This window comes from Salvelinus alpinus, chromosome 2 (assembly GCF_045679555.1).
Source record: "Salvelinus alpinus chromosome 2, SLU_Salpinus.1, whole genome shotgun sequence".
NCBI lineage: Eukaryota > Metazoa > Chordata > Actinopteri > Salmoniformes > Salmonidae > Salvelinus > Salvelinus alpinus.
The window spans coordinates 5,102,294-5,246,472 of NC_092087.1; positions in this window are offsets into that span (position 1 = coordinate 5,102,294).

A 144,179-nucleotide genomic window follows, 5' to 3' on the forward strand; every position below is an offset into this window, starting at 1 on the left:
ATGATTTATTTCAGTTTTTAGAGGGAAAGAAACTAAAAGCCGTCGCCTCATGTGTCTCCCGGTTGCAGGTATTGAATCTGTATTGAATCTGTATTGAATCTGTATTGAATCTGTATTGAATCTGTATTGAATCTGTATTGAATCTGTATTGAATCTGTATTGAACCAGCATTGAATCTGCATTGAATCTGCATTGAATCTGTATTGAACCAGCATTGAATCTGTATTGAATCTGTATTGAATCTGTATTGAATCTGTATTGAACCAGCATTGAATCTGTATTGAATCTGCATTGAATCTGCATTGAATCTGTATTGAACCAGCATTGAATCTGTATTGAACCAGCATTGAATCTGTATTGAATCTGTATTGAATCTGCATTGAATCTGCATTGAATCTGTATTGAATCTGTATTGAATCTGTATTGAATCTGTATTGAATCAATGCAGTGTCTTAGAACACTGCACCACTCAGGTGTGATATAACACTTGCTCAGTTGTGCACCGGGGCCTCCCACTCCTCTTTCTATTCTGGTTAGAGACAGTTTGGGCTTTATGGGAGACTGGCCAGACTGAAGCTACTCCTGAGAGAAAGGCACATGAAATCACGCATACGAGTTCTGTTATATTCACAGACATCATTCAAACAGTTTTAGAAACTTCAGAGTGGGAGTAGGCTGCAGTACTACAGTAAGAGCAAAATAATCCTAACATTTCCACACCCTAATTGTAGTCGAAATTTCTCTTAGAATAAAAACGTAAGTGTAACAACAGTTTTTTTAGTAAGTAATAATGACGAGTAGTAAACAAAAAAATATGTGTATTTTCCCAGGGTGATGTGAGTGCAGACAAGAGCAATAGCAATTCTTACACTTATTGTTCTAAATTCAATCACCTTCTTCATCCTCATCGTTCAGTTCATTGAAATTCAATTTTGAAGTCGTTCACAATTATCAGTTTCTGTTTGGTTTACGTCACCCATTCATTGTCAGTTAGAGACACAGTAGCGTCTTGGGACTCAAAAGCATAATCAGTGCTCTAACTCCCCCTTGTGGTGGTCTGGAGCAATGAAGTAGTGATGCAGGGTACCATACTATGGCACAAATGACCTCTAAATCCCACAGCATAATCGCAAAACTTTTAGATGAGCAACCACTGTAGGTAAACAATGAACTATAATCCTAATTTATGATAAACCGAACAGGTTCAACGTTAGCTAGCTAACATTAGGCTATACCTAGCAAAGCAAATGGCTCCGAGATACGAATAACATTACTACAGAAATCATACACGTAACGTCAGCAAGCGAGCCAGCCAGCTAACTTTACCAAGCTAGCTAACACTTTAATTTGAAATGAAAACTACTTTCTGTCAAAATTAGAAACGTGTGATTTCTGAAAATGTAGCTAGCTAGATTATTTTACCATGGTTCCCTTTAGTTTGAAGATGTAATCCGGAGACAGGTGTTTTCTCCATTTCCTTAGTTATCGTACTCTAATTCCACTGATTTCAAAACACTTATACCGTTCTACAACGTGATATATTTTTTAATAGCCGCATTAGAAAGGATTACCTAAACATACTGACCAGCTCAAATAGACGGAAGCGTTCTATTTGTCAGACTAATCCGAACTCTTCTCTCGGCATGTCCAGACCACTCATTATATCAGCCAATCATGGCTAGCGGGAAGATTGCTGACTTTTTCTGTGGCTAAATCAATTAGGCTCGTAATTTAACAATTTTATTCGTATTTACAGATTTTATCTAAGTTTGTTATTGCGGCACATGAAAGTTCACATGTTCCAGAAGGCATTTCTGACAAAAGAACACATTTTGATAAAAAAAAAAGTTTACGTTCAAATGGCTCTCCTGTAAAGTAGTGACCCGCGACATACGCCTAGTTTCCTGAAACAAGAGAGAGACAGAAAGTGGCAGAGGGAGAGGGAGGCAGAGACAGAAATAGTAAGAGGGAGGCAGAGAGAGAGAGACAGAAAGCAGCAGAGGGAGAGGGAGGCAGAGAGAAAGACAGAAAGAGACAGAAGGGGGAAGAGAGAGAGAGAGACAGGTAGAGGGAAAGGGGAAAGGGGGATACATACAGTGGTTCCTCCTTTAAAAGTTGTGAGCTTGCACCGCGGGACTTAGAGGTACCCAGCGTCACGGCTTCATTGCTCCAGACCACCACCAGGGGGAGTTAGAGGTACCCAGCGTCACGGCTTCATTGCTCCAGACCACCACAAGGGGGAGTTAGAGGTACCCAGCGTCACGGCTTCATTGCTCCAGACCACCACAAGGGGGAGTTAGAGGTACCCAGTGTCACGGCTTCATTGCTCCAGACCACCACCAGGGGGAGTTAGAGGTACCCAGTGTCACGGCTTCATTGCTCCAGACCACCACAAGGGGGAGTTAGAGGTACCCAGCGTCACGGCTTCATTGCTCCAGACCACCACCAGGGGGAGTTAGAGGTACCCAGCGTCACGGCTTCATTGCTCCAGACCACCACAAGGGGGAGTTAGAGCACTCATTATGCATTTGGGTCCCAAGGTTTTTATATGACCAATTATATCGAGTGGTTCCAACAAAGAATTCTGACGCGAGTCACCCGTCACTGGTGGTGTTCTTCAACAAATATGGCTGACAAAACATTACTGTTGAACTGTAAGTAATTATAACATCATATCGAGTCAAGCAAAAAACGTACAATAGAGACGAATATGTTAGTTAATGTAGAGACAAACATTTGTGCATATTTTTTTTGTCAAAAAGTTAATTCACGAAAATTGCAATTTTAGCAAGTTATCTGACTAGCTAACATTAGCCAGCTAGCTAGTGTTATGACAGGATAATTCACAAGGCTGTCGTCTTGGGAAACAGTGGATGTAAAGAATCTAGAAGGCTAAAGCATTTACTGCAAATTGAATATACAATTGCGTAAGCTTGCCTTGCAATGCAGCTGAAGTAACATAGCTAGCTAACTATTTACTTACTTATTGTGTAGTGGAGGATAAAAAATAACTGTATGCCTGTGGATGTGTAGCGAGCTACAGTATGTAGCCGATCTGTGTATGGGCCCTAAAACGTTCTGAACTAATATTCATACCAATCTATGAACATCAGCTATCATAGTTGTGGTATCAACTTCAAGTCTGAATGGCATCAAAGAAGCCTATGGATAGAGTAGAATATAATAACTTTATTGTTTCAAGGATGCAAGTCATGTATACACATGTACTGTAGTTATTACCACGCATGAGATTCCCACATTGTAGCCTGTACATTGAATATATTCAATGATCATGTACTCTTCCTTGGCAAATAAAGGTGCGGTTCAGTTATGAATCTCTGTGAGACATTCTTTTTCAGTCATATCCAATACCAGGTGTATCAAACTCCATTCTTTGAATGATGCTGTGTCTGCATGTATATATTACAATTATACACTTCAACAGTGTTTACCACTCCTGCTCCTGGGACATCAACGATTACACATTGTAAGTATGCAATAGACTAGAAACATAATTGATTTGTAATTCATATACAGAAAAAAACCTATGCATATCTAACTCCCTTCATCTGCATTAATCTGAGGACACAGGATAGTATTTCAATGAGATAATTAATTTCAACCAGTGGAGAATGTGAAACGCTATATTGAAAAAAGTACATTATCCAGGTGTTAGAAATACATAATACATGCATTATAATTATGATAATTGTAATATTATAATATAAATACAAGTTCAATCTGTACTTCAATGCACATATGGTGTGCATTATAAAACGAGGAAGAAAGACGAGGTGGGGAGAGAAGTGTAGAAGACAGAAAGGGAAAGAGGTAAGAACAGAGGCAGACAACATATGATTAATGAATTACAGTGCTATCCTAATATTATCTCAGGTCATCACAATTGCGGTGTCTCCTAACCAGCCTTGGGCCCCCAGTTGGCCCGTAGGTTATCTTAAGAGCGGGTGAGGTGGCGATGACAGGACTGGCTTCCTCTCTCACATCAACACATACCTGCAGACAAGAGACATATGGATAGAGAGAGAGCATGGAAGATGGAAAGGAACGAGATGGGAACAACAACAATTTGTTGAAAGTTGGCGAGGGGGGCTAAAAGCTGAAAAAATAGACTATTCAACCTTTACTAAAGAATAGTCTAATAGCTGAGCTAGGTGTGAAAATCCCCCTCCTATCACAGACCAGATTTGCCATCACGACCAAGGGGTCGCTTGCTACTCAATGTAATAAAGTAATGACTCTTCAAATAAGTTACCTTACACGTTATGTTGGCTGACAATTTGTTAGCTACGCTGTCCTTACGAACCACATAGCATATCATTACAGCAGTATATACCGGTATGTTAGCTAGCTACCTAACGTTAGTAATTATATATCAAACTTGCCAGTATATTAACTATAGGCTATCTAACTACCCAACGTTTATTGACTTGATTATCCCCGTCATTCTTAGCTTAGCTAAATGGTATAGACATTGTACGTTCTCAATAGACATTCGGGTGCTTTTGTAAAGCTGGACAACGAGTCAAAATTCACCCAAGGCTGAAAAACGGCTGAAGAGCGTTGGCTAAGCTGGAACTCGTAGCAAATGAATGGAATCAAATGAAGCAAATGAAAGGAATCGAACTTTCGCAGAGCCTGTTTTGACTGGAGTGATGCTTAGAATTCCCATTTTGCCTAAATGGCACAACAAATGTTTATTTTACCACTACAATCTGTACGTCGGACGAAACTGGAAAAAAACTACTTGTGTAGAAAGTTAATAACATCCTCACCTCGATGGTGTCAACGGTGCTTATGTCTGCATAATGAGAAAGTAGGGAATAAATAAAAACGGATATTTCTGGTCCAGCGATCGATGACAAACGAGCTCGCTGCCCAGGCTTACATAATTACAAAGAGGAGATTCTCCTGATTAAAATGGTGCCTGACTTGAAAAAAAATCTAAATATACACATTGCGAGATATTTGGCGAAATAGACAGACATGCCTCTATTTCCCCCATAGCAAACAATGGGAAGACCGCAGAGTTCCAATATCATTTTTTTGTTGTTTACATTTTAACTCTAAAACAACGTGAGCAGATCTCATTAGCAACAAGAGTGAATCAGGCATTGTGACGTTAAACAATAAGCTGGGAATAGAATGTTCGGGAAGGCGAGTTGGTGCCACGGTGATCAATAGAACTAATAGGAGCTGGCAGGGTGAAATATGCACTAAAATAAGGGCTGTTTTTTCGTGATTTCGAAGACAGCTTGGAAATATATTATGTCATATTATGAAACTGGGCTCCACGGTGGATACAACAAACTAGTTTTTATCAGAAAAGAACATTGTTAAAAAAATGTATGTGTCCAGCCTACTATCTACACGGATTTCAGAGCACTCTCGTCTGAGTGTACCAAAGCGCAGAATATTTAATTTACGAGCGCTCAACACCCGTTGAATATGATCGGTGTCAATATACGTCAGAAAAAAAGTGTAATTAAATTGTTTCCAGCAGCACATTTTCAGTCACCAACGCTCTGGTTAACACGGAAACTGCCTTACCAGCACAGCTAGGGTGAGTAAAATGGTCAGAGTGGTCTCATTTGTGTCTGGAAGTAGCTAGCAAGGTAGCCAACGCTAGCTTGGGTGCTTGACTGCCGTTGTAAGGCAAGAATGCTCAAATCACGTCCAGTGTGGGCTCCGAGAGCAAAATGGTATGAATTTACAAACTGGAAGTCTCTTGGGGAATGTCTCTATAAGCTTAGCATATCTAGCCACTGGGATTTTTGCCCATTCTTCAAGGCAAAACTGCTCCAGCATCTGACAATACTCTGAATTTATGAGCGTCACGTTGTACAGCGCCATATTTTCTGCTCCATTCTAATATCCCAGAGGGATTTTCATTTTTCATGGAATAGAAACACAATATTATTAATCAAATTAATTTAGCAAGTTGGACACACCTACTCATTCCAGGATTTTTCTGTATTTTACTATTTTCTACATTGTAGAATAATAGTGAAGACATCACAACTATGAAATAACACCAGTCTCCAGGGTTCCCTGCATTATGTAGTACAGACATGGCCTGCTCTCCCTTATGTAAGGTATTAGGCACTTTCCCATGTTTACTAAAGTATGTATTGTAGACTGCATAGTAGCCTAATAAACAAATTAACACATTTTGTTTAAAAAATTATGTAAAACACTCTTTCAAAATTCAGATGTTGATTTAGGTATGGATCCACAACGAATTACTATGGGAATAAATATCAGATATTTTTTATTTGCAGAAATATTGGAACACAGTTGTCTAATGAAAGCAAACCATGTAGAATCCTCAAATCCTGTAGCTCCCCAACAATCACGTTGTACAGCGCATCATTTTCCATTCCATCCTATCGGAACCCTGAGGGTTTCGTGTTTCATTTTTCTCCCACATAGAAACACCATTATATTAATTAAATTAATTAAGCCAAATTTCTTAAACTCAATCCCTAATACTATGTTATTACAAAAAAGGTTTTAAAATCTCTGGTAATGTCAATACGGAATACTATCAAATGCTTCTCAAAGATGCCCTCTGATGGTCAAACTAGTAATAACTTGCAGTAACAGAAAAAATGGCTGACAATTAGATTATTACACCTGCAAGGTGTGCCGCAGGATGACGCAACTTTTAAAGTGGGAACCACTGTAGTCAGTTGTACCACTAAATGCATTCAAATGAAATGTGTCTTCCTCATTTAACACAACCCCTCTGATTCAGAGGTGCGGTGGGTTGCCGTAGGAGATACGGGTGTTAGTGAAGTTGTGGCAGGCGACCACATCATGTCAAAAGTTACTTCTGTTTAACACAGCTTTCCTTCAGTAACTAATTGTATCAAACATTGTTTTTGTCATTACATAGGTATTACATTGCCTAAAGGATTTGCTTTGCTGCACATTTTGCATTCCAAATGCTTGTTTGTGGGATTTTTAAACATTGTGCAGTCTAGAACATGATGAAGCTCCATAAATTATTCCAGGGACCTTGTTAGTTGACATTTTCAATGACTAAAAGCCAATCTGAATTTTTTTATCTTATCAAACTTATCAAACTTATCAAACTTATATCACTGAATGTTGATCTGAATACGTTCAACTGTTATTTTTGTGCATATTTTAAAGATATTTGAAGGATAGTGCAAGACTATGGCAGATTAAAAAAAAAATCTTACCCAAAGTCAGATGTTCTCGAGGATACATATATATATTTTTTTCTTTGTGTAGTTTGAAGGATGTTGGAATTAGTTTTGCAAGCCAATGCTAACTAGTGTTAGCGCAATGACTGAAAGTCTACAGGTATGCTAACATGATGCTTAATTAACAGAATTTTGCAATCTCTCTATAATTGTTTGTAACTTTTATTTCTTACTTTTTTTTTAGGTATTTTTCTTAAAACTGCATTATTGGTTAATTGCTTGTAAGTAAGCATTTCACTGTAAGGTCTACACCTGTTTTATTTCGGCGCATGTGACAAATAAAACTTTTTTATTTGATTTAATAGGGTTTGTACAAGCATAATCAGAAACATAACTTAGTGCTCGATTCAATAGCTGACATTTTGATGGTGTCGAAGGTGGAACCGTGTTGTAGCTGTCAAATCCACAAGGGCCCCCGGCATAATACCTGAAGTGGACATTGCCATTGGCTGCACGGAGTCGCATTGAGAGAAATCCCATGCAGCCTTGTTTACAAGTTTGAACACTGGAATGTGAGATGTGAGATGTAATCTACACCTCAATTATTTTATTTTCTGCCAATTTCAGATATGTCTACGTCCTGGGAAATGTTCTTGCTACTTACAACCTCATGCTAATCGCATTAGCCTACGTTAGCTCAACCGTCCCGTGGAAGGGACACCGATCCCAAATAAGTTTTTAATGATTTTTAATTTGAGCTTCATTATTTCTTTATATAGCCTACGTGTCCTTGTTCTGAACTTCTAACACCCTTTTTGAAGGGAAAAAAAAATGGGAAAATGGCTTCAACAAATAAATAAATAAATAATAAGTGAATAAGTTAATCAGACTTGTTATGACTGCTTAAAACTTTAGATGTTAATCTGAGCTCTGATGTCTTCGTTGGTTGGCTGCTTCACTCTGCGACTCCTCTTGTTATCTTCCCTCTGTTGGACTGGTGAGAAGGGACAAGGGGAATCCATGCATGGAGAGTTGACAGGGTATATGTCATTGTCAGGCGTGTGTGTGTGTATGTTAGGCTAGCGAGGCTGACTGAAAATATTATTATGTTGATTAGAATATCTCTGGGCTTTTTCACTGTTCGTCCAAAAACTTCCATCTTCCCCTTCCCGTCCATACATGAATGAAAACCTATTACAATGTCGTGATCTCCCTCTAGAAATCAGCACAGCAAGATGTCAAGATCCCCGAGGTGTCAAACTCTACATTTTAATATTGGGGTTTTATGGTTTCCTGCCCTGAAATCCATCCCAGCTCATCTCTCAACACAAGGATTGCAGCTAGTATCTATCTCGACCCCCAGGAAAGCAGTTTCCTATCAATGTTTGATCATGTAGACGGTTGCAAGGAAAATATGCTCTGCTATGAGTGATAATGATTATAGACAGAGGAGAGGTTCGACACGATGATGAGAATCTGTGATGTATTCAAATCAAACGTGTTTAGACTCAATGTGTATGGAGAAGCATAGAAATCTCCTTTTTTATATTAGAAATCTTTAAAATAGGTCTATTTTGACTGTTTTTGAACATGTATGAATGTTATGAATATGAATAGTAGCCTACCTACATAGTTGTCACCGGTCAGGGTTTCTTCCTGGAGTTCACTTCCTGTGGTTGCCACTGGATAGAACCTTTGGGTTTCCTCTAGGATCCAGGTGACCCTGACTGGGTTCATTGGGATCACCTGCTGGATGACGATTTAGGTTCCTCTGCTCAGGTCTCATGTTTTGTTGTGTACTTGTTTTGTTGTTTTGCAATGAAGACCTTAAGTAAATATTCTGCATTCACCTCTGCCTGCTGTGTTTCTCTGCGCCTCGGTCCACGTTTGTACTGTTGTCACAATAGTGTTATAGCATTTTAGTAGTGTTATAGCATTTTAGTAGCGTTATAGCATTTTAGTAGCGTTATAGCATTTTAGTAGCGTTATAGCATTTTAGTAGCGTTATAGCATTTTAGTAGCGTTATAGCATTTTAGTAGCGTTATAGCATTTTAGTAGCGTTATAGCATTTTAGTAGTGTTATAGCATTTTAGTAGCGTTATAGCATTTTAGTAGCGTTATAGCACTTTAGTAGTGTTATAGCATTTTAGTAGCGTTATAGCATTTTAGTAGCGTTATAGCATTTTAGTAGCGTTATAGCATTTTAGTAGTGTTATAGCATTTTAGTAGCGTTGCATTCGACTGTCTGTTATGTGAAACCTTTTGTTGACAGTGTGACTATACTAAATACATTTAACTAAATGAGTAATGTGTCCAATCACCGGAGTGGATGCAAACGTGCTTTGGTGATGACATTTCACCTAATCATTCAGTGGGGTCTTTCTCTAGCATATCATTAGCATTATAACCCAGAAAGTCCGGTTTTTGTAAAGGATTATCTACACAATTAACATATACGTTTAACCGTAACGTAATACGCCGTGAGTCAGAAAAGCACGTGCCGAAGATGAGTTTAATAAGGCGGCAGGGTAGCCTAGTGGTTTAGAGCGTTGGGCCAGTAACTGAAAGGTTGCTAGATCAAATTCCCGAGCTGACAAGGTAAAAATCTGTCGTTATGCCCCTGAACAAGGCCGTTATCCCACTGTTCCTAGGTTGTCATTCTAAATAAGAATGTGTTCTTAACTGACTTGCCTAGGTTAAATAAAAAATTATACAGAACAGATACAAAAGAACAAACATAGGAAGCATACTGAACGAGAGAGACAACCAATAACATCTAAGGACTGATGACAGCAGAGGGCTTAAAAAAGGGGTAGTAATGAGGGATGAAGCCCAGGTGTATCAAATAATGGGGCACAGGTGCGTCGAAGACCGCCATGAACCTCTCATAGGAACCCAGCTCCTCCTCTCACCCAGATGGCCGTAGCCCACTCCAACGCCCGTTCAGTCCAACAGGGAAATGACCTTGGACATCTCGGTGGTGGGGTCTCTCTGTCTGATAGGCGAAATAAAGGGAGCACTGGAGAAGGAAGCTCAGTTAGTTTGATATTTTTCAGGAAGGGACAGTTGGGCATCGCTGACCTGGGTGGACAGCTGGGAGGCTGGGAGGCTGGGAGGCTGGGAGGCTGGGAGGCTGGGAGGCTGGGTAGGCTGGGAGGCTGGGTAGGCTGGGAGGCTGGGAGGCTGGGAGGCTGGGTAGGCTGGGAGGCTGGGTAGGCTGGGAGGCTGGGAGGCTGGCAGACTGTGAAGACCTGTGGTAGGAGGCCCTCTGATAGATGTATGGAGAACCTCGCTGGTCGATGTGGATTTAAAAATAAACATAAGTATTCAGACCTTTTACTCAGTACTTTGTCGAAGCACCTTTGGCAGCAAGTACAGCCTCATTTATTATTGGGTATGACGTTACAAGCTTGACACACATGTATTTGGGGAGTTTCTCCCAATCTTCTCTGCCGATCCTCTCAAACTCTGTCAGGTTGGATGGGGAGCGTTGCAGCACAGCTATTTTCAGGTTTCTCCAGAGATGTTCGATTAGGTTTAAGTCCGGGTTCAGGGGGGGCCACTCAAGGACTTTCAGAGACTTGTCCCGAAGCCACTCCTACGTTGTTTTGCCTGTTTGCTGTTGGAAGGTGAACCTTTGCCCCAGTCTGATGTCCTGAGTGCTGTGGAGCAGGTTTTCATCAAGGATCTCCCTTGTACTTTGCTCCATTCATTTTTCCCTCGACCCTGATGTTCGATCGGGTTCAAGTCTGGCCTCTGGCTGGCCGTTCAAGGACATTCAGAGACTTGTCCTGATGCCACTACTGCTATGTTGTCTTGGCTGTTTGCTTAGGGTTGTTATTCTGTTGGAAGGTGAACCTTTGCCCCAGTCTGAGGTCCTGAGCGCTCAGGAGAAGGTTATAATCAATGATCTCACTGTACTTTGCTCCATTCATCTTTCCCTCGACCATGACTAGTCTCCCAAGGCCTAACACTGAAAAACATCCCCACAGCATGACGCTGCCACCAGCATGCTTCACTGTAGTGATGATGCCAGGTTTCAACCAGACATGATACTTGGCATTCAGGCCAAAGAGTTCAAATCTAGGTTTCATCAGACCAGAGAATCTTGTTTCTCAGGGTCTGCAGGTATTTAGGTGCCTTTTGGCAAACTTCAAGTGGGCTGTCATGTACCTTTTACTGAGAAGTGGTTTCCGTCTGTCCACTCTACCATAAAGGCCTGATTGGTGGAGTGCTTCGGAGATGGTTGTCCTTCTGGAAGGTTATCCCATCTCCACAGAGGAACTCTAGAGCTCTGTCAGAGTGACCATCAGGTTCTTGGTCTTATCCCTGACCAAGGCCTTTCTGCCCCAATTGCTCAGTTTGGCCGGGCAGCCAGCTCTATACAGAGTCTTGGTGGTTACAAACGTTTTCCTTTTAATAATAATAGAGGCTATTTTTGGGGACCTTCAATGCTGCAGAAATGTTTTGGTGCCCGGAGCTCTACAGACAATTCCTTCAAACTCATGGCTTGGTTTTTCCTCTGATATGCACTTTCAACTCTGAGACTCTGAGACTAGACTAGACTCCTTGGTCATGGGGGGGGTAGACTAGACTCCTTGGTCATGGGGGGGTAGACTAGACTAGACTCCTTGGTCATGGGGGGTAGACTAGACTAGACTCCTTGGTGATGGGGGGGTAGACTAGACTCCTTGGTCATGGGGGGTAGACTAGACTAGACTCCTTGGTCATGGGGGGGGGGGGGTAGACTAGACTCCTTGGTGATGGGGGGGTAGACTAGACTAGACTCCTTGGTGATGGGGGGGTAGACTAGACTAGACTCCTTGGTGATGGGGGGTAGACTAGACTCCTTGGTCATGGGGGGTAGACTAGACCTTGGTCCTTGGTAATGGGGAGCAGACCAAACTCCTTGCTCACGACTGCTGCTCTGGACCCTTCCACAGCCCTGCCTCCAACCCTGGTCTGTACAGCCTCTCAACAACTGCTGTCTGTATCACATGGAAGGAGGGCTTGGGTGTGAGATATTCTCAATGTTCTTGTATTATAGTCCAACATGGATTGCTGTGATATTATGTAATGTTTTTTAAACTACAGTATTACACCTGTGGTCATCTTGGTAGCTAGGGGGCTGAGATCTATCAACTACAGTATTACACCTGTGGTCATCTTGGTAGCTATGGGGCTGAGATCTATAAACTACAGTATTAATCCTGTGGTCATCTTGGTAGCTAGTGGGCTGAGATCTATCAACTACAGTATACAACCTGTGGTCATCTTGGTAGCTAGGTGGCTGAGATCTATAAACTACAGTATTACACCTGTGGTCATCTTGGTAGCTAGGGGGCTGAGATCTATCAACTACAGTATTACACCTGTGGTCATCTTGGTAGCTAGGGGGCTGAGATCTATAAACTACAGTATACAACCTGTGGTCATCTTGGTAGCTATGGGGCTGAGATCTATCAACTACAGTATACAACCTGTGGTCATCTTGGTAGCTAGGGGGCTGAGATCTATAAACTACAGTCTAAAACCTGTGGTCATCTTGGTAGCTAGGGGGCTGAGATCTATAAACTACAGTATAAAACCTGTGGTCATCCTGGTAGCTATGGAGCTGAGATCTATCAACTACAGTATAAAACCTGTGGTCATTTTGGTAGCTAGGGGGCTGAGATCTATAAACTACAGTATTAAACCTGTGGTCATCTTGGTAGCTAGGGAGCTGAGATCTTTCAACTACAGTATACAACCTGTGGTCATCTTGGTAGCTATGGGGCTGAGATCTATAAACTACAGTATACAACCTTTGGTCATCTTGGTAGCTATGGGGCTGAGATCTATCAACTACAGTATACAACCTGTGGTCATCTTGGTAGCTATGGGGCTGAGATCTATCAACTACAGTATACAACCTGTGGTCATCTTGGTAGCTATGGGGCTGAGATCTTTCAACTACAGTCTAAAACCTGTGGTCATCTTGGTAGCTATGGGGCTGAGATCTATCAACTACAGTATACAACCTGTGGTCATCTTGGTAGCTATGGGGCTGAGATCTATCAACTACAGTATACAACCTGTGGTCATCTTGGTAGCTATGGGGCTGAGATCTTTCAACTACAGTCTAAAACCTGTGGTCATCTTGGTAGCTGGGGAGCTGAGATCTATCAACTACAGTATTAAACCTGTGGTCATCTTGGTAGCTAGGGAGCTGAGATCTATCAACTACAGTATAAAACCTGTGGTCATCTTGGTAGCTATGGGGCTGAGATCTATCAACTACAGTATACAACCTGTGGTCATCTTGGTAGCTATGGGGCTGAGATCTTTCAACTACAGTCTAAAACCTGTGGTCATCCTGGTAGCTATGGGGCTGAGATCTATCAACTACAGTATTAAACCTGTGGTCATCTTGGTAGTTAGGGGGCTGAGATCTATCAACTACAGTATACAACCTGTGGTCATCCTGGTAGTTAGGGAGCTGAGATCTATAAACTACAGTATACAACCTGTGGTCATCTTGGTAGCTAGTGGGCTGAGATCTATCAACTACAGTATAAAACCTGTGGTCATCCTGGTAGCTAGGGGGCTGAGATCTATCAACTACAGTATAAAACCTGTGGTCATCCTGGTAGCTAGGGGGCTGAGATCTATCAACTACAGTATACAACCTGTGGTCATCCTGGTAGCTATGGGGCTGAGATCTATCAACTACAGTATAAGCACGTTTTCTAGCTTTGAGTGATTTGGTATCACCCTTTGGTAAGCTCATAGTTAGCAGTGACAGATGTTTGTCAAAGTATGAACTGCAGTAAGTTGTTAAACGGGGTTAGCAAAAACATCACTTTATTGTTTTTAATGTTGTGTTTTATACTGTCTCAGTATTTTTAATGTAACAATGTTTTGCCACAGATTGTACATCTCTGAGAGGGCATTCCAAGAGGTTTTCAGAGAGAGAGCACTGCCAATAAAACCTGTTATTATTTCTGAACTAACGTCAGCGTCTCTCGACTTCAAGCACCTTTTTGATTTGGTGAAAATAAACATCAAAGAAAAATAATGAAATACAATCTGCTGACTTCTAAACCCCTCAAAAATAAACATATGTCCCTTTATTGGAATACCTTCAGCCAACTGTAGACAAAAGGACACATCCCAAATGGTCCAAATGAAGTGCACTACATCAGAAAAATATTCCTCTCAGAAGTTTAGACAGGAGAAATGTCTAAAAGCATCAAAAGTAGTAGCATAGGTGCATAAGTGTTATTTCTCCAGTGATTTTACTCTTCATCAATATAAACAGTTGGGGCAGTTTACAGCCATTTCAGTTAGGATGTTTGTAATAAATAGTGTAATACACCCCCCCCCCCCTGTCATTTTTAAGGTATTGAAAAAGGCTAGGTAGGATAGGTAGACTAGATAGGCTAAGCAGGCTAGGTAGGCTAGGTAGGATAGGTAGACTAGATAGGCTATGTAGGCTAGGTAGGCTAGGTAGGATAGGTAGGCTAAGCAGACAAAGTAGGCTAGGCAGGCTAGGTAGGTTAGATGGGTCAAGCAGGCTAGGTAGATTAGGCAGGGTAGGTAGGCTAGGTCGGCAAGGCAGGCTAGGTACGCTAGGCAGTCTAGGAAGGCTAGGTAGGCTAGATAGGCTAGATGGGCTAAGCAGGCTAGGTAGGATAGACAGGCATGCACCCCTTTATTATTCCGGTGTGTCTGTCTGTCTGTCTTGGTGGGGGTGTTGTGTGAGAGTGCTGTGTGGTGGGTGCGTGTGCGTGTGTGTGCGTGTGAGTGTGCGTCTGTGTGTGCATGCAGGTTTTACAGGCACAGGGTTGGGTGTATTATTAGACAATCTAGACCTAATCAGTTGGGTGTATTATTAGACACTCTAGTTCTAATCAGTTGGGTGTATTATTAGACACTCTAGACCTAATCAGTTGGGTGTATTATTAGACACTCTAGTTCTAATCAGTTGGGTGTATTATTAGACACTCTAGACCTAATCAGTTGGGTGCATTATTAGACACTAGTTATAATCAGTTGGGTGTATTATTAGACACTCTAGTTCTAATCAGTTGGGTGCATTATTAGACACTCTAGACCTAATCAGTTGGGTGCATTATTAGACACTAGTTCTAATCAGTTGGGTGTATTATTAGACACTAGTTCTAATCAGTTGGGTGTATTATTAGACACTAGTCCTAATCAGTTGGGTGTATTATTAGACATTAGTTCTAATCAGTTGGGTGTATTATTAGACACTCTAGACCTAATCAGTTGGGTGTATTATTAGACACTCTAGACCTAATCAGTTGGGTGTATCATTAGACACTAGTCCTAATCAGTTGGGTGTATTATTAGACACTAGTTCTAATCAGTTGGGTGTATTATTAGACACTAGTTCTAATCAGTTGGGTGTATTATTAGACAATAGTTATAATCAGTTGGGTGTATTATTAGACACTCTAGACCTAATCACTTGGGTGTATTATTAGACACTCTAGACCTAATCAGTTGGGTGTATTATTAGACACTCTAGACCTAATCAGATGGGTGTATCATTAGACACTAGTCCTAATCAGTTGGGTGTATTATTAGACACTAGTTCTAATCAGTTGGGTGTATTATTAGACACTAGTTCTAATCAGTTGGGTGTATTATTAGACAATAGTTATAATCAGTTGGGTGTAATATTAGACACTCTAGACCTAATCAGTTGGGTGTATTATTAGACACTCTAGACCTAATCAGTTGGGTGTATTATTAGACACTCTAGACCTAATCAGTTGGGTGTATTATTAGACACTCTAGACCTAATCAGTTGGGTGTATTATTAGACACTCTAGTTCTAATCAGTTGGGTGTATTATTAGACACTCTAGACCTAATCAGTTGGGTGTATTATTAGACACTCTAGACCTAATCAGTTGGGTTTATTATTAGACACTCTAGACCTAATCAGTTGGGTTTATTATTAGACACTCTAGACCTAATCAGTTGGGTGTATTATTAGACACTCTAGACCTAATCAGTTGGGTTTATTATTAGACACTCTAGACCTAATCAGTTGGGTGTATTATTAGACACTCTAGACCTACTCAGTTGGGTGTATTATTAGACACTCTAGACCTAATCAGTTGGGTGTATTATTAGACACTAGTTCTAATCAGTTGGGTTTATTATTAGACACTCTAGACCTAATCAGTTGGGTGTATTATTAGACACTAGTTCTAATCAGTTGGGTGTATTATTAGACACTAGTTCTAATCAGTTGGGTGTATTATTAGACACTATTTCTAATCAGTTGGGTGTATTATTAGACACTAGTTCTAATCAGTTGGGTGTATTATTAGACACTAGTCCTAATCAGTTGGGTGTATTATTAGACACTAGTCCTAATCAGTTGGGTGTATTATTAGACACTAGTTCTAATCAGTTGGGTGTATTATTAGACACTAGTTCTAATCAGTTGGGTGTATTATTAGACACTAGTCCTAATCAGTTGGGTGTATTATTAGACACTATTTCTAATCAGTTGGGTGTATTATTAGACACTAGTTCTAATCAGTTGGGTGTATTATTAGACACTATTTCTAATCAGTTGGGTGTATTATTAGACACTAGTTCTAATCAGTTGGGTGTATTATTAGACACTAGTTCTAATCAGTTGGGTGTATTATTAGACACTAGTCCTAATCAGTTGGGTGTATTATTAGACACTCTAGACCTAATAAGTTGGGTGTATTATTAGACACTCTAGACCTAATCAGTTGGGTGTATTATTAGACACTCTAGACCTAATCAGTTGGGTGTATTATTAGACACTAGTTCTAATCAGTTGGGTTTATTATTAGACACTCTAGACCTAATCAGTTGGGTGTATTATTAGACACTCTAGACCTAATCAGTTGGGTGTATTATTAGACACTAGTTCTAATCAGTTGGGTGTATTATTAGACACTAGTTCTAATCAGTTGGGTGTATTATTAGACACTCTAGACCTAATTAGTTGGGTGTATTATTAGACACTCTAGTCCTAATCAGTTGGGTGAATTATTAGACACTCTAGACCTAATCAGTTGGGTGTATTATTAGACACTAGTTCTAATCAGTTGGGTGTATTATTAGACACTCTAGTCCTAATCAGTTGGGTGAATTATTAGACACTCTAGACCTAATCAGTTGGGTGTATTATTAGACACTCTAGACCCAATCAGTTGGGTGTATTATTAGACACTCTAAACCTAATCAGTTGGGTGTATTATTAGACACTCTAGTCCAAATTAGTTGGGTGTATTATTAGACACTCTAGTCCTAATTAGTTGGGTGTATTATTAGACACTCTAGACCTAATCAGTTGGGTTTATTATTAGACACTAGTTCTAATCAGTTGGGTGTATTATTAGACACTAGTTCTAATCAGTTGGGTGTATCATTAGACACTAGTTCTAATCAGTTAGGTGTATCATTAGACACTAGTTCTAATCAGTTGGGTGTATCATTAGACACTAGTTCTAATCAGTTGGGTGTATTATTAGACACTCTAGACCCAATCAGTTGGGTGTATTATTAGACACTCTAGACCTAATCAGTTGGGTGTATTATTAGTGACTCTAGACCTAATCAGTTGGGTGTATTATTAGATACTAGTTCCAATCAGTTGGGTGTATTATTAGACACTCTATACCTAATCAGTTGGGTGTATTATTAGACACTCTAGTTCTAATCAGTTGGGTGTATTATTAGACACTAGTTCTAATCAGTTGGGTGTATTATTAGACACTCTAGTCCTAATCAGTTGGGTGTATCATTAGACACTCTAGACCTAATCAGTTGGGTGTATTATTAGACACTAGTCCTAATCAGTTGGGTGTATTATTAGACACTAGTCCTAATCAGTTAGGTGTATTATGAGACACTCTAGACCTAATCAGTTGGGTGTATTATTAGACACTAGACCTAATCAGTTGGGTGTATTATTAGACACTCTAGTTCTAATCAGTTGGGTGTATTATTAGACACTAGTCCTAATCAGTTGGGTGTATTATTAGACACTCTAGACCTAATCAGTTGGGTGTATTATTAGACACTCTAGTTCTAATCAGTTGGGTGTATTATTAGACACTCTAGTCCTAATCAGTTGTGTGTATTATTAGACACTCTAGTTCTAATCAGTTGGGTGTATTATTAGACACTCTAGTTCTAATCAGTTGGGTGTATTATTAGACACTAGTTCCAATCAGTTGGGTGTATTATTAGACACTCTAGTTCTAATCAGTTGTGTGTATTATTAGACACTAGTCCTAATTAGTTGGGTGTATTATTAGACACTCTAGTCCTAATCAGTTGGGTGTATTATTAGACACTCTAGTCCTAATCAGTTGGGTGTATTATTAGACACTCTAGTCCTACTCAGTTGGATGTATTATTAGACACTCTAGTTCTAATCAGTTGGGTGTATTATTAGACACTCTAGTTCTAATCAGTTGGGTGTATTATTAGACACTCTAGTTCTAATCAGTTGGGTGTATTATTAGACACTCTAGTCCTAATCAGTTGGGTGCATTATTAGACACTCTAGACCTAATCAGTTGGGTGTATTATTAGACACTCTAGTCCTACTCAGTTGGGTGTATTATTAGACACTCTAGACCTAATCAGTTGGGTGTATTATTAGACACTCTAGTCCTAATCAGTTGGGTGTATTATTAGACACTCTAGTTCTAATCAGTTGGGTGTATTATTAGACACTCTAGTCCTAATCAGTTGGGTGTATTATTAGACACTCTAGACCTAATCAGTTGGGTGTATTATTAGACACTAGTCCTAATCAGTTGGGTATATTATTAGACACTCTAGTCCTAATCAGTTGGGTGTATTATTAGACACTCTATACCTAATCAGTTGGGTGTATTATTAGACACTCTAGTTCTAATCAGTTGGGTGTATTATTAGACACTCTATACCTAATCAGTTGGGTGTATTATTAGACACTCTAGTCCTAATCAGTTGGGTGTATTATTAGACACTCTAGTTCTAATCAGTTGGGTGTATTATTAGACACTCTAGTTCTAACCAGTTGGGTGTATTATTAGACACTCTATACCTAATCAGTTGGGTGTATTATTAGACACTCTAGTTCTAATCAGTTGGGTGTTTTATTAGACACTCTAGTCCTAATCAGTTGGATGTATTATTAGACACTAGTCCTAATCAGTTGGGTGTATTATTAGACACTCTAGTCCTAATCAGCTGGGTGTATTATTAGACAATCTAGACCTAATCAGTTGGGTGTATTATTAGACACTCTAGTTCTAATCAGTTGGGTGTATTATTAGACACTAGTTCTAATCAGTTGGGTGTATTATTAGACACTCTAGTCCTAATCAGTTGGGTGTATTATTAGACACTCTAGTTCTAATCAGTTGGGTGTATTATTAGACACTCTAGTCCTAATCAGTTGGGTGTATTATTAGACACTCTAGTTCTAATCAGTTGGGTGTATTATTAGACACTCTAGTCCTAATCAGTTGGGTGTATTATTAGACACTCTAGTCCTAATCAGTTGGGTTTATTATTAGACACTCTAGTTCTAATCAGTTGGGTGTATTATTAGACACTCTAGACCTAATCAGTTGGGTGTATTATTAGACACTCTAGACCTACTCAGTTTGGTGTATTATTAGACACTAGTCCTATTCAGTTGGGTGTATTACTAGACACTCTAGACCTAATCAGTTGGGTGTATTACTAGACACTCTAGACCTAATCAGTTGGGTGTATTATTAGACACACTAGTCCTAATCAGTTTGGTGTATTATTAGACACTCTAGACCTAATCAGTTGGGTGTATTATTAGACACTCTAGACCTAATCAGTTGGGTGTATTATTAGACACTCTAGACCTACTCAGTTTGGTGTATTATTAGACACTAGTCCTATTCAGTTGGGTGTATTACTAGACACTCTAGACCTAATCAGTTGGGTGTATTACTAGACACTCTAGACCTAATCAGTTGGGTGTATTATTAGACACACTAGTCCTAATCAGTTTGGTGTATTATTAGACACTAGTCCTAATCAGTTGGGTGTATTATTGGTCACTCTAGTCCTAATCAGCTGGGTGTATTATTAGACAATCTAGACCTAATCAGTTGGGTGTATTATTAGACACTCTAGTTCTAATCAGTTGGGTGTATTATTAGACACTAGTCCTAATCAGTTGGGTGTATTATTAAACACTCTAGTCCTAATCAGTTGGGTGTATTACTAGACACTCTAGTTCTAATCAGTTGGGTGTATTATTAGACACTCTAGACCTAATCAGTTGGGTGTATTATTAGACACTAGTCCTAATCAGTTGGGTGTATTACTAGACACTCTAGACCTAATCAGTTGGGTGTATTATTAGACACTCTAGACCTAATCAGTTGGGTGTAATATTGGTGGCAATAAATGTATAAAACCAAAAACTTACCTTGACTTGGAAGAGTTCCAGTGTTGTGTTGGATAGTCATAGCCAGCTAGCATACATAGCGTCTCTCTGTTTGAGTAACTAAACTAGCCAGCTGCATTTGCTAGCTAAGTGAAACTGAAAAAAATGACACTCTCTCGCTTCTCCTTCATTTTTTAAGAAATTAATTTGTTGAAAACTGTTCAACTACTGTCTTTCTCTCTCTTTGAGTCAACTACTCACCACATTTTATGCACTTCCCCAAACTGTTGCCACAAAGTTGGAAGCACAGAATCGAATTGAATTTCATTGTATGCTGCAGCTTTAAGATTTTCCTTCACTGGAATGAAGGAGGCCTAGCCCAAACCTTAAACAACAGCCCCAGACCAGTATTCTTCCTCCACCAAACTTTACAGTTGGCACTATGCATTGGGGTGGGTAGTGTTCTACAGTCAAAAGTTTGGACGCACCTACTCATTCCAGGGTTATTCTTAATTTTTTGTATTTTCTACATTGTAGAATAATAGTGAAGACATCAACACTATGAAATAACACATATGGAATCATGTAGTAACCAAAAAAGTGTTAAACAAATAAAAATGTATATTATAGATTTTAGATTCTTCAAAGTAGCCACCCTTTGCCTTGATGACAGCTTTGCACACTCTTGACATTCTCCCAAGAAGCTAACATAATTGCAAAAGGGTTTTCTAATGATACACCCATGTGGGCATAGATTACTTCGGCCCCATAGAGGTGAAGCGAGGCCGCGTTCATGTGAAGCGGTATGGTGTGATCTTTACTTGCCTTGTGAGTCGAGCTGTCCATCTAAAAGTTGCTGGTTATCTGGATACTGATTCCTGCATCAATGCCCTACGCAAGTTCATCTGTCGAAGGGGCCCAGTAACAAGTATCAGAACAGACAATGGCACCAACTTTGTTGGAATACACAGAGAGCTAGGAGAAGCTCTGAAAGAGCTGGATCACAACAAGATTCAAAACAAATTACTGAAGGAAGGAGTGACATTGTCATTCAACCCTCCCCCTGGAGCCCCCATGGGGGGGGGTGTGGGAGAGGTTGACCCGACTGGTGTAAAATATCCTCTATTCAGTCCTTAAAGAGCAAGTACTGGATGATGAGGCTTTGCAGACAGCCTTGTGTGAATTTGAGGCAATTATGAACGACAGACCAATCACAACTGTAACAAATGACCCTAATGATCTAGAACCCCTGACTCCGAACCATCTGCTTCATCTGAAAGCGAAGCCAGTCCACCAGGACTATTCCAGAGAAGTGACCTATACTCACGAAGGAGATGGAAGCAAGTACAATATATCACTGACCTCTTGGATCAGGGAGTATCTTCCACTTATGCAGGAGCGGAATAAGTGGAACAAAACGAAGAAAAACTTCAGTCCTGGTGACCTTGTTGTCATCGTCAATGACACCGCCTCAAGGAACTCTTGGCTAATGGGGCGTGTGGTGGAGGCTTTGCCAGCGGCCAAAGGTCTTGTCCGGAGCGTCATGGTTAAGACCAATATCTTACAGAGACCTATCAATAAACTCTGTCTGCTCCTTGAGGCGACGGAGTAAGACACACACACACACATGCTCCATCTTTGAATCACGTGCACCTCTGATTCGTTGATGTTGTACTCTTACATTCCTTGATGTCGTAGCCATACATTTTTGGACGTCAAACTCTTGACCTTTTTGGAAGCTGAACACTTCAACTCAGACTGAGATCTATGGACTCTTTTTCCTATATGGGACCTTGTATATTTGTATATAGCTATAAACTGTAATAGTGCTCTGGTATAGAATGTTTTTTGTATTGGCTCTACGTTTGAATATTAAGTAATTGTGCAGTAAACAATTAGGGGCCGGTATGTTAGAGCCCATTTGGACATATTTGTATAAAAGACAGAACATACAGAGCTCCGTGTACGTTTGTGTAAATATATTAAATATTAATGTTTATGATGAAAGATTAGGTACGTACCTTTATGATTTATATTTACCTGATTAAGATATATTCATTTGTTGTTAGTGTAACTTAGTTTTTGGCCCCCCCTCTTGCTCATTCATTGTACTGTGGTCAGTGTGTTAGTGATAAAGGCAGGAAGTAGGGCCTTCGGGGGGAGGAGTCCTAGCTAGACGCGGGAGTGGTATCGTCTTTTGACCATACAGACAAACAAACAGGTCATATTATGTATTTTCCATGTCAAGTAATCTCTGCTTTAAGTTGACTGGATAATCATTTTTTGTTAGATATAAGTAGAATAAACCTTTTTAATCGCACCATATCCCTGGATTTCATTTCATGTTTTGGCCGTTTGGAAACCTTGAGTGTGGACTGTATGCGTAAGAAACAACCCTGCTTTCAGGCTAGGGCAGTGGCTATGGTAAAGAGAAAAGGAAGCCACTACAGACGAAATACACCTTTCAGGAAACGAACAACCAGTGGCTGGGCCCCTGGTGAGGGTCCGTCAATTTCTACATGACACGCACAAGATAGCGGCCATGTACCTTTTTAACGTGGAGAATGACAGTCCCTGCTCTAAAAGCCCCCGTAGGAACATAATCCCTCACAAAGCACTGAAAATGTATTTTTCTTGGCACCAGAACTCAAATGCTTGACATTTACACGCATATCTGCATTGTTCGTTGCCATGGCGCCCTGGGGGCAGCCTAGCTGGGCTCTCAGCTCCTGCTAATTTCTTGTTAATCACAATTGACTCCCAGTCATGAGCCACCTATGGGGAGGTGTACCCCCTTGTGGACAGAGAACGAATCGCCCAACTTATTAGTCGCACCCTGGAGAGATCGATATACCCCTTTAACCCTGTGAACACCTTGGTATGCTGGGTACCAAAGGGGCCTTCTTCGGGATTGGTGTCCCTTCCATGGGATGGTTGAGCTAACATATGCTAATCGCATTAGCATGAGGTTGTAAGTAGCAAGAAAGTTTCCCAGGACATAGACATATCTGATATTGGCAGAAATCTTAAATTCTTTGTAATCTAACTGCACTGTCCAATTTACAGTAGCTATTACAGTGAAATAATAACATGCTATTGTTTGAGGAGAGTGCACTATTCTCGAACATGAAAAGTAATTAATAAACAAATTAGGCACATTTGGGCAGTCTTGATACAACATTTTGAACATAAATTCAATTGTTCATTGGATCAGTCTAAAACTTTCCACATACACTTCTGCCATCTAGTGGCCAAAATCTACATTGTACCTGGGCTGGAATAATACATTATGGCCTTATCTTACATTTCAAAGATGATGGTACAACAAATACAAAATAACTGTTGGTTTTTTCTTTGTATTATCTTTTACTAGATCTATTGTGTTATATTCTCCTCTTATTATTTTGCCCATCTTAATCTTTTCTTTTTATTGGCAAGTCTGAGATATGGCTTTTCTTTGCAACTCTGCCTAGAAGGCCAGCATCCCGGAGTCGCCACTTCACTGTTGACAATGAGACTGGTGTTTTGCGGGTACTATTTAATGAAGCTGCCACTTGAGGACTTGTGAAGAGTCTGTTTCTCAAACTAGACACTCTAATGTACTTGTCCTCTTGCTCAGTTGTGCACCGGGGCCTCCCACTCCTCTTTCTTTTCTGGTTAGAGCCAGTTTGTGCTGTTCTATGAAGGGAGAAGTACACAGCGTTGCACCAGATCTTCAGTTTCTTGGCAATTTCTCACATGGAATAGCCTTCATTTTTCAGAACAATAATAGACTGACGAGTTTCAGAAGAAAGTGCTTTGTTTCTGGCCATTTTGAGCCTGTAATCAAACCCACAAATGCTGATGCTCCAGATACTCAACTAGTCTAAAGGACAGTTTTATTGCTTCTTTAACCAGAACATCAGTTTTCAGCTGTGCTAACATAATTGCAAAATGGTTTTCTAATGATCAATTAGCCTTTTACAATGATAAAGTTGGATTAGCTAACACAACGTGCCATTGGAACACAGGACTGATGGTTGCTGATAAGGGGCCTATGTACGCCTATGTAGATATTCCATTTAAAATCAGCCGTTTTCAGCTATAATAGTAATTTACAACATTAACAATGTCTAGACTGTATTTCTGATCAATCTGATGTTATTTTAACGGACAGCAAATGTGTTTTCTTTCAATAACACAGACATTTCTAAGTGACATCAAACTTTTGAACGGTAGTGAGTATATATCTATCTATTTATTTGTATATATTTCTTTATTTTCCAGACTCCGACATTGCTCGTTCAGATATTTTCATAATTTATTTCTTTTCACTTTTTGAATTATGTGTACTGTGTTGAAGTACTGCTAGCTATTACTGTTAGAGCTAGAAACACAATCATTTCACTGCACCTGTGATAACATCTGCACATTTGTGTACGCGACCAATCAACTTTGATTTGATGTAATTATTGTAACTTAATATTCATATACATGTTTCTTACCGTGTTTTACCTTTACAGTTTGACCTGTAACTGAGCAATAAGGTAGAAAGGACGTGTGTGATAACTCCAGGGAGAGCTAGCAGAAAAGCTAGCAGAGGTTCAATAATGGTGAGAGACAATAATTTCAATAAAGAATTATTCAATAAAGAATTTAGAATTTGGAAACAAGAACTTCAGCAAATAAGGATTTGATAAATAATGTATAGAGAGGTAAAAAAAAACAGCTGATTGTCAATAATATAGTTATGGAGGATAACCACCGTTACTTCTCCTTTACTAGCTAGTCAACTAATGGCTAACACACCATCACATTAAGTAGCTGAAATGACAGCAAACTATGTGCATTTTCATTTGTTTTACCTTAGATTATATATTGCCATTCATTTGGATATATCCATTATAATGACCCTGATAAATTAATTCACCTGGCATAGAGAAGCTGTCATGGCACGGTGGAGATTCCGCAAGGTCGGAAAAAGTAACACAGCGAGGCTTATATTAACCCCCGCTGTACCAAACTAAATGCCAGGCAGGTAGCATGGGGAAATATGTAATTTCCCCCCCCCCAGGGGAGATTATAAATTGACTGGTTGGGCTGGTGGGACAGTGGATGCGCTTTTAAAAAATAGAATGGATTAACAGGCGTTACGGCGGTGGTGGTGCTATCACTCCTTGCTATCAACCAATCAGCGTCCGGAATCCGAACAACCTGTTCTATAAACTGCATTGCCTGCTTGTGATTCTGCCCAGTGAACAAATATTGTATTTTAGCTTCTGTTCTGTTTGTTTACTGGGGCTGCCCAAACTCCACTCCACAGCTTGACAGGGAACTTTGGGGGGAAAAGCAAATTAATCAACATGAAAATAATGCCAATAAAATGTTTGCTCATTAATTTCAGCCTTCTCCCCCTAGAGACGGGCTCCATTGTTTGTTTGTTTTACCCACAGTGTGTGTGTGTGTGTGTGTGCGTGTTTTGTTTTTCCTGCAGCCAATGATCAATCAGGTCTCTGCTGCTGAGGATGCTCACAGAAACAAAGGGAGAGAGAGCACAGAAACACACACACACACACAGGCGCACGCTCACCCACACAAACACACACACAGACACGCGCACACACAGACACACAGGCGCACACACAGACACACAGGCGCACACACACAGGCGCACACACACACACACACACACACACACACACACACACACACACACACACACACACACACACACACACACACACACACACACACACACACACACACACACACACACACACACACACACACACACACACACACACACACAGCAAGCCCAGTCCAGGCCAGCTGACAAAACTACCAGCCAAACAGTTCCCAGCCAACACCAAGGCCAGTCATAAACAAAACTGTCATCATCATTTTACAACCGTTTCTCCCATTGTTGTTGTACCTGCAGAACGAAACGCCAAGAAGGAACCATCTTGGGGCCAGAAATTCCCAGTGATTCAGCAACGACTGTGTGAACATAACACTCAGTCGAAATAGTAACTGAATAATAACCATATAATAACTGAATAATAACCAAATATTAACCAAATAGTAACCAAATAATAACCATATAATAACTGAATAATAACCAAATATTAACCAAATAGTAACCAAATAATAACCAACTAGTAACCAAATAATAACCAAATAATAACCAAATAGTAACCAAATAATAACCGAATAGTAACCAAATAATAACCAAATAATAACCAAATATGAACTAAATAATAACCAAATAGTAACATAATATTAACCAAATAGTAACCAAATAGTAACCAAATAGTAACCAAATAATAACCAGATATTAACCAAATAATAACCAAATAGTAACAAAATAATAACTGAATAATAACTGAATAATAACCAAATATTAACCAATTATTAACCAAATAATAACCAAATAAAAACCAAATATTAAACAAATTATAACCAAATATTAAACAAATTATAACCAAATATTAAACAAATAATAACCAAATAGTAACCAAATAGTAACCAAATAATAACCAAATAGTAACCAAATAGTAACCAAATAATAACCAACTAGTAACCAAATAATAACCAAATAATAACCAAATAATAACCAAATAGTAACCGAATAATAACTGAATAGTAACCAAATAATAACCAAATAATAACCAAATATGAACTAAATAATAACCAAATAGTAACCAAATATTAACCAAATAGTAACAAATAGTAACCAAATAGTAACCAAATAATAACCAGATATTAACCAAATAATAACCAAATAGTAACAAAATAATAACTGAATAATAACTGAATAATAACCAAATATTAACCAATTATTAACCAAATAATAACCAAATATTAACCAAATAAAAACCAAATATTAAACAAATTATATAACCAAATATTAAACAAATTATAACCAAATATTAAACAAATAATAACCAAATAATAACCAAATATTAACCAAACAGTGCCAGTGCCACATGAACTGTCTATGAATGAGCGGAGTGCGTCACACTCCGCTCATTCATAGACAGTTCATGTGGCACTGGCACTGTTTGGTTAATATTTGGTTATTATTGTTTTAACATTATTGTTTTAACATTATTCCTGAGAATGACATTTAATTCAATTGACTTCTTATCTCACAACACAAATTATACACCTAGAAGGAAGGATATTCAATCTTATGACTAGCCATTCATCTTGCCATGCACTGTTACCAAATATAACCTACCTACTACATTATCTCTCTCCCTCCTCCTCGGGTACTCTCCTCTCTCTTCTCTGTCTCCTCAGGTCCCTACTCTCCTCTCTGACTCCTCTGGTCTATACTCTCTTCGCTGTCTGCTCAGGTCTCTCCTCTCCTCTCTGTCTCCTCACATTTCTACTCTCCTCTCTGTCTCCACAGGTCTCTCCTCTCCTCTCTGTCTCCTCAGGTCTATACTCTCCTCTCTGTCTCCTCAGGTCTCTCTTCTCTGTCTCCTCAGGTCTCTCCTCTCCGACTCCTCAGGCCTCTCCTCTCTGTCTCCTCAGGTCTCTACTCACCTCTCTGTCTCAGCTCTCTTCTCTCCTCTGTCTCTTCAGGTTTCTCCTCTCCTCTCTGTCTCCTCAGGTCTCTCCTCTATTTTATCCTCTCTGTCTCCTCAGGTCTCTATTCTCTCCTCTCTGTGCCCCAAGGTCTCTCCTCTCTGTCTCCTCAGGTCTGTTCTCTCTTCTCTCTCTCCTCAGGTCTCTCCTCTCTGTGTCCTCCAGTCTCTCCTCTCTGGCTCCTCAGGTCTCTACTCTCCTTTCTCTTCTCTCTCTCCTCAGGTCTCCACTCTCCTTTCTCTTCTCTATCTCCTCAGGTCTCTCCTCTCCTACTCCTCAGGTCTCTACTCTCCTTTATCTACCCTGTCTTCTCAGGTCTCCACTCTCCTTTCTCTTCTCTGTCTCCTCAGGTCTCTACTCTCCTTTCTCTTCTCTCTCTCCTCAGGTCTCCACTCTCCTTTCTCTTCTCTATCTCCTCAGGTCTCTCCTCTCCTACTCCTCAGGTCTCTACTCTCCGTTCTCTTCTCTGTCTCCTCAGGTCACTGCTCTCCTCTCTTTCTCCTTAAGTAACTCCTCTCCTCTCCTCTCCTCTCCTCTCCTCTCCTCTCCTCTCCTCTCCTCTCCTCTCCTCTCCTCTCCTCTCCTCAGGTCTATCCTCTCTTCTCTGTCTCCTCAGGTCTCCACCCTCCTTTCTCCTCTATGTGTACTCATGTCTCTCCTCTCTTCTCTGTCTCCTCAGGTCTCTCTTCTCTTCTCTGTCTCCTCAGGTCTCTTTTCTCTTCTCTGTCTCCTCGGGTCTCTACTCTCTGTGTGCTCAGGTCTCTCCTCTCGGTCTCCTCAGGTCTCTCCTCTCTGTCTCCTCAGGTCTCTACTCTCCTATCTTCTCTTTTTCACCTATTTTTTCCCTCCAGAAGTGTAAGACTCCTCCTGCCAGAAGCTAAGCTACTCACTAGCTGATTTTTTTGAAATTTTTACTTTCTTGATGTATACATTTTATGAATTTCAATTTACAGCTTACATAACGAGAATGTTAGGTGTGATATTTCATTAATTTTACAAAGAGATATGGGTATGTACTCTTTGATGCTGTGGGAATCGATGTTCTAGAGGATGATGTCGTCTGCTCTGCCACGTAACCTAGCAACATTGAAACAGCTTCCTTCAGACTCTTTCTAGTAAGTCCGGGGGAATCATTAATGAGTCCAAAATTGCACCATATTCCCTATATAGTGCACTACTGTTGACTACGACCAATAGGGCTCTGGTCAACTGTAGTGCACTGCTTAAAGGGAATATGGTGCCATTTTGGAACACATGGAATGTATACGTCCACCAGTGATGGGTCTTGCCTGGGCTAGAATCCAAATGGCAACCCATTCCCTGTTTATACAACGGGTGGGTCTAATCGTGGATGCTGATTGGTTAAAACTTCATTCCAGCTAGAATGTATTCCACAAGTCACCACCGGCTAAATCAATGACGTTAAAATGCCTATTTATTATTTTCCATCTGACTGCGCAATCCACTGTCTTATCAGCCCAGCCAGGCAATTTATATATGAGATCTCCACTATAAAAAGCATGTAGACATTATCTCACATTTCTCTTAGACTAACACTGTGTTTTCAACAGCAGAGATTGGTAATAACCGACATTTGCAACATCAATATCGACATTTAATCACCAGCTGTATGGTAATGAACACGTTGGAGAGTCGGGACGAGACAGACTTGCAGATTTTCTCAGCCAGTCGAAATCATCAATCACTATATTGTTTATTGATATATACAAATAAATGTCAGTAGAAAAACACAAAATGCAGCTAGTCGTCATTCCAGCTTTAGTTTGAAGTGTTAGCTGTGTAGTTGGCTATCTCTTCTGAACAGTGGCCTGGCGAGAAAGAAAAAGTTACCAGGCGAAATTACACATCATTAGCTCATTGTTCTTGATGTAACGAAAAATATCTATAGAAGACAGCTTAAACAAACTGAAATGCAGCTACTTTGCTGTTGTTCTGACTGCACTGTTTGAGGTGACTGTAAATTATCCGTAGTTGGCTAGCTAGCAAGCAAGGGATAAAGAACGTTTTCAGCCATCATGCCATCGGAACATTTAGAATGAACGTGTCACGACTTCCGCCGAAGTCGGTCCCTGTCCTTGTTCGGGCGGCGTTCGGCGGTTGACGTCAGCGGCCTTCTAGCCATCGCCGATCCACTTTTAATTTTCCATTTGTTTTGTCTTTGTCTTACACACCTGGTTTAAATCCCCCAATTACCTGTTCATTATTTAACCCTCTGTTCCCCCATGTTTGTTTGTGAGTGATTGTTTCTATGTAGGAAGGTCCGTTATTGTGGGCTCTGTTTTTTTTGTATTGCATTTATTTATATATTGAGTAAAATATGTTTATTTACTCATATCTGCTGTCCTGCGCCTGACTCCTATTCACCAGCTACACACAGACTTCCTTACAGAATGACTGAGTCGCGTCCATATGTATAGAACAAAAAAATACTGAACGACTGGGTTGCGTGTCTAGCAACCAAACAGATAGAACGATTGACCAGCCGGCTTGGGTAGCAACCACACATTTTTCAGGACTATATTTAGTGGAAGGATGAAATAGTATGAATAAATTCATTAAAATGTTTTTTTTTTTATAAAAATACGTCAATCATTATTTTAATATTTTTGTTAATAGGGCTGCAAGCCCGAGGTCGGTACACCTATGACAACATCCAGCTCAAGTGCAGGGCGCGAAATTCAAAATATATATTTTTTAAATATTTAACTTTCACACATTAACAAGTCCAATACAGCATTTGAAAGATAAACATCTTGTGAATCCAGCCAACATGTCCGATTTTTAAAATGTTTTACAGCGAAAACACCACGTATATTTATTTTAGCTCACCACCAAATAAAAAAGAGGACAGACATTTTTCATAGCACAGGTAGCATGCAGGTAGCATGCACAAAGCCAACCTAACTAACCTAGAACCAACCAAACTAACCTAGAAACAACTTCCTCAGATGACAGTCCTATAACATGTTACACAATAAATCTATGTTTTGTTCGCATATTTGAGCTATAAATCAAATTTACATTACTGCTACCATCATAGCTACAGTCAGAAATAGCACGGGAGTAGCCAGAGTAAATACAGACACCAACGTCAACTACCTAATTACTCATCATAAAATATTTCAGAAAAATATATGGTGTATAGCAAATGAAAGACAAAGATCTTGTGAATACAGCCAATATTTCCGATTTTTTAAGTGTTTTAAAGCGAAAACACAATATAGCGTTATATTAGCTTACTGCAATAGCTAACACACAACAGCATTGATTCCAAGTAATCGGTAGCGATAGCACAGTTCGACAGATATATGAAATAGCATCCCAAATTGGGTCCTACCTTTGTTGATCTTCCATCAGAATGTTGTACATGGGGTCCTTTGTCCAGAACCGTCTTTATTTGGATCCAGAACGAACTCTTTCCCTCTTGAATTAGCAAGCACACTGGCCATGCGGCGCTAACCTCTCCTTCTTGAACAAATTCATACAACGCATCACGCCTAAAGTCCCGAATAAATTTCAATAATATAATAAAACTATATTGAAAAAACATACTTTAGGATGATATTGTGACATGTATCAAATAAAATCTAAGCCGGAGATCATATTCACCCATAACGACGGCTTTCCAGAAGGCGATTCCAGGTCCAACTTAGCGCCTTCGAAAAAAAAATGAATGGCGGACCTCTCATTCCAAGAGGATGTATTCAATCTCAGAACAAGATAATCAACTCATTTCTGCTCTCACTTCCGCTTGACACCCAGGGGAAGGTGTATGACGTGTTTCTATAGTCCCAAGTGACATGCCCTTTTATAGACAAGCTCTTGAACAAAGACCTCGCTTTTGGAAATCTCACTTCCGGATGGGAAATGGGCTGCAGAAAGAGTTCTGTTTCACTTAGAGAAATAATTCAAACGGTTTTAGAAACTAGAGAGTGTTTTCTATCCAATAGTAATAATAATATGCATATTGTACGAGCAAGAATTGAGTACGAGGCCGTTTGAAATGGGCACCTCTTTCCAGGTTACTCAATACTGCCCCTTCAGCCATAACAGGTTAACCCGTTGTATAAAAGTGATAATGCCCTCGAAGGATGTATTTGCACGGTTTGCCGGCCCTCCACGTAGTCTCAGGACTAACATCACCCGTGCCAATACTATATCCTCCGTATTGGAGGATATAGTATTGGCACGGGTGATGTTAGTCCTGAGACTAACATCTGACTGTTTGCCCGGCTTCTCGGGCAAACATCACCTAATACTACTTTTTACCATTTGATTTCTTGACCGCTGGTCACGTTCCTGTAGAATTAACAACAGCACTGGTCCAATGTATGTTTTTTTTTCCCGAATTTCCATATGGAATTATTACATTGTCTTAATATTTTTTTTTTTTTTGACATAGGTACAGTGTTGAATATACATACAGACAGACATACATATACACAGACATACAGACAGCTCTAGTCATTCCCTGGTCGTGATGTTGTACAGAAAGACACCTTCATCAGACGGTCACTCATGATCGGTCACTCATCTTCCTCTTCTCAGAACCTCCTCTTCCTCATGGGAACAGACCAGTCAAACTTCAATACCAAATCAAATAGCTAATTTATCCATGGTATTTCCATCTTAAAGCAATTCCATAGTTTACCTCATTAGAAACCCAGGCCCGGGCCCTTGGACCTTAGAGGGTTTTAATGATGTCATAACAGTACATGAGTCATAACGTCATTTGATGTTAGTTCAAGTAAAGCGTTATGATATTTTTTAGGTCAAGATATTGGTGAGATCCGTTCAAGCCAAACGATATGTAGATCTGGACGCCTACGCCAACAACCTTGCCCGAGGGGAGAGAAATCTGAGAGTTGGTCAACAGGCATTTAAATCACTGTAGATGTTCGAACAGCGATCATCTCTTGCTCTCTCTTGTAAGTTTACAATTACTTTTTATTTTGCGCTCTGTCATAGCCAAATTCCAGGGTACAGTCAGTTTTGCTCAGCCTATATTCTCAACAGTCAGTTTTGCTCAGCCTATATTATGGTCATTTCATATCTGATAGTGTAATTGGGAGGGATGGACACAGGGAAGAACACAGAGGGATGGTAGACAGAGGGATGGTAGAGGGATGTTAGAGGGATGTTAGACAGAGGGATGTTAGATAGAGGGATGTTAGATAGAGGGATGTTAGAGGGATGTTAGACAGAGGGATGTTAGACAGAGGGATGTTAGACAGAGGGATGTTAGACAGAGGGATGGTAGACAGAGGGATGTTAGAGGGATGTTAGAGGGATGTTAGACAGAGGGATGCTAGAGGGATGTTAGAGGGATGTTAGACAGAGGGATGTTAGACAGAGGGATGTTAGACCTAGGGATGTTACTGCCACTGTCACTGGCACTGTTACTGTCACTGTTACTGTCAATGTAAATGTTACTGGCATTGCCTAACTATTAGATTCCATAGCTAGACACAGAGTCACTTCTCAGTCTGCAAGACTAGAGAGATCTGCAGTAGTGTATTTTGGATGGAAGGACACAGAGGGATGCTAGAAAGTATTTTCGACCACTGTCGAGCCCAACCTATCAGATCACATGAAGCCACACGCTCAGGGCTAAAGAGAGAGAGAGAGAGAGAGAGAGAGAGAGAGAGAGAGAGAGAGAGAGAGAGAGAGAAAACTCACAGAGAATAATCTTCCAGCTCCCTGACAGAAAAAAGGCAATTTGGAGGTCAGGCCAGTTTAAAGTGTTAATTAGGGCAATATTTCAAGTCCCTGTGTTTCTCTGCCAGCAGATAAATCAATGGGTTCTAGAGGACTAGAAAACAAAACAAATAAAACCAGAGGGGGGCCAGAGGCTGATCAATCCCTTAATTATTATCTCTGTCTTTTGTTTTGAGAAAGAGAGAGCGAGACAGAGAGAGAGAGAGAGAGAGAGAGAGAGAGAGAGAGAGAGAGAGAGAGAGAGAGAGAGAGAGAGAGAGAGAGAGAGAGAGAGAGAGAGAGAGAGAGAGAGAGAGAGAGAGAGAGAGAGAGAGAGAGAGAGAGAGAGAGAAAGAGAGAAAGAGAGAAAGAGAGATAGAGACTGTACTTTTTCAATGGTAGGTTACGGGGGGACTCTTTGAGGAGATTCACCTATGGCTCACCTCTTGGCCACAGCACAGTAGACTATATGATTACAGACATTGACCCTTTCTCTCTCTGCTCATTCACCGTCAAGCCACTAACACCTCTGTCTGATCACAGCCAAATTACCTTGTTCCTCAAAAGAACAGACATTGGAAACAACCAGACATTCACAGCCCAGTAAGCTGCACAACATCAGACATTCATACAGATGGGCCCAAAACAGCACAGAAGAATACCAGAAATCAACCTGGAACCAAAATATTCAAACACTCTTAGATAACTTTCTGAATATCACATTCACTCACAGTAAAGAAGGCATCAATCTAGCAGTAAAAAAACATCAACTATATATTCAGGCAAACGACAAAAGAAGCCCAACTGAAATTGATAAAAACAAAACAAAAAAGACCACAGATGACAATAAGTTTTATGCAGATTGTAAAATTATAAGGAAAAAACGTACAACACTATCCAAGCAAGCGCAGAGACCCAAAATAATGGTGAATTACGCCTTGATTACTGTTAGAATTTACAACTCTGTAAATGTACACCGTGAACCAAAAAAAAACACAGTACAACATCAAGCAGCTGACACGAATTGAAGAGTCCATAAACACAAACAACTTCTGGCAAAAAAATGCAAACTAAACAAATTCTAAACAATAGGAATTTGCGAAACAAAATGGTGACCCATTTTAAAACACCCTACAACAATGTTCAAATTAACACAAACGCAGAACAATGCAAAATTCATGAGAAGTTGAATGGATTAGAAAAATCTATAAAGGACAATCAAAATCCAATCGACTCCCTAATTACTGACCAGGAGCTCTATAAGAAACTTCAGGCTCTCAAATTTAAAAAAGCATGCGGACCTGATGGCATCTTAAACTAGAGCAACATTTAAATTGGCTATATAAACTGTTTAGTTTCATCAAGGATTCATAACCCTAATCTTTAAGAACGGAGTCAAATTTGACCGTAACAATTACAGAGGCATTTGTGTGAACAGTAACCTAGAGAAGGTTTTCTGTAGTATTATACATTTAAGAGTTAGACTTTCTTAATAAGCACAACGTCTTGAGTCAAAGACAAATTGGATTCATACCAAAACATTGCACGACTGATCATATTTCCACCCTACACACCCTGATAGATAAACATGTCTCCCACCATAAGACCCAAAATGTACGCTGGCTTTAAAACATTTGATTATATTTGGAATACAGGACTGTTCTACAAAGATATTGAAAGTGGTGTAGGGGTTAAACATATGACTCATATGACATATGATAAATATTAACCAGGGGCGGGGCCTTCGCCAGGGTTGCAGTCAGAGCCCTGCACTATTCAATATTTACATCAATGAATTTAACATTATTCTAGAAAATTCCTAAGGCCCCGGTTGTAGTCTCCACAATCCAGATCTTAAATACTCTTCACAGAATACCTATGTCTGCTGTCACCCACAGCACATGGCCTACAGCAGGGCCTGGACCTGCTTTAGCAGTACTGCCAGACCTGGGCCCTGGTAGTAAACCCCCAAAATTAAAAAAATTATGATTTTTCTGAAAAGATCCAGATCTCAGGGAATTAGACCAAAGTTCTTAATTGGTACAAAATATATAGAGTACTGTACACACTACAATTACTACTTAGGTTTAAAAATAAGCTTAACTGGACAACTTAATGATGCAGTGAATGAACGGACTAGCGCTAGCGGGACAACTTCCGGTGAAACTGGAGGGCCAGCAATTCAAATAAACAATCATAAAAATTATGGAAATAGATTTGAGTAACCCACTCGTTCAACATGCAGAGAATGGAATCCGAAAATCTACCCCTAAACTTTGTTTCAACAAGTCAAAATAGGTTTCTATTTAATCCTCAGAAACCCTAAAATATAATCAAACTATAATATTTCTTACGGAAAGAAGTATATTCAATAGGAAACCGATTTTAGCAGGTGTGTCTTGTCTTTATAGCGGGCGCAAACACGAATTTCCAAGACTGTGTCCCTGTACTAAAACTGATATGTCTTAATCGTTTTGGAAGTTACAAGCCTGAAACCTTGAACATATACTGCTGACACCCTGTGGAAGCCATAGGAATTGCATTCTAGGAGCTAATGTAGGCCCTTATACTTATACCAGTATGCCCTTATACTTGCCTTTGTAAGAGCATGGTGTCTCAAAAAAATACATTTCCGGCTGGTTTTTCTTTGGATTTTGTCCTACCATATCAATTGTGTTATATTCTCCAACATTATTTTAACATTTCTACAAACTTCAAAGTGTTTTCTATCCAATGGTACTGTTACGTTCCCCAGTTTCTGTGTTGTGGGTTTGTGTATATGTATGTGTGTATTTCAGGAAATGGCTTCCTGGATTCCCCCAAGCAGCTGATTGGTCGGCCCCATTACAGATTGTAGCTCCCGCCCTCACGTCAGGAGATACAGCTGTCTGCAATTACATGACTCCTTCTGCAGCTTGAAAAGCCAGTGTTTCTTTGTCAGGAAGAGAGAGCTTCTTGGATGTCCTGTGTTGGTTGTTACTCAAAGACAGTTTTGTTGTAAAGTATTTTCTAGCCAGTCCTGCTGAGGTATGTGTGTGCCAATAGGACTCAGTGTTTTTGATTATTGAATTTGTTAACTTTAAGTTTTTATTCTTCTTTTTCATTTGTTCCGAGGGGGGCAGGCACTTTGGGAGTGCTTGGGCAAAGGGCCTGCGGGCATACATATACCCGTAGTATGTACTCTGTCTATGCACACTAGGTAAGACCTGGGCGGACCACACCCTGTATTTTGGTTAGCGTGCCAGGTGGCGTTAAGGTAGGTAAGTAGTGGGTAGGCAGGTAAGGTAGAGGAGGGGACTCTAACTTTTACTTTCTTTGCTTTGGTTCCGTCCAGCCCCTTATCCCCACATTAACGTGTTAAGGAAATAAATTCAAAGTAAACTGTAATATTCTCTGCCTCTGTCATCCTTACCCGCACCTACAGTCCCATACCTCTTTCACTCCACCTGCAGTCACATACCTCTTTCACTCCACCTACAGTCACATACCTCTTTACCTCCACCTACAGTCCCATACCTCTTTACCTCCACCTACAGTCCCATACCTCTTTACCTCCACCTACAGTCACATACCTCTTTACCTCCACCTACAGTCCCATACCTCTTTACCTCCACCTACAGTCCATACCTCTTTACCTCCACCTACTGTCACATTTCTCTTTACCTCCACCTACAGTCCCATACCTCTTTACCTCCACCTACAGTCCATACCTCTTTACCTCCACCTACTGTCACATATCTCTTTACCTCCACCAACAGTCACATACCTCTATACCTCCACCTACAGTCACATACCTCTTTCACTCCTCCTACAGTCCCATACCTCTTTACCTCCACCTACAATCACATACCTCTATACCTCCACCTACAGTCCCATACCTCTTTACCTCCACCTACAGTCACATATCTCTTTACCTCCACCTACAATCACATACCTCTTTACCTCCACCTACAGTCCATACCTCTTTACCTCCACCTACTGTCACATATCTCTTTACCTCCACCTACAGCCCATACCTCTTTACCTCCACCTACAGTCCATACCTCTTTACCTCCACCTACTGTCACATATCTCTTTACCTCCACCTACAGTCCATACCTCTTTACCTCCACCTACAGTCCATACCTCTTTACCTCCACCTACTGTCACATATCTCTTTACCTCCACCTACTGTCACATACCTCTATACCTCCACCTACAGTCACATACCTCTTTCACTCCTCCTACAGTCCCATACCTCTTTACCTCCACCTACAGTCCCATACCTCTTTACCTCCACCTACAGTCCCATACCTCTTTACCTCCACCTACAGTCCCATACCTCTTTACCTCCACCTACTGTCACATATCTCTTTCACTCCACCTACAGTCACATACCTCTATACCTCCACCTACAGTCACATACCTCTTTCACTCCTCCTACAGTCCCATACCTCTTTACCTCCACCTACAGTCCCATACCTCTTTACCTCCACCTACAGTCCCATAACTCTTTACCTCCACCTACAGTCACATACCTCTTTACCTCCACCTACAGTCCCATACCTCTTTACCTCCACCTACAGTCCATACCTCTTTACCTCCACCTACTGTCACATTTCTCTTTACCTCCACCTACAGTCCCATACCTCTTTACCTCCACCTACAGTCCATACCTCTTTACCTCCACCTACTGTCACATATCTCTTTACCTCCACCAACAGTCACATACCTCTATACCTCCACCTACAGTCACATACCTCTTTCACTCCTCCTACAGTCCCATACCTCTTTACCTCCACCTACAGTCACATACCTCTTTACCTCCACCAACAGTCACATACCTCTATACCTCCACCTACAGTCACATACCTCTTTCACTCCTCCTACAGTCCCATACCTCTTTACCTCCACCTACAGTCACATACCTCTTTACCTCCACCTACAGTCCCATACCTCTTTACCTCCACCTACAATCACATACCTCTATACCTCCACCTACAGTCCCATACCTCTTTACCTCCACCTACAGTCACATATCTCTTTACCTCCACCTACAATCACATACCTCTTTACCTCCACCTACAGTCCATACCTCTTTACCTCCACCTACTGTCACATATCTCTTTACCTCCACCTACAGCCCATACCTCTTTACCTCCACCTACAGTCCATACCTCTTTACCTCCACCTACTGTCACATATCTCTTTACCTCCACCTACAGTCCATACCTCTTTACCTCCACCTACTGTCACATACCTCTTTACCTCCACCTACTGTCACATATCTCTTTACCTCCACCTACAGTCACATACCTCTATACCTCCACCTACAGTCACATACCTCTTTCACTCCACCTACAGTCCCATACCTCTTTACCTCCACCTACAATCACATACCTCTATACCTCCACCTACAGTCCCATACCTCTTTACCTCCACCTACAGTCACATACCTTTTTACCTCCACCTACAGTCACATACCTCTTTACCTCCACCTACAGTCCCATACCTCTTTACCTCCACCTACAATCACATACCTCTATACCTCCACCTACAGTCCATACCTCTTTACCGCCACCTACAGTCACATACCTCTTTACCTCCACCTACAGTCACATACCTCTTTACCTCCACCTACAGTCCCATACCTCTATACCTCCACCTACAGTCACATACCTCTTTACCTCCACCTACAGTCACATACCTCTTTACCTCCACCTACAGTCCCATACCTCTATACCTCCACCTACAGTCACATACCTCTTTACTTCCACCTACAGTCACATACCTCTTTCACTCCACCTACAGTCACATACCTCTTTACCTCCACCTACAGTCACATACCTCTTTCAATCCACCTACAGTCACATACCTCTTTACCTCCACCTACAGTCACATACCTCTTTACCTCCACCTACAGGCACATACCTCTTTACCTCCACCTACAGTCCCATACCTCTTTACCTCCACCTACAGTCCATACCTCTTTACCTTCACCTACTGTCACATATCTCTTTACCTCCACCTACAGTCCATACCTCTTTACCTCCACCTACTGTCACATATCTCTTTACCTCCACCTACAGTCACATACCTCTTTACCTCCACCTACAGTCACATACCTCTTTTCCTCCACCTACAGTCACCTACCTCTTTACCTCCACCTACAGTCCCGTACCTTTTTACCTCCACCTACAGTCATTTACCTCTTTACCTCCACCTACAGGCACATACCTCTTTACCTCCACCTACAGTCACATACCTCTTTACCTCCACCTACAGTCCCATACCTCTTTAACTCCACCTACAGTCACATACCTCTTTACCTCCACCTACAGTCCCATACCTCTTTACCTCCACCTACAGTCCCTTACCTATTTACCTCCACCTACAGTCCCATACCTCTTTACCTCCACCTACAGTCACATACCTCTTTACCTCCACCTACAGTCACATACCTCTTTACCTCCACCTACAGTCACATACCTCTATACCTCCACTTACAGTCCCATTCCTCTTTACCTCCACCTACAGTCCCATACCTCTTTACTTCCACCTACAGTCCCATACCTCTTCACCTCCACCTACAGTCACATACCTCTTTACCTCCACCTACAGTCCCATATCTCTTTACCTCCACCTACAGTCCCTTACCTCTTTCACTCCTCCTACATTCACAAACCTCTTTACCTCCAACTACAGTCCCATACCTCTTTACCTCCACCTACAGTCCCTTACCTCCACCTACAGTCCCATACCTCTTTATCTCCACCTACAGTCCCATACCTCTTTACCTCCACCTACAGTCACATACCTCTTTACCTCCACTTACAGTCACATACCTCTTTCACTCCACCTACAGTCCCATACCTCTTTACCTCCACCTACAGTCCCATACCTCTTTACCTCCACCTACAGTCCCATACCTCTTTACCTCCACCTACAGTCCCAAACCTATTTTCCTCCAACTACAGTCACATACCTCTTTACCTCCACCTACAGTCCCATACCTCTTTACCTCCACCTACAGTCACATATCTCTTTACCTCCACCTACAATCACATACCTCTTTACCTCCACCTACAGTCCATACCTCTTTACCTCCACCTACTGTCACATATCTCTTTACCTCCACCTACAGCCCATACCTCTTTACCTCCACCTACAGTCCATACCTCTTTACCTCCACCTACTGTCACATATCTCTTTACCTCCACCTACAGTCCATACCTCTTTACCTCCACCTACTGTCACATACCTCTTTACCTCCACCTACTGTCACATATCTCTTTACCTCCACCTACAGTCACATACCTCTATACCTCCACCTACAGTCACATACCTCTTTCACTCCACCTACAGTCCCATACCTCTTTACCTCCACCTACAATCACATACCTCTATACCTCCACCTACAGTCACATACCTCTTTACCTCCACCTACAGTCACATACCTTTTTACCTCCACCTACAGTCACATACCTCTTTACCTCCACCTACAGTCCCATACCTCTTTACCTCCACCTACAGTCCCATACCTCTTTACCTCCACCTACAGTCCATACCTCTTTACCTTCACCTACTGTCACATATCTCTTTACCTCCACCTACAGTCCATACCTCTTTACCTCCACCTACTGTCACATATCTCTTTACCTCCACCTACAGTCACATACCTCTTTACCTCCACCTACAGTCACATACCTCTTTTCCTCCACCTACAGTCACCTACCTCTTTACCTCCACCTACAGTCCCGTACCTTTTTACCTCCACCTACAGTCATTTACCTCTTTCACTCCTCCTACATTCACAAACCTCTTTACCTCCAACTACAGTCCCATACCTCTTTACCTCCACCTACAGTCCCTTACCTCCACCTACAGTCCCATACCTCTTTATCTCCACCTACAGTCCCATACCTCTTTACCTCCACCTACAGTCACATACCTCTTTACCTCCACCTACAGTCACATACCTCTTTCACTCCACCTACAGTCCCATACCTCTTTACCTCCACCTACAGTCCCATACCTCTTTACCTCCACCTACAGTCCCATACCTCTTTACCTCCACCTACAGTCCCAAACCTCTTTTCCTCCAACTACAGTCACATACCTCTTTACCTCCACCTACAGTCCCATACCTCTTTACCTCCACCTACAGTCACATACCTATTGCACTCCACCTACAGTCACGTACCTCTTTCACTCCACCTACAGTCACATACCTCTTTCACTCCACCTACAGTCCCATACCTCTTTACCTCCACCTACAGTCCCATACCTCTTTCACTCCACCTACAGTCCCATACCTCTTTTCCTCAAACTACAGTCCCATACCTCTTTCACTCCACCTACAGTCACATACCTCTATACCTCCACCTACAGTCACATACCTCTATACCTCCACCTACAGTCACATACCTCTTTACCTCCACCTACAGTCACATACCTCTTTCACTCCACCTACAGGCACATACCTCTTTACCTCCACCTACAGTCACATACCTCTTTCACTCCACCTACAGTCACATACCTCTTTACCTCCACCTACAGTCACATACCTCTTTACCTCCACCTACAGTCCCATACCTCTTTACCTCCACCTACAGTCACATACCTTTTTACCTCCACCTACAGTCACATACCTCTTTACCTCCACCTACAGTCCCATACCTCTTTACCTCCACCTACAATCACATACCTCTATACCTCCACCTACAGTCCATACCTCTTTACCGCCACCTACAGTCACATACCTCTTTACCTCCACCTACAGTCACATACCTCTTTACCTCCACCTACAGTCCCATACCTCTATACCTCCACCTACAGTCACATACCTCTTTACCTCCACCTACAGTCACATACCTCTTTACCTCCACCTACAGTCCCATACCTCTATACCTCCACCTACAGTCACATACCTCTTTACTTCCACCTACAGTCACATACCTCTTTCACTCCACCTACAGTCACATACCTCTTTACCTCCACCTAAAGTCACATACCTCTTTCACTCCACCTACAGTCACAAACCTCTTTACCTCCACCTACAGTCACATACCTCTTTACCTCCACCTACAGGCACATACCTCTTTACCTCCACCTACAGTCCCATACCTCTTTACCTCCACCTACAGTCCATACCTCTTTACCTCCACCTACTGTCACATATCTCTTTACCTCCACCTACAGTCCATACCTCTTTACCTCCACCTACTGTCACTTATCTCTTTACCTCCACCTACAGTCACATACCTCTTTACCTCCACCTACAGTCACATACCTCTTTTCCTCCACCTACAGTCACCTACCTCTTTACCTCCACCTACAGTCCCGTACCTTTTTACCTCCACCTACAGTCATTTACCTCTTTACCTCCACCTACAGTCACATACCTCTTTACCTCCACCTACAGTCACATACCTCTTTAACTCCACCTACAGTCACATACCTCTTTACCTCCACCTACAGTCCCATACCTCTTTACCTCCACCTACAGTCCCTTACCTATTTACCTCCACCTACAGTCCCATACCTCTTTACCTCCACCTACAGTCACATACCTCTTTACCTCCACCTACAGTCACATACCTCTTTACCTCCACCTACAGTCACATACCTCTATACCTCCACTTACAGTCCCATTCCTCTTTACCTCCACCTACAGTCCCATACCTCTTTACCTCCACCTACAGTCCCATACCTCTTTACCTGCACCTACAGTCCCATACCTCTTTACCTCCACCTACAGTCACATACCTCTTTACATCCACCTACAGTCCCATACCTCTTTACCTCCACCTACAGTCCATACCTCTTTACCTCCACCTACTGTCACATATCTCTTTTCCTCCACCTACAGTCACATACCTCTTTACCTCCACCTACAGTCACATACCTCTTTTCCTCCACCTACAGTCACTTACCTCTTTACCTCCACCTAGTGTCACATATCTCTTTTCCTCCACCTACAGTCACATACCTCTTTACCTCCACCTACAGTCACATACCTCTTTTCCTCCACCTACAGTCCCATACCTCTTTACCTCCACCTACAGTCCCATACCTCTTTCACTCCACCTACAGTCCCATACCTCTTTCACTCCACCTACAGTCCCATACCTCTTTACCTCCACCTACAGTCCCATACCTCTTTACCTCCACCTACAGTCACATACCTCTTTACCTCCACCTACAGTCCCATACCTCTTTACCTCCACCTACAGTCACATACCTCTTTACCTCCACCTACAGTCCCATACCTCTTTACCTCCACCTACAGTCCATACCTCTTTACCTCCACCTACTGTCACATACCTCTTTACCTCCACCTACAGTCACATACCTCTTTTCCTCCACCTACAGTCATTTACCTCTTTACCTCCAACTACAGTCACATACCTCTTTACCTCCACCTACAGTCACATACCTCTTTACCTCCACCTACAGTCCCTTACCTATTTACCTCCACCTACAGTCCCATACCTCTTTACCTCCACCTACAGTCACATACCTCTTTACCTCCACCTACAGTCACATACCTCTTTACCTCCACCTACAGTCACATACCTCTATACCTCCACTTACAGTCCCATACCTCTTTACCTCCACCTACATTCCCATACATCTTTACCTCCACCTACAGTCCCATACCTCTTTACCTCCACCTACAGTCACATACCTCTTTACCTCCACCTACAGTCCCATATCTTTTTACCTCCACCTACAGTCCCTTACCTCTTTCACTCCTCCTACAGTCACAAACCTCTTTACCTCCAACTACAGTCCCATCCCTCTTTACCTCCACCTACAGTCCCTTACCTCCACCTACAGTCCCATACCTCTTTATCTCCACCTACAGTCCCATACCTCTTTACCTCCACCTACAGTCACATACCTCTTTACCTCCACCTACAGTCACATACCTATTTCACTCCACCTACAGTCCCATACCTCTTTACCTCCACCTACAGTCCCATACCTCTTTACCTCCACCTACAGTCCCATACCTCTTTACCTCCACCTACAGTCCCATACCTCTTTTCCTCCAACTACAGTCCCATACCTCTTTACCTCCACCTACAGTCCCATACCTCTTTACCTCCACCTACAGTCACATACCTATTTCACTCCACCTACAGTCACGTACCTCTTTCACTCCACCTACAGTCACATACCTCTTTCACTCCACCTACAGTCCCATACCTCTTTACCTCCACCTACAGTCCCATACCTCTTTCACTCCACCTACAGTCCCATACCTCTTTCACTCCACCTACAGTCCCGTACCTCTTTCACTCCACCTACAGTCCCATACCTCTTTTCCTCCACCTACAGTCACATACCTCTTTACCTCCACCTACAGTCCCATACCTCTTTACCTCCACCTACTGTCCCATACCTCTTTCACTCCACCTACAGTCCCATACCTCTTTCACTCCACCTACAGTCCCATACCTCTTTCACTCCACCTACAGTCCCATACCTCTTTCACTCCACCTACAGTCCCATACCTCTTTTCCTCCAACTACAGTCACATACCTCTTTACCTCCACCTACAGTCCCATACCTCTTTACCTCCACCTACAGTCACATACCTATTTCACTCCACCTACAGTCACGTACCTCTTTCACTCCACCTACAGTCACATACCTCTTTCACTCCACCTACAGTCCCATACCTCTTTACCTCCACCTACAGTCCCATACCTCTTTCACTCCACCTACAGTCCCATACCTCTTTTCCTCCAACTACATTACCATACCTCTTTACCTCCACCTACAGTCCCATACCTCTTTACCTCCACCTACAGTCACATACCTCTTTACCTCCACCTACAGTCCCATATCTTTTTACCTCCACCTACAGTCCCTTACCTCTTTCACTCCTCCTACAGTCACAAACCTCTTTACCTCCAACTACAGTCCCATCCCTCTTTACCTCCACCTACAGTCCCTTACCTCCACCTACAGTCCCATACCTCTTTATCTCCACCTACAGTCCCATACCTCTTTACCTCCACCTACAGTCACATACCTCTTTACCTCCACCTACAGTCACATACCTATTTCACTCCACCTACAGTCCCATACCTCTTTACCTCCACCTACAGTCCCATACCTCTTTACCTCCACCTACAGTCCCATACCTCTTTACCTCCACCTACAGTCCCATACCTCTTTTCCTCCAACTACAGTCCCATACCTCTTTACCTCCACCTACAGTCCCATACCTCTTTACCTCCACCTACAGTCACATACCTATTTCACTCCACCTACAGTCACGTACCTCTTTCACTCCACCTACAGTCACATACCTCTTTCACTCCACCTACAGTCCCATACCTCTTTACCTCCACCTACAGTCCCATACCTCTTTCACTCCACCTACAGTCCCATACCTCTTTCACTCCACCTACAGTCCCGTACCTCTTTCACTCCACCTACAGTCCCATACCTCTTTTCCTCCACCTACAGTCACATACCTCTTTACCTCCACCTACAGTCCCATACCTCTTTACCTCCACCTACAGTCCCATACCTCTTTCACTCCACCTACAGTCCCATACCTCTTTCACTCCACCTACAGTCCCATACCTCTTTCACTCCACCTACAGTCCCATACCTCTTTCACTCCACCTACAGTCCCATACCTCTTTTCCTCCAACTACAGTCACATACCTCTTTACCTCCACCTACAGTCCCATACCTCTTTACCTCCACCTACAGTCACATACCTATTTCACTCCACCTACAGTCACGTACCTCTTTCACTCCACCTACAGTCACATACCTCTTTCACTCCACCTACAGTCCCATACCTCTTTACCTCCACCTGCAGTCCCATACCTCTTTCACTCCACCTACAGTCCCATACCTCTTTTCCTCCAACTACAGTCCCATACCTCTTTCACTCCACCTACAGTCCCATACCTCTTTACCTCCACCTACAGTCCCATACCTCTTTCACTCCACCTACAGTCCCATACCTCTTTCACTCCACCTACAGTCCCGTACCTCTTTCACTCCACCTACAGTCCCATACCTCTTTTCCTCCACCTACAGTCACATACCTCTTTACCTCCACCTACAGTCCCATACCTCTTTACCTCCACCTACTGTCCCATACCTCTTTCACGCCACCTACAGTCCCATACCTCTTTCACTCCACCTACAGTCCCATACCTCTTTCACTCCACCTACAGTCCCATACCTCTTTCACTCCACCTAGAGTCCCATACCTCTTTTCCTCCAACTACAGTCACATACCTCTTTACCTCCACCTACAGTCCCATACCTCTTTACCTCCACCTACAGTCACATACCTATTTCACTCCACCTACAGTCACGTACCTCTTTCACTCCACCTACAGTCACATACCTCTTTCACTCCACCTACAGTCCCATACCTCTTTACCTCCACCTACAGTCCCATACCTCTTTCACTCCACCTACAGTCCCATACCTCTTTTCCTCCAACTACAGTCCCATACCTCTTTCACTCCACCTACAGTCCCATACCTCTTTACCTCCACCTACAGTCCCATACCTCTTTCACTCCATCTACAGTCACATACCTCTTTCACTCCACCTACAGTCCCATACCTCTTTACCTCCACCTACAGTCACATACCTCTTTACCTCCACCTACAGTCCCATACCTATTTATCTCCACCTACAGTCCCATACCTCTTTACCTCCACCTACAATCACATACCTCTTTATCTCCACCTACAGTCCCATACCTCTTTACCTCCACCTACAGTCCCATACCTCTTTACCTCCACCTACAGTCCCATACCTCTTTACCTCCACCTACAGTCCCATACCTCTTTACCTCCACCTACAGTCCCATACCTCTTTACCTCCACCTACAGTCCCATACCTATTTCACTCCACCTACAGTCCCATACCTCTTTCACTCCACCTACAGTCCCATACCTCTTTCACTCCATGGGGAGTTGAGTGTAGCAGGGTGTTGCGTTTCCTCCACCAAGAGCCATGCGTAACAGGTACCAATTATATGCATATCCTGGCTTTCGGGCCTGAGCAACAGGCAGTTTACTTTGGGCACGTCATTGAGGCGGAAATTGAGAATAAAGGGGTCTAGCCCTAATAAAACAAATTCAAATTGATATTCCTATTCAAATTTGGCAAAAACTAATTGAATGTGTCATTGAACCAATTGCACTTCATGGCAGCGAGGTATGGGGTCCACTTGCAAAACAAGATTTCACCAAACGGGACAAACAGCCAATTTAAACCCTGCAGAGTTCTGTTAGATTCTCCTACATGTCCAGAAGAAAACTACAAACAACGCATGCTGGGCAGAATTAGGCCAATATCCACTAATAATAATTTCAAAATAGCAATTAAGTGCTAGAAACATCTTAAATACACTGCCCCGTCTCCTATCATTACCTAGCCCTGCGAAGCCAAGAGCTGAGCAAAGAAAATAGTCCCCTCATCCAGCTGGTCTTGTGGCTGAGTTCACAAACCTGTTCCACTAACACACTGAAGCCTCAGGACCAGAACATCCAATCAATCAGGATAAACCAAATTACAACACAGTCAAAACAAAACTATATTGCTTATTGTGAAACACAAGCACAAAGCAAAATGCGGTGCTAGCTACTAGACCGTGGTTACTGATCAAAACCTTAGAAAAACCCTGACAAAGTACAGGCTCAGTGAGCACAGCCTTGCCATTCAGAAGGATAGACACAGAAAACCTGGCTCCCTGTAGAGGAAAGGCTGTGCAACCACTGCACAACAGCAGAACCTGAAACAGAGCTACATCCTGACAAAATTTCTGAAATATAAAACAATTAGACTGTCATTTCCCAAAGACCTCTCTGATGAGAATAGGCTGCCTGTCCTGTAGGGGGAGGATGCAGAGAGCTGTTGGTTGGCAGCGCACTACATTGCTGCCTGCCATAATATGAGGGACAATGTCTGACAGACCAACCAACCTGCACATATCCTCTATGCTTATTATTATTGTTCAATATATGGTTATTTTGACCCTTGGTTATTGTTGTTACTGTTGTCCCGTTGACAATTTTGATTCTTATAATTTTAATAATGTAAATATCCAAAGTAAGCTTTGGCAAAATGTACATTGTTACATCATGCCAATAAAGCAAATTGAATTGAATTGAGAGAAAGAAAGAGAGAAAGAGATGCTGCCCTGGAAATAAAGTCTGATTCTTTAGACAAAAGCTCCATCAAATCATCTTGTCTCCCCTGGTGCATTGTGGGTCATTATTACAACCACTCATGATGAATGAGTGACTCGTAAATGGAAGACACAAATATAGACACTAGTATCTATAATATAATAATTATGATCATCTGAGATAAATATTTCCTGTCAAGTCTAGTTCATTATAGTCATTTGTGTAGAAAACACTTTTGGTATTTTTCACTGTGACAAGAGCGCAAAATAAAAAAGCTTTAAGAGTTAAAAGAGTACTGCTAGTCAAATCAACGTTTATTTATGATTTTATTTATTTATTTATTATTTATGATCTTGTAAGCTACACAATAAAATGAAATGCCTACTCGCAATAAAGATCTCCTCGCAAACAGTGCAATGATTTTAAGTTAGTGTCATGCCCTGATCTGTTTCACGTGTCTTGGTGATTGTCTCCACCCACTTCCAGGTGTTTCCTGTTTTCCCCAATAGTCTCCAGTGTATTTATCCATGTGTTTCCTGTCTCTCTGTGCCAGTTCCTCTTGTTTTCCCCATTAGTCTCCAGTGTATTTATCCATGTGATTCCTGTCTCTCTGTGCCAGTTCCTCTTGTTTTCACCATTAGTCCCCAGTGTATTTATCCATGTGTTTCCTGTCTCTCTGTGCCAGTTCCTCTTGTTTTCCCCATTAGTCTCCAGTGTATTTATCCATGTGTTTCCTGTCTCTCTGTGCCAGGTCCTCTTGTTTTCACCATTAGTCCCCAGTGTATTTATCCATGTGTTTCCTGTCTCTCTGTGCCAGTTCCTCTTGTTTTCACCATTAGTCCCCAGTGTATTTATCCATGTGTTTCCTGTCTCTCTGTGCCAGTTCCTCTTGTTTTCACCATTAGTCCCCAGTGTATTTATCCATGTGTTTCCTGTCTCTCTGTGCCAGTTCCTCTTGTTTTCCCCATTAGTCCCCAGTGTATTTATCCATGTGTTTCCTGTCTCTCTGTGCCAGTTCCTCTTGTTTTCACCATTAGTCCCCAGTGTATTTATCCATGTGTTTCCTGTCTCTCTGTGCCAGTTCCTCTTGTTTTCACCATTAGTCCCCAGTGTATTTATCCATGTGTTTCCTGTCTCTCTGTTCCAGTTCCTCTTGTTTTCACCATTAGTCCCCAGTGTATTTACCTTGTGTTTCCTGTCTCTCTGTGCCAGTTCCTCTTGTTTTCCCCATTAGTCCCCAGTGTATTTATCCATGTGTTTCCTGTCTCTCTGTGCCAGTGCCTCTTGTTTTCCCCATTAGTCCCCAGTGTATTTATCCATGTGTTTCCTGTCTCTCTGTGCCAGTTCCTCTTGTTTTCCCCATTAGTCCCCAATGTATTTACCTTGTGTTTCCTGTCTCTCTGTGCCAGTTCCTCTTGTTTTCACCATTAGTCCCCAGTGTATTTATCCATGTGTTTCCTGTCTCTCTGTGCCAGTTCCTCTTGTTTTCCCCATTAGTCCCCAGTGTATTTATCCATGTGTTTCCTGTCTCTCTGTGCCAGTTCCTCTTGTTTTCCCCATTAGTCCCCATTGTATTTATCCATGTGTTTCCTGTCTCTCTGTGCCAGTTCCTCTTGTTTTCACCATTAGTCCCCAGTGTATTTATCCATGTGTTTCCTGTCTCTCTGTGCCAGTTCCTCTTGTTTTCACCATTAGTCCCCAGTGTATTTATCCTTGTGTTTCCTGTCTCTCTGTGCCAGTTCCTCTTGTTTTCACCATTAGTCCCCAGTGTATTTATCCATGTGTTTCCTGTCTCTCTGTGCCAGTTCCTCTTGTTTTCACCATTAGTCCCCAGTGTATTTACCTTGTGTTTCCTGTCTCTCTGTGCCAGTTCCTCTTGTTTTCCCCATTAGTCCCCAGTGTATTTATCCATGTGTTTCCTGTCTCTCTGTGCCAGTGCCTCTTGTTTTCCCTATTAGTCCCCAGTGTATTTATCCATGTGTTTCCTGTCTCTCTGTGCCAGTGCCTCTTGTTTTCCCCATTAGTCCCCAATGTATTTACCTTGTGTTTCCTGTCTCTCTGTGCCAGTTCCTCTTGTTTTCACCATTAGTCCCCAGTGTATTTATCCATGTGTTTCCTGTCTCTCTGTGCCAGTTCCTCTTGTTTTCACCATTAGTCCCCAGTGTATTTACCTTGTGTTTCCTGTCTCTCTGTGCCAGTTCCTCTTGTTTTCACCATTAGTCCCCAGTGTATTTATCCATGTGTTTCCTGTCTCTCTGTGCCAGTTCCTCTTGTTTTCACCATTAGTCCCCAGTGTATTTATCCCTATGTTTCCTGTCTCTCTGTGCCAGTTCCTCTTGTTTTCCCCATTAGTCCCCAGTGTATTTATCCATGTGTTTCCTGTCTCTCTGTGCCAGTTCCTCTTGTTTTCCCCATTAGTCTCCAGTGTATTTATCCATGTGTTTCCTGTCTCTCTGTGCCAGTTCCTCTTGTTTTCACCATTAGTCCCCAGTGTATTTATCCATGTGTTTCCTGTCTCTCTGTGCCAGTTCCTCTTGTTTTCACCATTAGTCCCCAGTGTATTTACCTTGTGTTTCCTGTCTCTCTGTGCCAGTTCCTCTTGTTTTCCCCATTAGTCCCCAGTGTATTTATCCATGTGTTTCCTGTCTCTCTGTGCCAGTTCCTCTTGTTTTCACCATTAGTCCCCAGTGTATTTATCCTTGTGTTTCCTGTCTCTCTGTGCCAGTTCCTCTTGTTTTCACCATTAGTCCCCAGTGTATTTATCCATGTGTTTCCTGTCTCTCTGTGCCAGTTCCTCTTGTTTTCACCATTAGTCCCCAGTGTATTTATCCATGTGTTTCCTGTCTCTCTGTGCCAGTTCCTCTTGTTTTCACCATTAGTCCCCAGTGTATTTATCCCTATGTTTCCTGTCTCTCTGTGCCAGTTCCTCTTGTTTTCCCCATTAGTCCCCAGTGTATTTATCCATGTGTTTCCTGTCTCTCTGTGCCAGTTCCTCTTGTTTTCCCCATTAGTCTCCAGTGTATTTATCCATGTGTTTCCTGTCTCTCTGTGCCAGTTCCTCTTGTTTTCACCATTAGTCCCCAGTGTATTTATCCATGTGTTTCCTGTCTCTCTGTGCCAGTTCCTCTTGTTTTCACCATTAGTCCCCAGTGTATTTACCTTGTGTTTCCTGTCTCTCTGTGCCAGTTCCTCTTGTTTTCCCCATTAGTCCCCAGTGTATTTATCCATGTGTTTCCTGTCTCTCTGTGCCAGTGCCTCTTGTTTTCCCCATTAGTCCCCAGTGTATTTATCCATGTGTTTCCTGTCTCTCTGTGCCAGTTCCTCTTGTTTTCCCCATTAGTCCCCAATGTATTTACCTTGTGTTTCTTGTCTCTCTGTGCCAGTTCCTCTTGTTTTCCCCATTAGTCCCCAGTGTATTTATCCATGTGTTTCCTGTCTCTCTGTGCCAGTTCCTCTTGTTTTCCCCATTAGTCCCTAGTGTATTTACCTTGTGTTTCTTGTCTCTCTGTGCCAGTTTGTCTTGTTTTGCCAAGTGAACCAGAGTTTCTCCTAGCTCCTATTTTTCCCAGTCTCTGTTTTTTCCCTGCCCTCCTGGTTTTGACCCTTGCCTGTCCAGATGCCGAATCCGCCTGCCTGACCACTCTGCCTGTCCTGACCTCGAGCCTGCCTATCCCCTTGTACTGTTTAGACTCGGACCTGATCACTGAACCCCTGCCTGTCCTGACCTCAAGCCTGCCTATCCACCGGTACTGTTTGGACTCTGACCTGTTCACTGAACCCCTGCCTGTTCTGACCTCGAGCCTGCCTATCGCCTGGTACTGTTTGGACTCGGACCTGTTCACTGAACCCCTGCCTGTCCTGACCTCAAGCCTGCCTATCCCCCGGTACTGTTTGGACTCTGACCTGTTCACTGAACCCCTGCCTGTCCTGACCTCAAGCTTGCCTATCCCCCGGTACTGTTTGGACTCTGACCTGTTCACTGAACCCCTGCCTGTCCTGACCTCAAGCCTGCCTATCCCCTTGTACTGTTTGGACTCTGACCTGGTTTATGAACTCTTGCTTGTCCCCGACCTGCCTTTTGCCTACCCATTTTGGTGTAATAAATATCGGAGCTCAACCATCTGCCTCCTGTGTCTGCATTTGGGTCTCACCTTGTGCCCTCATAGCTATATGTATTTGTATTTACGTTAGGCTATAGCCTACAAATAGTTATATCACATAGTCATAGGTCTACTATACTATAACCTACTGATAATTATACCATGTAGTCATAAGTATATTAGACTATAACCTACTAATAATTATACCACGTAGTCATAGGTCTATAAAAAAAATTAAAAAAATAGCCTACCTATTTAACCAGGTAGGCTAGTTGAGAACAAGTTCTCATTTACAACTGTGACCTGGCCAAGATAAAGCAAAGCAGTGTGACACAAACAAAAACACAGAGGTACACATGGAATAAACAAGCATACAGTCTATAACACAATAGAAAAAATAAAGTCTGCATACAGTGTGTGCAAATAGCGTGAGGAGGTAAGGCAATAAATAGGCCATTGTAGCGAAGTAATTACAATTTAGCAAATTAACACTGGAGTGATAGATGTGCAGATAATGATGTGCAAGTAGAAATACTGGTGTGCAAAAGAGCAGAAAAGTAAATAAAAACAATATTGGGATGAGGTAGGTAGATTGGATTGGCTATTTACAGATGGGCTATGTACAGCTGCAGCAATCGGTTAGCTGCTCAGATACAGTGAGGGAAAAAAGTATTTGATCCCCTGCTGATTTTGTACGTTTGCCCACTGACAAAGATATTATCAGTCTATAATTTTAATGGTAGGTTTATTTGAACAGTGAGAGACAGAATAACAACAAAAATATCCAGAAAAATGCATGTCAAAAATGTTATAAATTGATTTGCATTTTAATGAGGGAAATAAGTATTTGACCCCTTCTCAATCAAAAAGATTTCTGGCTCCCAGGTGTCTTTCATACAGGTAACGAACGGAGATTAGGAGCACACTCTTAAAGGGAGTGCTCCTAATTTCAGTTTCTTACCTGTATAAAAGATACCTGTCCACAGAAGCAATCAATCAATCAGATTCCAAACTCTCCACCATGGCCAAGACCAAAGAGCTCTCCAAGGATGTCAGGGACAAGATTGTAGACCTACACAAGGCTGGAATGGGCTACAAGACCATCGCCAAGCAGCTTGGTGAGAAGGTGACAACAGTTTCTGTGATTATTCGCAAATGGAAGAAACACAAAAGACCTGTCAATCTCCCTCAGCCTGGGGCTCCATGCAAGATCTCACCTCGTGAAGTTGCAATGATCATGAGAACGGTGAGGAATCAGCCCAGAACTACACAGGAGGATCTTGTCAATGATCTCAAGGCAGCTGGGACCATAGTCATCAAGAAAACAATTGGTAACACACTATGCCGTGAAGGACTGAAATCCTGCAGCGCCCGCAAGGTCCCCCTGCTCAAGAAAGCACATATACATGCCCGTCTGAAGTTTGCCAATGAACATCTGAATGATTCAGAGGACAACTGGGTGAACGTGTTGTGGTCAGATGAGACCAAAATGGAGTTCTTTGGCATCAACCCAACTTGCCGTGTTTGGAGGAGGAGGAATGCTGCCTATGACCCCAAGAAACCATCCCCACCGTCAAACATGGAGGTGGAAACATTATGCTTTGGGGGTGTTTTTCTGCTAAAGGGACAGGACAACTTCACCGCATCAAAGGGACGATGGACGGGGCCATGTACCGTCAAATCTTGGGTGAAAACCTCCTTCCCTCAGCCAGGGTATTGAAAATGGGTCGTGGATGGGTATTCCAGCATGACAATGACCCAAAACACACGGCCAAGGCAACAAAGGAGTGGCTCAAGAAGAAGCACATTAAGGTCCTGGAGTGGCCTAGCCAGTATCCAGACCTTAATCCCATAGAAAATCTGTGGAGGGAGCTGAAGGTTCGAGTTGCCAAACGTCAGCCTCAAAACCTTAATGACTTGAAGAAGATCTGCAAAGAGGAGTGGGACAAAATCCCTCCTGAGATGTGTGCAAACCTGGTGGCCAACTACAAGAAACGTCTGACCTCTGTGATTGCCAACAAGGGTTTTGCCACCAAGTACTAAGTCATGTTTTGCAGAGGGGTCAAATACTTATTTCCCTCATTAAAATGCAAATCAATTCATAACATTTTTGACATGCGTTTTTCTGGATTTTTTTGTTGATATTCTGTCTTTCACTGTTCAAATAAACCTACCATTAAAATTATAGACTGATCATTTCTTTGTCAGTGGGCAAACGTACAAAATCAGCAGGGGATCAAATACTTTTTTCCCTCACTGTAGCTGATGTTTAAAGTTAGTGAGGGAAATCTAAGTCTACAGCTTCAGCGATTCTTGCAATTTGTTCCAGTCATTAGTGATGCTGGTCGGGCGGCCGGGTGCGGGCAGCGAACGGTTGAAAAGCATGCATTTAGTTTTACTAGCGTTTAAGAGCAGTTGGAGGCCACGGAAGGAGTGTTGTATGGCACTGAAGCTCGTTTGGAGGTTTGTTAACACAGTGTCCAAAGAAGGGCCAGATGTACACAGAATGGTGTCGTCTGCGTAGAGGTGGATCAGGGAATCACCCGCAGCAAGAGCGATAACGTTGATATATACAGAGAAAACAGTCAGCCCGAGAATTGAACCCTGTGGTACCCCCATAGACACTGCCAGAGGTCCGGACAACAGGCCCTCCGATTTGACACACTGAACTCTGTCTGAGAAGTAGTTGGTGAACCAAGTGAGGCAGTCATTTGAGAAACCAAGGCTGTTGAGTCTGCCGATAAGAATACAGTGATTGACAAAGTCGAAAGCCTTGGCCAGGTCGATGAAGATGGCTGCACAGTACTGTCTTTTATCGATTGCGGTTATGATATCTATTATGATTACAACCTACTAATAATTATACCACGTAATCATCGGTCTATATGACTATAACCTACTAATAGCTATACCACCTAGTCGTAGGCCTATTAGACTACAACCTACTGATAAATGTACCACGTAGTCATAGGTCTATTAGACTATAACCTACTGATAATTATACCACATGGTTACAGGACTACTATACTATAACCTACTAATAGCTATACCACGTAGTCATAGGACTATTAGACTATAACCTACTGACAATTATACCACGTAGTCATAGGACTATTAGACTATAACCTACTGCACAATGTTATTTGTTCCTGAACTGGCCGAATGGCAGATCTATCCTTCAGCCACCCTTCAGCCATGCTTAAGCTATCCATCAGCCATCCTTCAGCCACCATTCAGCTATTATTCAGCCATCTTTCAACTATCTTTCAACCATCATTCAGCAGTCCTTCAGCTATCATTCGGCCATCATTCAGCTTAATTTCAGCTACCATTCAGCCATCCTTCAGCTATCATTCAGCCATCATTCAGCCATCATTCACCCATCCTTAAGCTATCATTCAGCCATCCTTCAGCTATCCTTCTGCCATCCTTCAGCTATTTTTCTGCCATCCTACAGCCACCCTTCATCTATCCTTCAGCCATCCTACAGCTATCTTCAGCCGTCCTTCAGCTATCCTTCAGCTATTATTCAGCCTTCTTTCAGTTATCCTTCAGCCATCCTTTAGCCATCATTAAGCAATTCTTCAGCCATCCTTCAGCTATCTGTCAGCACCACAAGTTGGTTCAATTTCTTTAACATAATTGCATGATCCCGGTGCTGTCCTTTCAGCACCATGAAGGGCGTCTCATCAAGATCTGTTTCCTATGCCTAATTGTCCTACTCAGCACCTATTATTATGATTCCAAATAGAAGAATATCACTTCTCACAATGGTGCTCATTTAGTAAAGTTAGATCAAAGCTGAGTCCATGCTATTACAGATCACAAGATCACATAATGAAAAGTTATCATTTTACATAAGAGAACTGACTGTAATAGCATAGTAGACCTATATGTTACACCAACAACACCTCTTCATTTCTAATGACATTTTAGGATGGATAGATGCACCTGAATAATCCACCTAAATATAGATCACGTGCCAGAACTCAACCGAGCCACTAGGCAGGGTATAAATGTTACGCTTTGATTAAGACAAAGTACAAGAAAGACTAATAGTGAACACCATCTGCTCTGATTCACTCACCAAACAGGAATCCAAGAAGACCTAAATGCATATTCCCATGAAACTGATGGAGATCAATCAAATGATTGGCACGGCGATGCAGTTTGGACGTTTCACCGGTAAAACGTGAAGAAACATATTTCACGATTGACAGTGACGATGGCCTATTTTGGAAATTAGATAGCCTATACAGTTAGGGGTGGCAGGTAGCCTATTGGTTAGAGCATTGGGCCAGTAACCAAAAGGTTGCTGGATCAAAATCCCAGAGCTGACAAGGTTAAAAACACATTGTGCTTTCCCTGTACAAGGCAGATAAATCCACTGTTCCCCGGTAGGCTGTCATTGTAAATAAGAATTTGTTCTTAACTGAGTTGCCTAGTTAAAATAAAAAAATGCCTAACTTGGTGTTTGAGGGTATTAAAACTAGAACATTTTATTTTGACAATATGTACGGGCATAGGCAGACGTTCCAGTTGGAGAATGCATTTTATGCATATTCTATAATGACAAGCTATTCAATTGGCTACAAACTTTGATTGAGGAAATTATGACGTAATTTAATTTATTTATTGTGCGCTCCAACACTTAAAAAGAGAACACTACAGCAGTGACAATAAGTCCACCCTGGTAGAGTAGAATTGTAGGGTAATAAATCCACCCTGGTACAGTAGAATTGTAGGGTAATAAGTCCACCCTGGTAGAGTTGTAGGGTAATAAGTCCACCCTGGTATAGTAGAATTGTAGGGTAATAAGTCCACCCTGGTACAGTAGAATTGTAGGGTAATAAATCCCCCCTGGTAGAGTTGTAGGGTAATAAGTCCACCCTGGTAGAGTTGTAGGGTAATAAGTCCACCCTGGTAGAGTAGTATTGCAGGGTAATAAGTCCACCTGGTAGAATTGTAGGGTAATAAGTTCACAATGGTAGAGTACAGATGTAGGGTAATAAGTCCACCCTGGTAGAATTGTAGGGTAACATGTCTACCCTGGTAGAGTAGAATTCTAGGGTAATAAGTCCACCCTGGTACAGTAGAATTGTAGGGTAATAAGTCCCCCCTGGTAGAGTTGTAGGGTAATAAGTCCACCCTGGTAGAGTTGTAGGGTAATACGTCCACCCTGGTAGAGTAGTATTTTAGGGTAATAAGTCCACCTGGTAGAGTTGTAGGGTAATACGTCCACCCTGGTAGAGTTGTAGGGTAATACGTCCACCCTGGTAGAGTAGTATTTTAGGGTAATAAGTCCACCTGGTAGAATTGTAGGGTAATAAGTTCACAATGGTAGAGTACAGATGTAGGGTAATAAGTCCACCCTGGTAGAATTGTAGGGTAATAAGTCCACCCTGGTAGAATTGTAAGGTAATAAGTCCACCCTGGTAGAGTAGAGTTATAGGGTAATAAGTCCAACCTGGTAGAGTTGTAGGGTAATAAGTCTACACTGGTAGATTAGAGCTGTAGGGTAAGGGAACAGGACAATAAGCCTGTATATTGATTACAGGACCACCTGAGATGTGCCATGTTCCAACCATAAAACTTTGCGAAGCTCAGTTACCACAAGAAAGCCCTGCTGAAGCTCAATTCCCACCAGAAAGCCCTGCTTAAAATTTTTCATCACACCATCTTTCATATGGTTAAAATGATTTATCACACCATCTTTCACTTGGTTAAACATTTACTCACACCATCTTAGGTTTTATCACATCATCTTTGATATGGTTAAAAGGTTTCATCACACATGTTGTTAAAGGTTTCATCACACCATCTTAGGTTTTATCACACCATCTTTCACATGGTTAAAGGTTCCATCACACCATCTTTCATATGTTAACCTGTCTGACTCTGTCCGCTAGCGGAACTCCTCCCACATTCCACTGAAAAGCCAGAGCGCGAAATTCAAAAAATATTTTGTTGAAATATTTAACTTTCACACATTAACAAGTCCAATACAGCAAATGAAAGATACACATCTTGTGAATCCAGCCAACATGTCCAATTTCTTAAATGTTTTACAGCGAAAACACCACGTATATTTATGTTAGCTCACCACCAAATACAAAAACAGACAGACATTTTTCACAGCACAGGTAGCATGCACAAAACCAACATAACTAACCAAGATCCAACCAAACTAACCTAGAAACAACTTCATCAGATGGCAGTCCTATAACATGTTACACAATAAATCGATGTTTTGTTTAAAAAAAATTGCATATTTGAGGTATAAATCAGTTTTACATTGCAGCTACCATCACAGCTACCGTCAGAAATAGCACCGAAGCAGCCAGAGTAATTATAGAGACCAACGTGAATTACCTAAATACTCATCATAAAACATTTCTGAAAAATTGATGGTGTACAGCAAATTAAAGACAAACATCTTGTGAATCCAGACAATATTTCCGATTTTTTAAGTGTTTTACAGCGAAAACACAATATAGCATTATATTAGCTTACTACAATAGCCTACCACACTACCGCATTCATTCATCAAGGCACGTTAGCGATAGCAATAGGCACGTTAGCGTTAGCGAATAAACCAGCAAAATATATTAAATTTCACTAACCTTCATAAACCTTCCTCAGATGACAGTCCTATAACATCAGGTTATACATACACTTATGTTTTGTTCAAAAATGTGCATATTTAGAGCTGAAATCAGTGGTTATACAATGTGCTAACGTAGCATCTTTTTCCCAGAATGTGCGGATATTTCTATTAGACTCTCACCTATTCTGACCAAATAGCTATTCATAAACATTACAAAAAAATACATGTTGTATAGGAAACGATAGATCCATTAGTTCTTAATGCAATCGCAGTGTTAGAATTCTAAAAATATCTTCATTACGACATAAGACTTAGTTATGGTAAGGGAATGCCCAAAACCTGAGCGCAAAGCTACTAGTACACAGTTCGACAGATATATGTAATAGCATCACAAAATGGTTCCTACTTTTGGTGATCTTCCATCAGAATGTTGTACAAGGGGTCCTTTGTCCAGAACCGTCTTTGTTTGGTATTAGAATGTTCTTTTTCCCTCTTGAATTAGCAAGCACACTGGCCAAGTGGCGCGAAGCTATCCTTCCTGAACATATGCAGACAAAGCAACACGCCTAACGTCCCGAAAAAATTTCAATAATCTAATAAAACGATATTGAAAAAACATACTTTACGATGATATTGTGACATGTATCAAATAAAATCAAAGCCGGAGATAGTATTCGCCTATAACGACAGTTTTTCAGAAGGCAATAACAGGTCCCTCCATGCGCCTTGCAGAAAACAGAAAATGGAGGACAAGTCGTTCCAAGAGGTTTTTTTCCATCTCAGACCGAGATAATCAACTCATTTCTTATCTCACTTCCTCTTGACATCTAGGGGAAGGTGTATGACGTGCACGTATAGTCATACGTATCATGCCCATTTATAGGCAGGTCCTTGAACAGAACATCGATTTCAGACTTTCCACTTCCTGGTCAAAAAGTGTGCTGCCAAATGAGTTCTGTTTTACCCACAGACAAAATTCAAACGGTTTTAGAAACTAGAGAGTGTTTTCTATCCAATAGTAATAATAATATGCATATTGTACGAGCAAGAATTGAGTACGAGGTCGTTTAAATTGGGCACGAGTTTCCCCCAAAGTGAAAACAGCGCCCTCTGTCCTCATCAGGTTAAAAAGGTTTATCACACATGTGGTTAAAATGTTTTATCAAGTCTGCCCAAATGTGCCTAACATGTTTATTAATAACTATTCTTTCAAATTGTTAAAGGTTTTATCAAACCATCTTTCATATGGTTAAAAGGTTTTATCACACCATCTTAGTTTTTATCACACAATATTTCATATGGTTAAAATGTTATCACACCATCTTACGTTTCATCAACCCATCTTTGATATGGTTAGAATGATTTATCACACTATCTTTCATATGGTTAAAGGTTTTATAACACCATCTTTTATATGTTTAACAGGTTTTATCACACCATCTTAGTTTTTATCACACCATATTTCATGTGGTAAAATGTTTATCACACCATTTTTCAAATGGTTAAAGGTTTCATCACACCATCTTCCATATGTTTATATAAGGTTTTATCACACCATCTTTCACATGGTTAAAGGTTTTATCACACCATCTTTCACATGGTTAAAGGTTTTATCACACCATCTTTCATATGTTAAAAAGATTGTATCACACCATCTTTCATATGTTTAAAAGGTTTTATCACACCATCTTCCATATGTTTATATAAGGTTTTATCACACCATCTTTCATATGTTAAAAAGATTGTATCACACCATCTTTCATATGTTTAAAAGGTTTTATCACACCATCTTTCATATGTTAAAAAGATTGTATCACACCATCTTCCATATGTTTATATAAGGTTTTATCACACCATCTTTCATATGTTTATATAAGGTTTTATCACACCATCTTTCATATGGTTAAAGGTTTTATAACACCATCTTTCATATGTTTAAAAGGCTTCATCACACCAACTTTCATATGTTTAAAAGGTTTTATAACACCATCATCATATGATTATAAGGTTTTATAACACCATCATCATATGATTATAAGGTTTTATCATGCCATCTTTCATATGTTTAAAATATTTTAATCCCTTTTTTTCTTCCTACATTTCCTCCAAAGGCTTTTTCCTTGTCCAATATTCAACATTTACAGGACACCGCTTCGATCACTCTGACCTTTTGACCCATTTTTCCTGGATTACCGCAAGGCCGTTATAGCCCATGTTACCCCTAATGACACCCTATTCCCTATATAGTGCACTTACTTGGTCAAAAGTTGTGCACTATAGTTGATACCCAGCTCACATCACTTTGTTCCAACTGTATCTCTAGTTATGTCTAGCACCTCCACCTTCCCCCTCTCGCTCTCTCTCTCTCTCTCTCTCTCTCTCTATCTCTCTTTCTCTCTCTCTCTGCCCTCCCTCTGTTCAGAGTTCAGGTGGGACTCAGTGAGTACAGTAAAAGGGATTTGTTAATCCTTTAAAAGCTTTAAAAGGTTTTTGAATGGGATTTCAGACCATTATTTCAGAACATTGGCAGTCACTTCTCAACATCCATAATCATCTGTCATGTAATTGTGTGATTCAAACAGTTTGTGGATTTGAGAGAGAGGATAGAAAGAGCGAAAGAAAGAAGGAGAGAGAGAGAGAGAGAGAGAGAGAGAGAGAGAGAGAGAGAGAGAGAGAGAGAGAGAGAGAGAGGATAGAGAGAGCGAAAGAAAGAAGGAGAGAGAGAGAGAGAGAGAGAGAGAGAGAGAGAGAGAGATAGAGAGAGTGTTGGAAGATAAAAGGGAATGGTACATCATCCAACAAGGAAGTCTGTCTGATAAACAGTAGTAAAAGAAAACAAGAATATGAACACAGATGCCCGGTCCTCCCACCCCGCACTGATGCACACACACACACACACACAATCCTCCGCCCCCACTCTCCTTGTGCTGTGTTGTGAACAATCATCAACAAGGAATCCAGCATTTAGTACCAGTCAGGGGTTTATTTTCTGACAGGGAAACAGTATGGGTAGAAATGCACCCTCCACGGATCATTCCACTCACGCAGGTTTGGCGCTTGTTGACTAGGGTTACCATAGTTACCAAAAATAGTACAAGTTTCAAATCGAATCAAAGTTTATTTGTCACTTGCGCCAAATACAACAGTTGTAGACAATACAGCGGAATGCTTACTTACAATCCCTTAATCCCACCACTGTGTCCGATTTCAAAAAGGTTTTACGACTAAAGCACACCAAACGATTATGTTAGGTCAGAGCCAAGTCACAGAAAAAGACAGCCATTTTTCCAGCCAAAGAGAGGAGTAACAAAAAGCAGAAATAGAGATAAAATTTATCACTAACCTTTGATGATCTTCATCAGATGACACTCATAGGACTTCATGTTACACAATACATGTATGTTTTGTTCGGTAAAGTTCATATTTATATCCAAAAATCTGAGTTTATCATACTGTCTCAATTGGCAAAAAGCCAGAGAAAATGCAGAGCACCAAATTCAAATTAATTACTATAAAAATTAAACTTTCATTTGAGCTCTGTGAGTGTGTTTGTGTGTGTTTATAGATCTGTGTGTGTGTGTGTGTGTGTGTGTGTGTGTGTGTGAGCTACTTGAGATGATAGTTAGCAGCATGCCAGAGCGGTTCACTTTAAATTAAAACAAGGTAATGATGACACTAAATCAGAGCCTTTACTAGAGTCATTACAATATCATCAGAGACTGTACTAGTCATTACATTATCACCAGAACATTTGCTAGTCATTACATTATCATAACGTTTTTTTTTTATATATATACTAGTTATTACATTATCATCAGAGCATTTGTTAGTTATTTGATTATCATCAGAACATTTACGAGTTATTACATTATCATTATATACTTTATTCGTATTTATATTGTTATCAAATACTTTCCTAGTCATTATATTATCATTTACATTTAAGTCATTTAGCTGACGCTCTTATCCAGAGCGACTTACAAATTGGAAAGTTCATACATATTCATCCTGGTCCCCCCGTGGGGAATGAACCCACAACCCTGGCGTTGCAAGCGCCATGCTCTACCAACTGAGCCACACGGGACCACAGTCATCTTCAGAGCATTCGCTAGTTATTACATTATCATCAACGTTTTTTTATACAAGTTATGACATTCTCATCAGAGACTTTGCTAGTTATTGCATGATCATCAACATTTTTTAATACTAATTATTACATTATCATCAGAACATTTGCTAGTCATTACATTATCATCAGAGCCTTTGCAGGTTTTTAAATTATAATCAGAGCTTTGACTAGTTATTACATTGTCATCATAGACTTTACACTTATTACATTATTATCAGAACATTAACTAGATTCAATATATGTTAATCAGATCATTTACTAGTTATTACATTATCATCAGAGCCTTTACTAGATTCATTGCATTATCATTGGTATTTACAAGTCATTACATTATCATCAGTCTTTACTAGTCATTTCATTATCATCAGAACATTTCCTAGAGACATAACAATATCATCATAGCCTTTACTAGTTATTGCATTATCATCAGATAATTTATCATCAGATAATTTACTATAGTCATTGCATTATCATCAGAACATTTAATAGTCTTTACATTATCAACAGATCCTTTACTAGAGACATTACATTATGATCAGATCCTTTACTAGTCATTACATTATCAGCAGAGACTTTAATAGTCATTACATTACACTCAGAGCATTTGCTAGTTATTACATTATCATCATCACTTTTACAGGTGATTACATTATCAGAGCCTTCACTAGAGGCGATACATTGACGTCATATTCTTTACTAGCCATTACATTATCATCAGAACATTTACTAATAATTACATTATCATAAATTATTTTTTATTAAGTATTACATTATCATCAGGGCCTGTGTTAGTTATTAGATTATCATCAGATAATTTACGAGTTATTACATGATCATAAGAGCATTTACTAGTTATTGCATTATTATCAGAGCCTTTACTAGTCATTACAATATCGTCAGAGCCTTTAGTCAATACATTATCCCGTGTGGCTCAGTTGGTAGAGCATGGCGCTTGCAACGCCAGGGTTGTGGGTTCATTCCCCACGGGGGGACCAGGATGAATATGTATGAACTTTCCAATTTGTAAGTCGCTCTGGATAAGAGCGTCTGCTAAATGACTTAAATGTTAAAATGTTAATTATCATCAGAGCATTTACCAGTCATTACATTATCATCAGACCCTTTACTAGTCATTACATTATCGTCAGAGCCTTTACTAGTCATTGCATTATTGTCAGAGCCTTTACCAGTCATTACATTACCATCAGAGCCTTTACCAGTCATTACATTATCATCAGAGCCTTTACTAGTCATTACATTATCATCAGAGCCTTTACTAGTCATTACATTATCGTCAGAGCCGTTCTTAGTCATTACATTATCATCAGAGCCTTTACCAGACATTACAATATCTTCAGAGCCTTTACCAGTCATTACATTATCATCAGAGCCTTTACCAGTCATTACATTATCATCAGAGCCTTTACTAGTCATTACATTATCATCAGAGCCTTTTACTAGTCATTGCATTATCGTCAGAGCCTTTACTAGTCATTACATTATCGTCAGAGCCTTTACTAGTCATTACATTATCATCAGAGCATTTAGTAGTCATTACATTTTCACCAGAGCCTTTACTAGAGTCATTACCTTATCATCAGGGCCTTTAAAAGAGTCATTACATTATCATCAGAGCCTTTACTAGTCATTACATTATCGTCAGAGCCTTTACTAGTCATTACATTATCATCAGAGCCTTTACTAGTCATTACATTGTCATCAGAGCCTTTACTAGTCATTACATTATCATCAGAGCCTTTACTAGTCATTATATTATCGTCAGAACCTTTACTAGTCATTACATTATCGTCAGAGCCTTTACTAGAGTCATTACATTATCGTCAGAGCCTTTACTAGTCATTACATTATCATCATAGAGTTTACTAGAGTCATTACATTATCATCAGATCCTTTACTAGTCATTACATTATCGTCAGAGCCTTTACTAGAGTCATTACATTATCGTCAGAGCCTTTACTAGTCATTACATTATCATCATAGAGTTTACTAGAGTCATTACATTATCATCAGATCCTTTACTAGTCATTACATTATCATCAGAGCCTTTACTAGTCATTACATTATCATCAGAGCCTTTACTAGAGTCATTACATTATCATCAGAGCCTTTACTAGAGTCATTACATTATCATCAGAGCTTGTATTATAGTATTTTTCAAAGATATTATCATCGAGACTGACTTGAAATCCTTTGAGAAAAATGAAAAGCTACCATGATATGATGTTGTCTAGTAATACAAAATTATCAGATGGCAGCTTCAACTTCAGAAATGTGTCTGGGGCTCAGCCTCAGAGATGTGTCTGGGGCTCAACCTCAGAGATGTGTCTGGGGCTCAGCCTCAGAGATGTGTCTGGGGCTCAACCTCAGAGACGTGTCTGGGGCTCAGCCTCAGAAAGGTGTCTGGGCTCAGCTTCAGAGATGTGTCTGGGGCTCAACCTCAGAGATGTGTCTGGGGCTCAGCCTCAGAGAGGTGTCTGGGGCTCAACCTCAGAGATGCGTCTGGGGCTCAGCCTCAGAGAGGTGTCTGGGGCTCAACCTCAGAGATGTGTCTGGGGCTCAACCTCAGAGATGTGTCTGGGGCTCAGCTTCAGAGATGTGTCTGGGGCTCAACCTCAGAGATGTGTCTGGGGCTCAGCCTCAGAGATGTTTCTGGGGCTCAGCTTCAGAGATGTATCTGGGGCTCAGCTTCAGAGATTTGTATGGGGCTCAACCTCAGAGACGTGTCTGGGGCTCAACCTCAGAGATGTGTCTGGGGCTCAGCTTCAGAGATTTGTATGGGGCTCAACCTCAGAGATGTGTCTGGGGCTCAACCTCAGAGACGTGTCTGGGGCTCAACCTCAGAGACGTGTCTGGGGCTCAACCTCAGAGACGTGTCTGGGGCTCAACCTCAGAGACGTGTCTGGGGCTCAACCTCAGAGACGTGTCTGGGGCTCAGCCTCAGAGACGTGTCTGGGGCTCAGCCTCAGAGACGTGTCTGGGGCTCAGCCTCAGAGACGTGTCTGGGGCTCAGCCTCAGAGACGTGTCTGGGGCTCAGCCTCAGAGACGTGTCTGGGGCTCAGCCTCAGAGAGGTGTCTGAGGCTCAACCTCAGAGAGGTGTCTGGGGCTCAACCTCAGAGAGGTGTCTGGGGCTCAACCTCAGAGAGGTGTCTGGGGCTCAGCCTCAGAGAGGTGTCTGGGGCTCAGCCTCAGAGATGTGTCTGGGGCTCAGCTTCAGAGATGTGTCTGGGGCTCAGCTTCAGAGATGTGTCTGGGGCTCAACCTCAGAGATGTGTCTGGGGCTCAGCCTCAGAGATGTGTCTGGGGCTCAGCTTCAGAGATGTGTGTGGGGCTCAGCTTCAGAGATTTGTATGGGGCTCAACCTCAGAGATTTGTATGGGGCTCAGCTTCAGAGATGTGTATGGGGCTCAACCTCAGAGATGCGTCTGGGGCTCAGCCTCAGAGAGGTGTCTGAGGCTCAACCTCAGAGAGGTGTCTGGGGCTCAACCTCAGAGAGGTGTCTGGGGCTCAGCCTCAGAGATGTGTCTGGGGCTCAGCCTCAGAGAGGTGTCTGAGGCTCAACCTCAGAGAGGTGTCTGGGGCTCAACCTCAGAGAGGTGTCTGGGGCTCAACCTCAGAGAGGTGTCTGGGGCTCAGCCTCAGAGAGGTGTCTGAGGCTCAACCTCAGAGAGGTGTCTGGGGCTCAACCTCAGAGATGTGTCTGGGGCTCAGCCTCAGAGATGTGTCTGGGGCTCAACCTCAGAGAGGTGTCTGGGGTTCAACCTCAGAGATGTGTCTGGGGCTCAACCTCAGAGATGCGTCTGGGGCTCAACCTCAGAGATGCGTCTGGGGCTCAACCTCAGAGATGCGTCTGGGGCTCAACCTCAGAGATGTGTCTGGGGCTCAACCTCAGAGATGTGTCTGGGGCTCAGCCTCAGAGAGGTGTCTGGGGCTCAACCTCAGAGATGCGTCTGGGGCTCAGCCTCAGAGAGGTGTCTGGGGCTCAACCTCAGAGATGTGTCTGGGGCTCAACCTCAGAGATGTGTCTGGGGCTCAGCCTCAGAGATGTGTCTGGGGCTCAACCTCAGAGAGGTGTCTGGGGTTCAACCTCAGAGATGTGTCTGGGGCTCAACCTCAGAGATGCGTCTGGGGCTCAACCTCAGAGATGCGTCTGGGGCTCAACCTCAGAGATGTGTCTGGGGCTCAACCTCAGAGATGTGTCTGGGGCTCAGCCTCAGAGAGGTGTCTGGGGCTCAACCTCAGAGATGTGTCTGGGGTTCAACCTCAGAGATGTGTCTGGGGCTCAACCTCAAAGATGCGTCTGGGGCTCAACCTCAGAGATGCGTCTTGGGCTCAACCTCAGAGATGCGTCTGGGGATCAACCTCAGAGATTTGTATGGGGCTCAGCTTCAGAGATGTGTCTGGGGCTCAACCTCAGAGATGTGTCTGGGGCTCAACCTCAGAGATGTGTCTGGGGCTCAACCTCAAAGATGTGTCTGGGGCTCAACCTCAGAGATGTGTCTGGGGCTCAACCTCAGAGATGTGTCTGGGGCTCAACCTCAGAGATGTGTCTGGGGCTCAACCTCAGAGATGTGTCTGGGGCTCAACCTCAGAGATTTGTATGGGGCTCAACCTCAGAGATTTGTATGGGGCTCAGCTTCAGAGATGTGTCTGGGGCTCAACCTCAGAGATGTGTCTGGGGCTCAACCTCAGAGATGTGTCTGGGGCTCAACCTCAGAGATGTGTCTGGGGCTCAACCTCAGAGACGTGTCTGGGGCTCAGCTTCAGAGATGTGTCTGGGGCTCAACCTCAGAGATGTGTCTGGGGCTCAACCTCAGAGATGTGTCTGGGGCTCAACCTCAGAGATGTGTCTGGGGCTCAACCTCAGAGATGTGTCTGGGGCTCAACCTCAGAGATGTGTCTGGGGCTCAACCTCAGAGATTTGTATGGGGCTCAGCTTCAGAGATGTGTCTGGGGCTCAACCTCAGAGATGTGTCTGGGGCTCAACCTCAGAGATGTGTCTGGGGCTCAACCTCAGAGATGTGTCTGGGGCTCAACCTCAGAGATGTGTCTGGGGCTCAGCCTCAGAGAGGTGTCTGGGCTCAACCTCAGAGATGTGTCTGGGGCTCAGCTTCAGAGATTTTTATGGGGCTCAGCTTCAGAGATGTGTATGGGGCTCAACCTGGGGCTCAGCTTCAGAGATGTGTCTAGGGCTCAACCTCAGAGATGTGTCTGGGGCTCAGCTTCAGAGATTTTTATGGGGCTCAGCTTCAGAGATTTGTATGGGGCTCAACCTGGGGCTCAGCTTCAGAGATGTGTCTGGGGCTCAAACTCAGAGGATGAAAGCATTACAGTAGAGCATGTTTCTGTCTGAACCCCGAACAGGAAGCATTTCATCTATAGTTGACAGAATGGATCGACAAATCTTGTCTCTATACATCCTCACCACCACCCCCACCCCCAGCCCTAGTCTTCCTCCATCACCACCCCCAGCCCTAGTCTTCCTCCATCACCACCCCCAGCCCTAGTCTTCCTCCACCACCACCACCAGCCCTAGTCTTCTTCCACCCCCACTCCCAGCCCTAGTCTTCCTCCACCCCCACCCCTTAGTCTTCCTCCACTACCACCCCCAGCCCTAGTCTTCCTCCACCACCACCCCCAGCCCTAGTCTTCCTCCACCACCACCCCCAGCCCTAGTCTTCCTCCACCACCACCCCCACCCCTTAGTCTTCCTCCACTACCACCCCCAGCCCTAGTCTTCTTCCACCCCCACCCCCACCCCTAGTCTTCCTCCACTACCACCCCCAGCCCTAGTCTTCCTCCACCTCCACCCCCAGCCCTAGTCTTCCTCCACTACCACCCCCACCCCTTAGTCTTCCTCCACCCTCACCCCCAGCCCTAGTCTTCTTCCACCCCCACCCCCAGCCCTAGTCTTCCTCCACCTCCACCCCTAGTCTTCCTCCACCACCACCCCTTAGTCTTCCTCCACTACCACCCCCAGCCCTAGTCTTCCTCCACCCACCACCCCTTAGTCTTCCTCCACCCCCACCCCCAGCCTTAGTCTTCCTCCACCACCACCCCCAGCCCTAGTCTTCCTCCACCACCACCCCCAGCATTAGTCTTCCTCCACCCCCACCCCCAGCCCTAGTCTTCCTCCACCACCACCCCCAGCCTTAGTCTTCCTCCACCCCCACCCCTTAGTCTTCCTCCACTACCACCCCCAGCCCTAGTCTTCCTCCACCCCCACCCCCAACCCTAGTCTTCCTCCACCCCCACCCCCAGCCCTATTTGTCCTCCACCTTCACCCCCAGCCCTAGTCTTCCTCCACCCCCACCCCCAGCCCTAGTCTTCCTCCACTTCCACCCCCAGCCCTAGTCTTCCTCCACCCCCACCCCCCGCGTGTGTGTCTGTCCACAGCGGGTTTCTATGGATAAATATAAGATGAGGAGAAGCATGTGACCTCTCTATCAGGAAACAGATATAGCTCTGCTGTCAAACACCAATATATAATACCACTTGTCCTGCAAAGGGTTAAACAATAGTATTTTTTATTTAACCTTTATTTAACTAGGCATGTCAGTTAAGAACACATTGTTATTTACAATGACGGCCTACCCCAGCCAAACCCTAACCCGGACGACGCTGGGCCAATTGTGCGCCGCCCTATGGGACTCCCAATCACGGCTTGTTGTGATAACGCCTGATTTTGAAACAGGGTCTGCAGTCATGCCTCTAGCAATGAGATGCACTTCCTTAGACCGCTGTGCCACTCGGGAGCACGCAATAGTAATATTATACTATTATATACAACAGTACTGCGAGACTAATACAGCTATTCTCCATGTCCAGCAAAGTGTAATTCAATAGTACAATTATGGTATAATAGTAATACAGTAATACATCTATACTCCATTTCCTGTAAAGGGTAATACAATAGTAATATTATAGTATAATAGTAATATATTAATACAGTAATACATCTATACTCCATGTTCTGTAAAGGGTAATACTAATATAATATTATGGTATAATAGTAATATAGTAATACATCTATACTCCATGTTCTGTAAAGGGTAATACAATGGTAATATTATAGTATAATAGTAATATATTAATACAGTAATACATCTATACCCCATTTCCTGTAAAGGGTAATACAATAGTAATATTATAGTATAATAGTAATATAGTAATACAGTAATACAGCTATACTCCATGTTCTGTAGCCTGCTAAGAGTTAACAGCACTTATGCTTGGCACTTAACTGTGAAAGCAATAGAAGATGACCCTCGGCAGAAAATGGCATTCACGAATACAGTCAGTGCCATGTTTGGATTTGAAATAGATGGTAAGGGACCAATTCCTAGCGTTATCTAGTGTGCCGTTGTTTGTACGGCTGGCTGCCACTATTGTATTGCATTGTATTGTATTCCCCCAAAGGGCCAACTTATCCTGTGAAAATCCTGCAGCCGTTGCAGCTTTGCACATCATCCTTAATAAAAATAAAATCTAATATTGATGGCTAAATATTTCGGCTGAGGCTATGCGGTTGGATTTCCATCACTAAACAGTGAGTGCCAGACATGACCTGCGAAGCAATCGGAAATGATTATCACATTATCCAATGAGATTCAAACGTTATTCCATCCCCGTCCACCGCTACCACCTAGGCCTCAACGCCCCCGCCTTGTGTTGCTATGGCAACGGCATCTCCTTTTTTAGAGTCAAGCCCTCTGCAGTCCACGCAGTGGATTTCACACGTGTGAAGACACACGCGAACACACACAAAGTGTAGACAAAAAGGCCTACGCACCTTAATTAATATCAACAAGTTTGAAACCATCTGGGAGATACTTCGTGACACGGTCCCGGGTCAACAGTAGTGCACGACATAGGGCATAGGGTGTAAATTGGGAGACATCAGTAATTAGAAGGAACGCATTTTGTTCAGTCAGAAATGTGAGTTTTGATTTACGACCTTAATGTCGAAGGTCAGGTCGTAGGTCACGTACATGTATGCGCATAAAGCAAGTCGGGTGGTTTAGGAGAATGTGAGTGTTGATTTAATGATGTATAGTCATATTCCAAACCTTTGTATGTGAGTGAAAGTGTATTTTTTTTCCTGAGTGATCCAAATCCGTTCCTAATAAACTAGTGTTGTTTCCCCAAATGGCACCCTATTCCCTATGTAGTGCACTACTCTTATAGGAGTAAATATAGGGAATAGGGTGACATTTTTGATGCAATCTATGAATCATCGTACAATGTGAGTTCAACATTTCAGATCGAATATAAATATCGCCATTGGTATGCGAACAGCTATTCAAGTCAGATTCTATCTGCTTTGCATTTATGCTTAACAAAGCACAAAGACCAACAATTGGTTAGTGTTGAGTGATTAGTGCTTCGTGAGGTCGAATAGGTTTGGTTTAGTAAAAAAAAAAAAAAATCATTAAATTCATTGTGGAAATATTATCTTGAAATCTGAACTTGAAAATAGTTGCGATTTTTAATTGAAAATGTAAAACATTTCATTGTCCCTAACAACACAGAATTTTTTTAAAGCACAGAGTTTCTTGGTACGTCTTAAACAAATATACTTTAACACAAAAGTATATAACTCACGTACATGGTTATGTCCTTATAGAAAGAAGACACCTGTACTATGTCAGATATATAGTTGAAACGTATTACATTTTGAGTTCTACCCAATATTACAAGTTACATGTATTTACAGTACATTACAGAAACGGAAATTTAACAAAACAGTTTGACATAGAAATACCCGATTCTCAGGAGTTTAAAAAAAATAATGTTTATTAATTATGACAAAAATGAATAAACATTCCACCCATGACATCACTAGGTCATTTGACTGCAGTAAAAGGGCTACTAAGAGCCAAATGATGGTCGTGACTATCCATTGCTGCTTATCATTTTTAACCATTTTTTCAATTCACTTCACATCAGTAATTTTCAGTTGTGAAAATTACTTTATTTTTTTTAATTTGAAGATTACATCTCACTGCTGTTCAGGCAGCCAGACAGAAAGACAACCATCTAATGTTATCTCTGTGCTCCCCAACTGTCACGACTTGTTCGGGCGTCGATCGGCGGTCGACGTCACCGGCCTTCTAGCCATCGCCAATCCACATTTCATTTTCCATTTGTTTTGTCTTTGTTTTACACACCTGGTTTCAATTCCCCAATTACTTGTTCATTATTTAACCCTCTGTTCCCCCATGGTTTTTGTGAGTGATTGTTTGTATGTATACTGTCTGTTATTGTGGGCTATTTTATTGTGTTGTATTTATTGATTCCTTGAGATAATTATTTTCCTTTCTCATATCTGCTGTCCTGTGCCTGACTCCTCCACACCAGCTACACACAGGCCGATTACACCAACGAGCCATCGTCCCTTTGGCTAGCGAAAGGGTAGCCCATGATCATTGGGTTGCCACAGCTGTCCATGCTGCAGAGTTGTCTGACTATATCACTATTTTAGTCGTTCCAAAAATAGTGCAAATGGCATACTTTCAAGACTGCTACAACAATCAATCGGTTAGTATAGCTATACCTCCCGAACTGTTTCTATCCCTTTTGTCATTGTGTTGTGTACATTCCTCTCTCATGAGGTCTGTGTGCGTATGCTGGGAAGAATAGAAGCAATGGATTCTGGTCATTGTAGTTAATTACCAAATTATCTGTGCTGAACTAGGTTGAATACTTGCCTATTGAAAACTACAACTCCCTGCAATTCGTTCTTGATTTGACTTATTTTCTTTACTTTTTGATTCTCTGCTTGATAGGATTTCTCTCTAGGATTTCTCTCACATTGAGCTCACAAACACAATTGGAATTCAAGTAATTTAGCCTACGTGGGTCAATTATTTGTTTAATAATCACAAGAAGAAAATAAATATATGTTAATCGCTCCGGACTACAGTGGGTAGATCAAATGTTTAGTTCCACCACAGAAACATCGTAGTGTGCGTAGCTACGCAATGTCCAAAATGCCACCCTATGCCCTATATAGTGCCCTACACAGTGGCCTACATTTGACCAGGGCCCATAGGGAATAATGTAGGGACTAGGGTGTCATTTGGGACTCAAGCTGTGTGTTTTCTGTGTTCAAGATTATTGCCTTTTCCTTTCAATTGAAGCAAGAAGCTATAAACATTATATTCCATGTATCGACTAACACAGTTCCTACATCAAGGGAAGCCAAACGAGAGAAAAAGGGAACTGAGTTTTTACTGAGTGGGTATTACTACAAGCTCTACTCCAGACACAATATTCAGGGCTGTAGCAGTGTTGTTCCTTGTAATACATAGACATTGCCTTCAATGTACTTTTTTTACCAGAAAATTGAGACACACCATATCATTGATGCTTGGTTCCTTGATCTGAAGTATAGACTATATCTTTACATATATCTATATCTATTGGCTATATCTATATATGTTATATCTATATCTATAGGCTATATATATAAGCAATATCTATAGGATATATCAATGAGATATATCTACAGGCCAAATCTATATCTATATCAATAGGTGATATCTATATATATAGGCTATATCTATATCTATAGGTTATATCTATAGGTTATATCTATATATATAGGCTATATCTATATATATAGGCTATATCTATATCTATATAAATAGGCTATATCTATATCTATAGGCTTTATCTATACAAATAGGTTATATATATATATCTATAGGTTATATATAGGCTATATATATATCTATAGGTTAAATTTAGGCTATATCTATAGGTTATATCTATATCTATAGGCTATATCTGTAGGCTACAGTTGAAGTTTACATAAACTTAGGTTAGAGTCATTAAAACTCGTTTTTCAACCCCTCCACAAATTTCTTGTTAACAAACTATAGTTTTGGCAAGTCGGTTAGGACATCTGCTTCGTGCATTACACAAGTAATTTTTTCAACAATTGTTGACAATTTGATTATTTATTGTATATCTCACTGTATAACAATTCCAATGGGTCAGAAGGTTGCGTACACTAAGTTGACTGGACCTTTTAACAGCTTGGAAAATTCCAGAAAATTATGTCATGGCTTTAGAAGCTTCTGACAGGCTAATTGACATAATTTGAGTCAAATGGAGGTGTTCCTGTGGATGTATTTCAAGGCCTACCTTGAAACTCAGTGCCTCTTTGCTTGACATTATAGGAAAATCAAAAGAAATCAGCCAAGACCTCAGAAAAAAATTGTCGGCCTCCACAAGTCTGGTTCATCCTTGGGAGCAATTTCCAAATGCCTGAATGTACCATGTTAAGCTGTACAAAAAATAGTACGCACTTATAAACACCATGGGACCACACAGCCGTCATACCGCTCAGGAAGGAGACGCATTCTGTCTCCTAGAGATGAATGTACTTTGGTGGGAAAAGTGCAAATCAATCCCAGAACAACAGCAAAGGACAATGTGAAGGTGCTGAAGGAAACAGGTACAAAAGTATCTATATCCACAGTAAAACTAGTCCTACATTGACATAACCTGAAAGGCCGTACAGCAAGGAAGAAGCCACTGCTCCAAAACCGCCATAAAAAAGCCAGACTAAGGTTTGCAACTGCACATGGGGACAAAGATCATACTTTTTAGAGAAATGTCCTCTGGTCTGATGAAACAAAAATAGAACTGTTTGGCCATAACGACCATCATTATGTTTGGAGGAAAAAGGAGGAGGCTTGCAAGCCGAAGACACCATCCCAACCATGAAGCACGGGGGTGGCAGCATCATGTTGTGGGGTGCTTTGCTGCAGCTGACCTTAGTGCTCTTCACAAAATAGATGGCATCATGAGGGTGGGAAATTATGTGGATATATTGAAGCAACATTTCAAGACATCAGTCAGGAAGTTAAAGCTTGGTCACAAATGGGTCTTCCAAATGGACAATGACCCCGAGCATACTTCCAAAGTTGTAGCAAAATGGCTTAAGAACAACAAAGTCGAGGTATTGGAGTGGCAATCACAAAACCCTGACCTCAATCCTGTAGAGCATTTGTGGGCAGAACTGAAAAAGAGTGTGCGAGCATGGAGGTCTACAACCTGATTCAGTTACACCAGCTCTGTCAGGAGGAATGGGCCAAAATTCACCCAACTTATTGTGGGAAGCTTGTGGAAGGTTACCCAAAACGTTAGACACAATTTAAAGGTAATTCTCCCGAATACTAATTGAGTGTTTGTAAACTTCTGATCCACTAGGAATGTGTTGAAAGAAATAAAAGCTGAAAAAAGTAATTGTCTCTACTATTATTCTGACATTTCACATTCTTAAAATAAAGTGGTGACCTAACTGACCTAAGACAGGACATTTTACTAGAATTAAATGTCAGGAATTGTGATAAACTGAGTTTAAATGTATTTGGCTAAAGTGAATGTAAACTTTATCTACAGGTTATATCTATATATTTATAGGTTATATCTATGTATATAGGCTATATCTATATTTATATATATATGTATATATACAGTATATATCTATAGGTTATATCAAATATACAGTGGGGAGAACAAGTATTAGATACACTGCCGATTTTGCAGGTTTTCCTACTTACAAAGCATGTAGAGGTCTGTAATTTTTTATCAAAGGTACACTTCAACTGTGAGAGACGGAATCTAAAACAAAAATCCAGAAAATCACATTGTATGATTTTTAAGTAATTCATTTGCATTTTATTGCATGACATAAGTATTTGATCACAGTTGAAGTGTACCTATGATAAAAATTACAGACCTCTACATGCTTTGTAAGTAGGAAAACCTGCAAAATCGGCAGTGTATCAAATACTTGTTCTCCCCACTGTATATAGGTCACATCTATATCTATAGGTTAAAGCTATATCTATAGGTTATATCTATATCTATAGGTTATATATAGGCTATAGGTGATATGCACATCTATAGGTTACTGTCACGTTCTGACCTTAGTTTCTTTTTATGTCTTTGTGTTAGGTTGGTCAGGGCGTGAGTTCGGGTGGGTAGTCTATGTTCTGTTTTCTATGTTGTTGTATTTCTATGTCTGGCCTGATATGGTTCTCAATCAGAGGCAGCTGTCGATCGTTGTCTCTGATTGAGAATCATATTTAGGTAGCCTGTTTTCCCCATTTTGGTTGTGGGTGGTTGTTTCCTGTGTCAGTGTTTGCACCATACGGGACTGTTTCGGTTGTTTGTTCGTGTTTTGTTATTTTTGTTCTGTGTTCATTTTGATTAATTAAAAATCTAATATGGACACTTACCACGCTGCGTTTTGGTCCTCCTCTCTTTCCACCAACGAAAGCCGTTACAGAACCACCCACCAGAAAAGGACCAAGCAGCGTGGTAACCAGGAGCAGAGGGTTCTGGACTCCTGGACATGGGAGGAAATTCTGGACGGCAAAGGACCCTGGGCACAGCCGGGGGAGTATCACCGTCCGAAAGAGGAGCTGGAGGCAGCTAGAGCGGAGCAGTGACGCTATGAGGAATTGGCGCGAGGTAGTGGGCACGAGAGGCAGCCCCAGATTACTTTGGGGGGGGGGGGGGGTGGCACACGGGTAGATTGGCGGACTCAGGTAGGAGACCTGAGCCAACTCCCCATGCTTACCGTGGCGAGAGAGTGACTGGGCAGGCACCGTGTTATGCGGGGGAGCGCACGATGCCCCTAGTGCGCATGCATAGACCGGTGCGTTACATCGCCAGGAGGGAGGATGCCGGCTCAGCGCATCTGGTCTCCAGTGCGTCTCCTCGGCCCGGGGTATACTGCACCAGCCCTGCGCACGGTGTCTCCAGTTCGCCAGCACAGCCCAGTGCGGCCTGTTCCAACTCCCCGCACTTGCCAGGCTACAGGGGGAATCCAGCCAGGACGAGTGGTGCTTGCTCTGCGCTCGAGACCGTCAGTGCGCCTCCACGGTCCAGTGCATCCGGTGCCTCGTCCAAGGACAAGGCCTCCTGCATGTCTCCCCAGCCTGGTGAGTTCTGTGCCTGTGTTAAACACTAACCCTCCTGCATGTCTCCCCAGCCTGGTGAGTCCTGTGCCTTCTCCCAGAGCCAGGCCTCCTGTGTGTCTCTCCACTCCAGTGATATCCATGGCACGAAGCATCCAGTGATGATCCATGGCACGAAGCCTCCAGTGATGATCCATGGCACGAAGCCTCCGTTGAGGATAAATGGCATGAGGCCTCCAGCCACGCCCTCTAGTCCGGAGCCTCCAGCCACGCCCTCTAGTCCGGAGCCTCCAGCGTCGCCCTCTAGTCCGGAGCCTCCAGCGTTGCCCTCTAGTCCGGAGCCTCCAGCAACGCCCTCTAGTCTGGAGCCTCCAGCGTCGCCCTCTAGTCCCGAGCATTCAGCGTCGCCCTCTAGTCCGGAGCCTCCAGCGACGCCCTCTAGTCTGGAGCCTCCAGCGTCGCCCTCTAGTCCGGAGCCTCCAGCGTCGCCCTTTAGTCCGGAGCCTCCAGCGACGCCCTCTAGTCCGGAGCCTCCAGCGTCGCCCTCTAGTCCGGAGCCTCCAGCGTCGCCCTCTAGTCCGGAGCCTCCAGCGACGCCCTCTAGTCCGGAGCCTCCAGCGACGCCCTCTAGTCCGGAGCCTCCAGCGACGCCCTCTAGTCCGGAGCCTCCAGCGACGCCCTCTAGTCCGGAGCCTCCAGCGTCGCTCTCTAGTCCGGAGCATTCAGCGACGCCCTCTAGTCCGGAGCCTCCAGCGTCGCTCTCTAGTCCGGAGCATTCAGCGACGCCCTCTAGTCTGGAGCCTCCAGCGACGCCCTCTAGTCCGGAGCCTCCAGCGACGCCCTCTAGTCTGGAGCCTCCAGCGTCGCCCTCTAGTCTGGAGCCTCCAGCGTCGCCCTCTAGTCCGGAGCCTCCAGCGACGCCCTCTAGTCCCGAGCATTCAGCGACGCCCTCTAGTCCGGAGCCTCCAGCGACGCCCTCTAGTCCGGAGCCTCCAGCGACGCCCTCCTGTCCGGAGCCTCCAGCAACGCCCTCTAGTCCGGAGCCTCCAGCGTCGCCCTCTAGTCCGGAGCCTCCAGCGTCGCTCTCTAGTCCGGAGCCTCCAGCGACGTCCTCCTGTCCGGAGCCTCCAGCAACGCCCTCTAGTCCGGAGCCTCCAGCGACGCCCTCTAGTCCGGAGGCTCCAGCGACGCCCTCTAGTCCGGAGCAGCCGGAGTCTTCCTCCAGTCAGGAGCAGCCGGTGTCTTCCTCCAGTCAGGAGCAGCCGGAGTCTTCCTCCAGTCAGGAGCAGCCGGTGTCTTCCTCCAGTCAGGAGCAGCCGGAGTCATCCTCCAGTCAGGAGCAGCTGGAGTCTTCCTCCAGTCAGGAGCAGCCGGAGTCTTCCTACAGTCAGGAGCAGCCGGAGTCGCCCGTCTGTCCTGAGCTGCCGGAGCCATCCGTCTGTCCTGAGCTGCCGGAGCCGCCCGTCAGTCAGGAGCTGCCGGAGTTCTACTACTACTACTTTCAGAAGAAAGTCTTTGTTTCTGGCCATTTTGAGCCTGTAATCGAACCCACAAATGCTGATGCTCCAGATTCTGAACTCGTCTAAAGAAGGCTAGCCTTGCCTAGTTAAAATAAAGGTAAAATAAATTTTAAAAAGGCCAGTTTTATTGGTTCTTTAATCAGGACAACAGTTTTCAGTTGTGCTAACATAATTGCAAAAGGGTTTTCTAATGATCAATTAGCCTTTTAAAATTATCAACTTGGATTAGCTAACACAACGTGCCATTGGAACACATGAGTGATGGTTGCTGACAATGGGCCTCTGTACGCCTATCTAGATATTCTATAAAAAATCTGCCATTTCCAGCTACAATAGTCATTTACAACATTAACAATGTCTACACTGTATTTCTGATTCATTTGATGTTATTTTAATGAACAAAAAATGTGTTTTTCTTTCAAAAACAGGGATATTTTTAAGTGACGCCAAACTTTTGAACTGTAGTGTATATATATATAACATTCTTTTGGTTTCAATAATTTTGTATAATAATTTAAATAGAACAATTCTAAGTTTTGAATCTTGCATTGTTTTGCATATCAGTTCATAAACCATGTGCCATGGAATCGGTACACTTGCTAAGCACATTTTTACTCCTGAACTTATTTGGGCTTGCCGTAATTTATTGACTCAAGACATTACAGATTTCATTTTTGAATTAATTTGTAAAAATTACAAAAAACATAAGTCTACTTTGACATTATGCGATATTGGGTGTAGACCAGTGACATATAAATCGAAATATTATCCATTTTATATTCAAACTGTGACACAACAAAATGTGAAAAAAGTCAAGGGGTGTGAATTTTTTCCGGAAGACAAGTCAATTTCTTTAGCTCTGTTGCCTGATCAGAGCCCGACGGGCTTCGACATTACACAGTACATTTGGTTAGTGTCGGTTAGGGCCTGTTTTTTCATCAATAGCTAGGGTATGGGTAGGGCTCGGGTATCACGAACATTATTAAGCTGAGCCATTTGTCGTGCTCTGCTGTTCAGTACAAATCACATCTGACTAAGATCGTATTTTTATTTTATTTTTACCTTTGTCATAACATTGTGTCAGAAGTCCTTCAACCTTATCAAATACAGGACAGGCTAGATTATTTCACACAAAATAATAATGCTCCTTGAGTTTTGTTGGAGATTTGAGTGACGAAAAGTAGTTAACAGCTAACTGCTCTCTCGTGTCTCCTCATTGAGCAGAGAAGCACAAGCAGAGCAGTTGCTATGGAAACTCAGACTCAGAGTGCCATGAGCAGAGTGCAGGGAGCGAGTGACAGACAGACAGAGAGGAGCAGCTAATGGATTTACTAACAAAGGAAGTTATTTCTGATTTCGGGCCGGACTTACAATTGGAAGAAGCAATTGGGCCTGGGTGGGGTAGGGCCTGAAGGTCATGTCTCTCTGTCTCTGTCTCTCTCTCACACTCTCTCTGTCTCTCTCTCACACTCTCTCTGTCTCTCTCTCTCTCTCTCTATGTCTCTCTCTCCTTATCTGTCTCTCTCTGTGTTTCTGTCTCTCTCTCTGTCTCTGTCTCTCTTTCTATCTCTGTGTTTCTGTCTCTCTCTATGTTTGTCTCTGTCTACTTTGGGGACTGCCTAGTAAACTACCTGCTGGGACAGGCAACATGGCAGTACTTTGGGGACTGCCTAGTAAACTACCTGCTGGGACAGGCAACATGGCAGTACTTTGGGGACTGCCTAGTAAACTACCTGCTGGGACAGGCAACATGGCAGTACTTTGGGGACTGCCTAGTAAACTACCTGCTGGGACAGGCAACATGGCAGTACTTTGGGGACTGCCTAGTAAACTACCTGTTGGTACAGGCAACATGGCAGTACTTTGGGGACTGCCTAGTAAACTACCTGCTGGGACAGGCAACATGGCAGTACTTTGGGGACTGCCTAGTAAACTACCTGCTGGGACAGGCAACATGGCAGTACTTTGGGGACTGCCTAGTAAACTACCTGCTGGGACAGGCAACATGGCAGTACTTTGGGGACTACCTAGTAAACTACCTGCTGGGACAGGCAACATGGCAGTACTTTGGGGACTGCCTAGTAAACTACCTGCTGGGACAGGCAACATGGCAGTACTTTGGGGACTGCCTAGTAAACTACCTGCTGGTACAGGCAACATGGCAGTACTTTGGGGACTGCCTAGTAAACTACCTGTTGGTACAGGCAACATGGCAGTTTGAAAGACCATGAAACATGAGATGCAGTGGGCGGCTTGTAAGGGCCTTAGAGCTGTGCGGCTGGGGCTGTGGGGGGCTGGTGAACCGTCTGGTGGACTTTGTATGGGTGTGGGGCGTAAGGGGTGTTCTATGTACAGCGGACGAGGATGGGGGCATGGTACTAATTTTCTAGGTCCGTTAGAAAGAAGGAAAGTATTTGCATTTAACTATACAACTATTAGGCCATTAACAGTAAAAAGAAAGAAAAAATACTCTCTCCCTCTCGCTCTATTTTCTTTTGAGTTTGCTTCAACCAGCCTGGAGTGCCAGATGGGCAGGGTTTACACATTTGGGAATTTTCTATTGTTTATTTTTCATCAGGCAGACTCAATCAAACACAGCTGTAGTATTTTTTTTTTTAAGATTTCAAATAATATTTGGACACAGGTGTGGTCATCATACCCTAGGCAGGTGTTGAACAACCATCAATCTTATTCACTGACATGTGTGACTTATAGAAATGAAAATGAACAAGGGACCTTTTCTTTTCGTCTGTTGTTGTAAATTTCATGGAAAAATAGCTTGGAGTGTAGAATGGTTTATGATCGAGTCAGAAAACAAAAAAAGCTGAGGCGATGGTGACATGGATGTAATTCTGTAAGGTGAGACATCAAACAAGAGGCTGATGGTACGCTGTAAAAAGGTGCTATCTGTAGCCTGGATGGGTTCTTCGGCTGTCCCCAGAGGACAACCCTTTGAAGAATCCTTTCCAAAAAAAGGGTTCTACAGTGCATTTGGAAAGAATTCAGACACCATTTTTTTTCTACATTTTGATACATTACAGCCTTATTCTAAAATGTATTACATTGTATTCTTCCCGCTCATCTATCTGCACACAATAACCCATAAAGACAAAGCAAAAACATATTTTTTTGTTGTTTTTTTTGCAAATGTATTAGGAACAAAAATCGGAAATATCACATTTGCATAAGTATTCAATCAATCAAGTTTATTTTATATAGCCCTTCCTACATCAGCTAATATCTCGAAGTGCTGTACAGAAACCCAGCCTAAAACCCCAAACAAGCAAGCAATGCAGGTGTAGAAGCACGGTGGCTAGGAAAAACTCCCTAGAAAGGCCAAAACCTAGGAAGAAACCTAGAGAGGAACCAGGCTATGAGGGGTGGCCAGTCCTCTTCTGGCTGTGCCGGGTGGAGATTATAACAGAACATGGCCAAGATGTTCAAAATGTTCATAAATGACAAGCATGGTCAAATAATAATCAGGAATAAATGTTAGTTGGCTTTTCATAGCCGATAATTAAGAGTTGAAAACAGCAGGTCTGGGACAGGTAGGGGTTCCATAACCGCAGGCAGAACAGTTGAAACTGGAATAGCAGCAAGGCCAGGTGGACTGGGGACAGCAAGGAGTCATCATGCCGGTAGTCCTGACGTATGGTCCTAGGGCTCAGTTCCTCCGAGAGAGAGAAAGAAAGAGAGAAGGAGAGAATTAGAGAGAGCATACTTAAATTCACACAGGACACTGGATAAGACAGGAGAAGTACTCCAGATATAACCAACTGGCCCCAGCCCCCCGACACAAACTACTGCAGCATAAATACTGGAGGCTGAGACAGGAGGGGTCAGGAGACACTGTGGCCCCATCCGATGATACCCCCGGACAGGGCCAAACAGGAAGGATATAACCCCATCCACTTTGCCAAAGCACAGCCCCCGCACCACTAGAGGGATATCTTCAACCACCAACTTAGAATCCTGAGACAAGGCCGAGTATAGCCCCCAAAGATCTCCACCACAGCACAAACCAAGGGGGGGCGCCAACCCAGACAGGAAGATCACGTCAGTAACTCAACCCACTCAAGTGACGCACCCCTCCTAGGGACGGCATGAAAGAGCACCAGTAAGCCAGTGACTCAGCCCCTGTAATAGGGTTAGAGGTAGAGAATCCCAGTGGAGGGGAACCGGCCAGGCAGAGACAGCAAGGGCGGTTCGTTGCTCCAGAGCCTTTCCTTTCACCTTCACACTCCTGGGCCAGACTACACTCAATCATATGACCTACTGAAGAGATAAGTCTTCAGTAAAGACTTAAAGGTTGAGACCGAGTCTGCGATTTGGAAAGAAAACAAAAAACTATTTTTTTTTTAAACTGTTTGAATCATGTCTGTGAGTATAGCAGAACTTATTTAGCAGGTAAAACCCCGAGGACAAACCATTCAGAATTTTTTTTTTTGAGGTCACTCACTTTTCAATGAGGTTTCATTGGGAAACCAGATTTCTAAAGGACCTTCTTGCAGTTCCTACCGCTTCCACTGGATGTCAACAGTCTTTAGAAATTGGTTGAGGTTATTCCTTTGTGTAATGAAGAAGTACGGCCATCTTGAAGGAGGGTCACTCGAAGTGTCCTGTTTGTTAGAAGCACGTGACCAGAAAGCTAGCTACAGTTGGTTTTAATCCTGTATTGAACACAGATCATCCCGTCTTCAATTTTATTGATTATTTACGTAAAAAAATACCTAAAGTTGTATTACAAAAGTAGTTTGACATTTTTGGGCAAAGTTTACAGGTAACCTTTGAGATATTTTGTAGTCACGTTTCACAATTTGGAACCGGTGTTTTTCTGGATGAAACGCGACAAATAAATGGACATTTTGCATATATATCGATGGAATTAATCGAACAAAAGGACCATTTGTGATGTTTATGGGACATATTGGAGTGCCAACAACAGAAACTCGTCAAAGGTAAGGCATGAATTATATTTTTATTTCTGCGTTTTTGTATCGCGCCTGCAGGATTGAAATATGCTTCTCTCTCTTTGTTTACAATGGTGCTATCCTCAGATAATAGCATCGTTTGCTTTCGCCGAAAAGCTTATTTGAATTCTGACATGTTGGCTGGATTTACAACAAGTGTAGCTTTAATTTGGTATCTTTCACGTGTGATTTAACATACAAACACTTGCTCAATCACACACAGAGCTATAATACACACACACACGCACACACACATCCTCAATCAGACAGCCAGTCAGGCCCAAATGACACAATGAGTTGAGTGAATATAATACCCTGTGTTTTGAAACCCGTAACAATGTATTTTATCGTCACTGGAGAGTTACCAGAATAGATATTACACAATACCCTCCCATCTGTGTGAAGCAGCCTATGTAGCTGTAACCTGGATGGGTTTTAGTGTTATTGGCTCTACATACCCTTCCTAGTGCACTACTTTAGGTCTCTGGTCAAAAGTAGTGCACTATGTAGGGAATAGGGTCCCATAAGGCTCTGGTCAAAAGTAGTGCACTATGTAGGGAATAGGGTCCCATAAGGCTCTGGTCAAAAGTAGTGCACTATGTAGGGAATATGGTCCCATAAGGCTCTGGTCAAAAGTAGTGCACTATGTAGGGAATATGGTCTCATAAGGCTATGATCTAAAGTAGTGCACTATGTAGGGAATATGATCTCATAAGGCTCTGGTCAAAAGTAGTGCACTATGTAGGGAATATGGTCCCATAAGGCTCCGGTCAAAAGTAGTGCACTATGTAGGGAAAAGGGTGCAACTTGGTATGCTGGGTAATAAATCCACCAAATTCACAAAAAGTATAGTAAGAATCAGGGATAGGTCAACACAACACACGTGGTTATTTCCCCACAGCCCACTGTGATAATCTTCTGTGTTCAGTGGTGTGCTCTCTGAACACCGTGCTGAACACCCTGTACTGAAGAAGGTGTTGCTATAGTTATGTGGATATTGAAGAGACGCTCTGAAGCCTCCAGGGCAGATGATTCTCTCTTATAGTAGAAAGTTAGTGTTTATGCCAAACGGCACCCTATTCCCTATTCAATGCACTACTTTAGACCACATTCCAAGGCTCTACACAGGTCTCTGGTCAAAAGTAGTGCACTAAATAGAGAATAGGGCTCCATTTGGGAGTACAGTCTCACAGCAGAGGAGTTGTCACCCTAGCGGGAGTGTACCATGGGACTCAAATTCTCCATTTCCTAACCTTAAGACAATAGGTTGCTATTACATTATGTAAATTTCATATCTGACTGTCTACCACTGGCAGTGATTAATTGTGGCCTATCTAGAAGCAACAATGAACAAAGAAGACAGGGAAGGACAGAGGGAGGGAGGGAGGGAGGGAGAAAAGGAGAGACGAAAGGATGGAGGGAAAACTTGCGTCTCTTTGGTCGGTGCGAGGGGAGAAGAAGGGCCACAGCACACTAGACTATCTGTCAGTTCAGGAAGGGTGTATAATGACAAAGCTTTGCTCCTAATTAAGACTCATTGGAGATTTGAGACACATGATGAATGCAACAGAAAATAATGCTACTGTATGCTTATAGCTGTAACTAGTAGTGGAACTATGGAATATTTAGAAGAGCTTTTTTCTGTGCAAAAGTTGGGTGTAGGAGAGTATGTGAGAGAGAGAGGGAGAACCCACGATCTATACCCAGAAAGGTCCACGTCATGACCATGTTTTGTCCGCCAATTAAAATATTAGTTTGATTGTCTGATTTAATGATATTCATTTCACCACTGATCTGCTCGGGTAAGAACAAGAACACAAACCAAAAAAAAAAAAAACACATCATATTAGATTATATAAAGGTTTGTACTTGTATGCATTTGTAAATGTAGAGTTTTAATGTGATCTAGAGTTGTGTTTTCTTCTAGTTGCACAAGTGACATGCTGATGGAAATAAGTCAAAACAGATTTCACTCGGAGCATTTACATCACTGGCCACTAGAAACGCCTCCTCTGAATGTGCACTGTCTTGTTTTCTTACAGATTGTTGAGTGTGATTTTAGTAACAGCATCGGTATGTGGTGGTAAAGAGATAGCTATGAAAAACAACGCTTAAAAATGTCTTGGTAAATAGTATGGTCTGCGGCTTACCATGATGTTCTCTAACTCAGACAACCCTTTTGCAATTATGTTAGCACAGCTGAAAACTGTTGTACTGATTAAAGAAGCAATAAAACTGGCCTTCCTCAGACTAGTTGAGTATCTGGAGCATCAGCATTTGCGGGTTATATTACAGGCTCAAAATGGCCAGAAACAAAGTCCTTTCTTCTGAAACTCGTCAGTCTATTCTTGTTCTGGGAAATGAAGGCTATTCCATGTCAGAAATTGCCAAGAAACTTAAGATCTCATACAACGCTGTATACTACTCTCTTCACAGAACAGCGCAATCTGGCGCTAACCAGAATAGAAAGAGGAGTGGGAGGCCCCGGTGCACAACTGAGCAAGAGGACAAGTCCATTAGAGTGTCTAGTTTGAGAAACAGACGCTTCACAAGTCCTCAACTGGCAGCTTCCTAGAAGGCCAGCATCCCGGAGTCGCCTCTTCACTGTTGACATTGAGACTGGTGTTTTGCGAGTACTATTTAACTTAGGGATAGGCCCCTTTTTTCTCAATTTCCGCCTGAATGACGTGCCCAAAGTAAACTGCCTGTTGCTCAGGCCCTGAAGCCAGGATATGCCTATATTTGGTACCATTGGAAGGAAAACACTTTGAAGTTTGTAGAAATGTTAAAATAATGTAAGAGACTATAACACAATAGATATGGTAGGAGAAAATCCAAAGAAAAACCAACTGGAATATACATTTTTTGAGGTCCTATGCTCTTACAATATAAAGTATAGGGGCACACTGAATTATAGCTCCCAGGATGCAATTCCTATGGCACAAGTTGTCAGCAGTCTATGTTCAAGGTTTCAGGCATGTAACTTCAAAAACAAATAAGAAATATATACCGTTTTAGTACAGGGACGCAGTCTTAGAAATCCGTGTATGCGTGCAGGATGAAAACAGAACGCACCTGCTAAAATCGGTTTCCTGTTGAACAGTCATCTTTCTGTAAGAAATATTATAGTTTGATTACTTTTAGGGTGTCTGAGGAGTTAATAGAAACATATTTTGACTTGTTGAAACAAAGTTTAGGGGTAGATTTTCGTAGTCCTTTCTCTGCATGTTGAACGTGCTGATTTCTCAAATCGATGGCGCCAACTAAACTGACTTTTTGGGATATAAAGAAGGATTTTATCTAACAAAACGACACTACATGTTATAGCTGGGACCCTTTGGATGAAAAATCAGAGTAAGATTTACAAAAAGTAAGTGAATATTTAATCGCTATTTGTGAATTTCTGAAACCTGTGCCAGTAGAAAAATATTTTGATATGGGGCGCCGTCCTTAAACAATCGCATGCCATGCTTTTGCTGTAATGGCTACTGTAAATCGGACAGTGCAGTTAGATGAACAAGAATTTAAGCTTTCAACCAATATAAGACACTTGTATGTACGTAAATGTTTAACATCCATAATTTATATGATTATTTATTTGAATTGAGCGCCCTCCAGTTTCACTGGAAGGTTAGGACTTGTGAGGCGTCTGCCTCTGCCTTGCTTTGGACTGAGGAGCTGATGGATCTAGTTAATTCTTGTCAATAGGGGGGCGCTGTTTTCACTTTGGAAAAAATCGTGCCCAAATTAAACTGCCTCATACTCTATTCTAGATCATACAATATGCATATTATTATTACTATTGGATAGAAAACACTCTCAAGTTTCTAAAACTGTTTGAATTATATCTGTGAGTAAAACAGAACTCATTTTGCAGCAAACTTCCAAAAAGGAAGTGAAAAATCTGAAAACGATTCTCTGTTCCAGGGCCTGCCTATTCAATTGCCTAATATTTATCGATATTAATGCACTTCATACGCCTTCCACTAGATGTCAACAGGCAGTGGAAGGTGGAATGGGGTGTCTAGCTTGATCTGAGGCCGAACAAGAGCTTTTGGAGTGACAGGTCTGGAAATTACTTTGTCGACATTGGCTTCTGAAAAGCGTTCGGTATACACGGCGGATATCTCCGGCTCTGATTTTATTTGATACATGTGATAATAACTTCGTAAAGTATGTTTTTTCAACCGAGTTTTATCAGATTATTCAACGTTTATTGGGACTTTTGGAGTTTTCCTGGGAAACTGGGGAACGTCATCAACATTGGCTAGCATTGTGGCACGAATTCGACAGGAGAAAAGGACATTCTAAAACCAAACAACAATTTATCCTCGACCTAGGACTCCTTGTACAAGATTCTGATGGAAGTTCAGTTGCTGGTTTTTGCGAATGCTATCTATGCGGTGAATAAATGCGGTTGTGTGTTTGGCTATTGTGGTAAGCTAATATAATGCTATATTGTGTTTTCGCTGTAAAACACTTAAAAAATCGGAAATATTGGCTGGATTCACAAGATGTTTATCTTTCATTTGCTGTACACCATGTATTTTTCATAAATGTTTTATGATGAGTATTTAAATATTTCACGTTGCTCTCTGTAATTTTCGGGCTGCTTTGGTGATATTTTTGATGGTAGCTGCAATGTAAAACTATGATTTATACCTCAAATATGCACATTTTCGAACAAAACATAAATTTATTGTATAACATGTTATAAGACTGTCATCTGATGAAGTTGTTTCTTGGTTAGTGATTAATTATATCTCTATTTGGTCGGTTTTGTGATAGCTACCTATGCGGTAGAAACATGGTGAAAATATGCGGTTGAGTCTTTGGCTATTGTGGTTAGCTAATAGAAATACATATTGTGTTTTCGCTGTAAAACATTTAAAAAATCGGAAATGATGGCTGGATTCACAAGATGTTTTTCTTTCATTTGCTGTATTGGACTTGTGATTTCATGATATTTATATGCTATTATTTATTTGTGGCGCTATGCTAGGCTACGCTAGTCAGCTTTTACTGATGAGGATGCTCCCGGATCCGGGATGGGTGTTAAGAAAAGGGTAACATTACATCTTGCCTCTGCCTTGCTTTGGACTGAGGAGCTGACGGCTCCTGTTGGAAATGCTTGTTACCCCCTGCTCTTCCCACCATGCGCGCATACACACACACACACACACACACACACACACACACACACACACACACACACACACACACACACACACACACACACACACACACACACACACACACACACACACACACACACCTCCTGACTCCTGTAAGAGTACGTGGTTGATTGAGTCGTTTTTTGAAGTTTTGAATGATTATGTATTTCATGTGATGTTATTGGAGTGCCGTCAATTGCAATGTTTATCAATGATTTTTTTATTTTTTTATTTTTTTATTTCACCTTTATTTAACCAGGTAGGCTAGTTGAGAACAAGTTCTCATTTGCAACTGCGACCTGGCCAAGATAAAGCATAGCAGTGTGAACAGACAACACAGAGTTACACATGGAGTAAACAATAAACAAGTCAATAACATGGTAGAAAAAAAAGAGAATCTATATACAATGTGTGCAAACGGCATGAGGTAGGCAATAAATCGAATAATTACAATTTAGCAGATTAACACTGGAGTGATAAATCATCAGATGATCATGTGCAAGAAGAGATACTGGTGTGCAAAAGAGCAGAAAAGTAAATAAATAAAAGCAGTATGGGGGGTGAGGTAGGTAAATTGGGTGGGTAGTTTACAGATGGACTATGTACAGCTGCAGCGATCGGTTAGCTGCTCGGATAGCAGATTTTTAAAGTTGTTGAGAGAGATAAAAGTCTCCAACTTCAGAGATTTTTGCAATTCGTTCCAGTCGCAGGCAGCAGAGAACTGGAAGGAAAGGCGTCCAAATGAGGTTTTGGCTTTAGGGATGATCAGTGAGATACACCTGCTGGAGCGCGTGCTGCGGGTGGGTGTAGCCATCGTGACCAGTGAACTGAGATAAGGCGGCACTTTACCTAGCATAGCCTTGTAGATGACCTGGAGCCAGTGGGTCTGACGACGAACATGTAGCGAGGGCCAGCTGACTAGGGCATACAGGTCGCAGTGGTGGGTCGTATAAGGTGCTTTAGTAACAAAACGAATGGCACTGTGATAAACTGCATCCAGTTTGCTGAGTAGAGTATTGGAAGCTATTTTGTAGATGACATCGCCGAAGTCGAGGATCGGTAGGATAGTCAGTTTTACTAGGGTAAGTTTGGCGGCGTGAGTGAAGGAGGCTTTGTTGCGGAATAGAAAGCCGATTCTTGATTTGATTTTGGATTGGAGATGTTTGATATGAGTCTGGAAGGAGAGTTTGCAGTCTAGCCAGACACCTAGGTACTTATAGATGTCCACATATTCTAGGTCGGAGCCGTCCAGGGTGGTGATGCTAGTCGGGCGTGCGGGTGCAGGCAGCGAACGGTTGAAAAGCATGCATTTGGTTTTACTAGCGTTTAAGAGCAGTTGGAGGCCACGGAAGGAGTGTTGTATGGCATTGAAGCTCGTTTGGAGGTTAGATAGCACAGTGTCCAAGGAAGGGCCGGAAGTATATAGAATGGTGTCGTCTGCGTAGAGGTGGATCAGGGAATCGCCCGCAGCAAGAGCAACATCATTGATGTATACAGAGAAAAGAGTCGGCCCGAGAATTGAACCCTGTGGTACCCCCATAGAGACTGCCAGAGGACCGGACAACATGCCCTCCGATTTGACACACTGAACTCTGTCTGCAAAGTAGTTGGTGAACCAGGCAAGGCAGTCATTAGAAAAACCGAGGCTACTGAGTCTGCCGATAAGAATATGGTGATTGACAGTCGAAAGCCTTGGCCAGGTCGATGAAGACGGCTGCACAGTAATGTCTTTTATCGATGGCGGTTATGATATCGTTTAGTACCTTGAGCGTGGCTGAGGTGCACCCGTGACCGGCTCGGAAACCGGATTGCACAGCGGAGAAGGTACGGTGGGATTCGAGATGGTCAGTGATCTGTTTGTTGACTTGGCTTTCGAAGACCTTAGATAGGCAGGGCAGGATGGATATAGGTCTGTAACAGTTTGGGTCCAGGGTGTCTCCCCCTTTGAAGAGGGGGATGACCGCGGCAGCTTTCCAATCCTTGGGGATCTCAGATGATACGAAGGAGAGGTTGAACAGGCTGGTAATAGGGGGTGCGACAATGGCGGCGGACAGTTTCAGAAATAGGGGGTCCAGATTGTCAAGCCCAGCTGATTTGTATGGGTCCAGGTTTTCCAGCTCTTTCAGAACATCTGCTATCTGGATATGGGTAAAGGAGAAGCTGGGGAGGCTTGGGCGAGTAGCAGCGGGGGGGGCGGGGCTGTTGGCCAAGGTTGGAGTCGCCAGGAGGAAGGCATGGCCAGCCATTGAGAAATGTTTGTTGAAGTTTTCGATTATCACGGGCTTATCAGTGGTGACCGTGTTACCTAGCCTCAGTGCAGTGGGCAGCTGGGAGGAGGTGCTCTTGTTTTCCATGGACTTTACAGTATCCCAGAACTTTTTGGAGTTAGAGCTACAGGATGCAAATTTCTGCTTGAAAAAGCTGGCCTTTGCTTTCCTGACTGACTGCGTGTATTGGTTCCTGACTTCCCTGAACAGTTGCATATCGCGGGGGCTCTTCGATGCTATTGCAGTTCGCCACAGGATGTTTTTGTGCTGGTCGAGGGCAGTCAGGTCTGGAGTGAACCAAGGGCTATATCTGTTCTTGGTTCTGCATTTTTTGAACGGAGCATGCTTGTCTAATATGGTGAGGAAGTAACTTTTAAAGAACGACCAGGCATCCTCAACTGACGGGATGAGGTCAATATCCTTCCAGGGTACCCGGGCCAGGTCGATTAGAAAGGCCTGCTCGCAGAAGTGTTTTAGGGAGCGTTTGACAGTGATGAGGGGTGGTCGTTTGACCGCGGACCCGTGGCGGATACAGGCAATGAGGCAGTGATCGCTGAGATCTTGATTGAAGACAACAGAGGTGTATTTGGAGGGCAGGTTGGTCAGGATAATGTCTATTAGGGTGCCCATGTTTACGGATTTAGGGTTGTACCTGGTGGGTTCCTTGATGATTTGTGTGAGATTGAGGGCATCAAGCTTGGATTGTAGGACTGCCGGGGTGTTAAGCATATCCCAGTTTAGGTCACCTAACAGAACAAACTCTGAAGCTAGATGGGGAGCGATCAATTCACAGATGGTGTCCAGGGCACAGCTGGGAGCTGAGGGGGGTCGGTAGCAGGCGGCAACAGTGAGAGACTTATTTCTGGAGAGATTAATTTTTAAAATTAGAAGTTCGAACTGTTTGGGCATAGACCTGGAAAGTATGACAGAACTTTGCAGGCTATCTCTGCAGTAGATTGCAACTCCTCCCCCTTTGGCAGTTCTATCTTGACGGAAAGTGTTATAGTTGGGTATGGAAATCCCAGAATTTTTGGTGGCCTTCCTAAGCCAGGATTCGGACACGGCAAGGACATCAGGGTTGGCAGAGTGTGCTAAAGCGGTGAGTAAGGCAAACTTAGGGAGGAGGCTTCTGATGTTGACATGCATGAGGCCAAGGCTTTTTCGATCACAGAAGTCAACAAATGAGGGTGACTGGGGACATGCAGGGCCTGGGTTTACCTCCACATCACCCGAGGAACAGAGGAGTAGTAGGATGAGGGTGCGGCTAAAGGCTATCAAAACTGGTCGCCTAGAGCGTTGGGGACAAAGAATAAAAGGAGCAGATTTATGGGCGTGGTAGAATAGATTCTGGGCATAATGTGCAGACAGGGGTATGGTGGGGCACGGGTACAGCGGAGGCAAGCCCAGGCACTGGGTGATGATAAGAGAGGTTGTATCTCTGGACATGCTGGTCTCAATGGGTGAGGTCACCGCATGTGTGGGGGGTGGGACAAAGGAGGTATCAGAGGTACAGAGAGTGGAACTACGGGGTCCATTGCAAACCAAAACAATGATAATGATAACTAGCCTGAACAACAGTATGCAAGGCATATTGATATTTGAGAGAGACATACAATAAGGCATAAAGTGATTGCAGGTCTTGATTGGGAGAGCTAGCTAAAACAACAGGTAAGATAACAGCAGCAATAACAGGGTGCTAGTCTAACACAGCAACAACAGGTAAAAATGGCGACGACTAGGCAGAGAGGGTCGGATTAACTACACACAGATCCTGAGTTAAAGCACAGAGCCGACAGATAAAACACAAATAAACAGAATGGAGTACCGTGAATTAATGGACAGTCAAGCAGGCATCAGCTATGTAGCCAAGTGATCATAGTGTCCAGGGGGCAGCCGTAGATGGAGCAGGGAGGCCTCCACTAAGCTAGCACGCGGCGTTTAAAGTTAGTAGCCCGGGGGGTGGTCTGCTCAGACGGAGGGGGTCTGCTCAGACGGAGGCCGGTTGAGGGCACAGCGGGTGGGGTATTCGTCTGCAGACCAGACGTGGTCGTGTCGACAGAGAATCCAAGCCGGATGGCGATGGCGAAAGAGAGGTTGTGAATTGTAGAATTGTGTTTGCTAACTGGTGCTAGCTTCGTGGCAGTGGCGCTAGCTGCAAGCTAGCTGTGAGGATCAGAAGTAGTGGCTCAGGGATTACGGGAGGAATCCGGCGTTGTTGTCGAGAGACAGTCCGATGCTGGTAAATTGGTGAGTAATATCCAGGCTAATAACAGGGCTGGTGTCTGTGCAGAAGGTAAAAGCTGCTAGCAGCGGCAAAAAATGGCTAAATTAGCTTGTAGCTGATTTAGACCAGTTGTGATGGATTGGCAGGGCTCTGTGTCGGCAAAAAAAGGTCCAGGCCAATTGGCAAAATATGTATTGTAGCACAAGAATTAGCCGGAGGACCTCTTCGGCTAGCCGGGAGATTGGCCTAGCTCGAGGCTAGCTCAAGGCTAACTGTTGCTTGCTTCGGGACAGAGACGTTAGCCAGGAGTAGCCACTCAGATTGCAGCTAGCTATCTGATCCGGTGTAAAGGTCCAGAGCTTGCGGTAGTAATCTGGAGATTTGGTAGAGAAAAAGCAGTCCGATATTCTCTGGGTTGATATCGCGCTGTGCAGACTGGCATGTATTGACCAAGCTGAGGCTGGCTGGTGTCCGAGTTAACGGTAAAGACCACTAGCAGTGACTAACTGATAACTAGCTAGTAGTTAGTTAGCTGGCTAGCTTCTGATGGGGGTTCCGGTTCTAAAGTATAAAAATAGCAGATCCGTACCACATTGGGTGTTGGGGGTTGATGTTCACAATTTGATTCCATTCAAAAGCAAACAACTTTCTCATTGTTTGAATTGAATACTTGTTAATCCTCCATGAATATGAATTGTAGAGGAAAACATAATTGAACCTTCCTGTAGTAGAAAACCAGCCATGTTTCAGTAGGAGAGGGGAACAGGCAGGCGTGTCCACAGAACTATAATGAGTTCTAGAACGATTTCATTCTACAGGAATAGAACCTCAGAGAGAAATTCTGATTTGAATCTCCGGCACAAACATAGCATTATTAGCCTGGTACCTGCCTGTTAGTGCTCAATTACAAAGCCTTGTTATACCAAAACAGTGTCAAGGAGCGACTCCCACCTAACGTTCTGGGAACGAAAAGATGTTCGCTGGGGCAGTCTCTCTTTTAACACACTATATCATGTTATCATCACTACTAAGCATAAAAGTTTTTCCTTAATATAGCTAAACTTTACGTTCAAATCCATTACGTTTCCAATATGTCTGGACTTCTAAATCACATTGCTAACACACCACGTCCTGCTACATTGAGCAAAACCAAACCTAAAACAGATGTAATTTCATTATAAATAGAGACCAATATGGTTATAATATATTGGATTTATCACTTCGGCCATCTTTCTTTCATGTGTCAGAGACAAACGAGTTTGATTTACTGTGTTCCTAACGCTAAATAATGTCCTTATTCGTGATTTTATTAAATTATGAAAATACATTACCCACTATAATGTAGTCTAGAGTTGAAATCAAATAAAGTTTTTTGGGGGGAAAAGATTTGGGATTGAATTGTTATATTCCCAGAACGTCATTTGCTTTTAGCTATAGCAGAGGAGATTGATACAGTGAGCTAGATAACTACATGTGGAAAGAGAAACAATAGATTGATGGCTGTGGACAAGATGATTGACACGTCACTCGATAGACATACTGTACCCACCATGTGGCTTTACAACATCTTCCATATTCAGCATTTTAAGTACAACAGAGGACGAAAGGCTCTGCACTGTTGAGGCAGAACTTCAGACGATGTGTATGGAGGCTGTTGGGTGGATCCTGTACTACCTGTTACCCACTTATATGTGTATGGAGGCTGTTGGGTGGATCCTGTACTGCCTGTTACCCACTTATATGTGTATGGAGGCTGTTGGGTGGATCCTGTACTACCTGTTACCCACTTATATGTTCTAGTACTGCTGTTCACACATGGCTGAATGTACTAGTACTGCTGTTCACACATGGGCTTAATGAAATTGTCCCTTAGCTGATCAGTAACAGAAATTGTCAATTTGCGTGTAATAAAAGCATGTAATCATTACATTTCCACCCTTGGCTGTTGTGTTTTTAGGAATCTTAAACAATAGATTCTACATCAAAACAATGCATTTCAACATTAGCAAAAAATCTCTATTTTCGTGTCAAAACGCTGGGGATGCTGAAAAAAACATATACTATGGTTTATTCCCATTCAACCACAGTGAACTAGGAGAATAACAACTCAACAACGAGTAGGATGTGAATGGGTGGAGTCTTTGTTTGTGTATACAGGCTTTAAAAATCATCAGAAGCAGAGGAAAATAATTTAAAAAATTCTAGCAGTGATTCCAGCAGTGATTCCATGTTACTACATTACGTTTGCAAATTATCATGTCAATGAGAGCTTTTTTAACTTTCAGTTTAATAAAACATTTTGCAACATTTTCCCAAACCCTCTAGTTCTTCGTCGGGAGACTTTACTTCTGTATACCACATCCCTTCGGATTCTATTTAACCATATGAGGTAAATAATACATGAATCCCAGCCTCTAGAGGTAGTGGTGAATGACATCTAACCAGCATGTACTGCACACTTTTAAAAATAATATATTTATTTCTATCTCGTTTAAGGTAAGACCCAGGTGCAGACAGTGTCGAAATAACAAAGTTTATTACTCGAACAGGGGCAGGCAAAAGGACAGGTCAAGGTTAGGGAGAGGTTAGTAATCCAGATAGGTACAGGATGGCAGGAAGGCTCAGGGTCAGGGCAGGAAGAACGGGGAAACTAGGAAACAAAAATAATCGAGATACAGGAAAAAACGCTGATAAGCTTGAAAAAAAACTGACAAACAGAAAACACAGGTATAAATACACAGGGGATAATGGGGAAGACGGGCGAGACCCGCGGCTGGGTGGAGACAATCACAAAGACAGGTGAAACAGATCAGGGTGTGACACTTTTATATATGGGACATTTACAAGGTAAACCATTCAGTACTAAAGAACACCTTTTGACCACTTTAAACCGCATCAGCGACCATCTCATGGTCCATAACTACAAGTGCAATAGGTCAATCTCCATCCAATGTCATGTCTTTCAGCAGTCAAACAAAACACAGGCACGGAACACACACATACACAGTCAGGACACAGGCACGGAACACACACACACACACACACACACACACACAGACACAGACAGACAGACAGACAGACAGACAGACAGACAGACAGACAGACAGACAGACAGACAGACAGACAGACAGACAGACAGACAGACAGACAGACAGACAGACAGACAGACAGACAGACAGACAGACAGACAGACAGACAGACAGACAGACAGACAGACAGACAGACAGACAGGACACAGGGAAACCATCTGCCTGCGTGCCTGCACACGCACAAACACATACAGACACCTAACTGGCCCAATGTCACGAGGCTAGTGATGGTGAGGTTGAATCCAAAGACGACTGATCAGTGCAGGCCAGGCCCAGCTGTGTGGCTGGTGATTCATCAGTCGTCACAGTGCATAGACAAACATTGGTGTTAGAATGGCCTTACTGAAAAGCTCAGTGACTTTCAACTGTGCACTGTCATAGAATACCACCTTTTCAACAAGTCAGTTCATCAAATTTCTTCTCTGCTAGAGCTGTCCCCGGTCAACTGTGAGTGTTGTTATCATTATTAAGCGGAAATGTCTAGGAGCAACAAATGGCTCAGCCGCAATGGTATTCCTTACAAGTGCAAAGAACAAGCTCACAGAACTGGACCGCCGAGTGCTGAAGCGCGTACTGTGTAAATGTTGTCTGTCCTTAGTTGCATCATTCACTACCGAGTTCCGAACTGCCTCTGGAACAAACTTCAGCACAATAACTGTTCATTGGGAGCTCCATGAAATGGGTTTCCATCGCCCGAGCAACTGCACACAAGCCTGCGTCTTGGCTGTGTGCTTAAGGTCGTTGTCCTGTTGGAAGGTGAACGTTCACCCCAGTCTGAGGTCCTGAGAACTCTGGAGCAGGTTTTCATCAAGGATCTCTCTGTACTTTGCTCCATTCACCCAACAATGGCTGAGACTTAAATAACGTGCCATAGATTTCTGCTGCACCACGCAAGCTGTGCTGCTGTACGCCACAACTTTTAAAAGGAAGAACCACTATACACAGATATAAGAGCTACTTCTTGTAAAGTGTTTCCACACTTTGTTTGTAAATATTGTTCACTTTGAAACTTTTGGAAGGTGACAGTACATGGTGTGCGTTGTAGAGTTGTTACGGAAATTGAAATAGCATAATAAAAAAATACAAATAAATAAAAAATCCCTATCAAAACAATTTTTTTTAAAGCTAGATATATCTGCTATCTGCATTTGTGGTGGAAGGTAGCAGAGCTAAAGCCAAGTTTGTCAGACTATGAGACATCCTGAATCGGTCTTCTTCTGCGAAAACTTCTTTAGACTCCGAACAGTTTGACCTACAAGCGACATTTTTTGTTGTTGTCACATGCGCCAAATACAACAGTGTAGTAGACCTTACCATGAAATGCTTACTTACAAGCCCTTAACCAACAGTGCAGTTCAAGAAGAGTTTAAGAAAATATTTAACAAATGAACTAAAGTTTAAAAAAAATATTATAAAAAATATAACAATAGCGAGGCTATATACAGGGGGTACCAATACCGAGTCAGTGTTCGGGGGCACAGGTTAGTTGAGGTAATTTGGTCATGTAGGTAGGGGAGAAGTGACTATGCATGGATAATAAAAAGCAAGTAGGAGCAGTTTAAAAACAAATGGAGGGGGGGGGGATCAATGTAAATAGTCCAGTGGCCATTTGATTAATTGTTCAGCAGTCTTATGGCATGGGGGAAGGGCCTTTTGTTCCTAGACTTGGCGCTCCGGTACCGCTTGCCGTGCGGTAGCAGAGAAAACAGTCTATGACTTGGGTAACTGGAGTCTCTGACAATTTTATGGTCTATCCTCTGACTCCACCTATTATATAGGTTTTGGATGGCAGGAGGCTTGGCCCCAGTGATGTACTGGGCCGTTCGCACTACCCTCTGTAGTGCCTTGCGGTCGGAGGCCGAGCAGTTGCCATACCAGGTGGTGACGCAACCGGTCAGGATGCTCTCGATGGTGCAGCTGTATAACTTTTTGAGGATCTGGGGACCCATGCCAAATATTTTCAGTCTCCTGAGGGGGAAAATATTTTGCAGTGCCTTCTTCACGACTGTCTTGGTATGTTTGGACCATAATAGATTGATGGTGATGTGGACACCAAGGAACTTGATACTCTCGACCTGCTCCACTACAGCCCTGTCGATGTTAATGGGGGCTGTTCGGACCGCCTTTTCCTGTAGTCCATGATCAGCTCTTTTGTCTTGATCACATTGAGGGAGAAGATGTTGTCCTTGCACCACACTGCCAATTCTCTGACCTCCCTATAGGCTGTCTCATCATTGTTGGGGATCAGGCCTACCACTGTTGTGTCGTCAGAAAACTTAATGATGGTGTTGGAATTGTGTTTGGCCACGCAGTCGTGGGTGAACAGAGAATACAGGAGGGGACTAAGTACATACCCCTGAGGGGCCCCAGTGTTGAGGATCAGCGTGGCAGACGTGTTGTTGCCTACCCTTACCTCCTGGTGGCGGCCAGTCAGGAAGTCCAGGATCCAGTTGCAGAGGGAGGTGTTTAGACCCAGGGTCCTTAGCTTAGTGATGAGCTTCATGATCAATATGGTGTTGAACGCAGAGCAGTAGCCAATGAAAAGCATTATTTTGACCAGGAGGGAAAGGGCAGCGTGGAGTGCAATTGAGATTGCGTCATCTGTGGACCTGGTACGTGAATTGGACCTGCTTTATTAACACTACTGCACATTTTCATTAACTTCTTAATGTTAATGTTTTGCTACCGGGATCGATATGACAGCAGCTAGTGAGCGCCATTTTCAAAACATCAAAAATCTCATAATTACAATTCCTCAAACATACATGTATCTCATACCATTTTAAAGCTGTTCTTGTTAATCCCACCACAGTGTCCAATTTAATTTATACTTTACAGCAAAAGCACCACAAATGATTATGTTAGGTCACCACATATAGCCACAGAAAAACACAGCCATCTTTTTTTTCCCAGTGTAAGAGAGGAGTTTCAAAAAGCACAAATAGAGATAAAATTAATCACTAACCTTTGATGTTCTTCATCCGATGACACTAATTGGACTTCATGTTACACAATACATGTATGTTTTGTTTGATAAAGCTCATATTTATCAAAATATGAGTTTACATTGGCGCGTTACATTCCCTAGTTCCAAAAACATCCAGTGATTTTGCATACCAACATCGATTTAACAGAAATACTCATCATAAATGTAGATGATAATACAAGTTATACACATGGAATTATAGATATACCTCTCCTTAATGCAACGGCTGTGTCTGATTTCAAAAGAACTTTACGGAATAAGCCAGCCATGTAATAATCTGAGACGGCGCTCAGAAAAATGTGTCACAATTAGCCGCCATGTTGACGTCAACATAAACAAGAAATTACATGATAAATATTCCCTTACCTTTGATGATATACATCAGAAAGCACTCCAGGAATCCTAGGTCCACAATAAATGTTTGTTTTGTTCGATAATGTCTGTTATTTATGTCCAAATACCTTCTTTTGTTAGCGCGTTTGTTATACATATCCAAACGCTCATTCTGGTCAGCGTTACATCGGACAAAAAACTTCCAAAAGTTATATTATAGGTCGAAGAAAAATTTCAAACTAAGTACAGAAATCAATCATTAGGATGTTTTTAACATATAGCTTCAATAAAGTTCCAACCGGAGTATTCCTTCTTGTCTTCATGAGAAATGGAACGCAAGTGGGTATCATGAGGAATAAGCGTGATCAGAAAATGGCTGACTGCCAGACACCTGACTGATTCTGCTATCATTCACTCCCACAACACCATAGAAGTCTCATTATAATTTCTATTGATGGTTGACATCTAGTGGAACCCCTAGGCTGTGCAACATCATTAATATCTCAAGGGGATTTTCATTGGGGACTCTGGTGAATACATACAAAGCAAATTATCTCCCTCACTAGTAGCTTTGCTACTGTGTTAGCATCACAGTGTGTGGTGGGAAATTCCTCCACCCACCTGGTGAACCTGTCAGTAAGGACTTAACAGTACCTTTTCCTTTGTTTTCTTTCTGCAAGATCTACAAAATCCATGGCAATGTGGACAAATGGTCCTCTTGGCATAGGGAAATTTCCTGGTTTCAGAGGTGTTCCTTTGGCAATGTTAAATTGCATGCACGTAGCAAATCAAAAGAGAAACTGCTTCACATGTTGAGTCAAATATGGACAAAACCAATCCAAAGAAATGGCCTCTATCATACCCCCCCTTGACAAATGGGCCATACCATTCCACAACATGGTCTGCCAGACAGTCTGTCTCCAAGTTTTAGAAACGGGGTCAAGTTTACAACCACGCAGTTTCCATACCCAATGAGAACCAACATCAAAAGCCTGTTTAGATGCCAAATCATCAGTGTCTTTCCCAACAGTAGCAGAGAAGAACATGGAGTGGCTATGATACTTTGAGGCAGCCAACTTAGCAGCCTCATCTGCCATGGCGTGACCCATATTCACAAAATCCCTGCCCCCCCCGGTGTGAGCAGCAACCTTCACAATAGCCAAAGCAGAGGGCAGCATCATAGCCTCTATGAGATCTTAAACCATAGTTCTATTACGAATAGGACTTCCACAAGCATTGTGAAAACCCCTACTCCTCCAGACACCACACTATGAGAGACAAACCCCTGCTCCTCCAGACACCATGCCAGGAGAGACAAACCCCTATTAAATAAGCAGAATCAGAGAAAATTTAAACCCTTTTCCCTTCCCTTCTACAGGCAGCGGTTAGTGCCAAAAGTTCAACCTGTTGAGCTGAGAAAGTATCTGGTAATGGTTGTTGTATGTGAGTGGTTCTATCAACTCTCACAATACCCAACCCTGCATGTTTGGTCCCTGTAGTTTGATCTATATATGCAGAACCGCCAACGAAAAGCTTCAAGTCAGCATCAGTCAGGGCGGTGTCAGACGTCAGGCCAGTGTCAGAGAGGTCAGGCCAGTGTCAGAGAGGTCAGGCCAGTGTCAGAGAGGTCAGGGCAGTGACAGAGAGGTCAGGGCAGTGACAGAGAGGTCAGGCCAGTGTCAGAGAGGTCAGGGCAGTGACAGAGAGGTCAGGGCAGTGTCAGAGAGGTCAGGGCAGTGACAGAGAGGTCAGGGCAGTGTCAGAGAGGTCAGGCCAGTGACAGAGAGGTCAGGGCAGTGACAGAGAGGTCAGGGCAGTGTCAGAGAGGTCAGGGCAGTGTCAGAGAGGTCAGGGCAGTGTCAGAGAGGTCAGGCCAGTGTCAGAGAGGTCAGGGCAGTGTCAGAGAGGTCAGGCCAGTGTCAGAGAGGTCAGGCCAGTGTCAGAGAGGTCAGGGCAGTGTCAGAGAGGTCAGGGCAGTGTCAGAGAGGTCAGGCCAGTGACAGAGAGGTCAGGGCAGTGTCAGAGAGGTCAGGCCAGTGACAGAGAGGTCAGGCCAGTGTCAGAGAGGTCAGGGCAGTGACAGAGAGGTCAGGGCAGTGTCAGAGAGGTCAGGCACCAGCCTTTTCATTGGTGTGGGACCCACTGTCTCTGCACAGCCTTTGGTTGAATCTGTCACGGTGCCCCGTGATGTGGACTGAGTGACTTACCTGTATGGTACTGTAGAAAAACCCAGTTCTATCCCCGTATACGAATAGTAGAACCTAACATAGGATGATATACCCAACACAGTTCTATCCCCGTATGCAGGTAGTTGAACCCAACAGAGGATGGTATACCCAACCCAGTTCTATTCCCGGGTACGGGTAGTTGAACCTAACATAGGATGGTATACCCAACCCAGTTCTATCCCCGTATAGAGGTAGTTGAACCTAACATAGGATGATATACCCAACCCAGTTCTATTCCCGGGTACGGGTAGTAGAACCTAACATAGGATGGTATACCCAACCCAGTTCTATCCCCGTATGCAGGTAGTTGAACCTAACATAGGATGGTATACCCAACCCAGTTCTATTCCCGGGTACGGGTAGTAGAACCTAACATAGGATGGTATACCCAACCCAGTTCTATTCCCGGGTACGGGTAGTAGAACCTAACATAGGATGGTATACCCAACCCAGTTCTAGCCGCGTATAGAGGTAGTAGAACCTAACATAGGATGATATACCCAACCCAGTTCTATCCCCGTATAGAGGTAGTAGAACCTAACATAGGATGGTATACCCAACCCAGTTCTATCCCCGTATAGAGGTAGTAGAACCTAACATAGGATGGTATACCCAACCCAGTTCTATTCCTGTATAGAGGTAGTAGAACCTAACATAGGATGGTATACCCAACCCAGTTCTATTCCCGGGTACGGGTAGTAGAACCTAACATAGGATGATATACCCTACCTAGTTCTATTCCCGGGTACGGGTAGTAGAACCTAACATAGGATGATATACCCAACCCAGTTCTATTCCCGGGTACGGGTAGTAGAACCTAACATAGGATGATATACCCAACCCAGTTCTATCCCCGTATACGGGTAGTAGAACCTAACAGAGGATGGTATACCCAACCCAGTTCTATCCCCGTATACAGGTAGTAGAACTTAACATAGAATGGTATACCCAACCCAGTTCTATCCCCGTTTACAGGTAGTAGAACCTAACATAGGATGATATACCCAACCCAGTTCTATTCCCGGGTACGGGTAGTAGAACCTAACATAGGATGGTATACCCAACCCAGTTCTATTCCCGGGTACGGGTAGTAGAACCTAACATAGGATGGTATACCCAACCCAGTTCTAGCCCCGTATAGAGGTAGTAGAACCTAACATAGGATGATATACCCAACCCAGTTCTATCCCCGTATAGAGGTAGTAGAACCTAACATAGGATGGTATACCCAACCCAGTTCTATCCCCGTATAGAGGTAGTAGAACCTAACATAGGATGGTATACCCAACCCAGTTCTATTCCTGTATAGAGGTAGTAGAACCTAACATAGGATGGTATACCCAACCCAGTTCTATTCCCGGGTACGGGTAGTAGAACCTAACATAGGATGATATACCCTACCCAGTTCTATTCCCGGGTACGGGTAGTAGAACCTAACATAGGATGATATACCCAACCCAGTTCTATTCCCGGGTACGGGTAGTAGAACCTAACATAGGATGATATACCCAACCCAGTTCTATCCCCGTATACGGGTAGTAGAACCTAACAGAGGATGGTATACCCAACCCAGTTCTATCCCCGTATACAGGTAGTAGAACTTAACATAGAATGGTATACCCAACCCAGTTCTATCCCCGTTTACAGGTAGTAGAACCTAACATAGGATGATATACCCAACCCAGTTCTATTCCCGGGTACGGGTAGTAGAACCTAACATAGGATGGTATACCCAACCCAGTTCTATTCCCGGGTACGGGTAGTAGAACCTAACATAGGATGGTATACCCAACCCAGTTCTAGCCCCGTATAGAGGTAGTAGAACCTAACATAGGATGATATACCCAACCCAGTTCTATCCCCGTATAGAGGTAGTAGAACCTAACATAGGATGGTATACCCAACCCAGTTCTATCCCCGTATAGAGGTAGTAGAACCTAACATAGGATGGTATACCCAACCCAGTTCTATTCCTGTATAGAGGTAGTAGAACCTAACATAGGATGGTATACCCAACCCAGTTCTATTCCCGGGTACGGGTAGTAGAACCTAACATAGGATGATATACCCTACCCAGTTCTATTCCCGGGTACGGGTAGTAGAACCTAACATAGGATGATATACCCAACCCAGTTCTATTCCCGGGTACGGGTAGTAGAACCTAACATAGGATGATATACCCAACCCAGTTCTATCCCCGTATACGGGTAGTAGAACCTAACAGAGGATGGTATACCCAACCCAGTTCTATCCCCGTATACAGGTAGTAGAACTTAACATAGAATGGTATACCCAACCCAGTTCTATCCCCGTTTACAGGTAGTAGAACCTAACATAGGATGATATACCCAACACATTTCTATTTTCTCTAACCCCTCTTCTTCTTTAGTTTCACTACATTCATTCACTAACCACGCTACTGTAAATGGTTCCACAAATGTGTGGTAAATAACCACAAAAATCCAGAAAATCACATTGTATGATTTTTAAGTAAATCATTTGCATTTATTTGCTTATTTGCTATTTATTGGGACAACGCAGCCGTCATACCACTCAGGAAGGAGACGCATTCTGTCTCCTAGAGATGAACGTACTTTGGCGCGAAAAGTGCAAATCAATCCCAGAACAACAGCAAAGGACCTTGTGAAGATGCTGGAGGAAAGAGGAACAAAAGTATCTATATCCACAGTAAAACGTGTCCTATATCGACATAACCTGAAACGCCACTCAGCAAGGGAGAAGCCACTGCTTCAAAACCGCCATAAAAAAGCTAAAGACTACAGTTTGCAACTGTGAAGTACAAAGATTGTAGTTTTTGGAGAGATGTCCTCTGGTCTGATGAAACAAAAATATAACTGTTTGGCCATAATGACCATCGTTATGTTTGGAGGAAAAAGAGGGATGCTTGCAAGGCGGAGAACGCCATCCCAACCGTGAAGACCGGCATGGGGGTGGGGGTGCTTTTCTGCAGGAGGGACTGGTGCACTTCACAAAATAGATTATGTGGATATATTGAAGCAAGATCTCAAGACATCAGTCAGGAAGTTAAAAGTTGGTTGCAAATGAACAATGACCCCAAGCATAATTCCAAAGTTGTGGCAAAATGACTTAAGGACAATAAAGTCAAGGTATTGGAGTGTCCATCACAAAGCCCTGACCTCAATCCTATAGAAAATGTGTGGGCAGACCTGAAAAAGCGTGTGCGAGCAAGGAGGCCTACGGAACCTGGCTCAGTTACACCACCTCTGTCAGGAGGAATGGGCCAAAATTCACCCAACTTATTGTGGGAAGCTTGTGGAAGGCTACCTGAAACGTTTGAACCAAGTTAATCCATTTAAAGGCAATGCTACCAAATACTAATTGAGTGTATGTAAACTTCTGACCCACTGGGAATGTGATGAAAGAAATAAAAGCTGAAATAAATCATTCTCTCTACTATTATTCTGACATTTCACATTCTTAAAATAAAGTGGTGATCCTAACTGACCTAAGACAGGGAATTTGTATTATGATTAAATATCAGGAATTGTGAAAAACTGAGTTTAAATGTATTTGGCTAAGATGTATGTAAACATCTGACTCCAACTGTACATACTGGAATGAGTCATCAACCACACAGTGCTTTTTGTAATTTCAGACTTTTGGTTTAACAGGCGACTGCTTACCTTATAATTTGATCCAGACGCAGCGGTCACTCACTCCTGGCAAATGTTGGGTGGTCCTTTGCATGGGTGGGGTGTACGTTTCCTTTAACAATCAGTCTTCCAGATAGATGACACAGACACAGGACCCTTGGTATAAAACTATTTAGTAATAAAATCCAATTGCAGACAGAGATTCACATACAGAATACCTTTGTAAATAGTAAAGTAGTAAAGATATGTGTGGAGAAACAGGAAACAGGAGACAACACTCTTTATAAAACCTACCATCAATCATATCTTAACATTGTTTCATTGGATTAGATAAAACGTATCTAAGTTGAGAAAAACATGTCTAGACAGTGGTTTCTCTCTCTCTACTATCTTGTCCTTGAGGCTGTGTGACTCAGCAGGTGCAGACAATTCTCAGCCTGAGAACTAAAGCAGTACATATCCATTTACCCAGTATTTTTCCATCATTGCACATTGCAAGCATACAAATGTTGTCACATACATACAGTAATCATGGCATTGGTGTAGCCCCACACCCGACTCCCTGCGTAACCCCCATCATTGCACATGTGACATACTGTAAAAAATGTGGTAGAAATGATTTAAGTGTGCGTGCATTAATGTCCCCGGCCACTAGGAGCAACGCCTCTGGATGAGCATTTTCTTATTTTCTTATGGCCTTATAGAATTGGTTGAGTGCGGTCTTAGTGCCGGCATCGGTCTGTGGTGGTAAATAGACGGCTACGAATAATATAGTTCAGAACTCTCTTGGTAGATTGTGTGGTCTACAGCTTATCATAAGGTACTCTACCTCAGGCGAGCAATACCTCGAGACTTCTTTAATATTAGACATTGCACGCCAGCTGTTATTGACAAATAGACACACACCCCCCACCCCTCATCTTACCAGACGTAGCGTCTCTGTTCTGCCAGCTCTATATTATCCTTGTCGTCGATCAGCCACGACTCGGTGAAACATAAGATATCACAGGTGTTAATTTCCCGTTGGTAGAATAATCGTAGGTCATCAATTTTATTTTATTCTCCAATGATTGCATGTTAGCATGTAGACCAGATGGCAGTGGGAGTTTACTCGCTTGCTTACGGATTCTCAGAAGGCAGCCCGATCTGCGCCCTCTTTTCCTCCGTCTTTTCTTCACGCAAGTGACTGGGATCTGGGTCTGTTCCCGGGAAAGCAGTATATCCTTCTTGTTGGACTCGTTTAAGGGAAAAGCTTCTTCCAGTTGGTGGTGAGTAATCGCCGTTCTGATGTCCAGAAGTTATTTTCGGTCATAAGAGACGTTAGCAGCGACATTATGTACACAATAAGTTACAAAATAAGTTACAAGTAACGCAAAAAAACGAACAAAATAGCACAGTTGGCTAGGAGCATTTAAAACGTCAGTCATCCTCTTCAGCACCATCCTATCCGTTGAACAAACTATGTTTTCTCTACAACCCCCACAAGTGTCCTGGTACCGAGCCAAAAATGTGTATTTCCACGCCAAAGGTATACGGGTCATTCCATAATATTGTTTGCAGACCTTTCTTATATCTCTCAGACATAGGAAAGACACTACGTTTTGACTATCTGTTCATCCATGTATGAATCTGCTTTTCAATGCGTTTTCATTGGCTAAAAGCAATAAGGCCAAATTAAAATGTTTCATTGGGGTCCTAAAATTCCAAATCAAATAGTTAAATGATCCTTGGTATGACCATTATAAAACAATTCCATATGTTAGCTTAGTAAAAACTCAGCCCCAGGCATTTAGACGCAATGGGGTATGAAGGAGCTATTTTTTAATGAACTGTTCGATGACAAGAACCAGATTAATTCTCTATGATTGAGTACTGTACGCAGTTATGTTCTGTAGTTTTGTGCTTGTGGAAATCACAGAGAAAAATGTCAATCTGCCCAGGTATTCCTCAGCACAATCATCGCCTGTCTGTATGAAGCACTAACACTACCTAAAAACACCACAGTCAGCAGAAAGAGAGTCATTCCCATACTGTTATTTATTTTGCTCCTTCGCACCCCAGTATCTCTACTTGCACATTCATCTTCTGCACATGTATCACTCCAGTGTTAATGCTAAATTGTAATTATTTCGCCACTATGGCCTGTTTATTGCCTCACCTTAACTTACCTCATTTGCACACACTGTATATAGACTTTCTCTATTGTGGTATTGACTGTACGTTTGTTTATTCCATGTGTAACTCTGTGTTGTTGTTTGTGTCGCACTGCTTTGCTTTATCTGGGCCAGGTCGCAGTTGTAAATGAGAACTTGTTCTCAATTGCCCTTCCTGGTAAAATAAATAAATAAATAACTAATTGAAAATAGAGTGTGCGTGTGTCGGGGGATGTGTGTGTGTGTGTGTGTGTGTCGGGGGATGTGTCTGTGTGTGTGCACGAGTGTGTGTGTGTGTGTATGTTGAGGATGTGTGTGTGCGTGTGTGTGTGTCGCGTGATGTGTGTGTGTGTGTGTTTGTTTGTGTGTGTCGGGGAATGGGTTTGTGTTTGTGCGTTTGTATGTGTGTGTGTGTCGGGGAATGTGTGTGTGTGTGTGTGTGTGCGTGTGTGCATGTCGGGGGATGTGTGTGTGTGTGTGTGTGTTTAGCACCACAGATAAATTATTAGACTGTATTAGTGACTTGAATACTTGGTTGGCTCACAACTTCCCCCAGCTAAATCAAGACAAGACCTAGGTACGTATTATAGGAGCCAAAGCACAGAGAGATAATCTAAAGCACAGAGAGATAATCTTACCGCCCATTTTAATTCACAATCAATAAAAATAAAACACCAGATTAAAAACCTGTTGTCATTTTAGATTCTGAACTGATTTTCAAATCACACATTAGGAATTTGACCAAATGAGCTTTTTACCACCTGGGGAACATTGCCAAGGTGTGGCCGTTTCTCTCTCAGGCTGATACAGAGAGACTCATCCAGGCTTTTATTACAAGCATGCTTGACTACTGTAATGCTCTCCTGTCTGGTCTACCCAAGAAAGGGAGTTGTTCCTAGCCACCGTGCTTCTACACCTGCATTGCTTGCTGTTTGGGGTTTTAGTGCTGGGATTCTGTACAGCACTTTGAGATATTGGCTGATGTAAGAAGGGCTTTATAAATAAATTGGTGTGTGTGTGTGTACAGCGTGCTGATGCTGAACAGCAGTGGTATATAAAATGTGATATATAAATAAAGTTTGATTTCTGTGTGTACAGTATTCTGGAATGACATGCTGAACAGGTGGAGCTCAGGACTGTATTCAGAATGACATGCTGAACAGAAGGAGCTCAGGACTGTATTCAGAATGACATGCTGAACAGGTGGAGCTCAGGACTGTATTCAGAATGACATGCTGAACAGAAGGAGCTCAGGACTGTAATCAGAATTACATGCTGAACAGGTGGAGCTCAGGACTGTATTCAGAATGACATGCTGAACAGGTGGAGCTCAGGACTGTATTCAGAATGACATGCTGAACAGGTGGAGCTCAGGACTGTATTCAGAATGACATGCTGAACAGGTGGAGCTCAGGACTGTATTCAGAATGACATGCTGAACAGGTGGAGCTCAGGACTGTATTCAGAATGACATGCTGAACAGGTGGAGCTCAGGACTGTATTCAGAATGACATGCTGAACAGGTGGAGCTCAGGACTGTATTCAGAATGACATGCTGAACAGGTGGAGCTCAGGACTGTATTCAGAATGACATGCTGAACAGGTGGAGCTCAGGACTGTATTCAGAATGACATGCTGAACAGGTGGAGCTCAGGACTGTATTCAGAATGACATGCTGAACAGGTGGAGCTCAGGACTGTATTCAGAATGACATGCTGAACAGGTGGAGCTCAGGACTGTATTCAGAATGACATGCTGAACAGGTGTAGCTCAGGACTGTATACAGAATGACATGCTGAACAGGTGGAGCTCAGGACTGTATACAGAATGACATGCTGAACAGGTGGAGCTCAGGGTTTAGTTAACGTTCCAGTGGTGTCTTTATTAATCAGTGTTCCAGTGGTGTATTTATTAATCAGCGTTCCAGTTGTGTCTTTACTAATCTGTGTTCCAGTTGTGTATTTATTAATCAGCGTTCCAGTTGTGTCTTTACTAATCTGCATTCCAGTGGTGTATTTATTAATCTGCATTCCAGTGGTGTATTTATTAATCTGCGTTCCAGTGGTGTATTTATTAATCTGCGTTCCAGTGGTGTATTTATTAATCTGCATTCCAGTGGTATATTTATTAATCTGCATTCCAGTGGTATATTTATTTATCTGCATTCCAGTGGTGTATTTGATCTGCACATGTGCCAGCATCATCAATGCAAGCCTCCCAGTTAAGCGCGAGTGAAGTGTTCGGTTCGGAAAAAAACTGAAAGTATGCATCTTAGAAATACTTTTCACTTCCGAACTTTACGTGTCCGAACATGAGTCGATGTGGTAGAACAATTAAAATCCCATCGGGAAGCCTGATTTGAGATGTCATGTAAACAAGATTATTAGGGAAATTGTTCTTCTTGCACAGCATGCAAACATTTAAATATAACTATTATATTAAATCTGACTGTTCACAATAATCACATTATTGTTTGCGTGTAATCGTACTCAATGATGCAAAACACACACACACACACATTATTATTTATTATTATTATTATTCATTACTATTATTTATTCACAGAAGCATCCTTCACTCTATTGATTGCTGTTATAAATATTCTCTTGAACTATTTTTCTTACCTCCTGTCCTTCAATTCCTCACAGGGATAAATATAATGCCATAACACACAAAGGAATGGTTCGCATTATCAGAGGGGGACAGGTGAAACGATGGACCTGTCGATTCTCAACAATACATCCATCTGTTTTTTCAACTGCAGGCATGGATAATTACATGCATCTTTTTTGGTTGGAGGAGGCTAAGGTTGCTTCCCAAAATGGCATCCTATTCTCTAGATAGTGCACTACTTTTGACCTTGGGCCCTTTCAAAAGTAGTCCACTACAGTATATAGGCCGCCATTTTGGAGGATTGTTCTGTGACCTCCAGATCTATCCCCATGTTGCTTGGTGCCTTTGGTGTTTGGAAAATATTCACAGCCAAGGAGTCAATAATATATTTATACATCAATGGATGAGTTGTGGAAGCCACATTCATTCTGTATGCAGACGGAGTGACCGAGGCCGTCATTTACTCTAAAAGAATAAACTATCTATAAGTGAGGCATATTCTAGAAAGTCTCTCACATATTGTGTCCTCTATACTCTCCTTTTGTTTTCAAGGCCAGGTATAATATTGAATGTTGTATAATAAAAAATAAAATAAAATAATATATTCTGTCTGGGAGCATCCTGGGAGCCTCAGACTGTTAAACAACAGCAACAGCAACAGCAACAGCAACAGCAACAGCAACAGCAACAGCAACAGCAACAGCAACAGCAACAGCAACAGCAACAGCAACAGCAACAACGTAAGTGTAGGGGTCTGGGTGTAGCTGGTGCAGAGGAGTCAGGCGCAGGACAGCAGAGATGAGAAACACAAGGAACTTTACTCAAATACTACAAAAACATGTCGTAATACCGAGCCCACAACAACGGACCGAACATAAAACAATCACGCACAACAACCATGGGGAAAACAGAGGGTTAAATAATGAACATGTATTTGGGGAATTGAAACCAGGTGTGTAAAACAAAGACAAAACAAATGGAAAATGAAAAGTGGATCGGCGATGGCTAGTAGGCCGGTGACGTCGACCGCCGATTGCCGCCCGAACAAGGAGAGGGACCGACTTCGGCGGAAGTCGTGACAGTATGACTTAGAATCTGTCATGTGTCAGAATGGAATTACATGTAATTTGGTACATAGTAAGTCAATCTTGCTTCTGCTACAGTACAGATGGAATGGAAGCCGCAATGGATCTTACAGACTGATCAGCTACATTGCTGTGCATACTAGCAGAGTTGAGTATCGTCCTTTTTACAGCAGTTGTTCATTCATAGCAGCCATCAAAGAGAAAAAAAGGGATTCATCCATCCAATCATTAATTAATTAATCCATCCATCCATCCATTCATTAATCCATCCATCCATCCATCCATCCATCCATCCATCCATCCATCCATCCCCCATCCATCCATCCATCCATCCATCGAATCATTAATTCATTCCCAGAGGAAAAAATATATTGCTCAGAGTGGTCTTTGTAGCAATATGGGAGATGTAAATGTTTTATCATTTTGGGATAACCTACTGTATATCTGCACTGTTTCTCTTAAGAGGAGATGAAAAATACAATTAATTATTGAGACTAAAATGAGACAAATGAGCTTGTATTGAGACTTACGTTAGAGAAGAATGAGAAATAGGGTAGATCTCATCATAGTATCCTCATGAGATTATTCCGGTCTCAACTACTAATCCAGAAAAAGTATTTTTGAGTATCAAGGAGATATATGCAGGAAGCTGAGGCATTTAAAAACACACAAAAAACATACATTTTCAAGTATCACGATAACAGATTATTTAAACATTAACAACTTTCACCATTTACAGTTAAAAAAAAAAAATGTTTACAACATTGTCTAAGAACATATGAAAAAAAGTCACTGGGTAGATGTTAGATTTCTTGTAATACAAAATAGTATTGCTTGTAAAATAACAAAATAGTCCAAATAATATGGCATTGTCTAAAACGTGGAAAAAATCTAAAACGTGTGGAATTGAAAGTGCTGTCATTATCCCCGTTTAGACTGAGAGCCGAAGTGGAAAACTCCCTGCAAAATGCCTGGGGTACCTTTTAAAAAAAAGGGTAGGTCAGAACCTACCAGCTTGTAACTGGTACAAACTGTGCCCCCTCCAGACCTAGTGAAACTCCCTATAAAACACTGAAAACAAGTTACTGCAATCACCCTTGTCTAAGATTGGTGTGGAATTGAAAGTGCTGTACTAACACATGAACATTTAAAACAGATGATTGCAAACATCTTACATGTGTCAAAATGAACCCGGGGTTCACCTGATAGACCTGTAAACATTATTATTTAGGGTTGTCACGATACCAAAATATGACCCACAAAACAATGCCAAGTATCACGATAACGAGCGGTATCACGATACAACGGCAAAACCTTTTGATCAATTCGTATCTCGTATCAATTTAACAATGATTTTGACAGTGATAAGGATGTGATGGGGGTAAGGATGTGCTGGGGGTAAGGGTGTGCTGGGGGTAAGGGTGTGCTGGGGGTAAGGGTGTGATGGGGTAAGGGTGTGATGGGGTAAGGGTGTGATGGGGGTAAGGGTGTGATGGGGTAAGGGTGTGCTGGGGGTAATGGTGTGCTGGGGGTAAGGGTGTGATGGGGGTAAGGGTGTGATGGGGTAAGGGTGTGGTGGGGGTAAGGGTGTGATGGGGGTAAGGGTGTGCAGGGGGTAAGGGTGTGATGGGGTAAGGGTGTGATGGGGGTAAGGGTGTGCTGGGGGTAAGGGTGTGATGGGGGTAAGGGTGTGATGGGGTAAGGGTGTGGTGGGGGTAAGGTTGTGATGGGGGTAAGGGTGTGCTGGGGGTAAGGGTGTGATGGGGGAAAGGGTGTGATGGGGGTAAGGGTGTGCTGGGGGTAAGGGTGTGCTGGGGGTAAGGGTGTGCTGGGGGTAAGGGTGTGATGGGGTAAGGGTGTGCTGGGGGTAAGGGTGTGCTGGGGGTAAGGGTGTGCTGGGGGTAAGGGTGTGCTGGGGGTAAGGGTGTGCTGGGGGTAAGGGTGTGATGGGGGTAAGGGTGTGATGGGGGTAAAGGTGTGATGGGGGTAAGGGTGTGCTGGGGGTAAGGGTGTGCTGGGGGTAAGGGTGTGATGGGGGTAAGGGTGTGCTGGGGGTAAGGGTGTGCTGGGGGTAAGGGTGTGCTGGGGGTAAGGGTGTGCTGGGGGTAAGGGTGTGATGGGGGTAAGGGTGTGATGGGGGTAAGGGTGTGATGGGAGTTTTGAGGAGGTGCATGGGGCCCTCTGGGTAACGGAGAGTTGACCCCGACTGAAGATGAGACACCAGAGGAGGAACAGGAGGAGGGCAACATGGCCTGGGGAGGACAGCCACAGCTGGTCAACCGCACAGCGCTGTATCCAACATGTCTCACAGAAACACAATAACAGATTCAACGTTGCCAATATTGAATATTGTGATCCTAATGAATGAAAATATATATATTATACAGTTATATACAGTGGGGAGAACAAGTATTTGATACACTGCCGATTTTGCAGGTTTTCCTACTTACAAAGCATGTAGAGGTCTGTAATTTTTATCATAAGTACACTTCAACTGTGAGAGACGGAATCTAAAACAAAAATCCAGAAAATCACATTGTATGATTTTTAAGTAATTAATTAGCATTTTATTGCAAGACATAAGTATTTGATCACCTTCCAACCAGTAAGAATTCCGGCTCTCACAGACCTGTTAGTTTTTCTTTAAGAAGCCCTCCTGTTCTCCACTCATTACCTGTATTAACTGCACCTGTTTGAACTCGTTACCTGTATAAAAGACACCTGTCCACACACTCAATCAAACAGACTCCAACCTCTCCACAATGGCCAAGACCAGAGAGCTGTGTAAGGACATCAGGGATACAATTGTAGACCTGCACAAGGCTGGGATGGGCTACAGGACAATAGGCAAGCAGCTTGGTGAGAAGGCAACAACTGTTGGCGCAATTATTAGAAAATGGAAGAAGTTCAAGATGACTGTCAATCATCCTCGGTCTGGGGCTCCATGCAAGATCTCACCTCGTGGGGCATCAATGATCATGAGGAAGGTGAGGGATCAGCCCAGAACTACACGGCAGGACCTGGTCAATGACCTGAAGAGAGCTGGGACCACAGTCTCAAAGAAAACCATTAGTAACACACTATGCCGTCATGGATTAAAATACTGCAGCGCACCCAAGGTCCCCCTGCTCAAGCCAGGGCATGTCCAGGCCCGTCTGAAGTTTGCCAATGACCATCTGGATGATCCAGAGGAAGAATGGGAGAAGGTCATGTGGTCTGATGAGACAAAAATTTAGCTTTTTGGTCTAAACTCCACTCGACGTGTTTGGAGGAAGAAGAAGGATGAGTACAACCCCAAGAACACCATCCCAACCGTGAAGCATGGAGGTGGAAACATCATTCTTTGGGGATGCTTTTCTGCAAAGGGGACAGGACGACTGCACCGTATTGAGGGGAGGATGGATGGGGCCATGTATCGCGAGATCTTGGCCAACAACCTCCTTCCCTCAGTAAGAGCATTGAAGATGGGTCGTGGCTGGGTCTTCCAGCATGACAACGACCCGAAACACACAGCCAGGGAAACTAAGGAGTGGCTCCGTAAGAAGCATCTCAAGGTCCTGGAGTGGCCTAGCCAGTCTCCAGACCTGAACCCAATAGAAAATCTTTGGAGGGCGCTGAAAGTCCGTATTGCCCAGCGACAGCCCCGAAACCTGAAGGATCTGGAGAAGGTCTGTATGGAGGAGTGGGACAAAATCCCTGCTGCAGTGTGTGCAAACCTGGTCAAGAACTCCAGGAAACGTATGATCTCTGTAATTGCAAACAAAGGTTTCTGTACCAAATATTAAGTTCTGCTTTTCTGATGTATCAAATACTTATGTCATGCAATAAAATGCAAATTAATTACTTAAAAATCATACAATGTGATTTTCTGGATTTTTGTTTTAGATTCCGTCTCTCACAGTTGAAGTGTACCTATGATAAATATTACAGACCTCTACATGCTTTGTAAGTAGGAAAACCTGCAAAATCGGCAGTGTATCAAATACTTGTTCTCCCCACTGTATATATATATATATATATATATACAGTTGAAGTCGGAAGTTTACAAACACCTTAGCCAAATACATTTAAACTCAGTTTCTCACAGTTTCTGACATTTAATTCTAGTAAAAAGTCCCTGTCTTAGGTCTGTTATGATCACCACTTTATTTTAAGAATGTGAAATGTCAGAACAATAGTGGAGAGAATGATTTATTTCAGCTTTTATTTCTTTCATCACATTCCCAGTGGGTCAGAAGTTTACATACACTCAATTAGTATTTGGTAGAATTGCCTTTAAATGGATTAACTTGGGTTAAACGTTTCATGTAGCCGTCCACAAGCTTCCCACAATAAATTCTTCCTGAGCTGGTGTAACTGAGTCAGGTTTTGTAGGCCTCCTTGCTCGCACACGCTTTTTCAGTTCTGCCCACAAATGTTGTATGAGATTGAGGTCAGGGCGTTGTGATGGCCACTCAAATACCTTGACTTTGTTGTCCTTAATCCAGTTTGCTACAACTTTGGAAGTATGCTCGGGGTCATTGTCCATTTGGAAGACCCATTTGTTTCCAAGCTTTAACTTCCTGACTGATGTCTTGAGATCTTGCTTCAATATATCCACATAATTTTCAATCCTCATGATGCCATCTATTTTGTGAAGTGCACCAGTCCCTCCTGCAGCAAAGCACCCCCACAACATGATGCTGCCACCCCCGTGCTTCACGGTTGGTATGATTAGCTTCAGCTTGCAATCCTTCCAATTTTTCCTCCAAACATAATGATGGTCATTATGGTCAAACAGTTATATTTTTATATTTTTTATTTATATTTTATTGTATATTTTTAATATTATTTTTGTATCATCAGACCAGAGGATATTTCTCCAAAAAGTACGATCTTTGTCCCGATGTGCAGTTGCAAACCATAGTCTGGCTTTTTTTATATTCCTTGCTGAGCTGCCTTTCAGGTTATGTCGATATAGGACATGTTTTACTGTGGATAGAGTTACTTTTGTACCCGTTCCCTCCAGCATCTTCACAAGGTCCATTGCTGTTGTTCTGGGATTGATTTGCACTTTTCACAACAAATTACGTTCATCTCTTGGAGACAGAACGCGTCTCCTTCCTGAGCGGTAATGACGGCTGCGTTGTCCCATGGTGTTGATAGTTGCGTACTATTGTTTGCACAGATGAATGTGGTACCTTCAGGCATTTGGAAATTGCTCTCAAGGATGAACTAGACTTGTGGATCCCTGCAATTTTTTTTCTGAGGTCTTGGCTGATTTCTTTTGATTTTCCCATAAATTCAAGCAAAGAGGCACTGAGTTTGATGGTAGGCCTTGAAATACATCCACAGGTACACCTACAATTGACTCAAATGATGTCAATTAGCCTATCAGAAGCTTCTAAAGCCATGACATCATTTTCTGGAATTGTCAAACTGTTTAAAGGCACAGTCAACTTAGTGTATGTAAACTTCTGACCCACTGGAATTGTGATACAGTGAACTATAAGTGAAGTCATTTATCTGTAAACATTTGTTGTAAAAATGACTTGTGTCATGCACAAAGTAGATGTCCTAAACGACTTGCCAAAACTATAGTTTGTTAATAAGAAATGTGTGGAGCGGTTGAAAAACATGTTTTAATGACTTCAACCTAAGTGTATGTAAACTTCCCACTTCAACTGTATGTAAATAAGCTATTTTTTTTTCACATCCTAGGAACGTCTTATTTATACTGCAGTATACATACAGTGCATTCAGAAAGTATTCAGACACCTTGACCTTTACCACATTTTGTTACGTTACAGCCTTATTCTAAAATGGATTACATTTTATTTTTGCCCCATCAATCTACACACACTAACCCATAATGACAAAGCGAAAACATATTTTTAGACATTTTTAGACTATTCTATAAAAAATAAAAAACAGAAATACCTTATTTACATAAGTATTCAGACCCTTTGCTATGAAACTCGGAATTGAGCTCAGGTGCATCCTGTATCCATTGATCATCCTTGAGATGTTTCTAAAACTTGATTGGAATCCACCTGTGGTAAATTCAACTGATTGGACATGATTTGGAAAGGCACACACCTGTCTATCTAAGGTCCCACAGTTGACAGTGCATGTCACCCTAACCCTAACCAATATGTATCCTATGGAACAACGTTAATGTAATTAATAAATAGCTAGTAATAGATAACATTCATATTCTGACTATCTCTGAAACTCACTGAGATAATACCTTTGATGACACAGTGGTAGGTTATAACATTTACAGAAAAAATGGAAATGCCAGTGGTGGACGTGTTGCTGTTTAAATGCAGAACCACATCATGTTAAGATTGATGATCTCATGTTAAATACAGTTGAAAGAATATGGCTAAAGCCAATTATTGTGGGAAGCTGTTATAGACGACCAACTGCTAACAGTCGGTATCTGGGTAACATGTGTGAAATGTTTGTTATTGTATGTGATAGCAACAGTGAGGTACATTTTCTGGGTGATTTAAATATTGACTGGCTTTCATCAAGCTGCCCACTCAAGAAAAAGCTTCAAACTGTAATCAGTGCCTGCATTCTCGTTCAGGTTATGAGTCAACCTAACCAGGGTAGTTACAAACAGCACAGGAAGGAAATCAACATGTATTGATCACATATTTACTAATGCTGCAGTCACATGCTTGAAAGCAGTATCCAGATCCATCTGATTTAGTGATATCAAATCAAATATATTTATATAGCCCTTCTTACATCAGCTGATATCTCAAAGTGCTGTACAGAAACCCAGCCTAAAACCACAAACAGCAAGCAATGCAGGTGTAGAAGCACGGTGGCTAGGAAAAAACTCCTCAGAAAGGCCAGATCCTAGGAAGAAACCTAGAGAGGAACCAGGCTATGAGGGGTGGTCAGTCCTCTTCTGGCTGTGCTGGGTGGAGATTATAACAGAACATGGCCAAGATGTTCAAATGTTCATAGATGACCAGCAGGGTCAAATAATAATAATCCCAGTGGTTGTTGAGGGTGCAACAGGTCAGCACCTCAGGAGTAAATGTCAGTTGGCTTTTCATAGCCGATCATTCAGAGTGTCTCTACCGCTCCTGCTGTCTCTAGAGAGTTGAAAACAGCAGGTCTGGGACAGGTAGCACATCCGGTGAACAGGTCAGGGTTCCATAGCCGCAGGCAGAACAGTTGAAACTGGAGCAGCAGCATGGCCAGGTGGACTGGGGACAGCAAGGAGTCATCAGGCCAGGTAGTCCTGAGGCATGGTCCTAGGGCTCAGGTTCTCCGAGAGAGAGAGAGATAGAATGAAAGAAAGAAAGAAAGAAAGAAAGAAAGAAAGAAAGAAAGAAAGAAAGAAAGAAAGAAAGAATTGGAGAGAGCATACTTAAATTCACACAGGACACCGGATAAGACAGGAGAAATACAATATAGTAACCATATCTAGGAACACCAAAGTTCCAAAGGCTGGGCCTAATATAGTGTTTGAGGCCATACAGTACATTTTCTATGTTGCTGATGTGAAAAATATTTGTTGAGCCGTAGTGTGTAATGAGGAGAACCAGACTCTGCACTTGACACATTTATAAAATTGCTAATCCCAGTTACTAAAACGCACGCACCCACCAAGGAAATGACTGTAAAAGCTGTTAAATCTCAGTGGATTGATGAGGAATTTAAAAATGGTATGGTTGAGAGGGATGAGGCAAAAGGAATGGCAAATACGTCTGGCTGCACAACTGATTGGCAAACAAACTGCAAATTGAGAAAACGTGACTAAACTGAATAAAAAGAAGAAGGAACTAGACTATGAAACCAAGATAAATTACATAAAGAATGAGGTCAAAAAGCTTTGGAGCAAGTTCAATGAATTTTGGGGAAAAAAGGCAATCTCAACTCCATCATTCGTTGAATCAGATGGCTCACTCATCACAAAACTACTTTAATGGAAGCCTCTCCACCATAATCAATGTAAAATCAGGAATTCCCCAGGGCAGCTGTCTAGGCCAATTACCTTGAGTAAAGCCAGTATGTCTATGTATGCAGATGACTCAACACTATACACATCAGCTACTACAGCGACTGAAATGACTGCAACACTTAAAGAGCTGCAGTCAGTTTCAGAATGGATGGCAAGAAATACATTATTCCTAAATATTTCATTTATGATTTAGATAACAAGCTACTTTAACAAAATCTAACATTAGTTAAGTAAATTCTTTGGACTACCTTGACTATATCTAAACTATGTTAGCATGTGTAACTAGCCAACATTAGCTGCTAGCTAGAATAGTTTCATTTAGCAAGTCTTCTTGCTAGCTAGTTAGCAAACAACCTAGATAGCTATTCAACCCTAAACTTGCCAGGTGGCTAGCTAGCTAGTTAACATTAGCTTGATAAAATATGTTTAGGTAGTGAACTAGATAGCAAGGTCACGTTATATAATGTAGCACCATAGCTAGCTAGCTAGCCAAAATTCAGCTGACATTAGCTAGCTAGCTAAAACATTATTTAAGTGTACAGCAAACACTTGATCTTCAGACACTTAATGTTAAACCTTATTTTGACAATTGTCCCCTTACCTCAATTCTTTTAAAGTCATTCGTAGTCTAGCTCTAATAGCATTGTCTCATGCATAAAAACATATACAGGAGAGTTAAATTATTCATTTAATATCATTTAGAAATCTCTTATTTTCATCCGAGGGAGACAACTATGAGTTTATATGTGTTTATATTTCTCCTGAATTTGAGAAATATGTCTCATATCTCTTAGTCTCATTTTTGTGTTATTAAAGAGAGCTCATGTTTCTAGGAGAAACAAACGGGGGAAAAAATAAGATCTCTTCTTGGATTTTGCTTTCCTATGTTTTCATTCATCCACCCACCAACTAAGTCAAGGCTTAGTGAAACCATAGGGGACCGTCTGTTCTTCAAGGCATTAGAGAGGGAAGGGATATGCATACTGGATCACCAGGGTAGCATGGATGACTCACAGTACAGGAGGTGGGAAAGGGTCTGCATACTGGATCACCAGAGAAACATAGATGACTCACAGTACAGGAGGTGGGAAAGGGTCTGCATACTGGATTACCAGAGAAACATAGATGACTCACAGTACAGGAGGTAGAACAACCCCGCTTAGTAACCAACCATCTGGCAAAATGCAAACACAACATCAACAAAGTCACACAACATCGACACTGTGGTGATGCCAAACCCCCTAGGAAATCAGTTATTTTTTATTTAACAAGGCAAGTCAGTTAAATTTACAATGACGACCTGCACCAGCCAAACCCGGATGACGCTGGGCCAATTGTGCGCTGCCCTAGGGGATTCCCAATCACAGCCGGTTGTGATACAGCCTGGATTCGAACCAGGGTGTCTGTAGTGCGCCACTCGGGAGCCCTCCCACCAACAAGTCATAATAGGAATGTCCACGTTCGTTCTGTCCAATCACAAACACAACACCATCACACAATACAACGCCTTCACAAACACTACAAACAATAACCTGCCTTCACCAACACAACGCCTTCACAAACACAACACCAACACACAACTTTGTCAGTAGCAAGGTGATGCACACAACTTTTACAAGCTAGGTGAGGCCAAACCTCCTAGCAAAGTGCTAATCAGGTCAACCTCCACCTACGTAAAACTATGCTAACTTTCTCCATCCACACTGCCATGTTCTTCCCCTGCTGTCCACTGATGTTAAAGAGAGAGAAGGCCGGTCTCAGGCTTTAACTTCAACTGAATTTCATTAGACAGAGATGGAAAACGGAATAAATACTAGCCGGAGAGAAAGGCGATCTTTTCATTTGGGCAGTAGAGTAGAGTAGAGTAGAGTAGAGTAGAGTAGAGTAGAGTAGAGTAGAGTACAGTAGAGTAGAGTAGAGTAGAGTACAGTACAGTAGAGTAGAATACAGTAGAGTAGAGTAGAGTAGAATACAGTAGAGTAGAATACAGTAGAGTAGAGTATAGTAGAATACAGTAGAGTAGAGTAGAGTAGAATACAGTAGAGTATAGTAGAATACAGTAGAGTAGAGTAGAATACAGTAGAGTAGAGTAGAGTAGAATACAGTAGAGTAGAGTAGAGTAGAGTAGAGTAGAATACAGTAGAGTAGAGTAGAGTAGAGTAGAGTAGAATACAGTAGAGTAGAATACAGTAGAGTAGAATGGAGTTGTAACGTCCTGACCAGAGTTATTATGTGTTTTGCTTGTTTAGTGTTGGTCAGGACGTGAGCTGGGTGGGAATTCTATGTTGTGTGTCTAGTTTGTCTGTTTCTATGTCCAGCCTAATATGGTTCTCATATATGGAATCATATATAGGAGGCTTGTTTTGTGTTGGGATTTGGTGGGTGTTTGTTTCCTGTCTCTGTGATTGTCTGCACCAGATAGGTCTGTCTCGGTTTTTGCACATTTGTTATTTTGTATTGTTGTTTGTAGTGTTTCACTTGTTCTTTATTAAACATGTTTAACACTAGCCGCGCTGCACTTTGGTCCTCTCCTTCACCCCTGGAAGAAAACCGTTACAAGAGTAGGGTAGAGTAGAGTAGAATGCAGTAGAGTAGAGTAGAATACAGTAGAGTAGAGTAGAGTAGAATACAGTAGAGTAGAGTAGAATACAGTAGAGTAGAGTAGAGCAGAGTGGAATACAGTAGGGTAGAGTAGAGTAGAGTAGAATACAGTAGGGTAGAGTAGAGTAGAGTAGAGTAGAGTAGAGTAGATCAGATCAGGACTTCAATAGGAAGATTTGGCTAATCTTTTACAGCAAATAAAGTGATTGTTTACTTCTCTTGTTCTAGGTGGATTGAAATCAGTTTTTCTCAGTCAGATGATTAGTTTGTTGTAAAAAAATATATATATATATACATATGTATGTTTCTGTGTAATGTTTTTGGAGACATATTCAAGTAATTGGTTTGACATTTTCTACTAAACAACCTTTGCTGTCAGAAAATAACCCAGAATAACTGGAACATTTTGAATAGACGTGACACGGCAGGGCAAATTAAACAATATGTAATACATTAAACCAAAGTTTGGAATACTGTAGCTTGCCTATGTTACAGGCCTCAGTCCGTAGCTGAGGTGACCTGTAATACATTTGCAAAGTTTACGTCTGCAAACTTTACGTCTGCAAAGGACTGCCGCTTTCTTTATTCTGAAGAATGTTATTTTTCTCTTGTTCAATTGTCTTATTTCTTGTTTGTACTTTTCACATTAACACTTCTTATGGCTGCAGTCCCGGTAACGGGACCGATATGACAACAGCCAGTCCATGTGCAGGGCGCCAAATTCAAAAACCAGAAATCTCATAATTAAAACTCCTCAGACATTCATGTGTCTTATATCATTTTAAAGGTAATCTTGTTGTTAATCCCACCAAAGTGTCCGATTTCAAATAGGCTTTTCAGCGAAAGCACTACAAACGATTATGTTAGTGTCAGGTTTTGGCCAAGACTGTTCGGGTTTTGGTCACTAGATGTCCCCATTGCACCTTTTTTGTACCTTTTGTTTTTCTTGCTCTTATTATTGTTTGCACCTGTAGGTCATTCCCTTGTTAGTATTTAAACCCTGTGTGTTCCTCAGTTCCTTGCTCATTGTTTGTAAGTTAGCACCCAGCCTCAGCCCAAGCCTTGTTCTTTACAGATATTTCTTTTATTGGATTTTCCAGAGGTTCTCTGGTTTAGTTCTGGTGTATATTTTGAGTAGTCTTTTGAGGTTTGTTTTTTCCCTGCTGTTTTTTACCACTTTGTGGAGTTTCTTTTGTATTTTGGAGGATTTCCATTTTGTGCCTCTTGGCTTTATTTTTGGACATTGTGGATTTAGTTTCTTTGCCTGAAGATTTTGTTCTTTAATTAAACCACCATCTCTAGTACTGCTGTGTCTGCCTCATCTTCTGGGTTCTGACGATTATTAGTGACTGTTTCTCGCACCGGGTCCTGACAGAAACACTGAGCCATTATAATGAACCCAGAGGCAGCCAGTACCCAGGATCTTTTTTCCATGCTGTCCCACCACGAGGGGACTGTCCAACGCCACGAAGCTGCTCTGGTTCAGCAAGAGGCCTTAATGGCTAGACATTCTCAACTTCTGTCAGAGATGCTGACTTCCATAAAGCAGATTTCGGATCGACTTTCCCCGGCAACCGCTTCTGCTCCAGTTCATCAGATTCAAGTGCCCCTGGCAGTTAACCCCCTGGCTGAACCTCGTCTGCCGCCTCCCCAACGGTTCTCAGGGGATCCGAGTGTTTGTAAGGGTTTTTTCACCCAATGTTCTCTCTCCTTTGAGCTGCAACCATCGTCGTTTCCCACCGACCGGTCCAAGATAGCATATATCATCACCCTGCTGTCGGAAAAAGCCCTAGCCTGGGCTACTGCTGTGTGGGATGCCCAAAGTCCCTGCTGTGCCAGCTACTCTACCTTTGCTGAAGAATTCAAGCGAGTGTTTCAAGGTCCTACCAACGGCCCTGACTCAGCCAAACAGCTCCTGACTCTCCGCCAAGGTCGGCGCAGCGTGACGGACTATGCCATCCAGTTCCGCACTGTGGCAGCAGCAAGTGGCTGGAACGACGAGGCGCTCACAGTGTGTTTTTTGAAGGGTCTTTCTGACACCATCCAAGATGAACTGGCCACTCGGGAACCACCGGACAACCTCGAGTCCCTTATCAAGTTGGCTTCACGCATAGACCAGCGTCTGAGAGAGAGAGAACTCAACCGTAGACCGCTCACCCTAGCTCCTATCGGTTCCAGCTCCGAGTCTCCACCTTTATCCTCGCTGGCTCCACCAGAACCCATGCAGGTTGGACGCATCTCCCAGGCTGAGAGAGACCGCCGGATGAGGGAGCGATGCTGTCTATATTGCGGCAAACCGGGCCATTTCCGCTCCACGTGTCCCGGGCTCCAGGGAAACGCACTCTCCCGTGCAGGCCTGGGAGGACTGTAACGGGAAACATAACCTCCTCCCATCCATCCAACTCCCGCCTGCTCATTCCAGTTACCCTTTCCTGGGACGACCACGAGTTTTCTCTTCAAGCCTTGGTAGACTGGAGCCGCAGGTAACTTCATGGATGGGGTCTGGGCAAAAGAGAATGGCGTTCCTTCTGAACCTCTGAGTGACCCCATAAGGGTTACTACGTTGGATAGAAGCCCTTTGGGATCTGGACTTGTCACTCGTGCCACTACCCCCTTGCGACTTTCAGTTTCCCAACACCAGGAAGTGATGAACTTTCATCTGATCTCCTGTTCCGAGTTCCCTCTCGTCCTTGGTTATCCCTGGCTTCACAGCCATAACCCTCACATCGACTGGTCTGTGGGCACTATCAAGCAGTGGGGTCCTACGTGCCAAGCCACTTGTATCTTCCCGAGTTCCCCGAGTTCCCCTTCCGAGTCTCTAGAATCCATCGACCTGTCCCGAGTTCCCGAGTGTTACCATGACCTCAAACTGGTATTTAGCAAACAGAGGGCCACCAAACTACCACCCCATAGACCTTACGATTGCACCATCGACCTGTTTCCGGGGACCTGCCCTCCCAGGGGTCGGATCTTTTCCCTTTCTCCTCCCGAACGAGCTGCTATGGATACCTACATCAAGGACGCTCTGGCAGCAGGCCTCATGCGTCCATCTACCTCGCCGGCGGGAGCAGGGTTTTTCTTTGTGGCCAAGAAAGACGGTGGATTACGACCTTGCATCGACTACCGGGGAGTCAATGCCATAACCGTCCATAACCGCTACCCGCTACCCCTTATGGCCACAGCCTTTGAGCTGCTCCAGGAAGCAGTTGTCTTCACTAAGCTTGACCTGCGGAACGCATACCATCTTGTGCGGATCAAACCCGGGGACGAGTGGAAGACCGCTTTCAACACGCCTACTGGTCACTACGAATACTCGGTGATGCCCTTCGGCCTGACCAACGCTCCGGCTGTGTTCCAAGCGCTCCTAAACGATGTGCTTAGGGATATGCTTAACATCTTCGTGTTTGTTTACTTGGATGACATCCTCATCTTTTCGAGCTCCCTTCAAGAACACACTAAGCATGTCAGACAAGTGCTCAAACGCCTCCTAGACAGCCATTTGTACGTTAAGCCGGAAAAGTGTGAATTCCATTCCTCTCGAGTACAATTCCTGGGATTTATAGTGGAACCCGGTCGAGTCCAGATGGACCCCAAGAAGGTAGGGGCGGTAGCGGATTGGCCCACCCCCAAGTCCGTTAAGGAAGTTCAGCGTTTCCTGGGCTTCACCAACTTTTACCGCAAGTTCATCAAGAACTTCAGCTCGGTGGCAGCCCCTCTCTCAGCTGTAACCAAGGGTGGCAACACAAGGTTTCTGTGGGGAAGAGAAGCTGAGACGGCCTTCCAAGGACTCAAGCAGCGCATCCTCTCTGCTCCCATCCTGACACTACCAACGGCGGATGAACCTTTTGTGGTGGAGGTAGACGCATCACAGGTTGGGGTTGGAGCTGTCCTGTCTCAGAGGGGTGAAGACAAGAAGCTTCATCCTTGCGCCTTCTTCTCTCACCGGCTTACCCCGGCCGAGAGGAATTACGATGTGGGGGATCGTGAACTCCTAGCGGTTAAGATGGCATTGAAGGAATGGAGACACTGGCTCGAGGGGGCTTCTCAACCGTTTCAAGTGCTTACGGACCACAAAAATCTGGAGTATATCCAGCAGGCGAAGCGGTTGAACTCCAGACAAGCTCGATGGTCTCTTTTCTTCAGCCGATTTCAGTTTATCCTCACCTATAGACCCGGGTCGAAGAATCTCAAACCGGACGCCTTGTCACGAATCTACTCTCCTGCCATTCGAGAAGATACTGACATGACTGTCCTTCCGGCCGCTAAGATCGTGGCTCCGATCTCGTGGCAAGTGGAGGATACCGTGAAACAAGCTCAAGCCATCGAACCGGGCCCTGGAGGAGGTCCTGCTAATCGGTTGTTTGTTCCCAAGGCAGCAAGGTCCCAAGTCCTTCTGTGGGGGCACTCCTCTCGCCTCATCTGTCACCCGGGCGTAGGTCGCACCTTGGAGTTCATCCAGCGTAAGTTCTGGTGGCCCACCATAAAAGAAGACGTTGCCACTTTCGTCAAGGCCTGTTCCGTGTGCTGCCAGGGCAAATCTTCTCACCTCCGCCCTCAAGGACTCCTTCACCCTTTATCTATTCCCCACCGACCCTGGTCCCATATCTCGTTGGACTTTATTACTGGCCTTCCTCCGTCCCATGGTAATACTACGATCCTAGTCATCATCGACAGGTTTTCTAAGGCGGCCAGGTTTGTTCCCTTGACCAAATTACCTTCTGCCAAGGAAACAGCTGAGTTGGTGATTAACCATGTGTTCCGAGTCTTTGGGATTCCGCAAGATATGGTTTCCGACAGAGGTTCCCAGTTCGCCTCAAGGTTTTGGAAGGCCTTCTGCCAACTCATAGGGGCCACGGCCAGTTTATCTTCAGGGTACCATCCGGAGTCCAATGGCCAAACTGAGAGGATGAATCAGGAGCTGGAAACCACCCTCAGATGCATGGTTTCCAACAACCCGTCCACATGGTCATCCTTCATTGTTTGGGCCGAGTACGCGCACAACACCTTGTGCTCCTCCTCCACTGGTATATCCCCGCATGAGTGTCAGTTTGGCTATGCGCCTCTATTGTTCCCGGACCAGGAGGCAGAAGTCAGAGTGCCTTCAGCCTCGAGGTTCATCAGACGCTGTCGGCTTACGTGGAAGAAGGCACGTCTTAATCTTCTGCGTTCCTCTCAGCAGTACCAACGACAAGCCAACAGACGTCGCCGTCCCGGTCCTACCCTGTACCCCGGCCAGAGAGTACGGCTCTCAACTAAGAACTTACCACTACGGGTGGAGTCTCGCAAGCTGTCCCAGAGGTTCATCGGTCCCTTTAAGATTGCCAGGAGAGTCAATCCCGTTACTTTTCGCCGGCACTTACCCAGATCCCTTAAGATCAATCCAACATTTCACATTTCTTTATTAAAACCTGTTGTTTTTTCTCCCCTTATCCCGGCAGGCAGACCTCCCCCTCCGCCCCGTGTCATCGGTGGCCAGTCGGCTTATACCGTCCACCGGATACTGGATTCCCGCCGGGTGCAGCGGTCCTGGCAGTATCTGGTGGACTGGGAAGGCTACGGTCCCGAGGAGCGCTCCTGGGTTCCTGCCAAGGACATACTGGACCCTGACCTCATTCGTCAGTTCAGGACCCTCCACCCTGAGAAGGCTGGTAGGAACGTCAGAAGCCGTTCCTAGGAGGGGGATTCTGTCAGGTTTTGGCCAAGACTGTTCGGGTTTTGGTCACTAGATGTCCCCATTGCACCTTTTTTGTACCTTTTGTTTTTCTTGCTCTTATTATTGTTTGCACCTGTAGGTCATTACCTTGTTAGTATTTAAACCCTGTGTGTTCCTCAGTTCCTTGCTCAGTGTTTGTAAGTTAGCACCCAGCCTCAGCCCAAGCCTTGTTCTTTACAGATATTTATTTTATTGGATTTTCCAGAGGTTCTCTGGTTTAGTTCTTGTGTATATTTTGAGTAGTCTTTTGAGGTTTGTTTTTTCCCTGCTGTTTTTTACCACTTTGTGGAGTTTCTTTTGTATTTTGGAGGATTTCCATTTTGTGCCTACATTTACATTTAAGTCATTTAGCAGACGCTCTTATCCAGAGCGACTTACAAATTGGTGCATTCACCTTATGACATCCAGTGGAACAGCCACTTTACAATAGTGCATCTAAATCTTTTAAGGGGGGGGGGGGGTGAGAAGGATTACTTTATCCTATCCTAGGTATTCCTTAAAGAGGTGGGGTTTCAGGTGTCTCCGGAAGGTGGTGATTGACTCCGCTGTCCTGGCGTCGTGAGGGAGTTTGTTCCACCATTGGGGGGCCAGAGCAGCGAACAGTTTTGACTGGGCTGAGCGGGAACTGTACTTCCTCAGTGGTAGGGAGGCGAGCAGGCCAGAGGTGGATGAACGCAGTGCCCTTGTTTGGGTGTAGGGCCTGATCAGAGCCTGGAGGTACTGAGGTGCCGTTCCCCTCACAGCTCCGTAGGCAAGCACCATGGTCTTGTAGCGGATGCGAGCTTCAACTGGAAGCCAGTGGAGAGAGCGGAGGAGCGGGGTGACGTGAGAGAACTTGGGAAGGTTGAACACCAGACGGGCTGCGGCGTTCTGTATGAGTTGTAGGGGTTTAATGGCACAGGCAGGGAGCCCAGCCAACAGCGAGTTGCAGTAATCCAGACGGGAGATGACAAGTGCCTGGATTAGGACCTGCGCCGCTTCCTGTGTGAGGCAGGGTCGTACTCTGCGGATGTTGTAGAGCATGAACCTACAGGAACGGGCCACCGCCTTGATGTTAGTTGAGAACGACAGGGTGTTGTCCAGGATCACGCCAAGGTTCTTAGCGCTCTGGGAGGAGGACACAATGGAGTTGTCAACCGTGATGGCGAGATCATGGAACGGGCAGTCCTTCCCCGGGAGGAAGAGCAGCTCCGTCTTGCCGAGGTTCAGCTTGAGGTGGTGATCCGTCATCCACACTGATATGTCTGCCAGACATGCAGAGATGCGATTCGCCACCTGGTCATCAGAAGGGGGAAAGGAGAAGATTAGTTGTGTGTCGTCTGCATAGCAATGATAGGAGAGACCATGTGAGGTTATGACAGAGCCAAGTGACTTGGTGTATAGCGAGAATAGGAGAGGGCCTAGAACAGAGCCCTGGGGGACACCAGTGGTGAGAGCACGTGGTGAGGAGACAGATTCTCGCCACGCCACCTGGTAGGAGCGACCTGTCAGGTAGGACGCAATCCAAGCGTGGGCCGCGCCGGAGATGCCCAACTCGGAGAGGGTGGAGAGGAGGATCTGATGGTTCACAGTATCGAAGGCAGCCGATAGGTCTAGAAGGATGAGAGCAGAGGAGAGAGAGTTAGCTTTAGCAGTGCGGAGCGCCTCCGTGATACAGAGAAGAGCAGTCTCAGTTGAATGACTAGTCTTGAAACCTGACTGATTTGGATCAAGAAGGTCATTCTGAGAGAGATAGCGGGAGAGCTGGCCAAGGACGGCACGTTCAAGAGTTTTGGAGAGAAAAGAAAGAAGGGATACTGGTCTGTAGTTGTTGACATCGGAGGGATCGAGTGTAGGTTTTTTCAGAAGGGGTGCAACTCTCGCTCTCTTGAAGACGGAAGGGACGTAGCCAGCGGTCAGGGATGAGTTGATGAGCGAGGTGAGGTAAGGGAGAAGGTCTCCGGAAATGGTCTGGAGAAGAGAGGAGGGGATAGGGTCAAGCGGGCAGGTTGTTGGGCGGCCGGCCGTCACAAGACGCGAGATTTCATCTGGAGAGAGAGGGGAGAAAGAGGTCAGAGCACAGGGTAGGGCAGTGTGAGCAGAACCAGCGGTGTCGTTTGACTTAGCAAACGAGGATCGGATGTCGTCGACCTTCTTTTCAAAATGGTTGACGAAGTCATCTGCAGAGAGGGAGGAGGGGGGAGGAGGGGGAGGAGGATTCAGGAGGGAGGAGAAGGTGGCAAAGAGCTTCCTAGGGTTAGAGGCAGATGCTTGGAATTTAGAGTGGTAGAAAGTGGCTTTAGCAGCAGAGACAGAAGAGGAAAATGTAGAGAGGAGGGAGTGAAAGGATGCCAGGTCCGCAGGGAGGCGAGTTTTCCTCCATTTCCGCTCGGCTGCCCGGAGCCCTGTTCTGTGAGCTCGCAATGAGTCGTCGAGCCACGGAGCGGGAGGGGAGGACCGAGCCGGTCTGGAGGATAGGGGACAGAGAGAGTCAAAGGATGCAGAAAGGGAGGAGAGGAGGGTTGAGGAGGCAGAATCAGGAGATAGGTTGGAGAAGGTTTGAGCAGAGGGAAGAGATGATAGGATGGAAGAGGAGAGAGTAGCGGGGGAGAGAGAGCGAAGGTTGGGACGGCGCGATACCATCCGAGTAGGGGCAGTGTGGGAAGTGTTGGATGAGAGCGAGAGGGAAAAGGATACAAGGTAGTGGTCGGAGACTTGGAGGGGAGTTGCAATGAGGTTAGTGGAAGAACAGCATCTAGTAAAGATGAGGTCGAGCGTATTGCCTGCCTTGTGAGTAGGGGGGGAAGGTGAGAGGGTGAGGTCAAAAGGGGAGAGGAGTGGAAAGAAGGAGGCAGAGAGGAATGAGTCAAAGGTAGACGTGGGGAGGTTAAAGTCGCCCAGAACTGTGAGAGGTGAGCCGTCCTCAGGAAAGGAGCTTATCAAGGCATCAAGCTCATTGATGAACTCTCCGAGGGAACCTGGAGGGCGATAAATGATAAGGATGTTAAGCTTGAAAGGGCTGGTAACTGTGACAGCATGAAATTCAAAGGAGGCGATAGACAGATGGGTAAGGGGAGAAAGAGAGAATGACCACTTGGGAGAGATGAGGATCCCGGTGCCACCACCCCGCTGACCAGAAGCTCTCGGGGTGTGCGAGAACACGTGGGCGGACGAAGAGAGAGCAGTAGGAGTAGCAGTGTTATCTGTGGTGATCCATGTTTCCGTCAGTGCCAAGAAGTCGAGGGACTGGAGGGAGGCATAGGCTGAGATGAACTCTGCCTTGTTGGCCGCAGATCGGCAGTTCCAGAGGCTACCGGAGACCTGGAACTCCACGTGGGTCGTGCGCGCTGGGACCACCAGATTAGGGTGGCCGCGGCCACGCGGTGTGGAGCGTTTGTATGGTCTGTGCAGAGAGGAGAGAACAGGGATAGACAGACACATAGTTGACAGGCTACAGAAGAGGCTACGCTAATGCAAAGGAGATTGGAATGACAATGCCTCTTGGATTTATTTTTGGACATTGTGGATTTAGTTTCTTTGCCTGAAGATTTTGTTCTTTAATTAAACCACCATCTCTAGTACTGCTGTGTCTGCCTCATCTTCTGGGTTCTGACGATTATTAGTGACTGTTTCTCGCACCGGGTCCTGACAGTTAGGTCACTACAAAACCACAATAAGCATAGCCATTTTTCCAAGCTAAATATAGCTTCACAAAAAACAGAATAGAGATAAAATTAATCACTAACCTTCGATTATTTTCATCAGATGACACTCATAGGACTTCATGTTACACAATACATGCATGTTTTGTTTGATTAAATTCATATTTATATCAAAAAATCTGAGTTTACATTGAGGCGACTAGATTGACTAGTTGCAAAAACATCAAGTGACTTTGCATAGCCACATCGTTTCAACAGAAACACTCATCATAAATATAGATGATAATACATATATACACATGGAATTATAGATATACCTCTCCTTAATGCAACCGCTGTGTCAGATTTCAAAAAAACTTTACGGAAATATAAACCATGCAATAATCTGAGACGGAGCCCAGGTGATTAGCCAAATTAGCCACCATGTTGGACTCAACAGAAACCAGAAAATACATGATAAATGTTTCCTTACCTTTGAGGAATTCATCAGAATGTAGTCCTATGAATCCCAGGTCCACAATAAATACTTGATTTGTTCGTTCATGTCCGTTATTTATGTCAAATTAGCTACTTTCGAATTGTTTACCAAAACCCTAACCAAAGTCTCAAAGCGCGACAACTATAACGTGACAAAATGTCCAAACATTCCGTTACAGTCAGTAGAAACATGGCAAACGATGTACTGATTCAATCTTTAGAATGTAGTTAACATACATCTTGAATAACGTTCCAACCGGAGATCTATAACGACTTCAATTGAGAGATGGAACACAGCTGCCTCTCACGTGAACGCGCGTGGTGAATGCATGGTCACCTCATGGGACCTCATACTAAATTCTGTCTAATTCGACCCCCCCTTCACATTAGAGTCATCAGACTTAGTTCTGTTGATTGCTGACATCTAGTGGAAGCCGCAGGAAGTGCAAACCCATCCACATCTCTCTGTATTTTGAATCAGCCCTTGGTTGAAAATATGACACCCCTAGAAAAAATACAAACAGGAAGTGGAACTTCTCAGGTTTTTGTCTACCATATGAGTTCTGTTAATCTCACAGACTTAATTCAAACAGTTTTAGAAACTTTAGAGTGTTTTCTATCCAATACTAATAATAATATGCATATATTAGCAACTGAGACTGAGGAGCTGGCCGTTTACATTGGGCACCTTTCATCCAAGCTACTCAATACTGCCCCTTCAAATCAAATCAAATCAAATCAAATCAAATGTTATTAGTCACATACACATGGTTAGCAGATGTTAATGCGAGTGTAGCGAAATGCTTGTGCTTCTAGTTCCGACAATGCAGTAATAACCAACAAGTAATCTAACCTAACAATTCCACAACTACTACCTTATACACACACACAAGTGTAAAGGGATAAAGAATATGTACATAAAGATATATGAATGAGTGGTGGTACAGAACGGCGTGGCAAGATGCAGTAGATGGTATAGAGTACGGTATATACATATGAGATGAGTACTGTAGGGTATGTAAACATAAAGTGGCATAGTTTAAAGTGGCTAGTGGTACATGTATTACATAAAGATGGCAAGATGCAGTAGATGATATAGAGTACAGTATATACATATGAGATGGGTAATGTAGGGTATGTAACATTATATTAAGTGGCATTGTTTAAAGTGGCTAGTGGTACATTTTTACATAATTTCCATCAATTCCCATTTTTAAAGTGGCTGGAGTTGAGTCAGTATGTTGGCAGCGGCCGCTAAATGTTAGTGGTGGCTGTTTAACAGTCTGATGGCCTTGAGATAGAAGCTGTTTTTCAGTCTCTCGGTCCCTGCTTTGATGCACCTGTACTGACCTCGCCTTCTGGATGATAGCGGGGTGAACAGGCAGTGGCTTGGGTGGTTGTTGTCCTTGATGATCTTTATGGCCTTCCTGTGACATCGGGTGGTGTAGGTGTCCTGGAGGGCAGGTAGTTTGCCCCCGGTGATGCGTTCTGCAGACCTCACTACCCTCTGGAGAGCCTTACGGTTGTGGGCGGAGCAGTTGCCGTACCAGGCGGTGATACAGCCCGACAGGATGCTCTCGATTGTGCATCTGTAGAAGTTTGTGAGTGCTTTTGGTGACAAGCCGAATTTCTTCAGCCTCCTGAGGTTGAAGAGGCGCTGCTGCGCCTTCTTCACAACGCTGTCTGTGTGGGTGGACCAATTCAGTTTGTCCGTGATGTGTACACCGAGGAACTTAAAACTTTCCACCTTCTCCACTACTGACCCGTCGATGTGGATAGGGGGGTGCTCCCTCTGCTGTTTCCTGAAGTCCACAATCATCTCCTTTGTTTTGTTGACGTTGAGTGTGAGGTTATTTTCCTGACACCACACTCCGAGGGCCCTCACCTCCTCCCTGTAGGCCGTCTCGTCGTTGTTGGTAATCAAGCCTACCACTGTAGTGTCATCCGCAAACTTGATGATTGAGTTGGAGGCGTGCATGGCCACGCAGTCGTGGGTGAACAGGGAGTACAGGAGAGGGCTCAGAACGCACCCTTGTGGGGCCCCAGTGTTGAGGATCAGCGGGGTGGAGATGTTGTTACCTACCCTCACCACCTGGGGGCGGCCCGTCAGGAAGTCCAGGACCCAGTTGCACAGGGCGGGGTCGAGACCCAGGGTCTCGAGCTTGATGACGAGTTTGGAGGGTACTATGGTGTTAAATGCTGAGCTGTAATCGATGAACAGCATTCTCACATGGGTATTCCTCTTGTCCAGATGGGTTAGGGCAGTGTGCAGTGTGGTTGCGATTGCGTCGTCTGTGGACCTATTGGGTCGGTAAGCAAATTGGAGTGGGTCTAGGGTGTCCGGTAGGGTGGAGGTGATATGGTCCTTGCCTAGTCTCTCAAAGCACTTCATGATGACGGAAGTGAGTGCTACGGGGCGGTAGTCGTTTAGCTCAGTTACCTTAGCTTTCTTGGGAACAGGAACAATGGTGGCCCTCTTGAAGCATGTGGGAACAGCAGACTGGGATAAGGATTGATTGAATATGTCCGTAAACACACCAGCCAGCTGGTCTGCGCATGCTCTGAGGACGCGGCTGGGAATGCCGTCTGGGCCTGCAGCCTTGCGAGGGTTAACACGTTTAAATGTTTTACTCACCTCGGCTGCAGTGAAGGAGAGCCCGCAGGTTTTGGTAGGGGGCCGTGTCAGTGGCACTGTATTGTCCTCAAAGCGGGCAAAAAAGTTGTTTAGCCTGTCTGGGAGCAAGACATCCTGGTCCGCGACGGGGCTGGTTTTCTTTTTGTAATCCGTGATTGACTGTAGACCCTGCCACATACCTCTTGTGTCTGAGCTGTTGAATTGCGACTCGATTTTGTCTCTGTACTGGGACTTAGCCTGTTTGATTGCCTTGCGGAGAGAATAGCTACACTGTTTGTATTCGGTCATGCTTCCGGTCACCTTGCCCTGGTTAAAAGCAGTGGTTCGCGCTTTCAGTTTCACGCGAATGCTGCCGTCAATCCACGGTTTCTGGTTTGGGAATGTTTTAATCGTTGCTGTGGGTACGACATCGTCAATGCACTTCCTAATGAACTCGCTCACCGAATCAGCATATTCGTCAATATTGTTGTTGGACGCAATGCGGAACATATTCCAATCCGCGTGATCGAAGCAGTCTTGAAGCGTGGATTCAGATTGGTCGGACCAGCGTTGAACCGACCTGAGCGCGGGAGCTTGTTGTTTGAGTTTCTGTTTGTAGGCTGGAATCAACAAAATGGAGTCGTGGTCAGCTTTTCCGAAAGGGGGGCGGGGGAGGGCCTTATATGCGTCGCGGAAATTAGTATAACAATGATCTAGGGTTTTTCCAGCCCTGGTAGCACAATCGATATGCTGATAGAATTTAGGGAGTTTTGTTTTTAGATTAGCCTTGTTAAAATCCCCAGCTACGATGAATGCAGCCTCAGGGTGTGTGGTTTCCAGTTTACAAAGAGTCAGATAAAGTTCGTTCAGGGCCATCGATGTGTCTGCTTGGGGGGGAATATATACGGCTGTGATTATGATTGAAGAGAATTCCCTTGGTAGATAATGCGGTCGACATTTGATTGTGAGGAGTTCTAGATCAGGTGAACAGAATGACTTGAGTTCCTGTGTGTTGTTATGATGATCACACCACGTCTCGTTAATCATAAGGCATACCCCCCCGCCCCTCTTCTTACCGGAAAGATGTTTGTTTCTGTCGGCGCGATGCATGAAGAAACCAGCTGGCTGCACCGACTCCGTTAGCGTCTCTTGAGTTAGCCATGTTTCCGTGAAGCAGAGCACGTTGCAATCCCTGATGTCTCTCTGGAATGCTACCCGTGCTCGGATTTCGTCAACCTTATTGTCAAGAGACTGGACATTGGCGAGTAGTATGCTAGGGAGTGGAGCGCGATGTGCCCGTCTCCGAAGCCTGACCACGAGACCGCCTCGTTTCCCCTTTTTCGGCGTCGCACAGGGTCGCCGGCTGGGATCAGATCCATTGTATTGGGTGGAAGGCAAAACACTGGATCCGTTACGGGAAAGTCATATTCCTGGTAGGAACGATGATGAGTTGACGTTAATCGTATATTCAGTAGTTCCTCCCGACTGTATGTAATGAAACCTAAGATTACCTGGGGTACCGATGTAAGAAATAACACATTAAAAAACTAAATACTGCATATTTTCCAAGGAACGCGAAGCGAGGCGGCCATCTCTTTTCTTCAGCCATAAGAAGTGCACACTTTAAATTACACAACATAAATGCACTTTACCTAAAGCAGAATTCTAAAATGTTACACAAATAAACCTGTCTTACTGTATGATTTCACATGAAACCCAAAATGTATTGAAAACGTATATATGAAGACAAAAAAACCTGAATGTTTTTCTATGTACCGCTACCACTACAGAGAACTGACAACAATACATTCAGCTTTAAGATAGTAGCACTTCCGTAAAATCGTCTCTCTCTCATGCACCAGCACTGTCTGCACTAAAAGTCCACCCTACAGACTAAGCGTGCACGGCCAGTTTACCAGCACGTGAGCACAATTTTACACAAAACCAATAACATGTTAAACATACTCAGAAATCACTAACAACTGGTTTCTTTATAAAATCTCCTAGACAAAATCCAGTACAAGTCAGCTACTCAGTAAACATTGACTCTGTGACTTGTAAATTGTTTTTACCTCAGCTAGCATCAAGCTAACATACAGTATACTCTCACTCATTGTAAATCATGTTCTCACTTCTCCCCCTACTGTATTTATGTATTTATTTTGCTCCTTTGCACCCCATTATTTCTATTTCTACTTTGCACATTCTTCCACTGCAAATCTACCATTCCAGTGTTTTACTTGCTATATTGTATTTACTTTGCCACCATGGCCTTTTTCTTTGCCTTTTACCTCCCTTATCTCACCTCATTTGCTCACATTGTATATAGACTTATTTTTCTACTGTATTATTGACTGTATGTTTGTTTTACTCCATGTGTAACTCTGTGTTGTTGTATGTGTCGAACTGCTTTGCTTTATCTTGGCCAGGTCGCAATTGTAAATGAGAACTTGTTCTCAACTTGCCTACCTGGTTAATAAATAAAGGTGAAAAAAAAAACACAAAACAAAACCTTTCCTAACGTTATAACACCTTGACAGAGTTATTAAATAGCATGTTATTACACATTCTTTCGATATTAGAACATTTGTAAGGTTTGTTACATACCTACAATAGTGAAAAGAACGGACAGAAGTTGACATCTGCATAGTGCTGGCGCACTTGATCTGGTACTTCTTTATTCTGAAGAATGGTCCGCGCGCTTGGCCAGAAGTTGCTGTTTCTCCTCCTACCACAGTGGAACAGCACCATGTATTGGCCTGATGGACAACTAATAATTAAGCCTGTAGAAAAAACAATTCAGATGAATTTTGACAAAGACATAAACAAATTGGTTTAAACTATAATTATTATATTTAAGTCTGTTTCTAATGACTTTGTGTTCAACTCCAACTCCATCCATCTCCACCATCTCCACTCCTCTTTTTGATGACTCCTGGCATCTATTTGTTTGTCCGTCTATAGTGGACAGTTGAAGTAGGTGTGCCCATGACCATTGCAGAGTGTGCACTTGCTTTCAAACGTGTACTCTTCGGACTGCACAGAACTCACCACATCTCCACCACTTGACAGTCTTGAAAACCTTCACCTGGTGGACCGTGGCGTTACAGACAATCCTTTACCTGGTTGTCCAGTTTTAGGTCAGCGTCTGGAATCAGTTCAAATGCCCTGGGAGGTGCAGACAAAGGATACGCTTTGGGAAAGTTGTATTCCTGGCCGTAGTGCTGGTTGTGCTGGTAAGTAGACGTCTCTCTGATATCCAGTATTTCTTCCCGTCTGTATGTAATAACACTTTAGGCTTTCTGGACTAACAATGTAATAAATAATACATAAAAAAAAAAAATACTGCACAGTTTCCTAAAGACTAGAAGTGAAGCTGCTGAATCTCTATTGGCGCCATCTTTACTTGCAACTCAGCTCCCTGAAGTCGACACATAACCGCCGGCTGCTGTCCTTCTTGCACGAAGACCACCAGGGATGAGTGTGGAAATGTGGATATCTTGATCGAGCCTCTCTCCAGTAGTTTTTGGATATATTCTGTCACCTCTTTTTATAGAGGTTTCGGGAAAAGAGTTGTAACTTTCTGGACAGGCGTGTGATCATTCAAGTTCAGTTTCAGCTTAAGGTTCGGATTGCAGCCGATACAGTAGTTCTTCCTTTAAAAGTTTTGAGCTGGGGCCTCCCGGGTGGCGCAGTGGTCTAGAGCACTGCATCGCAGTGCTAGCTGTGCCACCAGAGTCTCTGGGTTCGCGCCCAGGCTCTGTCGCAGCCGGCCGCGACCGGGAGGTCCGTGGGGCGACGCACCATTGGCATAGCATCGTCCGGGTTAGGGAGGGTTTGGCCGGTAGGGATATCCTTGTCTCATCGCGCTCCAGCGACTCCTGTGGCAGTCCGGGCGCAGTGCGCGCTAACCAAGGTCGCCAGGTGCACGGTGTGGTGCGGCTGGCTTCCGGGTTGGAGGCGCGCTGTGTTAAGAAGCAGTGCGGCTTGGTTGGGTTGTGCTTCGGAGGACGCATGGCTTTCGACCTTCGTCTCTCCCGAGCCCGTACGGGAGTTGTAGCGATGAGACAAGATAGTAATTACTAGCGATTGGATACCACGAAAATTGGGGAGAAAAGGGGAAAAATATATATATATAATAAAGTTTTGAGCTTTATGTCACGACCGTTTGTGGTAGATGGTGGCAGATTGTGGTAAATTGTGTCATTCTGCTAACAATGGCTGACACTTAAATAACGTGCCATAGAATTCCGTGGCACCCGGCATGTTTTGCTGCAGTATGCCGCAACTTTAAACAGGAAGAACCACTGTATCTCCAACTTCATGTGCAAACTCGTCAGATTCTTCTAACAGAATTCTTCAGACTATTTTCTGTTCCTCTTCCTGTAGATGTTCTAAGTCAACAGGTGGGCGACATTTTTCTCTGGACTCAACTGGTGTGTGACTCGCTTTTCTCTGCCCACCATGGTGAAGCTGAGTGGAGCATTGGAAAGCATCACTAGACTGACTCACATGCTTCTTCTGACAGTCAGGTGTTGTGATGACAGTCAGGTGTTGTGATGACAGGTCTGATGTCATCCATCACTTCTCTGAGCACTGTTCTCTGAGCACTGTTCTCTGAGAGAGGTAAATGGTCTAAGGTCTAAGGCACTGCATCGAGTCCAGGCTCTGTCGCAGCCGGCCACGCGACCAGGAGGCCCATGGGGTGGCACACAATTGGCCCAGCGTCGTCCGGGTTAGGGGAGGGTTTGGCCGGCAGGGATGTCCTTGTCCCTTCACTCACTAGTGACTCCTGTGGCGGGCTGGGCGCAGTGCACGCTGACACGGTCGCCAGGTGTACAGTGTTTCGTCCGACACGTTGGTGCAGCCTGCTTCCGGATTAACTTCTTACGGCTGAGATCCCGTTAAGTGGGCGTTGTGTCAAGAAGCAGTGTGGCTTGGGTCGTGTTTTGGAGGACGCTCCCAACCTCCGCATCTCCGTACTGGAGTTGCAGCGATGACACATGACAGTAACTACCAATTGGACACGAAAATGGGGTAAAAAAAATTAAATAACATAATTGTTTCTCCCTCCAGCCCAGCTCTGATTTCACCTCAGCTATTTTATGTATTTGTATTTATTTTATTTAACTAGGCAAGTCAGTTAAGAACTAATTCTTGTTTATAATGACGGCCTACCAAAATGCAAAAGGCCTCCTGCGGGGACGTGGGATTTAAAAAAAATAATATAGGACAAAACACACATCACGACAAGAGAGACAACACTACATAAAGAGAGACCTAAGACAACAACATAGCAAGGCATTTGACCTGTAGGAATGGTAAGTCCTTCTTTCCCCCTTTTACCAAACAGCTCAGGGTCATTTCTTCATCAATAAATCAATCAATCAATCAATCAATCAAATGTTTTTATAAAGCCCTTTTTACAATCACAAGGAAAAACTAGATCAGAGTGTGACAGGAATCTAGGAAGAAACCTAGAGGAACCAGGCTCTGAGGGGGTGGCCAGTCCTCTTCTGGCTGTGCCGGGTGGAGATGATAAGAGTACATGGCCAAGATGTTCAAACTTTCATAGATGACCAGCAGGGTCAAATAATAACATTCACAGTAGTTGTAGAGGGTGCAACAGGTCAGCACCTCAGGAGTACATGGCAGTTGGCTTTTCATAGCCGATCACTCAGAGTTAGAAAAAGCAGAGCGAGAGTCCAAAACAGCAGGTCCGGGACAAAGTAGATTGTCCGGTGAGCACGTCATGGTTCTATAGCCGCAAGCAGAACAGTTTAACTTCTCTAGGGTAGGGGGCAGCATTTTCACGTTTGGATGAAAAGCATATCCAAATTCAACTGCCAGCTACTTATCACCAGAAGATAAGATATGCATATTGTTAGTAGATTTGGATAGAAAACACTCTGAAGTTTCTAAAACTGTTTGAATCATGTCTGTGAGTATAACAGAACCTATTTAGCAGGCGAAACCCCGAGGACAAACCATTCAGATTATATTTTTTTTGAGGTCACTTTCTTTTCAATGAGGTTTCATTGGGGAACCAGATGTCTAAGCGACCTGCTTGCAGTTCCTACGGCTTCCACTGGATGTCAACAGTCCTGAGAAATTGGTTGAGGTTATTCCTTTGTGTAATGAAGAAGTACGGCCATCTTGAAGTCAAGTCACTCGAGGTGTCCTGTTAGAAAGAAGCGCATGAGCAGAAAGCTGGCTTTAGTTGGTTTTAATCCTGTATTGAACACAGATCATCCCGTCTTCAATTTTATCGATTATTAACGTTAAAAAATACCTAAAGTTGTATTACGTAAGTAGTTTGAAATTTTTGGGCAAAGTTTACAGGTAACCTTTTATATATTTTGTTGTTTGAGCAAGTTGGAACCTGTGTTTTTCTGGAGCAAACGCCCCAAATAAATGGACATTTTGGATGTATATCGACGGAATTAATCGAACAAAAGGAACATTTGTGATGTTTATGGGACATATTGGAGTGCCAACAACAGATGCTCGTCAAATGTAAGGCATGAATTATCTTTTTATTTTTGCGTTTTGTGTCGCGCCTGCAGGGTTGAAATATGCTTATCTCTCTTGTTTACAATGGTGCTATCCTCAGATAATAGTATCGTATGCTTTCGCCGAAAAGCCTATTTGAATTCTGACATGTTGGCTGGATTCACAACCTGTGTAGCTTTAATATGGTATCTTTCATGTGTGATTTAATGAAAGTTTGATTTTATAGTAATTTTCAAAGTAATTCATTTTAATTTGGCGCTCTGCATTTTCTCAGGCTTTTTGCCAAGTGAGACAGTAGCGTCCCGTCTAAACTCAGATTTTTGGGATATTGTGTAACATGAAGTCCTATGAGTGTCATCTGATGAAGATCATCAAAGGTTAGTGATTAATTTTATCTCTATGTCTGCTTTTTGTTACTGCTCTCTTTGGCTGGAAAAATTGATGTCTTTTTCTGTGACTTGACTCATACCTAACATAATCGTTTGTAGTGCTTTCGTCGTAAAACCTTTTTGAAATCGGACACTTTGGCTGGATTTACAACAAGTGTATCTTTAAAATGGTGTAAAATACTTGTATGTTTGAGGAATTTAAATTATGGGATTTCTGTTGTTTTGAATTTGGCGCCCTGCAGTTTCACTGGCTGTTGACGAGGTGGGACGCTACCGTCCCACGTACCCTAGAGAAGTTAAACTGGAGCAGCAGCATGACCAGGTGGACTGGGGACAGCAAGGAGTCATCACGCCATCACTTTAAATTGCAGAGACCATGGTTTCAGAAGCTTTTTTCTTTTACATTCATCACCTCCCTCAGCAGTGCACTGAGATTGACACCATCAGTCTGTTTACTGTTTTCTCTGATGAGTTCCTCTATGACATTAAAGCCTACTAGAGGACAGTCTACACGGCTCTGACTAACTAGCATAGGCACATGTATGGCCATTTTCCCATGTTTACTACTCAAAAGCTTCAGGGACATTTCAATCCATCCATCAAAGGGGACAGTAGTGCCATTTGTTGCAGTCACGTGGAGCTGGCCTTCAGTTAACAAAGTCTCAAGGGGTTGGATCTCAAACACTTGGCAAAGTGTTCTCTACCCAGGCCCTCCCTACACTAACCTGTGCCCCATTGTCTAACAACATCACAACTTTGACTCCATTACATAGGCATGAGACCATACATCCATTGCCAATAAGCTGTGCGACGCGTTTCACCTTGGTGTGTGTTTTGATGTTCCTGTGTGTGGACGTGTAGCTGTTGTCACACAGTTGATTCGGAGGGACGTTTTGTTTGCAGCGGTCACTGTCTGTCCCTCGCCAGTGAGCTGGACCCCTGTTTCCCGACGTCTGTCTCATTAGGCAGCCGACATCTCTGTGTCCTTCTTGTCAACAACGGAAGCAGTGTGGGCAGCTTTCAATTCCCTGCTGGACACAGTCTTGAAATGTACCCTTAGTGTGGGCCATGTTTGTCATCGTTGCTCTGGATGGTGGTGGAGAGGAATATTTTTGGGCTCACCTTGTCTGACCTCCAGAGGGTGGGGGAGGTTGCAGCAGGTTTTATCTTTTCCTCCAGGTTTTTAGGCAGTGCATACACTGTTCCAGTCAGCTCCTGGATGGCTGTGCGATTGGCTTTCACTTCACCATCATCCTGAGTGGGGGGAAAGACTAGTCATAATATTCACTGTCCCCTTGTTGCTGTGCTGAGTTGACATTTACAGGTTTGTGCCAAGCACTGCGACCTAGACGTTTCTGTCTATCTGCTTCCTCACTGGCTGAGTGTGTTATCTCCTCGAGGATTAAGTCGTCAGTCACACTACAATCAGAGGTATATTTCTTGAGATCATCTCTGATTTTCGTGTATTTTTCACTGAGCCCTTGGTAAAGTGTGTGATGGAACACACCCTGAACCATCTTCTTGTCATTGTTACATAGCATGTTCTGACGTATTCTTTCGATATTAGAACGTTTGAAAGTTCTATTACATACAGTGGGGAGAACAAGTATTTGATACACTGCCGATTTTGCAGGTTTTCCTACTTACAAAGCATGTAGAGGTCTCTCATTTTTTTATCATAGGTACACTTCAACTGTGAGAGACGGAATCTAAAACAAAAAATCCAGAAAATCGTAAAAAGAACTGACACATGTTTACATCTGCAAAGTTCTGGTGGTTTCTTTATTCTGAAGAATAGTTTGGCTAGAACTTGCTGTTCCTCCTAACACAGTGCAACAGCACCATATATTGGCTTGATTGACTACTAGTGCTAAAGCATGTAGAATATACAATTTAATCAATCAATCAAGTTTATTTTATATAGCCCTTCGTACATCAGCTAATATCTCGAAGTGCTGTACAGAAACCCAGCCTAAAACCCCAAACAGCAAGCAATGCAGGTCTAGAAGCACGGTGGCTAGGAAAAACTCCCTAGAAAGGCCAAAACCTAGGAAGAAACCTAGAGAGGAACCAGGCTATGAGGGGTGGCCAGTCCTCTTCTGGCTGTGCCGGGTGG